The sequence below is a fragment of the Glycine soja genome, chromosome 19 (genome assembly GCF_004193775.1).
Source record: "Glycine soja cultivar W05 chromosome 19, ASM419377v2, whole genome shotgun sequence".
NCBI lineage: Eukaryota > Viridiplantae > Streptophyta > Magnoliopsida > Fabales > Fabaceae > Glycine > Glycine soja.
In genome coordinates this window covers 40,059,533-40,178,060 of record NC_041020.1, presented here as the reverse complement: position 1 = coordinate 40,178,060, position 118,528 = coordinate 40,059,533, and the positions used below count along the sequence as shown (strand labels likewise).

The 118,528-nt window shown below is 31.1% G+C and overlaps 10 protein-coding genes and 1 pseudogene across 21 annotated transcripts; 7 read left to right on the top strand and 4 right to left on the bottom strand.

Moving 5' to 3' along the window:
- The first annotated feature begins 14,061 nt into the window (after positions 1-14,061).
- LOC114400378 (remorin 4.1-like) lies at positions 14,062-16,993 on the top strand. Its single transcript, XM_028362812.1, has 2 exons — positions 14,062-14,944; positions 16,414-16,993. The coding sequence occupies exons 1-2, from the start codon at positions 14,321-14,323 to the stop codon at positions 16,603-16,605; spliced, it is 816 nt and encodes a 271-aa protein (XP_028218613.1). The 5' UTR covers positions 14,062-14,320; the 3' UTR covers positions 16,606-16,993.
- A 14,577-nt stretch (positions 16,994-31,570) lies between these two features.
- LOC114400150 (calcium-dependent protein kinase 32) lies at positions 31,571-36,320 on the top strand. The gene is made up of 8 exons (XM_028362451.1): positions 31,571-32,387; positions 33,004-33,127; positions 33,244-33,387; positions 33,655-33,807; positions 33,952-34,067; positions 34,201-34,368; positions 34,778-35,008; positions 35,851-36,320. The coding sequence occupies exons 1-8, from the start codon at positions 31,872-31,874 to the stop codon at positions 36,004-36,006; spliced, it is 1,608 nt and encodes a 535-aa protein (XP_028218252.1). The 5' UTR covers positions 31,571-31,871; the 3' UTR covers positions 36,007-36,320.
- A 13,942-nt stretch (positions 36,321-50,262) lies between these two features.
- Positions 50,263-52,265, top strand: LOC114399716 (probable galactinol--sucrose galactosyltransferase 2). The gene is made up of 6 exons (XM_028361932.1): positions 50,263-50,402; positions 50,526-50,593; positions 50,697-50,820; positions 50,915-51,132; positions 51,348-51,436; positions 51,537-52,265. The coding sequence occupies exons 1-6, from the start codon at positions 50,263-50,265 to the stop codon at positions 51,897-51,899; spliced, it is 1,002 nt and encodes a 333-aa protein (XP_028217733.1). The 3' UTR covers positions 51,900-52,265.
- A 3,563-nt stretch (positions 52,266-55,828) lies between these two features.
- LOC114398831 lies at positions 55,829-56,783 on the top strand (annotated as a pseudogene).
- Positions 56,784-61,680: 4,897 nt separating this feature from the next.
- Positions 61,681-65,782, top strand: LOC114399548 (polygalacturonase-like). Its single transcript, XM_028361752.1, has 9 exons — positions 61,681-62,037; positions 62,287-62,412; positions 62,554-62,721; positions 62,969-62,989; positions 63,093-63,300; positions 63,765-63,846; positions 63,963-64,071; positions 64,198-64,317; positions 64,422-65,782. The coding sequence occupies exons 1-9, from the start codon at positions 61,771-61,773 to the stop codon at positions 64,710-64,712; spliced, it is 1,392 nt and encodes a 463-aa protein (XP_028217553.1). The 5' UTR covers positions 61,681-61,770; the 3' UTR covers positions 64,713-65,782.
- Positions 65,783-66,801: 1,019 nt separating this feature from the next.
- Positions 66,802-67,619, bottom strand: LOC114399550. Its single transcript, XM_028361753.1, has one exon. It carries the CDS (start codon positions 67,336-67,338, stop codon positions 67,033-67,035), a length of 306 nt encoding a protein of 101 aa, XP_028217554.1. The 5' UTR covers positions 67,339-67,619; the 3' UTR covers positions 66,802-67,032.
- Positions 67,620-72,435: 4,816 nt separating this feature from the next.
- LOC114399321 (zinc finger AN1 and C2H2 domain-containing stress-associated protein 16-like) lies at positions 72,436-74,499 on the top strand. Its single transcript, XM_028361497.1, has 2 exons — positions 72,436-72,669; positions 73,379-74,499. Exons 1-2 carry the CDS (start codon positions 72,571-72,573, stop codon positions 74,156-74,158), a joined length of 879 nt encoding a protein of 292 aa, XP_028217298.1. The 5' UTR covers positions 72,436-72,570; the 3' UTR covers positions 74,159-74,499.
- Positions 74,500-76,305: 1,806 nt separating this feature from the next.
- Positions 76,306-82,156, top strand: LOC114399453. Of its 11 annotated transcripts, none has more exons than XR_003663736.1 (8): positions 76,306-76,617; positions 76,750-77,054; positions 77,566-79,623; positions 80,407-80,533; positions 80,840-81,043; positions 81,134-81,228; positions 81,338-81,428; positions 81,581-82,156. XR_003663736.1 is itself a non-coding variant. In XM_028361649.1 (8 exons), the coding sequence occupies exons 2-7, from the start codon at positions 76,899-76,901 to the stop codon at positions 80,859-80,861; spliced, it is 369 nt and encodes a 122-aa protein (XP_028217450.1). In that variant the 5' UTR covers positions 76,308-76,617; positions 76,750-76,898; the 3' UTR covers positions 80,862-81,043; positions 81,134-82,156. The 11 variants fall into 11 exon arrangements, 7 of the variants coding, with proteins under 7 accessions (XP_028217450.1, XP_028217445.1, XP_028217449.1 ...); XM_028361649.1 differs by having other exon boundaries at positions 76,308-76,617; positions 76,750-76,902; positions 76,987-77,054; ... (1 more) ...; positions 79,551-79,623; positions 81,134-82,156; XM_028361648.1 differs by lacking the exon at positions 81,338-81,428 and having other exon boundaries at positions 76,310-76,617; positions 77,566-77,640; positions 79,551-79,623.
- A 1,372-nt stretch (positions 82,157-83,528) lies between these two features.
- LOC114400631 (leucine-rich repeat receptor-like tyrosine-protein kinase PXC3) lies at positions 83,529-87,912 on the bottom strand. Its single transcript, XM_028363173.1, has 3 exons — positions 87,510-87,912; positions 84,612-87,254; positions 83,529-84,347 (listed from the first exon to the last, which is right to left on the bottom strand). The coding sequence occupies exons 2-3, from the start codon at positions 86,947-86,949 to the stop codon at positions 84,022-84,024; spliced, it is 2,664 nt and encodes an 887-aa protein (XP_028218974.1). The 5' UTR covers positions 86,950-87,254; positions 87,510-87,912; the 3' UTR covers positions 83,529-84,021.
- Positions 87,913-101,489: 13,577 nt separating this feature from the next.
- On the bottom strand, positions 101,490-106,702 carry LOC114399602 (probable copper-transporting ATPase HMA5). The gene is made up of 6 exons (XM_028361808.1): positions 106,354-106,702; positions 103,393-104,784; positions 103,006-103,260; positions 102,694-102,816; positions 102,128-102,604; positions 101,490-101,921 (listed from the first exon to the last, which is right to left on the bottom strand). The coding sequence occupies exons 1-6, from the start codon at positions 106,642-106,644 to the stop codon at positions 101,505-101,507; spliced, it is 2,955 nt and encodes a 984-aa protein (XP_028217609.1). The 5' UTR covers positions 106,645-106,702; the 3' UTR covers positions 101,490-101,504.
- A 5,684-nt stretch (positions 106,703-112,386) lies between these two features.
- On the bottom strand, positions 112,387-116,854 carry LOC114399940 (putative disease resistance protein RGA4). Of its 2 annotated transcripts, XM_028362170.1 has the most exons (4): positions 114,202-116,854; positions 113,998-114,035; positions 112,919-113,044; positions 112,388-112,662 (listed from the first exon to the last, which is right to left on the bottom strand). In XM_028362170.1, the coding sequence occupies exon 1, from the start codon at positions 116,758-116,760 to the stop codon at positions 114,217-114,219; it is 2,544 nt and encodes an 847-aa protein (XP_028217971.1). In that variant the 5' UTR covers positions 116,761-116,854; the 3' UTR covers positions 112,388-112,662; positions 112,919-113,044; positions 113,998-114,035; positions 114,202-114,216. The 2 variants fall into 2 exon arrangements, with proteins under 2 accessions (XP_028217970.1, XP_028217971.1); XM_028362169.1 differs by having other exon boundaries at positions 112,387-113,044.
- Positions 116,855-118,528: the final 1,674 nt, after the last annotated feature.

Sequence of the window (118,528 nt, the reverse complement as noted above, 5' to 3'; positions counted from 1 at the left end):
TATTGACCAATAAAAAATAAAAAATGATATAACTTTTAAGATGAAATTATTACAAAAGTCCTAAAACTCATCATACATAGATATAATTTGTAATTCAATAATAGAATAAAATTATGTTATACTGTTATATATTTTTTCTTAATTTAATTAATTTTATTCATTATATTATAACCACATCCTAATCCTATAATAGTATTTTATCATATCCGAGTTTTGTACTATATGCGTGTTCTCTAGTCGGTCACCACCTAACCTCCTCGTACAGTTGGCTGAATGAAAGCATTTGCTAGAAAACTGTCGTGTTTTGCGGTTGAAAATAAGATAGGGTGAGGGTAAACTGTAAAGGGCCCTTAATTAATTCCCCTTCCCTTAAGCAAAGTTTAATTAATTAAGCATCTTTTATTTGTGCAATTCTATTAATTTCTTCTTCAACTGCAGTAGGTACGTAATTAATTAAGTCGGCAGACTCATGGTGTGTTTGGTTTGATGGTAAAAAATCAGTACAAAATCATGTAAGTTCACCACAAAAGCAATTATTTGTTATTTTAAAAAATCAAGATGAGTTCAACCCATCACCATTCCAAACAGACAATCTGTCAGCTCAACAAATTCTCAGTAGTGTGAGAGTGTGACCAAATTCTTGGTCCTTTTAAATATGTTGACCCACAAAGAAAGCAACCCAAACTCATTGTTCTTTCAAATCTGTAGAAGGATTCTTCACTTTCCGCAAAAACCCAAAGGCAGTTATATTCCAGCATTATTCTCTTGCATCTTGTTAATGAAGAAAAAAAAATGTCCATATCATTTATATGTGTACGTCTAGATATTTTAGAGTTATTTAAGCTATGTTTTTACTTAGACAAGATAAATACGCAACAACGTTGAAGATCGAGTGAGACGACTGGGAAAATTCACCATAGAAATTTAAAATTAGTGGTTAAAAGAAAATACACAGATGCTATATTAATTATATAGAAGTGTAGGTGTAAGTGAAAACGACACTCTTTTACTATATTCTTTTTTAATTAACTCATGGACTAAAAATTGTTAAAAACTATAAAATCAGTTGACTCAGAAATACAGTAAAACTTATAATGTCTTATGATATTTAACAAAACTCAATTAATAATAAAGAATATATTCAAAAGGATTTATTGGAGATTAGGTTGTTAGTATCGTTCTATTATATAACTATCCAATTAATGTCTTATGTTAGTGATGTTAGGATATTGTACACTAACTCCAGAATTACAGTGCCTTGTATTATACGCAGGTTAGATTTTATCCTAACAGCCTAACTCGTGTTAACTTTGCAATACAGGGATGGAAATATAACTAAGAATATCATTTTGAATATGGGAATATTTTTAGCCCAAATTAAAGGCAAGTAGCAAAGAATACAAAACCATAAGCTAACCATATATTTTATTCCATAAATTGTAGCAGATTCAAAGTTGAATTTCTGTAAAGTTAATAGTACTCATTTACTATTAAACTAGAGCTTGGTGGTCGATCACTTTACAATATATCCGGTTTCAAAATTTAAGATGACGTACTCTTTAATTTATACGGCCAGCTTGTTTTGAATTTTGTTTTACATATAAACATATATAAGCTTGGCTTGGCTTGGCTTTTAACTGTTTTGCCCTCAAAGTTCTGAACATTATCTTCAACATCGTGCACTGGTTAAAGGAAAAAAATTATTCAAGATCACTTGGTAGCGTCTTTGGCATTACGTGGTATATGGTTTCTTTGACTACTTTATAATGAAATTATAACGCTCATTTTGATTTTATTTACTTGATTAAGGTTTTCTTCTAAAATAGGCACAGTTTGTTTGCTATTGATTCTCTTGTTTGGAAAAGGGACTCTTGATTTAGTCTTGAAATCATAGGAATTTGACTTCTCTAAATATGTGTAATTTACTTTAAGCTTATGGTTGGCAGAGGAAGAACAAAAAAAATAGATCAGTTTTATGTGTCTTATATTTTTTTTATAATTTTACATTATTTTAATTTAAATATTTTTTTTATTTTCTATCTTCATTTTCTCAATCAAACATACTATAAAATAATGTTTAGTCACATAAAAGAATAGAAAAAGAGAAGAGATTTTTTTAACTTCTCTAGTTTGTCTCAACTATTGGCCATGGTTTGATTGTGAGAAAAGAAATATTATTCTTGAGAAATTTTTTAAAAAATAATGAGTCTCACACCTCTTTCTTTTTACTTTAATTCAAATATTGTTTCTCAATTCTCTTTTCTTCTTTTTTCCTTCACACAACCAAACACACCCAAAGGAAGAGAGAAAAAAAAAAAACTCATTCTTTATTTAATTTTTGTCCTCTTTTAATATTGGGGGATCTCAAGGGAAGGGGAGGGAGTTTAAAAAATTTCAACTCATATATATATATATATATATATATATATATATATATATATATATATATATATATATATATATATATATATATATATATATATTCTTATTTATGTTTTGAAATCCAAAATTATATGGATATAAAAGTAAATTAATTTTAAAATTATTTTCCTCCCCTTGCAAACCAAACAAAGAAAATGATTATTTTCCTTCACCGCCTATCCTCTAAATCAAATAAGGTATTTAATCAAAATTTCTCCTCTCTTTTCCCTTTCCCTCCCATCTCCTCCATTCAAATTTAAAATCACTCTCCTCTTTTGAACCAAACAATCCTTAAAGGATAAAGTGGATGATCTCAATTATTGATGAGTAAATCAATCATAAATGTTACATGCATGCACATTAATTATATTAGAATAATTTGACCTATGTTTAAATTTTGTTGTCTTTTTTGAACGTAAATCTTTTGTGACAATAGGATTTATGTTTAAAGAAGGTTGAAATTTGAAAATTATTTTATTCAAACACACACTTAATTAGTTAATTTTTGTAGATGAGTTAAAAGTATTTTTTGTCTTTTTTTTTTCCTTTGTGAATGAGTGTTTTTTTATTTCTGTTAATAAATCTTTGGTATATATGTATAAACTTTATCTTTAAAAAACTTAGAAGGCTTAAGAAAAAAATTTAATACCCATGACCAATCAATCTCCAAAGTTACATATTGAATCTTATTCTTCTAAAATTAATGAGCAATTCATTTAAGAACACAAAGTAAATAGTTTCAACTAATCAATTATTGATATTATATTTTTTATTTGTAAAAATTGATCAAGATATGCATCAAAGAGTTTATAAAAACTCACACACTCTACTTAATCAACTTAGATAGACTCTTTTATAACAATTGATATTATATATGTCAACGTAACAAATTATAAATATATTAAAATATCACTTTAAAAGAATTAAATTTGCCAAAAAATACTATAAAGAAAAGTTGAACTCGATATGTATTTAAGGAATCTTTGCACTGGATTAGAATAATTAATCTTTTATAATAAAAAAATATTCGGTCTAAAGCCACCTTATTGCTTGATTGATACATATAAATTTACTTTAATAATGGCATTATTCTAATCAAACCTATGTATGTTCTCCTCTTTTAATTTGGAGTTTACAGCTCTTTTACTTGATTACTATTGAACATGACAAAAAAAACTCGTATTCGTGAGTATCAGTCTAAATTCGTTTAGATTTTAATGGATAATACCTAAATTGATTAGGTATGGGTTCGGGTTTTCTCCGATAACTAAAGGTCGAGTACGGGTATGGGATTACTACATCTATCTTGACCTCGAACCCCGTCACTTAAATTTTTTATAATTTTTGCATAATTTAATCAAAAGACCTAGAATTTTTATTACTAGTTAATTTTATTTTAAATTTTTTACATAATTTAATATTTCTTTCTTAACAATTTTTGTAAACACATACGCTATAATAAATTTATTGATATATAAGTAGTTAAAAATAAATGTTTAATAATCAATTTATTTTTTCTAAAATCAAATTTTTAATATTTTCTTTAAAAAAAAAAAATCATTTTTCTAATTTGAGTCGGGTACGGGACCGATCGGAGATATCTGATACCAAGGACAGGGGATGAGATAATAAATTTTAACCGTTGGATACGAATATGGAGACATGCTGGAAGAGTCGGAATCGAAGATTGGGGACAATACTCATCCCCACCCTACCCCATTGCCATGTCTAATTAATACTTTAATTTAGCGAAAATGTTTTAAGGTTGTTGATTATTTTTAAGAAAATTACTACTTTTGAAAAAGAATATTATGAACAAGTGGATCGAGTATATACCTTTTATTATAGGTTTTGCTGATAGTCAACAGGGCACTTAAATGCAATTACCCGAACAAGCGTGGCTGTAGCAGTGATAGGTGGAGCAAATGCAAAATATCTCAATTTTTAATTGTTTTTTTATTGTGATGATATCTGAACATATCTTTCAGAAAATTGCATAACTTTGGATCTTCAGCATTTTGGATGATCCAAAATATTTTATGAAAAAAGTTAATGAGAGATTAATAATTTGAACTCTTTAAGCATACAACAAAAATTTGATTTCTAGCTATACAAATAAAACAATACTAAGGAAAAGAAGAATTCTCTCTTGAGTGATACTTTACTTTTTCCGTTTATTAGTTTTATAAATTTCGACGGCAAAGATACATTGTTTCCAGAAAAAAGCTAACAAATAAAAAAAAATTATAAAAAAATATTAACACACACAATTCAATTATAGTTTATAGTCATTTTTATATGAATTTGTAAGTAATATCCTGAAGACACTTGCTAATGAAGTGTATATTTTTATTAGAGATTCTTTTCTTTCTTTTTGCGAAAGATTCTCTTTGATTTTGTTGCTTTCTCGAGGAAACTTTTTCCACATAAAGTTGCAACTTTCAAATCTATGGCTCCTCCTTTTCTTTGTTCTATCTATATATATTCAATCAACTTGGGGTTTTTAGTCAAAGTCCGCAGTCTCTACTGTTTACTTAAAATTTAAAAGACCCCATAAAGAGAGGTTAGGATTATTCTGCTGAGAAGCTGGTAAGTGGATGAATAATGGAAATTGAAAAAGGGTTTTGGCTAGAGCTAAGCTCATTTTCAAGGTAGCTATCATATCATCATTCACCTCTCCCAAAAGACAACGAAAACGTTCGATGGTAGTAATTGACAAAAGGTTCTAAAACACAAGCACCCCTTAGGAAGAAACAGCCAAACAAGATTGAATTAAATACGAGATACTTGTAGTTCTCTATCTAATTTGCAACTTCACAAATGACCTCATCTCCCCGGCAATGACAGCCTAGATAATAAATGCTTTTGTTATAGATTTTAAGGAAGACTTTAATTTGTATGCATTTTTAATATAAAAAATTATACACTGCTAACTGATAACAATATATACTAAAGGTTAATATGTGTGTCATATATAATAGTATGCATTTAGATATATGTTGTCTTTTTTTATTGTTGACCATTGATATGAAATAATTTTGATCCAAAAGTAATTATCTATGTTTGTAGAAGATCATAAACATATACAAGATGATAATTCTTCTCTCAGTAGAGACTATTACATTTAGATATATATTGTTAATGTATATATTATTTATTCTTTAATGAATGAAAAATTAAAGTGTTTAATTAACAAAAATCCTATTTTTAACATATTAATATTTTCTCTATTAATGGATTATTTGTGTTTTGTATATTTGATGATTTATAGGTTTTATTCACAAAGGATAGCATGACTATATAGTACAAACATATCAGCCAAAAAAGCAGCATGGAACTGAAGGTCTGAAACCACGTGGATGCATAGAGTCAAGTCATGCTCTACCGTGTTTCTTGCTTTGCACAACTGTGATAGACTTATTATAAATTTGTTTGTTTGGAGAGGAAGAAAATAAGAAAAGTACAGGATAATTTTTAAAGTTTTAAATTTTTTTGTTTGATATAAAAGAAAAATAATAAAGTAAAGGAAAAAAAAGTGACTCTAAACAAGAAAAATGATAAACTTTTTCTCTGTTTTTTTTTTTTCATTTCAAATTTAAATTTTTCTGTTTATTATTTTCTCTTCACTCATTCAAAGAAAAGGTTAAGCTCCGTTTGTTATGGTAGACTTTGGAAACAGAATTTTGAAATGATTTTGGAGAATTCTTTGCGTTTGAAATTAACTAAAAATGGGCAAGGAGGACCAAAAAAAATTAAAGCAAGTTGCACGTTACGTAAGAAGGAAGGACGGGAGAAATATATATATATATATATCCTGATCATATCATATCCCTTTTAGTTTTAGAAATATTTCATTTTTAAAGAAAATCTTATTTTCGTTCTTCCTATTTTCTTTCTAATTACATAAGTAGAATGATAATTTAATATTTCTCTCTTTTCATTCTCTTTTACTAAATAATAAAATTTACTAGTAAAATTTATACAGGTTGTGAATACTTATAAATTTTTGACAAAAATATACGAATATTTAATAAATAAATAAGTTTATCTCAATTTTTTATGTGTTACTTGTTGAAACATATCCAATTATAATTTTAAATTTTGCTTTCAATATTTTAATAAAATTTCTTCTTTACCTCTTCTTTATTTTGTTTATTATTTTAGAGAGAACATAATATATTGTAACTAAAAGATCCTAAATATTTGTTTTATTTATTATATTATTTTTACTTGTTTTTTTGACTAATTTTAACACTATATGATTTTTTTTAACTATCACACTACTTAAATATTCAATTTATTTTTTAATAAAATACAGATCTTTAAGTAAAAATGGTGAAATTTAAAAATTACTTAAAAAAGCTAACACTACAATTACTTATAATGTATATAATATGTTACTTATATATACATATAATTACTTACACACATAACAAAATAGTTTTATATAAAAACACCTAAATATATATTTTATACCATTTTATATTTTTTTATTAATTTACCCAACATTTTTAATTTAATAAATTAATTTAACAATTTTTAGTAAAAAAAATTTCAAATTTCAGTCAGATTATCTTTCTTTTTTTTTTGTTTTTATCGAAGTAGACCATCAGACATTTATTGTCCCATAAAAATCACGTGCTCTGTTCATTTCTTCCCCCAATTTGGTTCTTAACAACAACTTGACCAGAATGTCAAGAAAAAAAAAAAACCAATTGACCAGTGAATGCATTGATTGAAGAAAGTATGGGAAATAAAAAAAAAATGCAGTTTAATGAAATGGGCCTAACGCTAGAGGATAACAGGGACCTTCTCTTTTAGGTAGCCGAAGAAAAATTAGTAAATTGCTCTATAATTACTTCTGAAATATCGTAAAATTAGTAATTTCCTAATTTTTTAATCATTAGAATAACCTCTTTTATAGGAAGTGTTGGTATAATATATAAGGAAATGTAAGTGTAATGTTTTTAAACATTAAGAGAATATCAATGTAATATTTTTAACATAAAAATGGTTTGTATATGTATTGAGAAAAGGGTAGTGTTATGTAAAATTTGAAAAAAAAACTCAGGAGATGAAAATGCAATTTGTTCAAAGTAAAATTAAAAGAAGAGGCAATTAGACAAAATAAAATAAAATTGAGTAAACTACAACTATGATGGTGCATGAGAAGAGAAAAAGCTGATAATATTCGACAGAGAACAGGCAATGGTAGTGATATATGTTTTTGGGAAAGGAGGTCCAATAAGATATGTTTTTGCTTAATGAGAGGTCCAACAAGATAGAGAGTACTTAATTCAATGAGAGACTTTATTTTATTCATTGGGCCGAGAATTATGAACACATGTGGGGGTTGCTATTCTCACCACCCACTTGGGGTGGGTTTTTTTGTTATCCCCAATATATCCTTCCTACGGAAACATGATTCTACTACGCAAAATAAAATTTTTACAAAATAATTTTAAATACTTATATATATATATATTGATGAATATGATATATATATTTAGTAACTTTTAACGACCATTAAAATATTTCAAATTTTATTCTTGCATTATTGATTCATAATAAAGTTATAAGCTAAAGTGGTAGTGTATTGATATTTTATCCAACTCAATTCAAATTGTCGTCCCACTATTATCTATGACTTGGCAACTCGCCCTTTATCCTTTGGCAAGCCAACCCACCACTAAGCAGGGTTAGTTATGTTTCTCAACCGACCCTCCGTTGGCGGGTCAACCTGCCATGGCTAATTAAAGGTGGATTTGTAGAACAATGCGTTATGACGAGTAAAATGACTACAATAATAGTTTTGTTTTAATAATTTTCCTTCCCCCTTGTTCCAACTTTCTCAGTATATCATTTTTCTCGAGTTGTAATTGTTTACTTCTATTGACTTTGAGTGCCCCTTGGGTATATATTTGGATAAATTAGTTTAGTATTGCTTGTTTACGAGTGTACAGGCATAGGCATGAGTAATCCCCAACCCACTTACTTTTAAAAGCTCTTAAAAACTATTTTTTCAAATATCATGGCAAGTATTGGAATGCAAAGTCAAGTATGTGCATGCTCTAGAGAACTAAATTGTTGCTCCTTACTATAAGAATTCAAATACTTAGGAAAGTATTTGAATACCCAACCATGTATTCAAATACACAAAGACCTATATATTTTTCAACATTTTTGCTACAAGTATTCAAGTAGCTAAAAAAGAGTATTTCAATACTCTAAATGAAAGTATTTGAATATTTAAGCAAGTATTTGAATACTTTGTGTCAGTGCAGAAAAGTAAAAATTTCAAAATTGGTTGCAAAAATTAAATTTTTTTTTATCATTTTATAGTTTTTCTAAAAATAGGGAAAGTTCTGCCTTTGAGAAATTAGCTTTGCTCTCATTGGAATTCTTCATGATTGGTTGAAGATTAACACACATTGTTATATGGGTTGGTGATTCTTGCATCAGTTTTTGCAAGTGATTGAAGTCTTGGTAGTAGTAATATCTCCACTCCTACACATAAGATCTTTTTAACTAAGTTACATTCTTTAAAAACTTGATTAATTTAATTAATTATATTAAATTTGTCAATAATTTAACCATTAATTCTTTTAAAATAATTTTTTTATTTCTCTCTTCACTTAATTATTTTTCACCTAATTAACTTAAAAGAGATAATACTATAATTAATTAAGGATATTACATGAAAAATAATTAATACACGGAGACAATTAAAATTAGAAGAAGATCTCAATGGATAAAAGTGAAAAAAAACATTATATATAAGAAGGGAGGTAGTGTCAAGCAACAAGGGTGTTGAATCCCTAAATGATTTTTTTTTTTGTAGGAATGTTGGTAAGGTATCTGTATCCTACGAGTGAGGCATTTTGTGTACAAAGTGATTCTATAGTGAAAACTGTCAAATCTTTGATTAGGGTTTGGATGTAGCTCTTAATGATAGATAGTAAATTTTTAAAAATCCTCTGTGCACTCTTTCTAAACCCTGTGTCTTTTAATTCTCTTGGATTGAAATGCAATTGAGATAATAATTACTATGAGTAATTGAAATTGACCTAATTGTAATCGTTTCATTTGATATGGTATGATAGTATTGAATTTCGTTATCATTGTTAGGTCATTTGCATTGGACATCCTTCGCATAATTCATATTAGGTAACATTCGAAAATGGACCAAGTTATTAATCACCTCAATTGAAATTTCATTTTTCTTTTATCCTAATAAATGGATTACACCATTGCTTTGTTTAAAATAGCTTTTTACAAATATATATATTTTTAATTTGGTGCTCACTTTTCACATATGCAAAGATTTTTCAAAACTCATTTTTTTTTCCCAAGTATTCAATTTACCCTTTCTCAAGTACATCTAAACTCATTTCATTTCGACAGTAGTAAGCAGGATAAGGCACATTCACCTACTTTGTCAACTCTAATGTACGATTTTAATAAATTATGGTTGTACAAAATATCAATAATTTCTCACATCAATGATTAAAATTTCTTATTTTATCTTTCCTCGTTATTAGAAGAGGCAAATTAAATTCTCAAATATTTAACCTACTTATCATAAATGAGAGACAAATCCAATTCTCAAAATAGAGGCCATATTTAGTATGTTATCTTCTAAAATGGATAAATAAACAAAATAAAAAACGTTGCAACAGTACAGGAAAACTCAGTTTTAGCGTAGGAAGGGGTTAATCTAACAATCGGAAACACATGGGACTAACGAAGGTTTATGTAGCCCTTTTTATCTACCTGCGTTTTTTAATGAAACCGCGGGTAATTTGTGACGGTTAAAAAAAGCCTTGTTAATTTTTTTTTTATTATAATTATAACTTTGAAAATTTTAGTTGTTTAATTTGTTTATATTTAAATACGTCATCACTCATTATCAAAAGATGGCATTCGGCCCCATCGTTCCATCAAGAGGAGAGACCATTGTCAAAATAAAGTGGACAGACCAAAGGGTCCAATAAGATTTATAATGATCTATTTACTTTACTCTTTGTGTCCATGTATGAAAATCACAATTTTAGGTGTTACATGAAAAAAGAAGACGAAATTTTCAGGAATAATATATATATATATATATATATATATATATATATATATATATATATTGAGAAAGAACAATATAAATGTAAGGAGAAAAATTATGAGTAGTGGATGTATTACTATTCTTTTGTATTGCCCTCTTTAAAAGAAAACCTTGGCACACAAAGGTGCATGTTTGGTATTTGTAAAATAAATTATCGTAAACGGAGTAAAGGCGAAAAAGAATTAAAAAGTACAAAAATCACAAAAGTTTACGCGCACACAGCACATAAACTACCTAATTATTATCAAATTTGTGTCAAGGATGATAGAAAGTTTACGTTGAACATAGGTACACAATAAACATTCAATTAAATATAAAAAAAATCATTACCTTATTTTTTACAAGTACTAAAAAGTTAATAAAAAATTGTTTTTAATATATGTAAATTAAATAAAACATAATGTTAAGATTACAAAACATTTTTTCTTAAGTAAAATTATGCCTCACCAATATGATATGATTTGATTGGAAATTAATCTTGTTTCTAAAGTATTAACTTTTTGTTTCTTAAGTATTAACTTTATTGAAAAATATCCTGATTTAACAAAAAAAAAAATTATGGCTCGCGGATATCAGAAGCAATTTTCTCTAACCTTTTAATGACAGAACTAGATCTCACCTTATTTATGTTCCAATCCTCGCACATTTTGACTCTTCAAAATAATTGTTTTTCATATTTTTAAAGATAGAACCCAATTTGAAAATGTCCTTCATGCATGGTACGCGCAAACTATATATATATTGCTGTTATATAATAAACAAATAGAAGTGTAATTTTATTCATCACCAACTTCAACCAAACAAGTTCTATTGTCGCTATTAATATGCACCCGAGTTCCTTCCAAGTCACGTACCTAAATTTGTTTGTTATTGAGTAACGTGACCCACGTCACTGTTCTACCCTTGTATCCTTTTCACACTCCCATTACATCTAATGATAAATGCTACTTACTATTCTGATTTAAAAAATCAGTGTTAGCATTTTAGTGGTAGATTAATTAAAGCCCACCAATTAATCATTTTAATTCTTTAACTTTTATTTAATATTTTCATATAACAACAATTTTCTGTTTTCCACATAACAAAATAAATTATAATAAATTCTCTACGAAGGGATTCTTATATATTGAATAGGAAGTCTTATCTCTCTACATTATAAAAATTGAACTATTTTTTTTTATAATCATTCAATTTATTGCATGTATTATTGACTTTTATATTGTTATATGTATCTTGAATTATAAATGATGGTTATTATTACCTCTATGTACTTTTTAGACATATGAAACTGTACGTTTTAGTTTATACAGTTTTAATGTGATTTTGTTAGTCGGTGTTAAACTTTGTATACTATCATTTTATAATAATATTAATCGTTTAGGATATGACTAGATAGTAATTTTTTCATACATGAAGAAATAAAAAAGAGAAAGGACACATTGAACACGAATAAGTTAAACGCCTATAACATTAGCTTGGAGGGTTAATTAGCAGAATATTTGGGATGAGAAAAATCAACCAGATAACTCAGTCCTGAAAATCACTCTTCCATTGTTTATTTTGACTGACAAAATAGTAATATGTTCATAGATCATAAAAGAGTGAACTTTTGTAGATATATAAATACAATAATTATAATATTAATTAAACGATTTTGTCTTCTTGATAATATAATAACATATAGTTTAATGATGTTGACATTGCATTCAAATAAATTTTAATTCAATAGGCTAATAGCAACGTGAGGCGTGGGCATTTGGATTTGATAGGCCACAAGAGCAATGGGTAAGTGGAACCGCACACGTGTAATCAGAAATGAAAAAAAAAATAAAAACCTTTGATGTCATCAGTTGCATGGAGGAAATATACGTAGCTACAATGATACACTCAATACCTATTATTTGTTGCCACGTACGAAAGATCCACCTGTGTTCAAGTTTTGATCACAACACGTGTAAAATTTGAATTGTCTATTTTCGTATTATAATATATGGAAGGGCCACTCATAATTTCTGGCCGACATCACACTTAATTTAACAGGGAAGGAAAATAATTAAACGCTTCATTTTGCTGTTGTGCCCCTGACTTTGTATCTATATTCACTTTGCCATGGTTTCCATTTACTATTTGCTAAATCAAAAGTGCAAGCACTAGAGTTGGACTTATAGAGGGAACAAAGATTTAGTAACAATCAAAGATTCAACTTTATTCTTCACTAAAAGAAACTGTTTACTATTATTAGTGTTAGATTAAATATTTTACAATTTATGTTGTTCTTAACCGCGAAATGTATAGAATTACATCTTATAATCAATATTTATTTATAATTTCACACTTCACTTTCAAGATCAAGGGCTCTTGTGGGACCTTTATTGGTTGAGCTCTAGGTGGCCCATCCTAAATACAAGTATAAAACATAAGTATCCTTATGAAGTATATCTATATATATATACCTCATAAAAATTTTCTATAATAGCAAGGGCTTTAATTAGATAAATTTAGATAGAGAGATTCTTAACTTTGGCATTCACCTTATTATGAAAGATCATGCGTTTTTTTTTTATAGTTTTACTTTCATTTTTAGAGTTATTTTTTATATTTAAATTAGAAGTAACTTTTATTATCATTAGCCTTCTATTTTTATTATTTTCACCACTATTGTTATGATCAATATTTTTTTTGTCAATATTATCATCATTATCATTTTTATTATCACTAATTAATTATTGTTAACATCACTTAATTAACCTTTCACTCAATATTTTTATTATTATTGTCATTATTATTATCACTTAGTCCTTCACTTGAGATTTTAAAATAATTTCAATTCTAATAGAATTGGAAATAAGATTGTAATTCTACACACTACATGTACAATTCCAATTCTGAATTGCACTTCCAATTTCACGTGTCAAATGCACCCTCAAAGAAAAAATTAAATAGCCAAGCCTCATTTGCTTTTTTATTTAGTTTTATTTTTTACACTTTTACATTAAATTGGATCATTAGCAATACATTTTTACAAATGTTTTTTTTTATAAAAAAACTTGTTGGTTAGTCTGTTATTATAACTCATTTAATGTTGGGAGTCCCACTTTTAAATAGGCTCCCAATGTGTCCAGTCTCAATCCACAGTCCACACAAGTTGCAAGTTAATTAAATGAGTTGCTATACACTTTACCAAGGAACAAGGAGACATTAAGAAGAAAAAGAAAGTAAACATTCCTGTCCAAGAATAGAAATACACGAAAGGTCAAGGACTCAACAAACAAAGAAAAACTTTTATTCCCACAAAATAAAGCCATAAGAAAATTATATATTATTTCTCAGAAAATATTTTGCTTTCATGAGTAACTAAACCTACACTACCCTTTATTTTAGTGTATTATATATTCCTTCATTTGAAGGCTTAGATGCAGTGGATGAGTTTGGATACAAAGTTAAAAATATTTTTAAAAGTTTCTCTACGAAAAAAACTTTATATTTTATGTAAAAAAAACTCTTAAAAGCACTTTAAACTGGTATTCAAACAGATCTTAGAGTTTGCATTTCTCAGGACCCCATCTCTATCATGTGTGTGGTCTACACTCACCCCTCCATTCTCATTCATTAATAACAACCTCACAAAAACAAAAGCACACACACACACCTATGCTCGCTCGATCATCGAATGAAAAAACCAACCAAAAACCCTTTCTTTCACTTTGGTTGTCTCTTCTACACCACTTTCCCTTCACCTTCCGTTCTCCACTCACTACTACTAACATAAATTAAAAACACGCCATGAACAACAACCCAACAACAATCATCGGTTCCACTACCCACGGATCAGAAGAAGAAGATGAACACATCACTGAAATAAGGGAAATCCACGCGTTAACCCCGCCGCCGCCACGTGGCAGAGCCTGGGAGACAGTGCATACCCACAGGTCAAGCTCTCTCTCCGTAGCTTCTGAAGGCGGCGCCTCTTCCAGCGAGAACTTCAGCATGAGCAGAGAGTTCAGCGCTCTGGTTCTCGCAGGGTCCAGCATCGACCACGACAACAGCAACAACAACAACAGCAACAGTCCCATGAACGAAAACAACAATAGTAACAGCTTGTTGGGGAGGATCAGAGAAGAGGACTTGATGGAAGAGACGAACCCTTTGGCGATCGTGCCGGATAACCACCCTCTGGACCCGGTTCCGTCGTCGTCGTCTCAGGGAGTAAGGGGTGGCGGCGCTGCACGTGAGGAGCACGTGTCGGTTCAGCGGGTGAAGAAGGAGGAGGTTGATGCCAAGATATCGGCGTGGCAGAACGCTAAGGTTGCGAAGATTAACAACAGATTCAAGAGAGAAGACGCTGTGATCAATGGGTGGGAGAGCGAGCAGGTTCAGAAAGCTTCCTCCTGGATGAAGAAAGTTGAGGTAACTAACGTTTTTTTTTTCTCAAGGTGTTACTTACTTCAGGTACTTGCATGTTGATCTTCGTGGTTTTTTTTTTTTTTCTATGTTTGTGGTGATTAGTCTTGGTGGGTTGATTGGATTTCTTTGAGGTTATGATTACTCTAAAAAACAGAGCAGTTGTATTGATTGACAGTTGATCCAATCAATACATCAGTTTTTTTTTTTTTATTTATTGAAAAACATTCATTTATTAATTTTTTATAAAAATATATTAATAGAAGGATTCGAATATGTGATTTTTTTTTCTCATCATTTTTAAATCATTAGACTAATTTTATATATCCCTATATGACCATGTTAACTTCGAAATTAAAGAGAAATTGAATAAGATTGGCTGGTGAGTGATTGTAGCGATGATTATGTCATTATTATTGTATTACTATTATTCTTATGGATGGATTTTATATAAAGAAGAAAAGGTGGGGAATTATTTTCCCTTGGTTGTTGGGGAACCAAAGAAGGAGGGAAAGAAAACCAGTAATAAATGAACAAGAGATTCAATGCCAATCTTCATTCCTTTATTATTTTTCCTTATATTGACTATTTCCAAGAATGACCATAAAAATACATCGAATTTTCATCACAGATCTTGCTCGATTAAGGTGAGTATTCGTAATCACATGTGTACGTGCACATAATTGATTATTTTCTTGTCAACAACTAAAACAGGAGAATCTATCAAAAGAAAAATACTAGACTTCATCTTTTTGTTTTCTTGTCACATCATATATTAAATTTATTATTTTTGTATCTCAATCTTTGCTCCACCCAAAATAGGACAGGGGTTTAATTACAAAATAAAAAATAAAAATGATAGGAGAGGGCTTTACACTCCAAACTGTAAGGTTAGTGTTAGCTACAGCAGCTACTACTTTTGTGTATCTAACAGTATGTATGTATGTATGGGTTTTTCCACATTCCCAGCATCATATATAATACCACAGGCTTAATTATCACAGGCTAAAGAAAAGAATGATGTGAAGATATCACGGGAATTATGAGTCCTTTGAAAAGTTGAATTACAACTAATAGGTTCTTTCTTTGACAGACAACCTCTCAGTTTTTACCTTTTTCTTTTTCTTAGCCTTGCTCAATAGAGCCTAAAACACCATCCACCAACAATCAATTCCCACAATGGTACATTCTCTTGGTAGGATAATGATCTAGTGAAAAGCGGTTCCTATGGTCTGCATTTATTGCCTTATTATTGAAGGTAGCTAGCTACTCTTACATTGACAGCCAAAAAGGTGGAAATATTATGTTACCCACCAACAAGTAGCAAGTTGTCCAATTATTTTGATTTCATGAATTTTAACCAATACTACGTGGCCATATAGTAAAACAAAACGTTGACTGATTAAACAACATACGGTTCTCTACAAAAAGTTATTATTACGTTTCTGTTCAAAAAAATCTCATGTATTGTGCAGAGGAAGCTGGAGGAGAAAAGGGCAAGAGCAATGGAGAAAATGCAAAACGACATAGCAAAAGCTCATAGAAAAGCAGAGGAGAGAAGGGCATCGGCAGAGGCAAAAAGGGGAACCAAAGTGGCAAGGGTTTTGGAGATTGCTAGTCTCATGAGAGCAGTTGGAAGACCTCCTGCCAAAAAATCCTTCTTCTAATAAGCTGTTCAATATTTCATATTTTCAACTTTTGAAACACATTTTTAGACAAAAAGGAAAAAAAATAAAATAAAAGCAAAAACAGAATGAGAGAATATTATTTATGGGCATAAGATATGCCATAGTCTATATAACAGGCCCTTTTCTTTTTTTAAGTAGCTAAAGGGTGCAAGATGGATTGCAGTAAGCAGCACTATGATGAAAAAAAAAAAATTGAAGATGAGGCATATGTGTCATATTATGTGAGGGACCAATTGGAGTGTTTTTAAGTGATTGGAGTGTTTGAATGAATGTGATAAGTGGTGTCACGCTTATTTGACTGTGCTGGTTGATAAACACTATTTGTGTTTTTTTTTTTTGTACATTAATATATTGCTTCTTTGAATTAGTTGCCTCCCATCACTAGCAAATGCCCACACCTTACCAAACCGTGCCAGGTGCTCACCTACAATTGTACTACTGTTAATATATATTCTCTAAATTATGAGATTATTGTTTACCAAACTGCTCCCAACAAATCAATCTAATCAGTTGTTAATTCTCAAATCATATCTCAGAAGACAAATAATTAATTGTTTAGCTTATGAGTTGCAAAACCGTTCTAATTAACATCTAAGTAATTGCATGCTTAACGCTCTAAAATGCATGTCTGACTTTGACATGAATGAAGGTGAGATTTTTTCATCTGTAGTAGCCTATACAGATACCTTAAATGGTTCAGAGAGAAATATATTATTTTTTTCCAATCCTAACATCAAATTAAAATTCTGAAATAATCAGTTAACCAGGAAAAAGAGTAGCTAGATAACTATCAATATACAAGACGAGTAGACGACTTAGACGAGGGAATGAAGTACATTGGATAGCCATGTTTTTTCAAAGTGAAAAATGATATAGAATACAAAAAAATTATAATGTATTTACTTTTAATTTAATATGTTAAATTTATGTGTTATTTCAATTTGAATCAAACATAAATAATTGAGAATTTGGACAAGGTCAAGGTATGTTTATTTATTGTCGGATGACCACTCGAAGAGTGGGACACATTTTTTATTACTTTAAACCATTAAATAACATAAATTATGATTAATCTTTTTGCAACGTTAAGCATCACAATTTTATCAATAGAGTTTAATTCAGTTAATTGAATAATATTTGAATTATTGTAAAATTTTTAATACCTATTTTTAATTCCTATTTTTAATTCCTATAAATCAAACATCACAAATTTTCAACTTGTTTATAAATTATATAAGTTTACTTGCATATAAGGTAAACACGATATCGTCTTTATTTTCTCCAATTCGTACATGTTTTGTCTTCCATCTAGTATTTACCAATGGAAAAAAGTGTCTTGCGCTGTTCATTCATTAGAATTTGCTTGTTTTCTTAATCTAGCTTAGGGTGCTATTCAGCTTGAAAACTCGAATTCTCCTCGGCCACGTTACCAATAATAATTTCAAAACTACGTACCACTATCAATAATCACATCAAATAAGCTAGACTTGGTGATAGTGTACTTGGGTTGAAAAAGTTATTGCCTCATCTTCTTATTTTGGTATCAACACTATTATTCTTACCAAATGATTTTAGTTTTTAACCATCACCACTATATATAATCCCCATCTGGCCCACAAAAAATATCTCATCATATCACCATTCTCCCTCCATCATAGGGATTTGTTTCCTTCGTCCTTTCACATATAAGTACTATTACCTTATTTGTGCTTTTCAATTTAGATGATGCATAATTATTTTCATTTGTAGCGCTTAATTGTGATTATTATATAATCTACTTTTTGAAGGAAAGAAGGAAAGTTCTAAAATAAGTATCAATAAACAAAAATCATATATTTGTTGTTAATTTCTATAGATCAGTATTGTATCAATCATCGTATTTTCTCCAAAAGTGCTTATTATTTAATTTCCTTGTAATAACAGCTCCTTTATATAATGAGGTTGTAATTTGACATAATAAGAAATACAGAATCCTTATGGTTCTTTCTTCTATATGGTATCTAGAGCGGTTGTTCCTTATGTTTGATTTTTTTCTTGCCAAACTATGGCAAGAAGATCATTCTTCTCGTAGTGTGCCTTTTGCAGTAGCTACAGGTTCCCCTGGTGAGGCTACTGGGATAGAATTTGAGTCTACTGGAACTTCGAGCTTCCTTCTCACGAAAGCATCCAAGGTATTTCAACTGCTGTGAAATTTAGTACTATGAATGATTTTTGGATTGTTGATTCTGGTGTCACGGATTACATGACAAATAAATTAACCAATCTTTTAAGATTTCAAAAAAATTTCTACTCCATCTCTGGTGTCTGTTGCCAATGGATATGGTATTCTTGTTATTGGGAAAGGAAAACTTAAGCTATTCCCTAATGATGTGGCATTGTGTGTTCCTTTTTTTCCTATTCAGTTGCTCTCGGTTCAAAAACTCACCCAAACACTTAATTGTCGTGCTGTTTTTCTTCCGCACATGGTGTTTTTTTAGGACCTTGTCACCAAAAAGACGATTGGTGAAGGATTCTTCTTACAAGGACTCTACTACATCTCAGGAAATTTTCTAAACACCAAGAGTTCTGCAATTGCTACCTTCTATTCTTCCTTGATAGACTAAACTCTCTGGCATCAACATCTAGCACATCCATCAAAAAATGTCCTCACAAAATTATTTCCTCATTTTGAAAATGAATCTATCTCTTGTGATACTTGTCATTTTTCTTCTAAGTCTACTAGATTACCATTTATTTCATCTTAATCTAAGCCTAATAAAATGTTTGAGCTTGTACACTCTGATGTTTGGGGACCTACCATTGAATCCTTTGACGGTTCTAAATATTTTATTACGTTGATTGATAATTTCTCTCATGTTACTTGGGTGTATTTATTGAAATCTAAAAGTGAGTTTATGGATGTTTTTAAGGATTTTCACATGCTTGTCTTAAATCAATTTTTCATCAAAATCCAAATCCTTCATTATGATAATGACACCAAATACATGTCTAAAAGCATGACACAATATTTAAATTTTCATGGCGGCGTAGTGCATCAAATTAGTTGTGTTGGTACTTCTCAACAAAATGGAGTTGCCGAAAGCAAGAATAGAGACTTATTGGGAAAAAAAACTTGTTCCTTAATGATACAAATGCATGTTCCAAAACTTGTTTATATTATTAATCAATTGCCAAATCGAGTGTTACCCTTTAAATCTCCTCTTGAAGTTTTGCTGGGAAAATCTATTGATCCATCCCAATTAAAGGTATTTGGGTGCATTTGTTTTGTGCATAAGCAGATTCCTTTTCGAGATAAATTTGATTCACAAGCTGCTAAATGTGTCTTCTTAGGCTACTCATCAACAAAGAAAGGATATCAATGGTATCATTCTGACTTTGGAAAATTGTTTGTTACAAGAGATGTTGAATTTGAAGAAACAACATCTTACTATAACAAGTCTGAAGATGTTTTGCACGATGTTTTTCCTTTGCCTATTTCATACAATATTCCTATAGATTCTGAGTTAATTATCTCTCCAAACTCTCCTGACATTGCAATTGATACATGCAACAAACCCACTTGTCCTGCCTCTATTGATAAAGATACAGAATCTGCCAATACACCTTTAAACACAAAAGGAGCTTCATCTGATTGTTCCCAAGTTGATTCATTTGATTGCACTCAAGGTGAGTTAGTTCCAACTGAGCATGTGACTCTAGAGCTCCAAGATGTTCATCATCGTCAATATCCTGCTCGAAACCATGCACATCCACTAAATTTGCAAGATTTTGTTATTGTTAATCATGAAAATTGTATCTATTCCTTGAAAACAAAAGAATTTTCACAAAATGATTCTACTATTTACTGAATATTTTAATCTTTAAGATTTTAAAAGTTTTCTGTCAACTCCTAACTATGCAAAAGTAACATTCATTTCAGTCCTTTTTAAGTACAAATCGAACAAAAGTAAAAATTAATGTAGAAAAAGATTAAAATAAATAATTTTTTTAAAAATTAAGAGAGTAATAAAGAGTTTTTTTTAATAAAAATAATCTTAAGAGACTAAAATATCTAACCCATATACTTTCAAGAACTTGTTTACAAGTTCACTCACTCGATAAATTTCATCATCCGTCTTTTCTCTTGGCCAATGATCTCCCTATAATATTCACAGCTATGTCAGTAATCCAATTAATGCAGAAATTTTTTATATGAAGATTCATTAAAATAAGGATTATTAAAATTAGTGGACAATCGACATTACCTATTCACTTCTTGATCAACATGAATCAGCAGTGGTAGGCATTTTTCATCATTGCTACTGTAGAAAAGGATTGGTTGCCGGGCGACATAGGACACTTTGTTAAATGTGAACATGACATATGATAAGATGAAACGTCATGTTTTGGTAGATTGAGAGATCATTGAAATCATCCACCTACTGCTACAATTAATCTTATGGATTGACATATGTACGGTCAAGAGTCAAGATTTCATCATGGAGACGTCCTAATGTTCACATGTTTTGTAGCTGGGACTTTCTACACTCTCCTTTTTATGGGAGCAATGGCAAAATAAATTTCTGATAGGAACTGAATTGTAACATCAATTCTGTATTTTTTTTACACATCAAATTTGCATCCTCCTTGTATTTTCTTTATCTCTCTTTTTCATCTTATCTCTTGTTATCTATTTGTCACATTTCTCACTTTTTCTCTAACCTATCTCTGTCTTTCCTCTTTGTGCACAGAAAAATCTTTTTTTTTTAAATTTATTTATCAAAATATCATGTTCACAAGTCACAACAATATGAGACAATTACTAAACTAACGATATACCTCATTTCAAGACAAGTGCAATAATATTCAAGTATACTTCATATATCAGAAATCTAATATCATTTTCATGGTCAATTTTTCAATCCCATTTTCACTTTGGGATCAATTAGACAAACCCTTTATAATTTTAACTTTTATCAACACTGTTGTTGTGTTATGGCTAGTTGCCTTTGATCTACACATGCCCTCAATAATAGAAAAAAGTTAATCTATACATTCGGATGTATATATAATCCTAAATTTCATGTCCAAATTGAAAGGAGGAGGATTTCATATTTGCACATCCTTTTCTTTATTAGAAATCGAATTCAGGATTTCGTTAGTAAAACTATCAACTATGTAGTATATGTTGATTATTCCAAACTCTTAACTATTTTGGCTTCTTGCAGCAGCTCAAATAGTTCTCATCTCTTAACGGAACCAGACTTGGAAAAGATATTTGCTCGGTTTTCATACCTGAAATGCTGCTTCTTGTAATATATAGGAATTAATTATCTGAATTTTATATTCTTCTTGTTTTTTTTTTTTTTGTAGTTAGATTCTGTTATGGAGTCAATGCCACAAACAAGATTCCTTAATAAGGCTCTAGAGTCTAGAGTTTGGTCATGCAATTGTTTTTGTTGTCAGTAAGATAAATAGATTTTCTGTTGGTTCAGATTTTGTCATAAATTCTACTTTTTATCTCATTAAAATTGAACTTAACAGATTAACTGGTACTCACTTAACTTGTGATAACTTTTGTACTGTTCACAAACAGGGTTGGAAGTTTGTCATTGGTCAAATTTCAACATTGATTTTTTTTATTCAAGATGGTATGTGGGAGGAACAAATATTTTTTTTTTTCAGAATCGAAGTGTTGCTCGCTGGAAAATTAAAACGGATCATTTGTTTGAAGCTTGAAGGATTATAACTGTTTCAGTATAATGATGGAAAACATGCTTCAAGTATCATAGCTTACAACATTTTCTTTTTCTGGATGCAGCGTGAACTTTAAGCAATGTATACTCGTACCATAAAAAAAAAAGTTGGACTGTCTCCGGAAAATGAGGCACAAAACCTTGAGGCACTGTTTGAGTCCATAATCAGATTCAGATGCCTCCCTGGACCAATTATTGACGAAGATAAAGCACTACAAATGTCTGTTAATGTTGTTTGTTATATCACTTTTCTTGATATTGTTTATTTCAGTGTTCTGTTGGATGGTTTTTTTTACATTCCCAATTTTCTGTATAGTGCTATCATGCCAACTCATTAGCCATGTAACAATTAGTATCATGTACTAGTACTAAAGCTAGTTCTTATTACCATGGACATGCTCAAATGAAATCTATTATATAATTCCTCGGCTGACAACAATATTTAAACCTGTATTTTGGTTTATATTTTGCTCCAACATTTGTTAGTACTGTAAAGCCATGTTACCTTGTAGAGCAATTTCAAATTTCCCATACCTATGCTAATGCAGTGATTCCTGTTACACAACTGGATTATATTCTGGATGGCTGTGTTGAATAAATTCAAGAAGATGAAAATAGGGGTCACTCCTACAAGTATGCAAATGTCCAAAATTATAATAGGTGAAAAGAAAACAAGATCTTCACTGTCAACCAGTGACTAACAAATGTTTTGACAGGTATTCCTGCTGTAACTGCAGAACTCACTAATGTTTTTTTCTTTGATCGGCAAATGTTACTTTGTTAGTTTTATTATAAATCTCAGTAGGAGGGATTCCTGCTGTAACTGCAGGACTCACTAATGTTGTTTCTGCTAAAGAGTTGAAAGAGTCAAATCACACACCATTTGATCTCATGCCCATATATAGAGATGGATAGAGAGAGCAAATGTTCATAGTTGATTATGTAGAGGGATGAGGTACAAAGAAAATACTGAATATTGTTCACTTGCAACTTTGTATAGTGATTAATTGACTATATATTATCAGAAAATTGAGAAGAGAAGCATATTATACCAAGTTGACGTGGCCATACATCGTAGAGCTCATAGAATAGAAGAGGAGTTCTATAAAGGTAACTGTGGGATTGATTGAAAATGATATAAGATACAAATGAGGGGGAGTTTGAGCTCTACTTAGAGAGCTTATTAGAGAGATAATGAACCACTAACAAGCATTCCTCACAACGTAACTAAACTAATTTTTCAGCTAACTAATGCTCTGTAACATATATAGCATTGATAAACAACAAAAGATGAATTGTTCATGATAAGATGGATGGTGAATTGCAATACTAAACAAGTGCCTTGGGCTAAATTTCTGTGATGATTTCTAATGCTGTCTCTAGAGTTTTAATTACCTTATCCTTTAAGTTTGTGAAATGAGGGACACTTTGTCGCTTTTGAATGTGACTGAACAAGTTAATGTGAGGAGGCTACTGCTTTTGGCCTCTATATGCATGTGTTGGTTTATAAGAGCTTTCCTCATTTTGAACGTATTGATAAGTAAAACGCTAGTAAGATATTTTGTCAAGTTCTAATCGTTTTAGAATCAAATTTTGCATTTGCTAAGACCTAAGCTTGTAATCATATTAACCACTTCTTTTTTTGTTTCTTTCCCAACAAGTTCAGTCAACACTATAATCATCACAGAATCCTTTGACCCCGTGACCACACCCAAAAACTGTAAAGAAAATTAGAGGTTGTGTCACTCGCAAATTTTTTTAATCCAGCACAAGTTGAAAATTAAATCATTCCTTAAGATGAATTATTTGAGTCCTGGCAACTATAGGCAATTTTACTAGCTAACAAGAGTCAAGGAAAGTTCCCAAATGACGCATTTCAACCTGGTGTAAGTAGGACTCAATTTTATAATCTCAATTTGCGGTTAAGAAGCTTCCATGAAACACACTTTTGTCATAAGATATTAGTAAATGTTTGAGTTGGACGGGAAGAATAAGCCACCACAGTAGACCCACAGAAGAATTTTTTTCTAGAGGTATATATACGGCATCTTGTATGAATCTTATACATCATGGACTATGTCATTCTTCCTCGTTGGAATTACCTGTTGATTTAATTAAACAAAGTTGACTTTGTTGGTTTAGACGGCTTCTAGAATCCCATTAATCATCACAGGTTCACAACCGTGTTTCTTACAAGTCAATAATTTTACACATGCCATTGTTGACTTTGCTCAGTATAACTATTAACACAATAATCTTGTTGAACATATATGGGGGAGGAGATACATGTTATCGAATCTTACCTTATCCACTAATAATTAGAAAGATGGTATTTACAAATTAAATTAGCTTGTTGGTTTCTTGGTTCATTTATTTGGTTGAGGACCTACCTTATATTCAGAATAATTGTCAAGCATTTTCTTTTCTGGCCGCAAATTTTCATTTTTGTTTTTTGCTTGCATACCGTGTCACATATATATGGAAGGATCAACAGGGATTGCGTCCAGCTAAAAGGGAATAATCTCTGATAAAGTGGTGAATGTTCAAGTATTTACTAAGGGGAAAAAACATATATACGGAAGGAATGCCACTGGATTGTAAAGGTGGTTGGTATTATGAATATTTTTTCTCTTTTTCTTTTCTATTCTAATTGTTCTTAGTGACTAATTTTATAAATAAGAAAATTATAACTTAATAAATAAATTATTGATAAAATGTCAAGATGTGAACTTTTTGGGGAGGCTGTGAAAGCATCCAAAGAAAGGTGTTGTGCCGAAGAAATTAGGTGTTTTATGAGATGCTTACATTGAAGAGAGTAAAACGAGCAATGTATACAATTAGAATCCATTTAAGCACCCAAAAGAAGGTGTTTCATTAGAGATGCTTTAAAAAGACTTTATCTCTAATTTCTTTGAAGAACTCTTTTTGAACCATAATAACAGGTGTAGTTGATTTTGATCTTAAGTTACATATAAGATGAATGTAAATATTATATTTCTCAATAACGAGATTAATGAAACAATATATATGGTGCAATAAGAATACTTTAGAGGATAAATGATAAATATATAAAATATTTAAGAGTTAAATATAAACAAAAATATAATTAAAAAATAAAAATCAATATAATTTTAACATTTAAGCAAATAGATAAATAAATGCATTTTTTTCTTTTAAAAGTGAACGGATAAAAAAAAATAGAAATACTGTACGAATTAATGACAATAACCCCAATCATAATCCAACCAAGCTTCTCAAGCTATGTTTGGATATTGCATCAAGAATTGATCCCAAGTTGATCCTAGTATAATAAAGTAAAATGCAATAAAAGGAAACTTATGATTTTCTTATTGAATAGTATTTTTTTAAAATTTATACTATGTAAAGTTTTTGTTGTATTATTTGAGAAGTGAAGCACCATGTTATTGAGTATATACTGAGGACATGTTTAGTCATTTTGAGTGTCTCTTTGTTCTACCAAAAAAATAATTTAATTATTCGAATGTTATTTTTATTTAAACATAGAGGGAAGGATTTAGGCTATGATTATTTTTAGCAAAACTAGTTAAAAGGTGAAAAATTAACTAAAAATTGATAATTGAAAGCTGAAAAAATTATCTTATTAAATTATAAATGTTCGATAAAGTTAACTTTAACTTAACTTAAAAGTATAAAGTGATAAAAACAAATCATGATTTATTTAAAAAAGATAACTAAGAAATTAGTTAAATATATTGAGTATAAAAATGAAAGAAAATATAAAAGCTACAAGTTAGCGTTTTAAAAAATATTACTTTAAATAATATTTCAAAAAACGTTAAAAGCTACTAAAAAAATTTATTTACCAAATAGTCAAATAAATTTTTCAACTTCTAAAATATATTAGAAGTTAGGTGAAATGTTTTGTCAAACATAGAATTGACAAAATTAGTTGAAAAACTAATTGAAAACTAAAAAACTAACTTATTAGATTATAAATACTTGATAAAATCACGATTTATTTGAAAAGAATAACTAAAAAATTGGACAAATATATTGAGAATAAAAATGAAAGAAAATATAAAAAGGTAAAAGATAGTATTTTAAAAAATATTACTTGAAATAACATTTCAAAAAAATTAAAAATTACTAAGAGGCTAAAAAATATTATTTACCAAATAGACAAATAAATTTTTCGATTAACAAAAAAAATTAAAATTAACTGAAATATCTCATCACAAATTACATGAGATTTAAGTATATAAAATGATTTAATAATTAAATAAAAAAGACTAAACAATTCTACCTCATTTTATTAAATTGGAAAGATAGGAAAATGAGAATATGAGATGAAATAAATTTTAACATATTTCATTCCATTTTATTATAATTTTAAACAATAAAACAGATTAAAGTTTCATTTAATTTTAAACAATAAAACAGATTAAAGTTTCATTCTTAGATGATGTCCAATATGGGGCATTTTCAGGATTCCCTTTAGTAAAATATTTGGTACCAACAGATCAATCTTTTTATGAAGCTAACAACTTTTATTAATACGTTGCCTCCTTTAAATGAACCCACATGTACAGTACAGCAAGGGAAGGTGACCTACATTTGTCTTTGCAGTTAACACTCCACCAACCGTCAAGGGATTTTCATCTTCTAAAGAAACAAGACCAATATTCACTATCAAAAGAGAGCGTCCATATTGATATAATTTTTTTCGAAAATTAAATTGTTAATATAAATATTCACTATTTATATAATTTATTAGTGACTGACATGCATTGAACACGTGACAAACACTAATAACCTTTTTTTAATTATTATTATTATTATTATATTCAACACTAGTATTAAAGTAAAAGTTTTCATCGGTCAATTGAATGGCAGACTAATGTTATCTATTTCATTATTATCTAGCCCACACTAGGTTGACTACTCAGTCGGCTAACCTAACCTTTTAAGCTTACTTTTTTAAAAAAGTGTTTTTTAATAAAGTAAATAGTTTTTTTTATGTATTTTCCTACATTATTTGTTTAAAAAATAGTTTTTGACTTTTTCAACAATCAAATTCTATTCATTTCTTAAAAAATCACTTTTTTTCAAAATCACTTCTTTTAAATGTAAACAAATTGGACTAATAAATGTTGTTTTTTTTACAAAAGACTAATAAATGTTATACCCTAATATATTAAAAGAAATATAAACTATTATGCTGAAACTGTTATAAATTGAATCAAAAAAATTTAAAAAGTATATAAAAAATAATAAAATAATGTCAATAAATTTGCATGAGTATAAATAATTGTTATAATGTGAAGACAAAATTGTGTAGACTATCCGTGGACTTTATTTCGCTTTTTCATGGCTTATGATTGTTTATTAATATCTGTAATACATTTTGGATTTTATAAATTTTGAGCATGCGCTAAAAAATAATTACTATTATAATATTCAATTTTTAAAAACTAAAAATATTTAATATTTTAAAACAAACAATTAATGTTATTTTTTAAAATCATCAAGAAGTAGTATTTTTTTTACGAAACAAGTTTACAACATATATTATTTTTAATTCATTTTCATCATCATTTTGAATTTTGAAGCATTTCTTTAGTTCATGTCTTAACTACTCAGTAATTTTGTTTTAATTTCAAATACAAAATTATAATTTTATTCATTCAAGTGTAATTTAAAGTGCAAAGTTTTATAATACCAATCCTCTGATGAGTGGCTGCTCAACCTTAATATATATAGTTCTAAACAGACAAATCTCATTTGAAACTTTCAAGTGAGCCCACCAGTAAGGACATTGAATAATGAAGGGTAGATGTTATTTTTTATGTTTTAGTGTTTTTTTAGTTTTAATATGCTAAATTTTAAAAGTTTTATTTTAATTTTTTATATTTTTTAAGAGTTTTATTTTTGTCATTTTGGGTTAAAACATTAAATATATTAACAGGAAAATGTGATCTGTCTATTAATACTAATTAAGGTGATGATATAACATGTTAATTTAAATGACATTTTTAAATAATTTCATTTTAATATTTTAAGTTTTTAAATAGTTTCATTTTGATATTTAAGTTTTTAAAATATTTTATTTTAATCATTAAATTTGTGAAATGATACATTTTAATATTAATATATATATGATGTAAGGATCAAGTGAATGTAATTAAGGATATTCTACAAAAACTGTCATATAGATCTTACCTTAGACATCTATACAATAACTTAAGGAAGTACTTCCCTAAGTAAATGTTGTGGAAGTTCATGTCACAAAGGTTTTAGTCCTAGTAGTTGAATATGATATCAGTGTCTGTAATTGAGGACATTCTATCAAAATTGATACAAAATTTTGTCTTACTTTTACAATAACTTCAAGAAGCACTTCCCTAAACAAATGTCATTTCCAAAGTCACATATCCTGCTTGAAAAGGTAGTCACTTACTCAAGACTAACGAAAATATAGCGTTATCATGTCTTTGTGTCTATATTTCTATTGCACTATATTATTTTTATATTTATAATATTTTTATTATTATATATTAAAGTGTATATTAATTTTAGTTCAGTATATTTTCTAAATACATGTTGATTTATATGAATTGTCTTACTTTTAAATTTTAGTAGTATAAAAGAATACCTAAGTTTAATAATTAGTGAAACAAAAAGTTACTTTACTTTTATTGTTAAGAGATTGAAGATTAAATTTGTTACAATATAATACTGATATACTAGGTTTGTTTTTGAGTCGAATGTTGTAATGTATTTACTATTTACATTTTTTTAGCATCATTAATTGACTTATTTATTTGCAGGTACACACATAATTAATGTATCTAATTCCAAAATAATTTTCATATGCAAGTGTGCATATAAATCAATTAATAATATTAACAAAAACTATAAACAATAAATACATTATAACATTCAACACATCTAATTAAAAATAATTTTGATAGAATATCTTCAATTAGATACACTAAACTCTGACATCATATATACTTTTTAAAACCAAAATATATCATTTTACAAACTTAATAAACCAAAAAGAAACTATTTAAAAAACTTATCAAAATAGAACCATTTAAAAACATAAATAATTAAAATAAAAACATTTAAAATAATGTTTTTTCAATTAATTAACATGTTACATCATGTTCCAATCAATATTACTAATATGTTAGATTTTTCTGTTGACATATTTCATATTTCATATTTCATATGAAAAAATTAACACGAAATTCTTTAAAAACATAAAGATGAAAATGAGATGTTTATTGTAATTTCTTAAATTAACCATATATTTTTTTTTTAATAAGCTTAAATTAATAAAGGAGGGGGACGGAGGGAATGAGAATTTACTCACAAGTTTGACTTTATGTGAACTCGAATAAAAATACCGAAACCATTAAAAAAAATGGTTAAAAACTTGACATAGTGGATGTCCCGGCGGCATTGAAAACGATCATACGTTTCCTCCGTCACAATTGAATGACCGCCACCGTAAGCACCCACCGGCCAACTTGGCAGGAGTTCTTTAATAGCATTTGTTTAGTATTTTTTTTCCACAAAAGAAATAAATTTCAACTTTTTAGGTGCGTGACTTTGAACTTTGTTATTTACACCACCACCCTTCCGTGTTGTTCACCAAATGTCACTTCCGTAATTTCACCCAACCCAAAAGGGCAGTCAATGGAACTCACTCATCATTATCACTCAGTCCACACTCATCACTCATCCAATAACAAAAAAATAAAATAGATTAAAAATTAAAAATAAAACAATCTTTTAGTTTAGTTTCCTTTCCCACATAGAGAAATAAAATAAAAAAAATAATAATAATTTATACCAACAAATAAAGAGGATATATCTTTTAGTAATCACCTTTTAATCTCTATTTTACAAGAATTATTTTGCCCTTCAAAACTTACATATTTTTTTTCATATAACCGCTCATGTTATATACAAATGATTCATGGAACCACACATTTTATGTAAACTGTTCACTTTTTCCAAAATACAATAACTATTTATATTTTCATTCTTTTCGTAAACAAAGTCACAACAAATGCTTTTATATTGTGATTTGAAGTAAATTATGATGCAATGTGGCGAAATGACGACAATAGAGAAAGACTGCGGTGGTGCTAGAATAAGAACATGTTGTATTATAAATGTGAAAATAATTGATGCAAAAATTTTAGAGTCAAGTAAAGGAAAAAGAAGATAGAGGATAAATAAGATAAAAAGATTGGTTATTGATTTGAATTATTTATCTTATTTAAAAAATTGTAATACATATTTCTTGTGTGTAAAATTCACTTATTCAAGTTTATACCGATTATCATATTGATATTGTAGTTAAATTTAAATTATTATAGAAATATATACTATCTTATTACATTTGAATTGTTATGTTATCTTGTTAAATTGGGATAATATATCTAAACAAAATAATCATGTATCTGAACTAGAAACAAAACATATTACTGTTAAATAATTAACAAATATTTTATAACATATCCAACAAACTGATAAAAAATGATTGTTAAAATATGAATTGAATAGAGAAAATTATAGAACACTTCACGATTCAATATTATTCTTTAAAACATTAATTATGTTCAAATTCATTAAAGAATTTCATGTATTTTAAACTAATTTAGTAATTTATGCTATTTGATTAAAAGTATATAAAAATAAGGTTTTTAAATATAAAAAAGTAGCAAGAATTAAATAATGAAATAAATAAAAAATTAACAATAGAGATTTTTTTTTAAAAGTGATACGAGATATTTGTGATAAAATTTATTAAATTAGAAAAAATATATACATACAATTATATTATTTATTTACAATTTTTATTATAAATGATGATAAATAATAGAATCATAAAAATATACTCCTTTTGTTAGTATTTAAACATTCAAGTTCATATTGTAATTTAGTTATTAATTTTTAATAATTTATTTTATTCAGCAGTTATAATATATAATAAGAAAAATTGTCACAATAGATTAAATTTAACACAACAAAAATGTAATAGCATAATAAAAATGTATTAAATTAGAAAAAAATAATTTACCTCAGAACATGAAATATATTGATTTTAACACAATAAAAAATATACAAAATATTAAATTTAGCGTAATAAAAATAAAAGTACGAATATACAAATATTATACGTTAATAATAATAATGAAGGAAGACGAAGTCTGAGCGAAACAAGTTTGACCCTCTCTGAGTTACCTTACGTTCCGTTCCCTTTCCTCCATGATGCTTCCAAACACGCGCTAAAATTCATCATCAATTCCATCCCCAAAACCCTTCTCATACACACCTAAATGATAAATCCACCCTTTCATCTCAATTCCATTTCACTCCCATACCACGCGTTTTAATTTCTCATTTCCTTTTTCTTCTTATTAATTTAATTTCCTCCTTTTTTTTTGGGGGTAAAAGAAAGAAAACATTTCCATTTTTTCTCAGATCTGCGAAACCTCGTAGCCCCCGAACATGGGAAACTGCTGCGCCACGCCGTCCACGGACGAAACGGCGAACAAGAAGGGCAAAAAGGGAAAAAAGGAAAACCCCTTCGCGATCGATTACGGTTTTAACGCCGCCGCCGCCGCCAACGGGTCGAAGCTCACCGTTCTGAAGTCCCCGACGGGCCGCGAGATCGAGGCCCGCTACGAGCTGGGCCGCGAGCTGGGTCGCGGTGAGTTCGGGATAACCTACCTCTGTACGGACAAGGAGACGGGGGAGGAGCTGGCCTGCAAGTCGATCTCGAAGAAGAAGCTTCGGACGGCGATAGACATCGACGACGTGAGGAGGGAGGTGGAGATCATGCGCCACTTGCCGCAGCATCCGAACATCGTGACCTTGAAGGATACCTACGAGGACGACAATGCCGTGCATCTCGTCATGGAGCTCTGCGAGGGTGGGGAGCTCTTCGACCGCATCGTGGCCCGAGGCCACTACACCGAACGCGCCGCCGCCGCCGTCACCAAGACCATCGTCGAAGTCGTTCAGGTTCGATCTGCTGCCTTGATCTGTGGTTTTTTCAGTTTGTTGGATTTGAATTTGTGTGAAAAAACTGAAAATTGAAATCAGGTTATGATAAGAAGAAAGGAAAAAAATGAAGTTGAAGTGTCTTCCAGATTAACTAGTGGTTTCGAGTTTGAGTCCTGAGTAGGTAGGCTGCGATAATTATTTGGAAGGAGAGCTTTACTGCTCGTAATGGTTTGACTTGAACAGGATTGTCTCTCGTGGAGGATACCTGTGATAAAAAAAAAAAAGTTAGAATTTCTTTTGGGGTTGGGGAGTTTTTATTTAATGAGCTGATTGCTTGGGTACGCTGTGTTTATTGTGTAGTAGTTTTTCAGTGAGGATTGATGGGGCATAGGTTATTAATTGGTGTTTACTTTGTTGTGTTGGGGTTTATGAGCTATTTTATGAGGTTCTGTCCTTTTTTGTTAAAAAAAAAGTGATTTTGTTTTATTTTTGAAGTTAGTAAGTTTGGTTGTGTGTGAGTGTTTTTTCTTTTTCAGTTTGGGTGCTATGGGGAATCTTTGCTCTTTTTTTGCCCCAGTGAGTACCTTGGTGAAATAGGTATTGAATTGTGGTTTTGTTTGTTGTTGTGTTGCAGATGTGCCACAAACAAGGTGTGATGCATAGGGATCTCAAGCCGGAGAACTTTTTGTTTGCAAATAAAAAGGAAACCGCAGCTCTGAAGGCTATAGATTTTGGGTTGTCGGTGTTCTTTAAACCAGGTAGTGCTTTTGGTTGGTGGTTGAATTGATGAATGTTGTTGCTTGATTTTCATTGCATTTCTGCAATGGTGCTTATACTGATTTATAGTTAACTCAAAGTTTGCCATTTTTGCCAGGGGAAAGATTTAATGAGATAGTTGGAAGTCCATATTACATGGCTCCTGAGGTATTGAAGAGAAATTATGGGCCAGAAGTGGACATCTGGAGTGCTGGAGTAATTCTATACATCTTACTTTGTGGTGTTCCGCCATTTTGGGCAGGTTAGTTTTGTTTTATGAATGATGATGTTTCTAAGATTTTCAAAGACTGAGGTTTTAAATGGCTCACTTTTAAGTCATTCTGGAGTTCATGCAACCAATGCACTGTAATATTTTCAAAGTTAGAATGCACTGGGGGATTTAATAAATTTAATTGTTCACTCTTCCCCTTCACTTTAGTGCTACTTCTTTTTCATTATTGTTACTTTTTGTATCTGATTAGTTTGATTTTCTAATTTTCTGTCTCTCTTCCTCTTTGGTAAAATGAAGAAACTGAGCAAGGAGTTGCACAAGCAATCATACGATCTGTTGTTGATTTCAAAAGGGATCCATGGCCAAAAGTTTCTGATAATGCAAAAGACCTTGTGAAGAAGATGCTAGATCCTGACCCGAGGCGGCGGCTTACTGCACAAGAAGTGTTAGGTAACATGCTGTGCGTATAGAATCTTGAGAGATGAATAGAAGTGTAGATTTTGCTTGACATTTCTGCTTAGCATCTTGTTCTTTTTTCCCTTTAAATTTTGCAATGTTGAAATAATCGTAACATTAATTGTTCACTAAATGCAGATCATCCATGGTTACAAAATGCAAAGAAAGCTCCTAATGTTTCCTTAGGAGAAACTGTTAGAGCAAGGCTCAAGCAATTTTCTGTAATGAACAAGCTTAAGAAAAGAGCTTTAAGGGTAATGTTCTGAACAATATTTGAATACCACTTGGCACTTGGGCAATCATCCGTGAAATGTTAATCCGTGTAATAACCATTCTAATTCATGAGTTAGTAATTTTTTCTTGATGGTTGATATTTCATGTGAACAGGTGATTGCTGAGCATTTGACAGTAGAAGAAGCTGCTGGGCTAAAAGAGGGATTCCAGCTTATGGATACAAACAACAGAGGCAAGATTAACATTGATGAATTACGAGTAGGGTTGCATAAACTTGGTCATCAAGTTCCCGAATCAGATGTCCAAGCTCTTATGGAAGCTGTGAGTATTGCTATCACCTTTTATCTCAAATCTTTATTCCAAAGCTGATACTTAAAAAATAAGTACCTTTATATAAGATTGAGGTCTTTTATTTTTTTTCAGCGTATTTTCTTTTTGATATGTGAAAATAAATGTAAACTTGGATCTTACTTAGTATAACTGTATTAGTTAATTTGCAAACACCAATAGGTTACTGGTTCTTTAACTAGGTATGCTTAACTAAAAAACGCCACAAGCAGGCATTCTTAATTCATTTCTTTCCCCAGTGCCATTTCTGTTCTTCCTTAAAAGAAGCTTCACAATTTAAAGTGCTACATGGTTGTATAATTTCTGTTAAATCATTGTATAACACACATGCCCTTAGAAGGTTGTCTTGTTCACTCCTAACCTTTGGGAGCTGCTTTCACAGGGTGATGTAGATGGGGATGGGCACCTAGATTATGGAGAGTTTGTAGCCATTTCTGTTCATCTAAGAAAGATGGGAAATGATGAGCATCTTCGCAAAGCCTTCCAATTTTTTGATCAGAACAAAAGTGAGTATATTGAGATTGAGGAGCTGCGTAGCGCCTTATCTGATGATCTTGACACAAACAGTGAAGAAGTTATCAGTGCAATTATGCATGATGTGGACACAGACAAGGTCAGTCCATTTTACCTTGTAGATCAATTTCTTTTTAGTTTATTTTTTTTCTGTGGTTATACATAAATAGTAGATATTTGTCACCATGTTTTGTTACTCGATATGCAGAGAAATTGGATAGCTTTGCTGCTTTCTTAATTTTCTTTTGGTTTCTTTTGTGTTATGCTGTTTTGCACTGAGAAGGATAGCTTAAAAAAATCTGTGATTATAGTCATTTCTGCATTCTTTAACCCTTCTTGGTTCTCTTTCCACCATTTGGTGTTCTGCGCCTATATGGAGCTGCATAGTGAACTTAGGTCCGTTTGATTCATTAAAAATCAGGTCACTGGACAGAACAAATATTTTTGTTCCACGTTTGATTTGAAAAATATTAGGGGACAACACAAATCAAACAAATGAAGACTTTTTGTTACTCAGAAAATTAGGGGACTACTTTTTGTCCGAAGTACAAAATATTAAAAAGATACATATATATCCCTGTTTATATCTCTTTAATAATTGAAAAAATTGTAAATAACCAACATAATCATTTTAAAAAGAAAACACCAGATTTTTTTATTCTAATCTCTCTTTTTATTTCAGTAAACTCGTTAAATTTGATATCAATTGTATTAAGATAATTAATATTAAGTATTTTAGTAAATTTTATATTATTTTACTTGTGTTGTTCATTATAAAATTGTCCTATAACTTTGTTTTTGTCCCGTTTTGTTCTTGTCGTGTCCAATACCTTAATTTTAACTAATCAAATGGACCTTAAGCGTGTTTTAAATAAAAAAATTGTTATAATTATACTCTTATTTGGAACTTTCCTTAAATCTTTTGTCCTCATGAAATTGCAGGATGGAAGGATAAGTTACGACGAATTTGCTACAATGATGAAGGCTGGCACAGATTGGAGAAAAGCATCAAGGCAGTATTCGCGAGAGAGGTTTGCCAGTCTGAGCCTAACGTTGATGAGGGACGGGTCATTGCATTTAAACAATGAAAAACAATAACGGTAGATGACTACTTTAGAAATGCCAATTTTTACTTTGGAAAGGAAAATTCGATAAAGAAGTCTATTTTTTAATTTTAACTCTCTTCATTGTAATTCTTTTCTCTAATACCCCATTTTTGGGTGAAAAAAGATAGGATATTGGCCCCAGCAGTGTTGTCTGTGATTTGAAGTATGTCTTTTTTTGGTTTGTTGAGGTTGTGGTAGGAGATAGGAGAGAGGGTTGGAGGGACTGGACATTGAACAAGTTTTCATTTGTGGCTGTAAATATGTTAAATTATCAAGCTTTATGTGTAATATGCCATTTTGCACAAACCTTGCCCTATGAATAATGTCTAAAATCTTGGACACGATAAAAAGAATAATTAACATGAAAATCAATTTTAACAATTTGTAGGGATATTTTGGTAGAAGAAAAAATATTTAATTGGAAAAATTATCAAGTGACCTTGAATACAAAGGTTATTATACGATATTCTTAAATGAATGAATAATTAGAAATAAATCGGTGGTTCGTTCTTGGATTTGGTCCTTTTAATTAAAGTCTCAAGTTCGAGTCTTAGGAATAGAAAAATATATTTGGAAGAGAAGAATCCTATTAAAGATGATAAGTTATATTTTTTGATAGAGGTTAATTAATGATATAATCAATAGATATTTTGTATCAATAATATGATTAAATAAAAAAATTAATTATTTGTCCACTTATTATCATATAGGATTTCATGGTCTATTATTTAAAATTTTATCTTTAGGATAAATCAGTGACCCATTTTGAATTTGAACAGTTAATTAAACATAATTCGTGAGTTATAAACATGATGATGTGTGAGTTATAAATTTTTTAGTTCATGTGTTTGGTTTTTAAAATTAAAAAATCGTCTAATATTTGATAACCTACTCCTATTTTGCATACTATAATTATGCCACAATGTCAAGTAGTGACTATGAAAATTCAAAATGCTAGAACACTTGGCAAATAAAATAAATCGATACTTGAAAAGATGTCTATTTAGGTCCGAGCTTGCCAACCAATGAAGTAATTCTTTTTTATCCTTAAGAATAAAAAACACTACCGGAGGATTTACGATAAATTATACATCATGTTTAACTAACAGAGTTAAGCTAGATTTCCTCAATATAATTGAGCAATTTTATGCTATACAAAAAGAAATTTATATCTTATAATAATCATGTACTATTAGAGAAAACAAAATACATATCAAATCAATAAACCCTACACAGGTAATGGTGAATTTTACTATAATTAGTTAAAGATGCGAGAGTTATATTCTTTATTCTTGAGTTAGGTTTTAAGTTTAATGAATTTTAAATTTAAATACACTATCAAAATCTTTTGGAATTGTAATGTTAATTCATCGGTGGATATCATAGAAGAGTATTGAAATCTTAGACTAAGCATATGAACAAAATATCTCTTTTGACTCGATCAATCTCAATTTTAGTTCTTAATGTTGTCATTGATGATCACTCTAACCTTCCTTTGTATAAAAAAAATAAATAATATTTTACTCAATTTTATAAAATCACATTCATCTTAATCTTTTTTCTCTTTATTTTTAATAATTTTTTTAATAGAAAAAGAGACTAAAGTGAACGGTTTTTACAAAATCAAGGATTAAAATAACAAACACTTATTATTTAAAAGGTTAGAACCAGAGTTTATTCGATCTCTTTTCTCCATTCTTGGATCTAATAAAAGATATGATGTCTATTTTCTTAACAGGAATAAACATTTCCAATATGGTTTAAACTGCATGTACCGTCCTGTTTTAGTCTAAGCGATTACAATGTGCCTTATTTAGATCAACATCCTGCACTCTAATTTGTACTTTTCTTAAAGCTTAGTTTACTTAATTGATTTCATCTAGTGGATCAATTAAATAAAATAAAATGAACTTTGTTGTAATAAAATAATAGGAGAACAAATAGGTTGAAGTTATCAATTCAAACTTGCAGGCGGCTAAGTGACTAACCATTAAATTTACAATTTAATTTAATTCTTATTATTAACCTTAATATATTGAATTTAAATTTCACTTTATGGTGAAGAATTTTTTAAATCCATTCCCCCTCAATGCATCTTGTAATTTTTCCTACATTAATGGGCTATTCTTTTTTTATTTTCTCTAATAGTATTCCTTAAATTTAGTAAATTTCAAATTACCTAAATGTTAATACCATAATGTTTCATACATAGAAGAAATTAAAATTGACACCCCATATCAATTTAATATTTAATTCTCAATTTTTTATAATCTATTTCTATATATAAAAATATGAATTTTTATTTCTTAAATTTTTTAACATAATAAACCACGATACAAATTCATTAACAGTGAAGAATTCTCTATGCCAAATATTATTTTATTAATTATACCCTTAACTTTAACTAATTTTTAATTGCTTTACATATTTATCATGAAAATAAAGAGGAAAAGCGAAAAATAATAAATAACAGAAAATTAATCAATTAAATAAACAAAGAGTATGATAAAAGATCAAATAATTTTTTTTAAAAAAATAGAAAATTAATTATATTTCTTAACTTATGCATTACCTTTTAAAAAAAAAACACTTAGAAAAAACCCGGAAGTAGTATTACGAACATTAGGGTAATTCTTTTGGGTTTCGGTAAAATTCAATTCTATTTTAATGCCAGGTCAAAATTTCAAGTTGAAAATAGTCAAAATGCTCCATTATATTTGGGCTTTCATTTGGGTCCAAAAGAAGCTTTGTTTTCCACACTAGAGAAGTTGTTACTTTCTGCACTCCAAGTTGCTTTTTTACCCTTATCGAAATATTTTTTTTACCTTCTGAAATTTGTCATTCCAGAAGCCAAAATCTGTAATCAATCCGAAAAGTAAACAGAATCTAATTTTATATTCTAGAATAGTCAGTCTGGAAGCCAAAAAAAGGGTGCAGAAAACAACAAACAAAATGAGATTATGGGCCTAATAGACATTCAATTCGAGCTTTCCTTGTCTAAAGTTGTGGCATGCGGCATGAATGAATCTATAAATTTCACACATGGATATGCATATTGTTGATAAGTTGGTCCACATAACTAACAAATTAAGCTGATAGTTAAAATAGTTGTAACAAATTAAGTTTGTAGTTAAAAAACTTGTAACAAACTACTAATATTAGTGAACTATCCATTTGTAAAAAACCAATATAAATAGTTCAACTACTGTTTAGTTTGTGTGTGATTCTTTTTCAATTCTCTCTAGAAAAACTCCTTGTAATTTGAAACTCATCTTGATAAATAAATTCTGAGATTTTTGTGTATCATTTATGTGATACTTTGCATAACAAACTGGTGTGGTGAACGTGAACTAATCATCCATGGCATTTGCAAAGTATGAAGTCGAGAAATTCACAAGACAAAATGATTTCGGTCTTTGGCGATTAAAGATGAGGGCTCTTCTTATGCATCAAGGTCTTGAAGATGCTCTGAATGGTGAAACCAATCTTGATGTGAAGGTGGAAGGTAAAGACAAGAAGATCTTGCTTGACAAAGCACATAGTGCCATCATCTTGAGTCTGGGAGACAAAGTGCTTCGACAAGTCTCCAAAGAAAAGACTGCAGTTAGAATTTGGTCAAAGCTTGAAGACTTGTACATGACCAAATCTCTGGTAAATTGATTCTTGATCTTGAAAACATTGTTGTTATTATTGAGGATGAAGATCAAGCCTTACTGTTATTGTGTGATCTACTTAAGACCTTTGCTCATTTCAAAGAAACACTTCTCTATGGAAGAGATTCTCTCACTCTTGTTGAAGTCCAATCAGCCTTGAACTCTAAGGGATTAAATGAAAGAAATGAACAAAGACCTTCTGTACACGGGGAGAGACTCAGTTCGTGGAAGACAATATAAGAAGGATGATAAGGCAGAAGGGAAAAGATCCAAGTCACAAGCTCGATCTGGATCTAATGTACCAAACATTAGATGTTACCACTATAAAAGAGAAGGCCATACTCGGAGATTTTGTCCTGATAGACAGAAAGGAAACATGCAAGATCAATCTAAAGAACCTAAAGCTGGTTATGAGTTAGCTGAGGCTTTAATGGTGTCTCATGAAAACACTGAGACATAATGGATCTTGGACTCTGGGTGTTCATTCCATATGACCCCAAACAAGTCTTGGTTTGAGGAGCTTGATGAACAAGTTGGTGTTTCAGTCCTACTGGGAAACAACAAGTCATGTGAGATCACTGGAATTGGGTCTGTGAGGTTCAAGCTTCATGATGGTGCTGAGAGAGTCATCAAGAATGTAAGGCTTGTCCCAGATTTGAAGACAAATTTGATTTCTCTGAGTGAGTTTGACAAATAAGACTATGTGTTCAAAGGGGAAAATGGAGTTCTAAAGGTTCTAAAGGGCTCCATGATATTCATGAATGAGATGCAAAAGAATGGTCTGTATTCTCTGATTGGAGAAGTGGTAATGGGATCAGCTGTTGCAGTTTTTGTCAAAAGGTTGTCAAAGACTGAACTATGGCATAGAAGGTTGGGACATATAAGTGAGAGGGGGTTGATTGAACTAGGAAAATAGAACCTGCTTTGTGGAGATAAGGTGGAGAAACTTGACTTTTGTGAACATTGTGTTTATGGCAAAACATGTAGGGTCAAGTTTGGTACTGGACAACAGAGAACTAAAGGTACTTTGGACTACATCCAGGCTGATTTATGGGATCCATCTCGAACTTCATCTCAATCAGGTGCTAGGTATTTTCTATCAGTGATAGATCACTATTCCAGGAAGTTTTGGATTTTCATTTTGAAAAATAAAGATGAGGTGCATGATTGTTTTAAAAACTGGAAAACATTGATAGAAAACCAAACAGGAAAAAAGGTTAAAAGATTTAGGACAAATAATGGACTTGAATTTTGTTCAGATCTTTTCACTAACTACTGTAGGAAGGCTGGAACAACAAGACACAAGACAGTAGTAAAAACACCTCAACAGAATGGTTTGGCTGAGAGATTTAACAGAACCATTCTTGAGAGAGTGAGGTGTATGTTGTTGAGTGCTAATTTGTCAAAATCTTTTTGGGTTGAAGCAACCATGACTACTTGTTACTTAATCAATAGGTGCCCCTCAACAGCTATAAACATGAAAACACCATAAGAGGTATAGTCAGGGCATCCTCCAAGTTATGATAGACTTAAGGTGTTTGGATGTGTTGCTTATGCTCACATAAGGCAAGACAAATTGGAACCTAGAGCTATCAAGTGTATGTTTCTAAGATATCCACAAGGTGTTAAGGGGTACAAATTGTGGTGGCTAGAGCCAGGAGATAAGGTGGTCCATGCAAGCTTAGAAAAGGATAGTATTGAGGTGAAGCTTAATGAAGAAAACCAAATAGATCAATATGAAATTTGGCATAGAGAAGAATCCGATATTCAACCTCAAACTGATGATGATGATGGGGAAGAAGGTGAGGAGGGTTATTTGTTGGCTCGAGATAGAACTAGAAGGCAAGTTAAACCCCTAAGAAGTATGGTTATGCAGATTTGATGACATTCTCTCTTGTTGCAGCCAGTGAGGTTATGAATGATGAACCAAACTATTACAAAGCTGTCATTGATTGCAAAGAGAAGGGTAAATGACTTATGGCCATGGATGAAAAGATAAAGTCTCTCCATGATAACCATAATTGGGACTTGGTAAAGAGACCTGCAGGGTCAAAGTTAGTCAGCTGTAAGTGGATTTTCAAGAGGAAACAATGCATTCCTAGAGTTGAACAAGGAAGATTCAAAGCTAGGCTAGTAGCTCGAGGCTTCACTCAGAGGGAGGGAATTGACTACAATGATGCATTCTCTCCAGTGGTGAAGCACATGTCCATAAGAATTCTACTATCAATGGTTGCCAAGTTTGATCTAGAATTGGAGCAAATGGATGTTAAAACTGCCTTCCTGTATGGAGAACTGGAAGAAACTATTTACACAAGACAACCTGAGGGATTTATAATAAAAGGAAAGGAAGACTTTGTGTGTAAACATAACAAGTCCCTATATGGTCTAAAGCAGTCTCCAAGAAAGTGGAATAAAAGATTTGATGAGTTCATGACTCGCATCAAGTTCAAGAGGAGCAAGTTTGATAATTGTGTCTATTTCAAGTTTGCCTCATATTATAATTTTGTCATTCTATTGCTCTATGTAGATGACATCCTAATAGCAAGCAATAACAAGGATGAAACAGGAAAAGTTAAGGCAGACTTGAAAAGAGAATTTGAAATGAAAGATTTGGATAGAGCTAAAAGAATATGGGGTATAAAGATCAAGAGGGATAGAGACAAAAAGCTACTATTTCTATCTCAAGAAATGTACCTAAAGAAAGTTCTAAACCGGTTTGGTATGTTAGATGCTAAACCTGTCTCAACACCTTTATCTCAATAGTTCAAACTTAGTATGGATCAAGTTCCTGAAAGCAAAGAAGATAAGGAGTTCTTGTCTGAAGTTCCTTTTGCAAATGCAGTAGGTTCACTCATGTATGACATGGTATGCGCTCGACCTGACCTTTCATTCTCAATTAGACTTGTAAGCAGATTTATGGAAAATCCTGGAAAGGCACACTAGCAAGCTCTAAAATGGATCCTAAGGTACATAAAAGGGTCAATTGGAAAGAGTCTAATATATGGAGAAGTTGAGGGTTACCAAGAAAACACTATTGTAATAGAGGGGTTTGTAGATTCTGATTTTGCTGGTTGTTTGGACACTAGAAAGTCTCTCACAGGCTATGTATTTATTGCATTTGGAACTGCAATTAGTTGGAAAGCTAGTCTTCAAAAGGTGGTTGCATTGTCCACTACTGAAGCAAAATATATTGTTTTGACAGAAGCAATAAAAGAAGCATTATGGTTAAGGGGAATAGCTCGAGAGCTGAAGCTGCAAGATCATGTTATCACTGTCCATTGTGATAACCAAAGTGTTATTCACCTTTCAAAGAACCAGGTTTATCACGAAAGGACAAAGCAAGTAGATGTGAAGCTACACTTTGTGAGAGAGATTATTGCTGAAGGAACTGTGTTCGTGAAGAAAGTCTCCACTGAGCATAATCCCTCTGATATGATCACTAAAGTTCTACCAAGTAGCAAGTTTTTCTATTGTCTGGACCTTATAAATTTAAAATAATGTCAGCTAGTCTGATGTCAAAAAGGGAGTAACCACTTTGATCCTTGTTTAGTTATGTAACCAAGGTGGAGATTTGTTGATAAATTAGTCCACATAACTAACAAATTAAGTTGGTAGTTAAAACAGGTGTAACCAACTAAGTTTGTAGTTAAAATAGTTGTAACAAATTATTAATATTAGTGAGCTGCCCATTTGTGAAAAATCAATATAAATAGTTCAACTACTGTTTAGTTTGGGTGTGATTCTTTTTCAATTCTCTCTAAAAAAAACTCCTTATAATCTGAAACTCATATTCATAAATAAATTCCGAAATTTCTATGTATCATTTCTGTGATACTTTGGATAATGCATATTCTATAAACTTAGCAATGTATATGTTGAAAGCATGGAGCCACTACACAGGCAAACTGATTAAACTAATTATAACGATAGGGATCCTTGAGGAGCAGAAATGGCTCCATGACATCTATAATAATTCCGATGACATTTTGTTTTTTGGTTCAACCACCCCGTTGAAATTTATATTGCCTTTGTTGAGAGCGAATTTACAGAATATATGTATATATTGGAAAGAAAATAAAATTGAAAGGGAGGTAGGTGTGGCTTTTGGTCAGTTACTTCCTTCTTTGATCTTCTTTCACAATTGAAGGACACCACCCGATATTTGAGCACATTCTCAAGCATCTATTCCACCGATCATTTTAATGTTATATAAATCTTATCTGATTCTTCCACGAATTTCGTAGTTTGCTATTCATTTTACGTACAGGTAAAATGTTACAATAGTAATATGTTGCAATTTTTTGGGTGGTATACACTAATACTTTGAATATTGATGTTTTATAATTATTATTCTCATCATTCTTTAACTACTTCATATGAGTCAAGGTAGAACAAATATATATTTTGATATGTTGAAAAATGTAAATAGCAGCCTCTCAATTTTCATGTATTATTTTAAATTACGACTTTGTAAACCTTGAAAAATACATGAATAATAATATTCCGACCATCAAGTGTATGACGTGAGATTGTTTCAATTTAACCAAAAGTCTTGAGTTTGAGTTCTAGATATACAATTACATTAAATACTTAGAGAAAGAACTTTATTATTCATATAACCCAATCTTACTTAAACAAAATTACGTATAATAAAAGATACATGTGATTAAAAAAAGAACAACAGTGTACCGATACAAACACTTAAATACAAAAGGGTAGCACAGGAAATTTCATATCATGTGTTAAGGTCTGTTAAGCTTAAGGAAGATACGTAATTTAGAGAAATATCGAATTTCTAACATAGCTACTTAAAGAGGGTTTTGTAACTTGGTGGTTATCAATTGAGCTGGAAGCTTGCTTCGTGGCCAAATCTCGTATTTGTTTAATCCTATTTGTCTTCATCCCAGATTTAGCAAATGCAATCACTATATATATATATATATATGAGATTTGCTAATGCACTTACATTTAATTTAAAATTTAGTATAAATGCATTAACAACTAACATCATAAATTTTTGATAAAAAAACCAATAATCTCTTCACTTATAATAAGAATATATCGGTAATTTAATATCAATTTTTTTAAAACAATTAAAAGAGTCATAATAGTGCTCATAAGTCACTTCTTTCTTCTTTTTCCTTTCTCCTCACATGGTAATAATCATGGTTCATAATTCACACTCTAAAAATTTAAGTCTTCTCCAGGCTAACCCACTTCATCCATATGAAAAAATCTTAAACTCAAAGTGAATAGCAACTGCAGATTGTCTTCAAGGTTCAGGGAACCTTGGCTTCGAACCAAGCATATACCCTTGATCCTTCGTTTCTGCTTATTGTGTTGGTACATTATTATCACCATGTATAGTGAACAAGGTTTGTTAAAGACATAGTTAAACTTGCCTAAAAAAAAAAAGGACATAGTTGAACTTAAAAAGGTACAAATTAACAAGTGCTCTTTTAGAAAAACTAGACATTGCAACGTATGTAGGAGAATCATTCTATGACATTCCATCATGAATTCTGCGCGCAGGTTTATCTTTTGGAATACCAAGCTTGGTTATTATTGTTGCCTTGGTTGTTATTTTTTTGTTGTTCAAATGACGAAACAAATAAATATTCAGGCCTCCAAAACCAACCAATTAAGAAACACTTATCCATCATCATCTTCCCCGAATGCCATTAGAACTTGTAAGTAGTGTACAGGGCACCACCATCAACAAAACCACAGTGCCCTCTATGAAACACGAGGATTGTCATCTTCCAAGAACACCATTAGAACCAATAGCAGTTCCACCACAGCACCATCTTCATGTTAACTTTTTCCTCAACTTTTCCCCCTCTCCCTCTTTGAGCTCTGACTGGTTCATTTTAACCCAATGTTGTTAATGATATTATGTTGGCCTGGTGGGTTAAAGAAGATAAAGGTAAGAAGAGAATCTAAAAATATTCTCTTTGGAATGTGAACTACTTTGATTTTTTTATTATTGTTTTAAACTATTGATGTTAAATTATTAATATATCCTTACAATATATTAATTAAAAGTGAAGAGATGGAGAGTTTTTTATTCAAAATTTATGATGTTGGTTGTTAATGTATTGATACTAACATTTAAGTGTGAGTGCATTAACAGATCTCTAAATATATCTAGGAAATGTATAAATTAACTAAGAGACGAGAGTATGAGATAAGCGAATTTCAATCGTATAATTAAATTAGATGGATAATTAATTTGGAATGTTTGTGTTTATTACATGATTAGGATTTATTCTTCTCATATTTTACACTTTCAGTGCATTTAGTGTACATACACATTTTGTCTTCATATATATATAACTGAGTAAAACTGTAAGTTAATTATTTAGGTCTTCTAAAATAAAAAAAGTTAATTATTTTGGTATGATATTGTTTGATTGCTAAAACAATAATATCTCTTGGACGGTTTTATATGCATTAATCGTCAAAGTTTAAGATCCTAGTTGGTTTGCCACTTGTTATTTTGTCCTTCGACCTCTTCCTACTTCTTGTCTTATGCGATGTATCGTAACTGATTTTTCTTCTAGATAAATGAATATATATATTTATATTATCTACCAGGGTTTGCAACTTCACATGCATGATTAGGGGACTCTAATAATTGAATTTTTTAAACGAAAATTAATGTCACTTAAACAATTAATTGTAGTGACTTATCTCAAACTGATTGATTTTTTTATTTATAAAATTTTAGCCTATGCAAAAATACTATTTCTAATCACTTTCTCCTACATTTCTTTTTCTCAGATTCTCTTTTTAGTTATGGCTAAGGCTAAGTTGACGCTGAATTCTTACGGTTACGGGTCCAAAATTTTTCAATGAATTTCACTATATAATGATTTTATTTTATAAATTTGCTACTGATTTAGTCATTGTCGATTGTACAACTGTCAGCAACGTCTGGGTTAACAAAAATTAAAAGGACAGTCAGCACACAACACTCTTACAAACATATGTTCCCCTATTTTTATCTTTTAATGAGCTCTATGATCAAATTGAAGAAGAAAAAGTTACACGTTTACTATGAGTTATGGTATTAATTAAATTGCAAGCTTTATCATCACTTGCTGCACAAGCACAAGTCAAAGTAGGCAAGGGAAGGGAAAGTAAGAATTTAGTGCCACGTACCAATTAACAATCATATGTGCTGGGGAAAATTGAGGAATTAATCGACAATATAGACTGTGATTTTTTTTGTCAATACTTGGAATAACCATCAATAATTGCAACTGGTGGTTACATCAATCAATTATGGTTACAGTTGCCGCTTAATGATATGTATGTTGGTATAGGTTAGCGTCTCGCAAATTAATTAGTACTATTTTAAATTTTTTTATTCATTTGTGGACAAGGAAAGCTTGTGAAACATTCTTGTGTTTTAGACGATATGAAAGATTTTTTGAGATAGGAAAAGAAAAAATGTTGGGGAATTTTTGTGTCTAGAAATTTTAGAAGAGAGGAATGGAAAATTAGGGTCAAATAATCCCTTGTAGTTATGATGTTGTCATTAGTCTATATAGCAAATAGTAATCTTTTCAAAATAAATAATCGATTTTCATTTCTCTCTCTAAGTCTTTTGAGTTAGTATGCTCTTGTGCTTAAGTCACAACACAAACAAAAAGATATTAGAAACAGAATATATTCATGTTTCTACGCCTTTCGCCGTGGCTATTTCCAGCGTGGCTTTTCTTTCACGTTTCCTGTCTCACTCTGTCTCTCAAAGAAGCACATAATGAATTATGGATTCAGAACAAGCCAACGATGATTCTTGACATAAATCTCTCAACCACAGTTCAGACTCGTTTAGGCCATAACAATATTAACCTGTAAATGAATCAAATTTCAAAACACTTCAATTCTCATTTCCGCTTTGTAAACTTCACAACCTCGTTTTTGCTTCAATAATACACATTTTCTCTTCTTCATACATCCACATGACCCCTTTCCCAACCGACCACAATCTAATAGGAAACAGTATACTCAGAAAAAAAAAGTTGAATATATATATATATATATATATATATATATTAATTCATATACTTGTTGGTTAAGCACTTCAAATTGAATGCATATATGTTGAAAGATTACTACCTTAAAATTCAAATTTCCTACTAAATGACCACCGAATACAACCTGCGTAAGCCCCAAAAAATTTGGTCATAGTTTAGAAAGAACTAAGGAGAGATACAGTGATATTCATTAGTACATCTCTTCACGGTGGGAGTAGATATACGAAAGAATAACAGGAAAAATGAAAGAGGAAGTGAGATTGCCTATAAAAGAAAATTATTTTTTTAATGAATTTTGCATTTTTTATTATCAATATATTATTGTGCAATTTCTTAAAATTATTATATTTTATTTATTTTTAAATAAAAACTTATTTTTAATTTATTATAACTTTTTTTTTCCGGTAAAAACTTGCTATTATCAGTAATTTTACTCCCTTCTTCTTTTACTCCTAAGCAAGCCTCCATGATCACCTCTCCCCCAAACCTCCATGACCACCGTACCTCACCTTCACCCAACCATTGTTCCACCCAAACACCACCTCTATATATAGTCACCCAATGCCACCTTCACATCACACTGAACCCACCATCGCCACGTGCATCACTATGATCTATGAATCTTCAAGCCGCATTGTACCAAAAATGATGGTTGGGTGACTAGCGGACATTGGAGGGAACTACAACGAGCTGCATCAGTGTCTTCACCTCCACCAACGAACGAGGCTACTACAATGACGAGGTTGGACTTGCAACAAAGGGCATTGCTTCAATGACGACAACGAATGTGACAAAAAGGTGCAAGGGTTGGGGGTTCATGACACAAGAGAAAAGAAAAGGGTGTTAGGGTTTGGCTAAGAAAGGAAGGGCAAAACTGTCTATTTAGGGTGTCAATTATTTCTTAGCAGGTGTACCAAACAAAAAATGGAATGCATTAATTAAGTAATTGCCACCAATTGCTCAATTCACCAACTATATATTTTTTTCACCGACCTTGTTTCTTTTTGGTACACTTTTAGCTGTTTTACAACAGAGTAAATATATTATACATAATATAAAATAGTTTTATATTATTATTTGATTATAAATTATTATTATGTATAATATGTTAGTTGATATTTATAATAATTATTTTAAAATTTATATCAATATTATCTTTTTATTGATTAGAAATGTAAATTTATTTATATTATTAATACATAATCATTAAATTCTTTATAAAATCTGATTTTTTTAAAAATACAATTGACGTGGTTCATAGAACTAGACCAAGAACATTTTAAACGTGGAATAATGCAACACTCGCCAGAGCCGCTAAAATGGGATTCAAATGCTGGATTTTTGTTTCAAAGTGTTTTTTCAATGAGTTTATAATGACATCGTGATTTTGAAATAATTATCATAATTTTAAAAGATATTTAAACATATCATAACTCTGTTATAATATTCGTAACCATTAATAACTGATATTTGCTTAATTTTTAAATTAAAAGACTTTGAAGTTTTTTATTTTGACCTTTCCTAGTAAAAATACCTTCATCCCCAGACTCGAACTTCTCGATTTCACGTGAAATTTGGTTTTAGCTTTTAATATGTTCTAACTTTTCCCTGGTCTTTAAGAATGTTTTGTATCTTTTGTGGATTTTCATTAAATTACAAAATTTCAGTTTATGAACCAGTAGGAGACCGGACCTGAAAAGATGTATCACAAAGCAAAATACGACTAAATGACAAAGAATAAAAAAAAGACCTAATAGGTTCATTTTAGTGTTTGATTGTTATTTTTCTTTCAATTTATTCGTTCCATTTGGGGTATATGGGTAAAAAAGATGATGGTAAGGACAAAATTGATACTGCCCCCAACGTGGATTCCTCCTTCGCGTGAACCACATCGCAATCTATCTAACGTGTGCTTAACCTTTTACCATCACCATCATCATAAGTCCCTAGGTTTACATTACAAAACCTCCTTAACAAATTTTAGTTAATATTCTGTGACTATGCGATGCACTAATAATATGTACCTATAGAAAAATTTGGGATTTTGTCATGTGTTTTATAGTTATGTTATCAAACTTTCCGATTAACTCGTTAACTCTTACGAGTTTATAAATCATTTGTCCTCTGCGAGTTAACTCTTGAGTAAATTCTTCTTTTAGTAGATTCTTAATAAACTCTATAAACTCTAAGTAAAATCGACAGATTTTCGAGTTTATCATCGAATCAATGACTTAGTAAGTTAAAAAAATTAGACTAAAATATAAATCATGTTTTATGTCTGTTAAAATTTGACATACTTTCATTTAACGTGTTATTCTCAAATACACAATTCTCACCTTTAATAATAATATTTATTCTCTATTGCTCGTAACTTTGCCGACAATGGATGCATTGCATGTATGTGTCAAGCACCATCGTCATCCTGCTTCCCACACCATCCATAAAAAAATTAGACCAAAATATAAATCATGTTTTATGTCTGTTAAAATTTGACATACTTTCATTTAACGTGTTATTCTCAAATACACAATTCTCACCTTTAAGACACCGATGGACTTTATAGTGCCAAGCAGACTTCTGATGATTTTTACCCTCGCCATCCTGCTTCCCACACCATCCATATTTCATCTGATGCATACAACTCACTTTTCCTTGGAGAATTCATGTAACCTGACTGGGACATGTTTCATGTAAGTGGAAGTGTGAATTGCTCTCCTGCACTTGTAATTTATTAATTGCCTGATTTTTTACTTTGGAAATTCTCAAGATTTATTAATTTGCTTCATGTTAACCAAAGATCTTTGTAATTTCAGAGTTTACACCCAGCAGCAGATTATCATGCTGCAGCTCGTGCAATTGGTGGATGTCCAATTTATGTTAGGTAGATGTTTATTGCACATCTTTTCTTAGACATGTACAAGAAATTGGCACAATAGTAATGTGTTATTTTGTATTTGTGATGTCTTATAATAATGACAAGCCAGGCAACCACAATTTTGATCTTCTTAAGAAGCTGGTTCTCCCTGATGGTTCGGTTCTCCGTGCTCAGTTACCTGGTAGGCCCACTCGTGATTCTCTATTTGTTGATCCAGCCAGAGATGGGACTAGGTTCGTTTACTCAACTCTAGTATCTATCTTCTTTTTAAAGCTATGTTCCATAGACACAAATTGGTGACTCATTTAATTAAACTACAACTTTCAGCTTGCTCAAAATATGGAACATGAACAAATGCTCTGGAGTTGCTGGTGTATTTAACTGCCAAGGTGCTGGGTGGTGCAAGATAGAGAAGAAAACCCGCATCCATGATATATCTCCTGGTACACTCACTGCCTCTGTCTGTGCTTCTGATGTTGACCTCATCACACAAGTAGCAGGTGCTGAATGGCTTGGAGAGACAATTGTTTATGCTTACAGATCAGGTACTATTAATTTTGTTTATGTCAGCCAACCACTTACCATTAGTTTTAGTATATAAAGGAGGATGTGTAATAGAAGATGCGTTCACTTCTGACTTGAATTCTGACTTTCAAGTAGTTAAAATCGTATATCTGTAGCAGTTTAGGTTATACTATAATTTTGTTGAAGTTTACCTCAGTATATGAAAATTGGTTAAATAACCACATCCTTATTTCAGGTGAGGTGATTCGGCTACCAAAAGGGGTTTCTGTTCCAGTGACTCTAAAAGTTCTGGAGTTTGAGCTTTTCCACTTCTGTCCAATCCAAGTGAGGATCCACTATCAGCTAATATGATATTTCATTGGTTTTGTTTTTTATTTTCCGCCTTCAATGTAGTATGCTTAACCACTGATGTTTTATTGAACAGGAAATAGCACCAAGTATTTCATTTGCAGCAATAGGGCTACTGGATATGTTCAACACTGGAGGATCAGTGGAGCATGTTGAAATTCATCGAGCTTCTAACAACAAACCAGAACTGTTTGATGGTGAGGTGTTATCGGAAATGACCTCTTGGCTCAGTTCTAACCGAGCAGCAACGACAACTATTGCTCTTAGAGTCAGGGGAAGGGGCAGATTTGGAGTTTACTCCTCCCAGAGACCACTGAAGTGTGTGGTAGGTGGCACTGAAACCGACTTCAACTACGACTCAGATACTGGGTTGACAACCTTCTCCATCCCAGTTCCTCCAGAGGAGATGTACAGATGGTCAATAGAGTTCCAAGTTTGAGTCCTTTTAAGGCTTGGTGTTTGATGCATTGTTGTGTTAGGAGAAGGGTTTTGTTGTAATTAGCATTGGGAATTGTTGGAGTCAGGCAGAGGGGGGGTTTTGTAGCAAGACACCCAATAATAATATAATGGGGTAGAGAAAATGGGTTGTTGATGCTATTAGTTAGACAAGGCATGCTGTAGTTGACATGGGGTGGGGAAGTGCTTTTGTTGTAACTTGTAATTTGGTTGAGAGCAGCATGTCATCAATTGGGGGAGATGGATAAGAGAGAATATTGCTATCTTACCCGAAGATGTAACAATGCTTGTTTCTCTGAATAAAAAAGTTCAAATCTGTTTAGAATAAAACTAGTGAATTTGGCAACAATGTTTGTTATCTTGTTTCTTGAATTTGGATAGGTGTTACTAATGTTGGCTGAAAACATTATTCAGCAAGTTAATGTCTGCTGAGGAGAGCAAGTAGTGTGTATACAGTTTTACATTATAATTCAACTTATAGTCCAGTTAATGGTCTTTTATCGAGGCCGTGTCAATTGAGCCTTGTGGAAATGCAAATTCAAAATGTGATAGAAGATTAAGTAAAAAACATGTAAAATACTAGAGCTTTATGAAAGTAGAATTTTCCATTTAATGTCTTTGAGTACACAATAATAATATATAAAGTAATTTAGAATTCATTGTACAAAAAGAATACGCTACTAATACAATTATGAACAAGTACGCTAATTGAAAAGATCAAACTTTGTGAAGGTACGATCGACTTCAACTTTCTTACCTTGTTATGTTGCCAATAAAATGATAAGGTGGTTGTCTACCAAATGATCAATCACATCTTATCTTGTGCTCGCTTCCATGCCTTGAGCCTCTAAAAAAAAAAAGCTTCCATGCCTTCAGGTTTTCTAACAAAAAACAAAAATCATGATTACCAACTCATACATCTCTCTATAATCACAACCATGGGCACCAACAAAAGCTTAGAAAAGTTTAGACACAAAAAGTTAATGCCAAGTTTCAAAATGAAATGTCTTCTACTCCAAATAAAACCATCGCAACAACATCTTCTCAACAAACAATGAATCAAATAATATTAACTATAAGTATTCGTATGCAATGCCATTGGTGTAAATGTCTTTGCACTTTGTGTAAAAAATGCTAATAACACACGGTGGTGGACCTTTAATTTTTTTTTAATGGGAACAAAGAAATAATAGATGGCATCCTTTCTGCTATTTGTTTAGTTCATATTTATAAGATCTAATTATTTTTTTTCTAAAACTACTCGTTATTAATACTCTTCTCTCTTTTCTTTAGAAATAGACTTTACTCTCTTTTTTAATTAATTGTTTATCGATACAATTAATTAGAGATATTTGAGTCTAAAAATAATTAATATAAGGAATAATATGAATTGAATCTTATCAAAAGAAACAAATACCATTTTTATTTTGGATCTTATAAATATGAATAGAGGATTACTTTGTTCTTATTTATAAGACTCAATGAACTAATTTATTAAGATTAAAAAAATTAATGTATTTTTTATTTAATAATAATAATTTTGTCCTAAATTTATATATTTTTTTGAAGCTACCATTGTCATTAATGTTGTTCTCTCTCTTTAAATGTTTGTCAATATAATTTCTTTGTTCTTTTAATTAACGGTAACTTAGTCTAATTAATGTAATAAACATTATAAATTGAATCTTATATAAATGAACCAACAACACTTTTAACAACTAGGTCTTATAAATAGGAATAAATGTAGCATAAGAAATAAAATGATACTGTAGTATTTTTTTTTTGTCTTTGTTATAGAAAAAATGATCACTTTTAATGTACTAACGACTAATTTCCTTTTATACCCATATATATTGTGAAATCTATTAATGAGATGCCACTCATTTTTCATAAAAGTAAATGCATTTAACGAGTTATTAATAGTAATATACTCCCTATGTTCCTACTTAAAAGAAGAAAGAGAATATATTGACAAACAATTAAAAGAGAGAGATGATTATTAATTAATGGCAAGGATAATTGATAATTGCTATTCATACGTAATTTGTATATTTAAATCACATAACAGTAATCTACTTTCCTCTCTTTTAATGTTTCTTTTGAGCTAAAAAGTTAGGAATTTAACTTCTTATGGGTTTTTATCCGGTAGATGTTAAAGTTAGTTAATTTACAGTGTTTTGATTATATTTTTTTTGTAGAAAGGGACACAGCAGGAGGCCTAGAAGATGGTTGAAGAACCAAAGCAGCACGACAACACCCTCTCAGCACGAGAAATTAACTCAAAAGCCAGTTGTCACGTGCATGCACCCTAAGCGCACATCTGACAGCTTAACACATGGTCACTTAAGCCAATTAGACTTTGCATGTGCATGCTGTCAACTTAGCACACAATCAATGTTGAAAAATATGACTATGCAACATTTTGAAGATAAAAAAGGGGGAGAACTGTGCCAAAAAAAGATAGATTCAGATGGAACAGAGCTAGGGCACATAATAGAAAGAAAACCCATTCACTTCGAGATCCTTTCCTCCATTTTCTTCCATTCCTCTTGTTTCCTTTTTGTATTTGTAAGCTTCTCATGACAATGAGAGGCTCAACCACCCATTGTTAGGAGCTTAACAATCAGACACTCTTGATATAATGATTCTCATTATCCATTTAATGTTATTTCAATATTATTACTTCTTTTATGAGTTTATTGTCTTATTTATGGTTTGATCACCTATGCACATGTATGTTATAGGATTTACTCATTGGGAAATGTTTGCACCTAATAAATTGAGAAAAAAATATCTAGGTAATTCATGTCTAGGGATAGAATGATATCATTTAGCCTTAATTATGCATCCTTATTCTTAAAGCAAATTATTTGATGTACCTCTTAAGGGATTATGAGTGAAATTAGATAATTTAGACTCATTCACGTGAGGGATCATGGTTAGGGTATGTTAGCGAATGAAGGTAATACTTGGAATAACGTTAAATGTGAAAAATCCCAAACATTGCATCAAGAGTAGTTTTGGTAAGTTGAGCACCCAACACGTCGCAAAATTATGCATCAATCGACAATTCACCTTTTCGAGTGTTTGTGTTCCATGTCTTTAATGTGTTCTGCTTCATTATGTTTATTTATGTTGAATTTTATATTCCGCATTAATATTAGACAAATATCGAATTTAATTCATTATTCGCTTAAAATTCTATATATAAACTTCGAGTACCGTCAAAGTTTATGTAGACTCGACACTGGAACTTATTATTTTAATTACTACTTGGACGAATTGGTGTACTTGTCAAGGAGTTAATAATAATTTTGAAAAAGTTATAAATTTAAGATAAATTTATTACTATTAACTAAATTAATAATTTTCTTTAATCTTTTGAGTGCATTTTTGGAATAAATTTAAAATTGTTGTATTAATTAAAAATAACTATTTTAACAACTTTTTCTTGTCTTGATGATTTACTCCTATGTTTCTTTTGAGGTAGTAGTTTAAAATATTTTCACAAAAGAAAAAATTTTAAAGTTTTACAAAACATACAGAGTCTCATAAAACAAACTGAAGCTCCTACAAATTATATGTTATAACATGTTACATTCACTTATAAAAATTATTGAGAACTAACACTTATTTATTTTGTGGGGGAAATTTTTTTATTAGATGTATTGAAGTAAAAAAAAAATTGTGGGGACAATTGCCTCCATTGCTCTCTATGTGCATATACCGTGCCGTGAACACACTATTTAACATGCTTTTTTAAACATATATTTTGTTATTAGTTAAAATTTATTGAAAATCATAATTTTGCTAATAACCCTTATTAATTTAGTGAGTTTCATTTTATTATTTTTAACAAACTTTAATTAATAGTAAAAAAATGTATTGAAAGAAATGTCTTAAAAGAGTGTAATGCTAACGTTAGTCTTACATTTTTTAATGGTATAAGTTGAAACATGTACATAAATATATTAAGACTTAATTAATGTTTTAATTCTTGAATTTGTAGTATTTTACATATTTAGAGACGAAAATGATTATTTATAAAAAAAAAAAATTGTATGTAAAAATTTGGGTTATTTTCAGTATTGGAAGCTTAGGTGCCAGAAAATTCGAGGAAATTGTTTCAGGAATACTAATGGATAGAGCCAAGATTTTTGGAACTAAAAATGGAGTTAGAATCAAGACATGGCAGGTAACTAATTTGAATATTTTTGAACTTTAGTTATGATTTAATATAATTAGACTTGCCTACGGCCTCTCTCTCTATATATATATGCGCGCGCGCTAAAAAAAGAATTGCAGAATCCATGAGTTAGTAATGTTTTGGGTCTACATTATATGTAGGGAGGTTCGGGAAGTGCTAGCAACATCCAGTTTCAGAACATTGAAATGGACAATGGCACCAACCCCATCATAACAAATCAGAATTACTGTGACAAAAAAAAAGATGCCATGCAAAACACAGGTAAATATATATAATTAAACAACTTTTGCTATTATTGGAATATCACTACTGATTTTGGTATGTATAGCTACTGATTATACATATAGCTCATGGAGAAATCGGCTATCCAAATCAAGAATGTGATGTACCAGAACATAACAGGTACAAGTACTTCTGATATAGCTGTTAAGTTGGCTTGCAGTGAAAACTTTCCATGCCAGGAGATAGTACGTGTTGCAGAACATAGACCTCCAATGTGAAGGAGGAGATGCTGCCGATGCTTTATGTAACAATGTTGAATTGTCTTACTTGGGAGACGTTAACCCTCGTTGCAAATCACAAAGAGAGATCACAAAGGCATCTACTACTACCTCCATATGGAAAAAAGGACACATTCATGTGTATGGGGCCAACATGTAAACTTTTTTATGATATTACAAAGAAAAAATGATTATGAATTAATAGTATAAAATAATTTATAAAATCTTTCAATCATGATCTGTTATGTATAATTTCGTTAACTTTTATAATAACTATATTATGATAATTTAAATGATAATTTATGATTGAATGATATTGTAAAACTATTTTTTCATTTTTGGGGCATAGTCATTAAATTTTATTATAAATACTCTTATAATTTGAAATATATAAGGATGGATCAAATTAATTTGGTACAACTTTAATCATTATTATATTATTTTATAACTTTCAATTGAATAATATTTTTTTAAAACTCACCGTTAGATTAAAATTTTCTTTCACATAGATCGTATATGTAAAATTTCATATTAATTCAAAATCATTTGTTACATTATTTATATAAATTAAAATTGATGTAATATAAACATTTCAAAATACATTGAAATATGAATAATTTGATTATCTTTTTGTTGTTGTTTAACTTTGATAAAATTTGATACAAACAATCTAGGTGATATATAAATATAATTCAACGGTTAGATTAATAAAAATATATATTTTATATCAAGTTATGAAAATAATATAATAGTTATCAAAATTACATTGATTTAATTTGATTCCTTATATATATATATATATATATATTCGTTTTACATTTGCATGCAATTTGCAATAGTTAGAAAATTCGTGCCCAGGTATATATATCTCCGCAAGAGCTTCCCGTGCGTTCATATCTATCCGCACGATCAAATTATTGTTAGAAAAGGAGAAAAAAAAATACTTTTGTTGGACTTACTTCTATTAAAAATTAAAAAATATTTTGGTTTGACGTCAATTCTATTAAAAATAGGAATAAAAATAGTCCTATATGTTTCTAGGGTTTCCACAAGGTTTGGTATCATTCTACGACTAGTATATTATTCATAGGATATATGTGACCTATATATATCTTCAAGTTTGTTTGTCCAATTTTGGATATGTATGATTCCTTGTACAATTAGGCATACTATTTAATGTCTTTGTGTACACAATAATAATATACAGTATAAAGTAATTTAGAATTCATTGTACGAAAAGAATACGCAAAATATGATCAAGTACGCTAATTGAATATCTAACCAAACTTTGTGAACGATCAACTACGACTTTCTTACCTTAGTTATGTTGCCAAAATAATTAGTAAGGTGGTTGTGTATCAAATGATGATCGCATCTATCAGGTGCTCGATACCTTGAGGTTAATTATCTAACGAAAAACAAAAATCATAATTACCATTTCATGCATGATGCATCTCTCAAGAACCACAACCATGGGATTGGAGACTAGTACTATATATGACGCCAAAGGCCACCAACAAAATTCCTCCACGTACATGAGGCTCTATTGTCCAGATAAATTCATAGATCTGGGTGAAACGGGAGGTAACGCCGCCAGAGTCCTTATTTTAGGCTTTTAAAAGAGTGATATAATTATTTTTATTGGAAAACATGAGTTGTCTACAAGAGAAAAAAGAAGAGATGCTAGATAAGTGATTGAATTGATTTAATTGATAATGTAGTGTGATAAGAAAAGAGATAAAGATAGAAGAGAGTTGTTGAATATTATGTGTTTAAATTTTTTTGTTGTGAAAATATAATCACTCTTAAAAAAAAGTATTAGTAATTAATATTTTCAAAGTAATTTTTTTATATTAAAACCGGGTCTGATCTGATCTTAGTATGATTCTCATTTCATATCAGTTTTTTTCCCTTATTCATTTCAGAAAAATTATACATCAATTAATGCACCAATTATATAAAAAAAAAAGTTGGCTCTTTTTTAAATGCATGTCATTTCAATTAAAAAAAACTTGTCTCTTTTCAAAATCATACCTAAAATTAATATTAAATTAGTTGATTTTATTATTGTTTAAGAAAACAAATATTAAACAAAATCGTATGGTGCTTTAATAAATAATTTTACATATCAAAGTTCAAAAGATAATAAATTCAAAATAAAATTAAACTATAATAATTTTAACAAGAATTTAGTTAGATTCTGTAAAGATTTTTCACATTTTCGTATCTAATAATGAATTATCATGAAATTAAAAATATCAATTTTTATATATATTTTCTAGATCACACATATATTTTATTAGAAATAATCTTATTCAAGTTAAATATGATTATCATAAACGATAAAACTCTTTATTTAAATATTTAACATACTTATCTATCTATAATTCAAATCATATTTTTATTTTGGTTATTTAATTAGATGATAGTATAATTTATTTATTTATATATATGGTGAATTTGAACTTTCATAATATATTATATAAAAATTTACCATCCATGATCCCCCATGCATCAGTCAGTCACTTCCTATAGATTGATTGCTTGTCCAATAACTCTTACTAATTAAACCCTATCATATATGTGTATTTGCTAAAACGGTTTTGCCATAATGAAAATGAACCATTTTGCTCATAATTTTGTCCGTTGGATACACGAGAGATGGAATTTCAAGATCTGCTTTGAGGTCTAAAATTTCATCATGACATGAATATAATGACAAGCGTAGGAAACTTTCAGCCACAAAAAGTTAATGCTAAGTTTCAAAGTGGCAAAATGAAATGAATATCTTCTACTCCAAAACCACCCAACACCCATCTTCTCAAGCATTTTACGACAGCAAAAACTATTTTGTGATAATACTAACAAATATACGACGGCAAGAAGGAAACCCTAAATCACACGTTTAAGATGCATGCGTGGCTAAGAAAGAGTGAAACCATAATCCTCATAATGACAAGTGTTTGTCTTGGATAGCATGGTTCACAATCATCAGCATATGCTACTTGAATATCGACTGCATACGATAAAACCGTTTGATAACAAAGAAATAAAAAGTTCACTCATAGTATATATTAATTGATTGTTCCAAATTTTCATAATTCTAACCGGTGATCATCTAATAAAAGAGTGCAGAATTTCCCAACAATGAAACAAATACTAACTCTAATGTCACGATCGATTACACGTATCCGATGCCAATGTTGTAAATGTCTTTTTTATTTCAGAATTAAAAAAAATAATGCAGGGAAGATTCAAACACACGCAACCCTGCTAACCGTTTAAAACCCAAAATGATTACTAGGAGAAAAAAAGGGTGGAATATTTAAATATTTCAATACAGTACTCATTATGTACGTTTTCTTTTCTTAATACGCAATATTGTGTGGGGTGTGGGATATGCATGCATTTTTCAATATGGGAAAAACTCTCGTGTATGATGAATTACTAGGTTTTTCATCATGCATCCTTAGGAATTATCCAAATATGGAGACCTAGCCACTCGTTAAAAGTTTAAATGAATGAAGTAGCAATGAAAGCGAAGAACTATTCTTATTGAATAAATAAAAATTGTGATAGAAATAAGAAAACTAATATTTCAGGAGAAAATTATATTTTTTAAAAATATATAAAAAAAATTCCCTATAACTTTCAATTCTTTACCGTAGAAAATATTAAATAAAAAAACGTGATAATGAGAACTTTGATACTATATATATTTAGATAGATATAAATAAATTACAGTTAAAAATATTAATTAAAAAACTATAATCTATACCATTACAAATGCGACTAACAAGGTTTGATAAAGAGAAGTGCTCCTCAACATGACAAATCAATGTTTAAATCTTTATTTGGATAAATGTTTACATTTAGTATCCAATCTTATCCCAAACAAAATTGTATCAAAAGAATTATTCTCTTGAGAAAAAATAAAATAAAAATAGTACTCATTCCGTTTCATATTAATGTTTGTGATCTTAGTTTTTTTTTTTTTTTACATAAACAAAGGAAAACTAATAATTGTATGAGAGAGAATAACAATTTTATAAAATTAGTTTTATTATCATTAGTTTATTTATTAATTTTATTGTTCCTAATTCATATTATAAGGGATATATATAAGTGAAAAAAATCATATTATATTGAAATTAAAGTTCAAATGACAATTATTCTAAACTTTTTTTTCTTTTTATGCAATAATTATTATGAAACAGATACAAACATTAACTATTGCAAGTGTATAAATATATTTACGCATATTTATATTTTTTTTAGAGCATAGAAGCACGTACGTAAATATATGGAAAAAAATTTGGTTTTCTTCTTTATACTTTCATGAAATCTTATTTTTAGTCCCCATAATTTTATATCATCTAATTTAGTTCTTGCACTTTAAAAAAAATATTTTTAATCACTCCTCACATATGATATTAACGTTATTTCTTACCATGACAAATAAAATACACTATTCATTTATCATGTAAATTCATGGAAGCAGTGCTCAAGAAATATAAAAAATTAGAAGAAAACGTAAGAATAAATTTGCGACAATTGTTGAAGATGATAGAAACAAAGACAAAAATGGAGTCCTTAAAAGTTTTAGTTCAATTTATTTGGAAAGACATATTAATAACATTTTTTTTAAATAAAACAATTTTTCATATATTTTAATAAAAAAAATTATAAAAAAACACACTCTATGTGTGATGTCAAACAAAAATTAATTTTGTTTGTGAAAATTCTGAAAAAAAAAATTAAAAATAAGTTCTTTTATAGCATACAAAGACTAAATTTGATAATATAAAATTTCGAAAATTAAAAAAAGATTTCATAAAAATATAAAATTTGCCTACAATACATTGATGTCAAATTGGTGAGTATATGGAACAAAAGTCAAAGGGCCGGGACTGATCATTTCGTCGCAATCTGGTACTTTATAATCCTTCCATACAGTAATACCCATATGTAACATTTTTTTTTTTTAATTATTTTTATATCTATGACTATAAATACACAAGTTCCCCCTACTTGTATTTCCACACCAAGCTACCTAGCTAAATCCATTCCCATCAAACAACAATCCCAAAACCTTTCAAATTAAGAGCATCTATATTCTGGGATAATATATAAAGGGAAAAGCTAGAATGGCCCTCCTCAAACACCTCCTCCTCTCATTCACCATGATCATCATTTCTTTTGTTGCTTGTTATAGCACTTTGCAAGAGGACCCACCTAGTAGTATATATGTTGATCATTCACCTTCTATTGACGATGGTGGGACAGTCAAGAACTTGATCGAGCAAAGCACAAATGTTTTGAGCTTAAACAGGTTTGACAAGCGTAATTCGCTTAAAAAGGTTAGTGTCAATGATTATGGAGCTAAGGGGAATGGTGATACTGATGACACAGAGGTACATACTCATTCCAAAATAAAGTGTTTTTTCCCTTTGTTTTTTTAGCTACAAATGTGTCTATTTTTTATTTATTGATAAATGTTAGTTGTTAGTATCTTAAGTTGGTGAGAGAAGTGGTAGAATTTGAAACCTCCTTACAACTCCAACTTTTATGCTGCCAATGTGTTTATTAACTTGCTTATTTCGTAATTGGAAAAATGACATTAATTTTTTTTTTTCTATAATTGGCTATGCTGGCTATTTCAGGCTTTCAAGAAGGCTTGGGATGTAGTATGTTCTTCTGGGGAAGCAATTCTTGTGGTGCCTCAGGCGAATTATTTGCTCAAACCAATCAGATTCTCTGGCCCTTGCGAACCTAACGTTGAAGTCCAGGTTACTTAACACTGAAAATTACGCTATAGTGATTAGTTCCCCTTTTTTATGCTTCATCTTTAATGAAAAATTAAGATTACTTAATATCTCAAACAAATACTTATATGCTAACAACCATCAATTTGTGACATAAATTGTCAGATTTCTGGAACCCTTGATGCATCAGATGATCCATCAGATTACGAAGATGACAGCAAACACTGGCTTGTATTTGACAATATTAAGAAACTATTTGTTTATGGTGGTGGAACCATTGATGGAAACGGCAACATATGGTGGAAAAACTCATGCAAAAGGAACAAAAAGCGTGTAAGATATTCAGAACCCCAATTTTTTATCAGTTCTGTGAGACCATCATAATCTTAACTAATCTTCACGTAACACGTACATAATGTGTCATTTTATCAATTATTTTTCATAAATTATAAAAACTTAAATACATGTCAGATAGGAATTGATTAAGAGTATAATCACAATGATGATCCAAAATTATCTAATAATTTCTCCAAATGATGACCAATCTGGCTAATTCATACTTCTCTGTTATCTTTTGCAGCCCTGCAAGGATGCCCCAACGGTATGTATATGTCAAAGATCAAGAATTTTTGGTTGAAATATGAATAATATAACATTCAAATATATACTTGCTAACCATGGTTTTTTGTTATTTGTTTTTGTAGGCTCTGACTTTCTATAATTGCGAGGACTTAACAGTTGAGAATTTGAGAATAGAAAATGCTCAACAAATCCACGTTTCATTTCAGGACTCCGTGAATGTTCAGGTTTCTGGCCTTAACGTGACCGCACCAGAGGATAGCCCCAACACTGATGGGATTCATGTCACCAATACGCAAAATATTCAAATCTCAAGCTCTGTGATAGGAACTGGTACTTATAATTAGGAGTATTTGATTTGGGAAAATGTTTTTTTTTTTTACTTTCATTTAAAAGAGTTATCTTATTTTTATTTTTTTGGTTTTCAAAACTTTATATAAGAAAGGAGAAAATGAAAAACAATAAAAAAAATGTTTTTAAGATTTTTTATACAATTTTTTAAAAATAGAAAATGAAATGAAAATAAGATAACTTTTTTGTAATTAAATGTAAAAATAAAAATAAAAATATTTTCTCAAAATAAAGAACAAATATTTACTATCATTTCCAAAACAAAAAATTGTAAAACATTAAAATCTCACAAATGTCTCTAAGCAGAATAGATTATTTCACACTAAGGCCTCCACCTACATATTACTCGTGAAGAAAGATATAGATACAAAATTTCACATAAATTCATGTAAAAATTCAATTTGAGAGGATCTATTTTTAAGTATTGATCAATACATCTTTGTTAGGTGATGATTGTATATCTATTGTACATGGATCTAAAGATGTAGAAGCCACAGATATTACCTGTGGACCGGGCCATGGTATCAGGTAATTTAGCTTCAATGACAAGTATCTCTAAGATCTATACTGCATGCATGTTAAAAAGTTTTCATATGTCATTGTGTATTATAATTGTACGTGAATTTTATTTGGATTGATGGTAGTATTGGAAGCTTAGGGGCCGGAAAATCCAAGGAATTTGTTTCAGGAATACGAGTGAATAGAGCCAAGATTTTTGGAACTAAAAATGGAGTTAGAATTAAGACATGGCAGGTAATTTAAATTCTGAACTAACATAATTAGTCTTGCCTACCCATGACTTGTATATGTGCTGGAAAAAAAGATTAATTCGTGACATTAACTCTATAAATCTTTTGGATCAACCGTATATATATGTAGGGAGGTTCAGGAAGTGCTAGCGACATCCAGTTTCAGAACATTGAAATGGACAATGTGACCAACCCCATAATAATAAATCAGAATTACTGCGACAAGAAAAAGAAGCCATGCAAAAAACTGGTAAATATAAACAACTTTTGCTAATTTTAGAACCAACATATATACGTATATATTTCACAACGTGATTTTCGTATGTATATATATCTACTATTTTTTTGGCTTAGCTCTCGAAGAAATCCGCGATCCAAATCAAGAATGTGTTGTACCAGAACATAACGGGCACAAGTGCTTCTGATATAGCTGTGAGGTTTGATTGCAGCGATAAATTTCCATGCCAGGAGATAGTGTTGCAGAACATAGACCTCCAATGTGAAGGAGGAGATGATGCCGATGCTATGTGTAACAATGTTGAATTGTCTTACTTAGGACACGTTAGGCCTCGTTGCAACTCAAAAAAGAGAAAGGCATTTACTACTATTACCTCCATATTGAAATACTTCTCATGGTACATATGAAGCATACTATGCAAAAATAAGTCATGTACGTACATTGCTAGATGTGTATTTATATACATATATATAGCCGACAAGTAGGACATCAATTGATTGATTTGTAGCGAATAATGTGATTGTTTGAGCAATGGTTGTGATAAAAATTGCTATTGTTTGTCACATGTTAAAACAATAAAATTCAATTATTAATTTAATCATGCAACTTCCAAAATTATGTACTAGCGTGTGTATGTATGATATCTCCATTTTGCCAAATTGACATGCCTCATGCTCTTGGATCATTTTTAAATTTACAAACCTTGTAATCAAACACTTATGATAGTTGTAGCATATTGTATTCTGGATTACTCAATATTGAACTATACCAACATCATTTCGAAATACAATCCAAAAGTGTATATTGTAGTATATAGTTCTGGATTGAGTAATCCAGAACACAATATGTATTTCTTGATCACTCAATCCAAAACTTGATAGTTGGAAGCAGGGTTGGTTAGGTGGCGAGGAATTAGAAGGGAAGAGGAGATGCTAGGGTCGAGGGGTGGCAGATGAGTTTAAGAGAGGGTGGGGGCATTTTGTTCGTTTGGTTCTATCTACTTTTTTATGGAGTGTAGGAATAAAAATTTGGGGCTGCTGAGGCAATAGCCCATTAAATGTTGCAATGAAGAAACATTTTGGCCCAAGCTCAAATGAATGCTTTCGCTTGATCTGTAATTTATTGCTTGTATTACTATTTTACACATTGTTTTGTTTATTTGTGCAGTGTTTATGTAAGGTATGCAGGGTGGAATAAGTTGCGTGCATTAGAAAGAATTTCCAATCAAGGTTTCTGGTTTGGTATTGAATTTGCAGCAATCTTTTTATCTTTTCATTGCCATGCTAAGCAAATAGAAAAGTTTAGTTCTCACAATAAACATCTCAAAACTCCCTTTGAAATAGTGCATCAAAATTGATTGAATATTTACATTAGTAATTATAGAGGTTTAGTTGGAACGAATCCAAAGGGGGAAAGCAAGGGTCTTGACCTCCCCCTCTCCCTTAGGACCCATTATATATATATATATATATATATATATATATATATATATATATATATATATATATATATATATATAAGAAAAAAAATTAAAATTAAAAGAATACTAATAAAGAAAAATGTATGAGAAAAATAGATTTTAAGTTGATAATTATTTAATTTTCTTCTAGTAGTGAATTATATATATAATTTTAGACATAAAATTAACAATAAATATTTTTGTTAAACTATTAAATAATTATTTATTAGAAGTTAGATATTTTTTTTAAAAAAATTATCCCCTCATTGATATTCTCCTGGATCCATCCTGCTCTTGTTACCTGTTTTTTATTCTTATTTCTTACTGATAAAAAAAAAGGTGTATGCATTTAATTAGTAGTAGGAACGGTAAGATTCCAATAGTGAAATGACTGAAAGAAAGCTTGGAAACTTTGTTTGGCTTTTCAATAGCATCAGGTAACGGCATGGAGAGCTTTTTGCTTTGTACTATTGAATAGCAACTTTGTGCCATGATGCTGGTGGCATCTTTAAACATACATTTCAGATTCTATTCCAAAAGTAAACCCTAGGGGGCTAAAGTAATCGCCTGAAGATTTTTCGGTCACATATTAAACCTTGTCATGATAAGTGGCTCCACTAATATACTGACAAACAATTGGATCCTATTTGAAAAATGAATCCCATGTAACGCTGGAACATTGAAAAATGTTAGTTATTTTGTAAGACTAGTATTTCTTCTTCTTTTATTTGCTTTTTTTATTAAAAAAAAAAAACATCGCTTCAACGATTTTTCATCTAAGATAAGCTACAAAAAATGACTTGAATGAAATGAACAACTAAATTCTATAAAGGCAAATTTCCACATTAAATGTCGTTGATTAAAAACTGAAAATATATGCTACTTTGTTTTCCCCCTTTTCATTTCTGTGAATGTCCAATCTAGCATAAGCATCATACATCACTGCAAATGTTGGAACATGTTTTGTTTGAAAAAACTGAAATATGTTCTCTCACTGGGATAATGAAGTTTAAAGAAGCAATGAATGACCAACAAAATAAAACTGAAAACTGAAAGTCCAATAGCAGCAACAAGGTGAATCTAACATGAATAGTTTTAGGTTTTAGAACTAACACAATGCTACTCTATACATCAGTTAAAGCTATGTAACCTTTCCCCAACATTTGTATCACTTGGCTAGCCAAAACAGAGCATTTTATCAAGTTCTATACTGACTTACAATGTTTGTGTTAGAATAGAATGCATCATCTGATCCGAGCCATTTTGATTCATTTACTTGCATCCCCTTCCGGTGCTGGTGCTGGCTTTGGTTCTTCAGGTGGAGGAGGTGGAGGTGGGAGTCCTCCATCAATGCAACTTCTACACTTCTTTTCAACCCAACCTTCTATGTCATTCTCCCCATTGCCCCCAAAGTGCCTTCCACCACACAATCTAGCAATCATTCCTGCAATGACACCAACTATTGTGATCACTGCTATGACCACCACCAGTGTCTCAATTGACCTATGTGAATAACGGTTTGGTTCCACCACTTTTGGTGGTGTCTCTACAAAGGGTTGCATTTCACTCCCCATCTTGAACAAAATGATTCTGCTCAACACAACCCTGAAGAATGAAGATGAATATGAACTCTTGATTGGCCTAGTTGAAAAGGGTGAGCTATTATGGCATATGATAATATGATTTATTGCAAATTGAGAAATAAGAGAAAAAAATGGGGGAAGTGAGACTGCACAAAGTTGGATTCTGATTTCCGAATATAGAGGATAGAGTACACAGTAATAGTGTCAAAGTGAGTGGGGTATCATTAACTACTACTGATAACTTAGAAAAAAATGGTGTAGCTATAAAATAGGATTCCAATTGTTATGAATACATGTCATTTTTGTCTTTGTTGCTTTGGTCCTTTTATGTTATAATGTTGCATTTCTTTTTTGTTGGTCTGCTTTATTTGACTGATATCCTCATAAAATAAAAGCAGGTGTGACTTTTGAGGTGCAAAACATAGATGAAGGCCAAAAGCTTCTGACTCCACATTAACTCAATTAATAATATATAGTTTGAAATGGGACTTGTAGCTTGTCAGAGGTGGGGGTCTTGGATTGCATTGCAATTTGCAACCTCACCCTCAAATTATTTGATTTCTCCTCCCAAGTTTGTTTGTCCTTTGTGATGTCACATGTTAATGTTCAATCTGTGAGTCTGTGATCCCCCAAAGAACCTGGTGATTTTGTTTGTCTTTCATCTTGAAATTTTCCCTAGGCTTTTATTTTTTTCCTGACTACTATCGTGTCTCTTATATGCCTTTGCAATTTGAGAGTTATGAGCTCTGCATTCCCTTCTGTGCTTCAAATTGGGTGGTTTGTCAAGTTGTGGAAACTTTAATATGTACGTTCACCTGAGCAATGAAGACTAGTTATTAAGACTAGGGACATCCTTCAATGTGACTCATCAGACACCACATCTTTATCATCTGCCAACTCTACAGCTTGGACCATGGACCATCCTAATTTGCTAAAATGAGAAATATTTGTGGTAGTATGAAGATAAAGATGCACAGTGTTTTTACTTTTTAATATAAAAAAAAGAAGTATATTTTGTTCTCTGTAATGCCCATTTTCATTTTTGTTTTTTGGGTAAATGTAATAGCCTTTTTATAAGGGGGTATGGTAGATGACACTTGTATTATTGTACCTGTCACTGTTTCAGGCATTAGTATGTGCATGTTGATTGCTTACAACTTTATATGGCTTAGACTAGAGGCAGTTTTGAGAATGGAGAACTTTGCGGTTTTTAAATTATGATATGACACATGTTGCTTCCATACTTGGATATGATTATAGAAGTGAAGAGGCTGTTGTACATTTAGTTTAGTCTGTAACTTTATTCCTCCACTGTTTAAGCATCCCTTCGACAGAGTATAATAAAATAAAATGAGAGTGAATTAAGATAAAAAATTTAAATTAAAGTAGAAGGTAAAAATGTAAATTTGACCGTATTTTATTATTTATTTCATCTTTTTCAATTCTATTTCACAAATGAAGGGTTCCTAATTTTATTTTTTTTTGAAAGGCACGGATCCTAAGTTTTGCTGCTACTTTATTGAAACAAAATAAATAAACAAATACGCATTTCATTCCTAAAAAAATATAAGCATTATCAGATTAATCTGATAGTAGTATTTATAAATACTACATCAATTTATGATATTGAATTGGCCTTTGAAGTGAGACAAAATTAGTCTTTTATGACATTGTTGTAATATTGAAAAACATAGTAATGTCTTTAAGAACATAAAAGCAATTTATACACTAATAAATAACATTTCCTTACTATACACAAACATAAAAAACAAAAAACAAACTGCACAAACTGTCCAGTGGGATTAGATGAATCACTTCCTGTTAAAAAGAATATGAGTTGACAACAATGCCAAATTAAGCATTCAACAATAATGAATATTAAAGAATCAAATTGATATCACATATTGTTTTGAATAACTAATCCGTTGTGTTTATGAACTAAGATTCGAATTTAAAATGGTTAAATTTACTATATTGATCAATTTTTGTAATAAGTTGAAAACAAATTTTGAGTAGATGTTCATACCTGGACATATGCATAGAACTATATTAAATAAATCAAATAAATGGAGGATTACTTTGAGTAGTTATGGACTGTTTTAAGCAAAGTTAAGCCCATGCAACATAACGCAAACTGTTATCAGGATTGGTTGGAGGACATTACTTCCGGCACCGTCTCTTTCTATTCATTGCATCATGCTTTAAATATTTTCATAACTTTTATTTTAAAAATATCATTAGGCATAATTAAATGTTTAAATTTAAAAACACATTGAAAACACTTTCCTAAAAGTTAACTTTAAAATATATTGAAAATTATTTTAAATATTTAATTTCAAGAAGAATATCGACCTATCCATTTATTTAAATAACAATATTTCAAAATAATAATTAAAAATAAAAATGTGATTAAAAAAAATAGTGCAAAAACAACACCTAAATCAAACACCCTCGCGCGCTAGCCGTTTGTTCAGAGTTCAGACAGTCTAGCTGATGTTGATCAAAATTAGGCTGACCCATAAACGGGTAAACATTAAAAAAAAAAAAAAAAAAAAAAAAACACTGAGCCTTTTATTCTAGTTTGGCGGCAAATATTTCTTCAATAATCAGATTATTTAACATTAAATAATTAATTCCATATTTAATGCTGTGTATAATTTTCTATCTTTATTTATTATCTTCTTTTATATACACTTATTTTACAAATATATCTTTTAAAATCACTGGAGATAATAAAAATTATCTCATAAAAATTATAAAAACAAAAACATTTTTGTTATTTTAATATTAAGAATCAATATCTTCTCACACAGAAGAGTTTAGATTTTAAAAATAGATAATGTTGATGCTTCTTTAAATTATTCTCTTGACCCTTTTATCTTATTATTAAAATATTATTTTGGTTTATCTTTCAAATTTGGGCTGAATTGATCTTTTTTAAAACAATGGCCGTTTTTAATTTTGAAACATGATTTTGAAACTTTTTTCTCTCATTCAAGATGTTAAAATTATACTACCTAATTGATATTTAAAAGGGACAACAAACATGATAAAATTGTATAAAACATAAGTCATACAAACAATCATAAAATAATCTGATATTAAAATTTGGACTCAAATATGTTTTAGGTCTTTCATAAATGATTGATATTTGTTTTAGGTCCCTAATAATTTTTTTGTTACATTGGATCCTCGATGTATCAAAATTTTTATTTTGAGTTCTTGTTGTTAATTAAGTGATGATGTGACACCATCTGAACCATTTATTATATTGGAAAGATCTATTCACAAAATATCACGTCATTAAAACAAAAGTTTTGATATACGAAGGATCCTGTTAACTCGTTGGTAAATGTATCAATTTTTCCAGTTCTTTAAAAATTATCATTTCCCAATCTATAATTCCTAAAAATTAATGCATGGATGGCCAAACTACACAATAAAGATGAATAGCAGAAAAGAGACAATAGAAATAGAAATTACATTTAATAGATAAGAAGTAGTTATTTTACAAGGGCATTCACTGCTAAGCTCCTAACAGAAGGGGTTTAGTCTCTCATAGTCATTAGAGACTTTACACTCCAGAGGTTAATGGAAGAAGGGACTGGATGACTAATAGCAAGAAAAAGGGAGATGATTAAGAAAAAAAATTTCCCCTAAGGGAGAGACTCGAACTTTGGATTTCTTCCCTAACGAGCTTTGAGACTCGGTGTGTCTTTTCCTTCTGCTTCCTCCTCCTTATATAGGCTCCAGATAACCTAATTTTCACGCTGACTTCGCGCTTAGTGCGAGCTTTCGTGCTAAGCGCGCCTTTCGGATTTGTTGTGAGCTTTTTGCGCGCTAAGTGAGCTGTCCACTTCTTCCATTTTTTCTTCAAGATTTTTTCTTCTAATTTTTGCATCAATTTCCCTTCAAAGTACTTGAATTCTTCTTCTCTTGATTTCTGCTCATAAAAAATAGCAAATATGTTAATTTCTTCATTAAAAACAATAATAAAGTGAAAAAATTGCACTCATTATTAACCAAAATTAACTATCAAATTAACTCATATTTCATAGTTATCAAATCCAATACAATGAAAAAATTTATTAAGGACCTCAAACAAAAATCATTCATTTATTAGGAACCTAAAACATATTTTACCAAAAAAATTAAAACTTTTAATTACTTGTTAGACTCACTTTTCATATAATTATAATCATTTTTATGACCATCTTTTGTTTGAATATCAAGGGATCCTATGGTTTACATGTAGTTGAGTTTAAAATCATGTCCCAAAATTAAAATCAACTACTATTTCAAAAAGATGTAATGGTTGGGAAGGCTTAACAAGTCAATTGGTCAGTCTTGACAAGTTGAGGACTAGGTCAATAGTGTTAGTCATCGTCATTTGCATTTTTTTATTATCTGAAAACATGATCAGATTGGTTGCTGGTGTGGTTCTTGACTAAACTGTTAGTCTCGTCTAAGCTTTAAAACATTAGTTAATACATAAAAACCACATGGAGTGACATGAATTTTAGGGGATACTCCATCACCCAAAATTTTCTTGTGACATGAAATTTTACTAGCCAATCAAGTTAACGAAATTAAGGAGTTTTTGGATGGTAGACATATAATAAGATATGAGAAGGATTAAAAAAATAGATTATATTTTTTACAATACTATTAGTAAGAAGTTGTTTCTTACCAAAAGTAATAATAAATTTTTCTTAAAAATCATGAGTGTAAATAATTCCAACACATCATATTGATGTGATGGGATAATAGATAAAATAATATTATTATATTTTATTAGTGTAATAAATGATTATTAATTTTAAAAGGATAAGATAATTATCTAAAATAAATATTTTATAATTTGAGAGATTAAAATAAGACGAATATTTTTTGAAAGACAAAAGGGAAAATTTATTATGCATCCGGTGGAGCATTGATAGGTTCCAACTTGAGAGTTAGACTTCTACGTTCTTACTCTTGAGGAGTTGAAGTTGACGGCGACGGAGTGGAAACGGCAAACCAAAACTAATTATATTATTCGAATTAATAAAGTTGCTTAAATTGTTAATCAATATTGCTAATTATATTATTGGATGACTTTTGGAGTAGACGATTCCCTCCCTCCTTCCCTTTCCTGGAATTCTGGTTAGTTGGGCCATCTCTTTCTTTTCCTCGGGAGGGAATTCCTTTTCTCTCCCCTGTCTCGTGTAAAGCTTCATTCCCATGGGGACTCCGGAATTTCCTCATCTCGGCAAGCATTGCTCTGTTTCTTATTGCAAGCAGCTTGATTTCTTGCCCTTCACATGCGATCGCTGCAATCAGGTTTTTTTTCTCTCTCTTCAATTCTCTCTCTTTCCTTTTGAATAATTTTATATGGTTATAGTGCAGCTATTGTTTGTGCTGTTGCATTCTATTCCTTGTGCGTTGCTCTTGTGTTTTCCGTTATCTTCCTTATGTTTTCTGCCTTTTTGGCAACACAAACGTTATTGTATTGAAATCCCAAGTAAAATTAGGCAGCGTCTTTCTCTCTCTCTTGTTTTTTTTTTTCTTTTTCCTCAGGGATGGTGATTGTTCTGCAGAAGAAAAAACAGAAGGTGATTTTTCTACAAAAGAAAACAGGTGAAGGTGTTGGAGACTTTACATTGACCGGCTAATAAAATAGTATATATAATCTCAAACTTATACTCCAACAAATAAAACTATGTTTAGTAGGTGGAAAATAGAAAGGAGGGGGAGAGAAATAGAAGAAAAATCCTATGGATTTCATGTGTGTCTCACACCTCTTAACTTTTACTTCAATTCAAATATTGTTTTTTATTTTCATCCTCTTTGCCAAACAGAGTATAAAGATAAACTAATGTACTATTTTGATAAGCATTTTGACTTAACGTGTGTACGACATTTCAAATACTGTGCACTGATTATGCATGACATCTTGAGTTGGAATTGTGGATTACTGTTCTCCTTGTTTTCAATTTATGAACTCTTTGATTGATCTAATATAACTGTATCTGCTCAATTTTTCTTGCAGGTATATTGTTTGTTGCATCGAGGTTATATTAAACATAAGTGCACAAAGGCCAACAAACAAGATGTCACAGTTGCCATATGTCCTCTCTGTGCCAAAGGAGTTCGCCTCATTCCAGATCAAGACCCTAACATAACATGGGACAACCATGTTAACGTTGATTGCGACCCATCAAATTACGAGAAAGTCACAGAGAAGAGAAAATGCCCTGCCCCCGGATGCAAAGAGGTCTTGGTATTCTCCAACACAATCAAGTGCAGGGACTGCCTGAAAGACCATTGCTTGAAGCACCGGTTCGGCCCCGATCACAAATGTTCTGGTCCCCAAAAGTTGGAGACAAGTTTTTCATTCATGGGTCTTTTGAATAGGAGTAGAAAAGAGGGGCCAAAGCCCAATTTAGCTTCAACAACATCATCTAAGTGGAGTTCAAGCTTTCTCAACGTGGCCTCTAATATTCGCGCCTCAGCTGAAACGGGCATGTCGAAATTGAGCGATGAAATTAACCAAGTTTGGCAGGCAGCTACTACTAGAGATGGGATGGGGCAGAGCAGTGGCAGTGGAAATAGAAATGATCACCAAGTGGAGCAATGCCCTCAGTGTAGATCAAAGTTTTCCTCTGTGACTGCTTTGGTGGATCATGTGCAACAGGTTCATGAAAGAAATGGGAACCGATTAGGGGTTAAGAAGATTGATGCATGTCCTAAGTGTAGTAAGGGATTTCTAGACCCTGTGTCCCTTGTGGAGCATGTTGAGAGGGATCATGGAGGTGGTTCTGGAGCGTAGGAAATTGCATTCTTTTTAAATGGATTTTCTTTTTATACATATGATATAAGCATCAGTTTATCCTGTTTTATAGCAAAAGAATGTGAATACTAATTTCAAGATGATGTTAGATGTATTCACAATGTCCGTGTAATTGTGGCATTATTTATGGCTTGATCATTATGCCGTATCTTTAAAACATTCTTCATGCTTAGAATCAACCCAACTGTTTGATCTGTCACTTATCGGCTTAGGACTAGGCTGTTTCCTGATCACGTATCCTGCTAGAATTTTCCAACTTGTCATTAATTTGCGAGCTGAATTCAAACAATGGTGGATATATATGTTATTCTTTGTTGCCAGACCTTTGCTCCAATTATTTCATAATGTTAATCCCTTTGACTTTTGATTCAAATTCAGTTGCACAAGCGGCAAAGAAGATTAAATTAATATGGTGGTTTTTTAATTACTAATGACTTATGTATACCATAGCCACCCGTTCTTTTTCTGGAATGACCTTATTTTGATCTGCAACCCTAATTTTCTTTTATATATTATTTTATCTTTTGTTACCAAATAATTAAAAATATTTGTTTATTACAACTCTTAAGTCTTAACTCTTAACAACAACATTAAAGACCTTATTCCATAGTTGAGATTAACTACATAGATCACACATCAATAACTATTGGATTCGGTTATTTTTAGGTATTATTCACTTTGATATTTCTCTTAACGATTTCTTTCAATGAAAAGAATTCAATGTTTGATATTTCAACAAATTTTACATGGGTATAACACAACCCTCCTCTTTTACACAGAATTGAGATCTACTATCGTTTATTACAGCATACAGCTCATAACAAAAAGAGGGAAAATAAACTCTTAATGATGTACGAAAATATTGGATAAGACTGTAAAAATCTTTTCGCTGAAAATATATGAATTATATATAAGCTCCACGATAGATGGTGTGAGAAATGAACCTTTGCTTTACACCTTTTGCTTCAATGTGCATGCACGATTTGGATCCACTTAGCAGTTGCATGATGCAGCAGGAAAGACGCATTGTTTATATGGAACGTACTTTTGTGCCTCTCTCTCTCTCTCATAAGTCATAATTGATGTATCTCACAATGCATGTGTCTTAATTTATTTTTTCTCTCTTGCTGATGGAGAGTCTTAAGGGGCACACATGACATATATACTGAACATACAATGCTCAAATTGTGGAATTCAGTGGTCGATCCATTTCTTTTAACTAACTTCAATATTTTAGTTAATTTTTTTATCTTTTTATTAGTTTGAAAAATTTATTTGACTATTTGTTAAATAATTTTTTTTAATAGCTTTAACGTTTGCAACTTATTTGAATTAGTATTTTTTAAAATTCTAATTTTTAATTTTTTATATTTTCTTCTATTTTTTATTCTCGATATATTTATTTATTTTTTCTAATTATTTTTTAAAATATATTATGATTTTATTTTATTTTTATCATTTTACATTTTTCAGTTACTTTAACCATTAGTTTCATCGAATACTTATTATTTAATAACTTAATTTTTTAACTATCAATTAATTTTTTAGTTTTCAATTAATTTGTCAAAAATAACCTAACCTTGATCTAATCATGATGAGCCATGAAGACATTAAATTGTTTTGTTTCAAAAGTTGACAGCATGCAATGCACCATCTCTGTGTGGAACTCCATTTGTTTTTTGCTTGCTCTCTACGTTGGCATATTCAGTGAAACTGGAGTTTCATGAAAATTATTTGAGTTACTAGTATATTTGGCTTCGCGCATGCATGTAATTATTTTATACTCTTGAATTTCTCCTCTTAAATTGTTTTTCAATCCATTAAAGAGGATAAGATCATTACGTTGCAAGAAGCCAAAATAATATATTTGAAATTATAAAAGTATAAGTAGTTAATTTAAAATAATTAAAATTAAAATTAAAAAAAGATTAAAATAACATGTACGTAATAATATAACAAAAAATTGTTACTCGTCTTGAAAAATATAATAAAAAATTGAAAATTTTATCGAGTATTACTGAATTTAATTATTTATTTAAATGGAGTAGATGGCTAGTCCACTATTTCTAAAGGGAGGGGCTGTGCTTGATGCACATTAGAACATAATAACTTCTAAATCGTGATAATTAATCGATCAATATATAAATGGGATAAATAAACCACCATATAGGAAGAGGAGGGAAGTGGGTTCCTCAGAAACCGTTAAATCCTTTCCTTCCTCCATGGTTCCCCCTTTTTTCCATTACAAACATTTTTCTCTCCGACAGCCCCACACAAACATAAATTCTTAACATCACATTCATCAGATCGTATCTTTTTTTGATTTTTTTTTTCATTTTCTTTTGTTGGGTACCATCATTTCATTTCTTTTATTCCACAACTAACATAAACATTCTTCCGTGTTTCAAGGGATTCCCCACCATCCTCTTTCATCATTGGTAACTTCCCCTCCTTAAAATATGAGTTTCTCTTCCTCCAATGTTTTGTGACAATTTTTGTCATCAAATTGTGATGCTGCATTTTCCCATTTCAGACCTAGATTGATCACCTTCAAATTTCGCTATATGCAGGCTGGTGGTTGAATTTGAGGGATGCCCTTTTGATATTTTGGCCTTTCTTTCCCTTGTTCACGTTCAAAATTGGATTTTTATGTGGAAGGGAAAGAGGACACAATTCCAAGCCTTAATTGGTTTATTTTTTTGGTTTTGGAATTGTAAAAATGAGTAAGGTTTCTGGTGTTATTTCCCGTCAAGTTTTGCCTGCTTGTGGGCTTGTGGCTCTCTTTGTTTATTCTGCCCTTTCCTCAGGGCAAGGTCAAGACAACCTGTCAAGAGGTATAAGAAGCTCATTGCTGACATTTTTCCCTCGTAACCAGGTCTGTTGTTTCTGTTTCCGGCTACTTAATTCACTTTTTTTTTTCTTTTTTGTTCCATGTCTCCCTAATCATGTTATATTTTCTAGTGCATGTTTGCTTCTATGTTTAACAAAATTGGATATGCGTCCTGGCTGAAGCAACAAATAGTTAGTTGCTTATGCATTTACCCTAGTTAGACGCACACATTGAATGTGCAAACAAACACGTGCTTAACTTAACGTTCAATTATGATAGTTAAGTAGGTCAGTGAAGCTGAATGCAAGCAAACATTCCGATTTATGTAATGCAAATGCTTGTTTTTCCTCCCTGTATGTAAGCATTGCAGACGATATGCACTAATTGGAAGATCCATGGCTACATGATAGTGGCCATCAGCTTGATGCAACTCATAAAATTGAACGCAGGACACTTACGTCTCTTCATTTGACTTGTTCATTCCTTTTGTACTAGTATTTGTCTCACAAAACGCCTAAGTATTGATTTTTTTTTTGTTTTACTTATGAGTTGACAGGTGGAAGTGCCAAATGATAGAAGCATTGGAAAATTATGTGATTATACTGCCAGAAATCCTTTATGCATCCCAAAGGTATGGAATCTTTAAACAAAAAGCTCAAATAAGTTTTGATGTATTGTATTCTGTTAATTATATTGTGTACTGATTCTTGTAAATGTTCACTTTTATGAAGTTCTACAAAATGAAATGTATAATATCTTGTATCATATGATAATTTACAAGAAAGAAATAAAAGCCAATTATAGAACAGGATGGGTAAGGATCTTTGGAGTTTGGACAACAAAAGAAGAAAAGGAGAAGGGGAGGTTAAACATTCAGCTCAATATAGCTCTTCATTCCCTTTGCATATCTGACACTGAAAACTACATAAAAGACTTGTGTGCTTAAATGCACACAGAACTATCCTATCTCAAAGAAGATTCACCAGCTTCAGCTGCTGACTGAAAATTCTAGGATCTTCTTCCTATCTAAATGCATCAAATGCTTGCAAAAGGAGCAGAAGTATGCAACACATTGAATTTTTTTTTTCTATCAGCCAATGTTAGTTGTTAGTGGGGGGATTCAAGCACAGCCTCCGCCCCCCCTCCCTTCTCCCTTCACCACCAAAGCAACTTTATAACCCCTTTCTCCTTTCTCCTCTCTAAGGCTTTGTAACTGGGAGGAGAAAAAGGTTTAAGTGCACTATATACCAAACAACTTATCCACATTTCCAAATTCATGTAACACATAATGACAAAGACATTTGGAGAAAAGGTCATATTTTGTCTACGCAACTGCATAAGATCATTAGTACAAATCCTACTAGTTTTGCTTCCCAAACAAAAATCTCAATTATGGAGGTGGCTTTAAACTTCCAAAAAGTTGTAGTGAGGGATTGCAGATGCTATGAAGGAAAACAAATTTATGATTGAAAAATATCACAGATTCTAAGTTCCATGTTTGCACATCAAGTGTACCATGGAGATTAAATCAGAAGTTTCTTGGTCATTAAGATTTTCACATTGAAGATTTAAATATTCAACCATTTGAGAGAGATCACTGTAGAGCCCGATTAGAGAAGTTTAAACATTTATATGATGGGAAATTCTCTAACCTTTATTGTTCTAAATATGCTTCTTACTGTGGACAGAGTACAGACTTATGTTAATCATAATGCCCTTCTCTCATTCCCACTAAAAATTTTATCCTTGTCATCAACTGTACAATTCTCTTAGGTTTGACATAGTATTCATGTACCTCAACCTGCATCAATGTTCCTTCTTACTGTGGGTTTGACTTTTTAAATTTTAATAATAATCTCTAATATATTTAGTCATCAAATATTTGCCTCTTCTGTCTGAACCATCAAATTAAAAAAAAAAAGACCTTCAGGGTAAATAGGGAAATTTTTTTTTGTATCCTTTCTTTTTCATCTATACCCTTCTTTGATTTCTTTAAATAATGATTTTCATATCATTTTGAGTAACTAGAATATAAATTATAGTGATTATTTTAAGAAAAGTTTCAATTCTAAATGCTTAAAGGGTGTTGCTATGCTCACTAAAGTTATATAATTGATCAGATTGTGCAAGCCCTTGAGCAAAGGTAATCACTTCAACCAAAATAGTCATGTGCATTTACAAGAAATTTCTGTTTTCTTGTAAAGAACAAATGTGAGTTCATATTTATCTTATCTTTAAGCTTGTATACATATATGGGTTTATACATGTCTGTTGGAATATCTTAGATATTTATATTTCTCTGACAATTGTAATGCGATGATGATTTTTCACATTATACTTGTGAATGTATTATGGAATGTTTACGTCCATGGTCTGACCTAAAGTTTTAAATTGTTCTTGCTAAGATATAGTATTTCAGTCTGCGTTGTTCTGGGATCAAACTGCTAAAATTGATAAATGTTTAAGGTACCATCTTCCTTTTTAATCAGTGGAGTTTCTTTTCCTTTTAAATAATTTTCCAAAATTAATTTTCCTTTGCAGAATTCTTTTCATGAGGTACTAGTTCGGAGTTTTCAGCTTGCTTTTTCTTTATGGAATATTTCTCTTAAAGAAGGTGAGCTATCAGCCACAGTTAAATTATTTGTCTCTAGCAGAGAATCCAGTCTGATACAAGATGAGACATGATTGGATTTTTCATGGGTCCTTTAACAGTAGGCATGATTTCTCCAACATATGCTATGTTGATATTGAAAAATTCAACCATTCTACTTTCCTCTTGCTCAAATTATTTGGACTATAGCATACAATCACACTTATAATTGATCATTTGCAGTTCAGAAGACCTAATAAGGCTTTCTTCCTGCATATTGTATTAAGTGTTACTGTGCTTCTGAGGGACATTAGCCAATTGTTTGTACACTGCGCATTGCTCAAAGACTTGGAATATGTAGTTTGTGGTGTAGGTTATTTGGTATTTTTCAGGAAGCTTGAATTCAGTATGTCCTTCACAGTTGGAGGATTTCTTGATAAATTTCTCAAGAATGATGAACAATGAGATGTGTTGTTTCTTTTTCCTTTTTTTCCCTATAAAAAATTTGAAGTCAAAAGGATGCGAATTGGATGGGCATTTAGTTGAATGAGAAATACTAGTTGGGATTGATAATAAAATTAGTAATTTTGATGAATCAGAAGAGTTGTTTCCCAAACTAGTATTGTCGGAGGAGTCTTGCAAGATAAAATAGCATATGAAAAACATTCTTGATAGCCCTTTTATTAGAAAACAAACACATTTCCATTGGGAGTGGGTGCAAGCAAAAATGAGGCCAGGAAAGAACAAACTTACTTTGTCCTTGGAATGTCAGTCCTTTTAGTTCTTAATTCCTACTTTCTATTGTAGGGCCATTGCCACCATCTCGTCGGAGATCACTCTTTACTCTGGCAATGTCAATGATTGTGTTTTCTTCAAAAGAATACAACATTGATCATCTTGTCCAGAGTGCCAAGGCAGTGCTTAGGAGAGAAAGGTGAGGCCCATGTGGAGGTTTCCTACATCTTATGCCTCATTATTTGGGAGGCATCATGAATGTCTCAAAACAATATCCAGTTGGGACAATATATTAAGAACTTGATGAAATTGGATAATATTTTTTTCTGGTTTCATCCATGTATATTTGATGTCTTAGTTCTCAAGCAACAAATATTACAGATAATGAGAAATAATTTAACTATAAAGATGTGATCCTGTACTTCTATCTCTCTCTCCTTTTTTTTGGGATTTCTTGAAAGTAAAGCACCATAAACCCCCTAATGTTTTCATACTCTGGACTCAGGTTGATCCCTACCTTCAGTTAATTGAAGATTACAAGTTGCAAGCTGTCAGCTTTGCACCTGATGAGATCTAAGCATCAACTATGGATCCAAAGAAGACGATGATAGAGCCTTAGACACGCTTTCAGATTTATTGAGTTATATACAAGAAACAACGGGTTCTCTTTGCTTCTGAAATCATTAAGAGCTTGGAAATGTTTGCAAAAGTAAAGCTTTTACTTCTGTGTTTTGGACTGTCAGCTGATAAAAAATAATCACATTTCTAGACATTATGAAACTGTCTTTTATGCTGGCAGAATTATCATCAATAAGGGAACAACTGCTAGAAGAATTCGCACTAGATGCTATGTGTGAACTTGGATCTCAATTAACCGTGAATATGGCTGCAAAGGTGTGTTAAATGGATTTCTAAAGGACAGATTTCGTTTGGAACTAATAACTGTCTGTATGTTCCTTGTTTATATTGCAAATTATGACTGGTATAGTTTCACAATTTACAGGATGCCCTCTATAGTTTCAAATATTCATGATGACTTCATTTTTGAACCATTTGAAAGTCAAATTAAACATAGTCGGAGTCTCTCCACAGAGGTCCCAAGTCTTCTTAGTGCTAATCAACTTTTAGAATTAGCATGTGATCCCTTTCTTGATCAGTTTCCTCATACATTTTTGTTCTCTTTGAATTATGTTTTAAGTTCTTATATCAATTACACAAAATTTGGCACAACACTTTTTGAGTGTAGGTTTTGGACAAATCTCATCCAGCTGGCAGGATTTCTGTATCAAATGCATTTAATATGCCATACAAGGATATGGCTGATATGTGTGAGGTACTTTTGATGGAAAAGAAAAAGATGTCCAGATTGATGAGTACCCAACAGAAGCAAGAATGTGTAGTGGACTCCCTTTCACCAAATCATGGCAATGAATTGAAAAATGTGGATTCCTCTTCGAATGTTGATTTTCAGAAGGCAACTCCTTGCTTTGAAATTCCATGCTTACATAAAACTAGTATTTTAGCCCTGAGAGAGATAGAAGATTGAAGAGGCAATAATGCTGAACATAAAGTGGCAGAGATCACTCTGCTTTAGTTGTGCGCGGTTCCTAGACTATCATGATCTCTATTAATTTCCGTATGACATATATATGAATATTATTAATTCTTTTTTAAATTAAAAAACTTTGAATTTGTGTCACTTAGAAATTGGTTGGACGATGGACACGTGTGACAGAGCTGAATCATCTCTCATAAAAAATGCTCTATAAACTCATGATTAAGTGAGGCCAATGCCAATGCTGCTTTCCATTTCTCTTAAGAATTTCAGTCCTGCTACTATCTACTTCAACTTCAAGTATTTGTAAGAAAAATTATGACAATAATATATATTTTATGAGTTTAGAACACCAATAAAATACTTACTTATTGAAGACATGATCGAAAGATAAAAATGATTTGTGTAGTGCGATCTCTAAAAATAAAAAAGATTAGTCTTTCTTTTGTCTTATCACACTCTTTTTATATTAGAGTTTTCAATGGAATAAATTTTATAAAACAATTAATAAGGTGATGGTAAAAGAAATCTAGTCTTACTATTTATTAACTCGAGGCACCTTCCATTATGAGTAATCAGAATTAGGTGTCCAAAATCCTAAACAATTAATTAATCATATTATTAGTAGACTTAAGTATCATCAAATGAATTATAATATTAATCCATTTTTTACAAAACAAAATATTACAATTAGTTGTAGCCCACAAGAATATGAAAAAATTCTAGTAATATTATGCAACCAAGTTATAATAGTATTAAATTAATGATTATTCATTTTGGCATTGAGCCGAGTCTCACAATTTTATTTTTAAAAGGTATTTTTATGAATTATGGGAGAAGTATCTTATAAACTATCCTAAAAGTCAATTCCTAAGGAACGTGAAACTTTTTTCCATATCGAAATGTTATCTAATGAGAAAAGGAAAACATAATTTATCTTCCCTAATTACACTTGAGTTGTGCCATCAAGGCATGAACTGTGAGGTAAAATTATATATTTTTTTAACTAAACACAAATTAGCCTAACCCAAATTAGTATTTAATCATCTTCATTAAGTATATACTACATTTATCCATAAACATAATTCATACTTATTAAGAAAGTGATTAATTTAATTAGTAATATTAAATTTGTTAATAATTTGTATTATTTTTTTAAAATCATCCTTAAAATTATTGAGACATATCATGTTCACTATTTTTACTTAATTACTTTCTATCTAATTGTTTAATGTATTTTAGTTATCTTCTCCAATGAGAAAATAAATTTATCTTATTAATTTATATTATAAACTAATTAAAGGTAATAATTAAAACAACATATAACTTGAAAAAAGTCTTGTAAAAAAACAAACAGATTTTAAAAAATGAGTCTTACATTTAGAGACACATAATATAGCTATAGTTTCTTTTCCTTTTCCTTCAAAAATGGTGGTAATATCATCTCTTGCTTCTAGACTTCTATCACCCTAGTTTTAGTAGTTTCTACATATCTACTTCCAAAAGGCAGAAATTATTTTGGAAGATCGTTAAACAAGAACAGTGTATGTCAAAACAAGTTACTTTTGTCAGGATATATTGTTTATAATCATATTTTGGGCATGAAAGTTTTTGTGATGTATGTTAAAACAGTAAAACATCCAGTAGAAGGTACGGTATACATGTGCACAATCCAGATATACAGTCTGCTATCTCAACAAAAATAAATAGAACTTTTAGTTTCAATGGGAAGAGACTGATTGATAGGTGCATACATCTCCCAAATGAGTAAATACAATATGAAAACTGTGGACTAGCTTATATGCAACAGGAACTGATATATCCCATTTCAAGGTTTCTTCTTGCATTTATCCTCCCCAAACCTAACATAGTATCCAACTCAAATAGATAAGCTGCCATTTCACAACTAACCCTTTGGACAAACTAGAAAGGTGAAGTTCTATCAATGCCTGATTTTACTATGACACACCAGCTTCACCACATGAAATAATTCCTGATACAAGTCTACTATTTAAAGTTGTTGTAAGTTGTAATTCATCATTTCCTCTGTATCCATGAGAGATTTGCATACATCAAATCTTCAACGGTGTAGATTACAGCACAGAATAGAATCTTTGAGTGGCTTGTTGTTCTCAATTTTGTGTTATCTCTCGAAGCATTTCCACTACATTCTTCATTTTTGGTCGTTTGGCTGGTGTGTTGTCAGTGCACAGCATCGCGACCTTCAAAGCAGCAAGCATTTCTTTCCTCCAACCAAAGGAAACTGTGCTAAGCTTAGCATCCAATATCTGCTCGGGAGTATCCCCTCTTACTGGAGCACTATGAACCCATTTCACCAAATCTACACCTTCACCAAAATCCTCATCAACTGGTAGTCTAGTTGTAAGGATTTCCAGCAGAACAACACCATAGCTATAAACATTTCCTGGTGCTGTGACTTGCATAGTATATGCATATTCTGCATTACAGAAGAAATGTAACATGAAGCATGCTAAACATAATAAAAGTTAAGAGTTTAATTTTTATGCAATGTCAGTATAATTTTTTTTACACTCTCAATCAATTAAAAATCATCATTATGGTTTTTAACGTAATATTGTAAAATCAACAAACTAACCATACATGACGATTTGTGATTATTAGATGATAGTGTAAAGACTATTTACTATAAAAGTTAATAGGAAGAATAGATGGAGGAATTGCATGCCAGAAAGTAGTATACCTGGTGGTATGTAACCAAAGGAACCAGCAACTGCACTAATACTTGCAGTGCCTTTGGTTGGATCAAGAAGTTTTGAAATCTCAATCTCCGCAACCAACGGCTTGGAATTTGCATCCAAGAGAACATTGCCAGAAGAGATATCAAGATGAATGATTGCCACATGATGAAGGAAAGCCAAACCTTCTGCCACACCAATGGCAATGGATAACCTAGATGGCCAGTCAGGCTGATATTCAGGTTTCCTGGTAGATTCATGAAGAAGCTGAGCTAATGTTCCATTTGGAAAATAATGATGCAAGAGAAGAGCAACATCTTCATAAATGACATAGCCAATGGGACGCACTAGATTATCATGGCAAACTTTGCTCAGTCTTTCAAGTTCTCTAATCATCTTGTTCTGGTGGTGGATTATTGTCTTGTCTACAGACTTCAGTCTCCTAACAGATAAGACCACCCCAGAAGGCATGACTGCCTTGTAAACAGTGCTGAAAGTTCCACTGCTGAGCTTGTTGCTGTCTTTCAGCGTTGCTTTAATGACGGTATCAAGGTCTACTGCTTGTTTTAGATTATCAACAAAAACAGTCCCTGCAATTATAGTTGGGTTGTCATTGGAACCATCTTCAACAATCCCAGCATCTTTGGCTACTTTTTCTTGCCTCTCCCTGATCATAAACAGCAAGACCACTATGGTTACTGACATAAAAACAGCCAAACCAGAACCAATTACAGCCAGTATGATTCTGTAAGAAACCCTGTGATGGTAAGCCTTGTGATCATCATAAAGGTCTCCACATGAAGAGTTCAAAGGCTCTCCACAAAGCCCTTTATTGCCCAAATAACTTGAACTAGGACTCTTCTGAAATGGTACAAATGTTGGCACAGGACCTCCGAACAGATTATTTGAGAAGTTCACCTCTATCAAGCTCAACATTCCCTTAAGCTCAGGTGGGATATTACCCGATAGCCGATTGTTTGAAACATCCAGAGAAACAAGTTTGTCCAGCTTTCCTAATTCAGGGGGCAGTGATCCATGAAGATGATTGAAGCTCAAATTTAAAGCTATCTGCAAGTTCCTAATGCGACCAATCTCAGGAGGAATAGTTCCAGTCAAAATATTACTGCCCAATTGTAATTCAAGAAGTTTTGCACAATTTCCAATTTCATGAGGGATCTCTCCTGTAATGAAATTCTGATCCAACAGCAAGTACTGCAATCGGGAGATATTGCAGATTTCATTTGGAATTGTCCCATTGAATCGGTTGTTGCTAATATCAAGCTTGTTAAGACTTTTGCAACTCAGAATCGATGTTGGAATATCACCAAATAGGCTATTTCCAGAAAGAATTAATTCCTGAAGGTTCATAAGCTGTCCAAAGTCTTGTGGAATTGTTCCAGTAAACCCATTTGAAGCCAAATTCAGGAGAGTCAGATTAGAACACTGAGCAAATTCAGACACAACCTCACCGGAAAGATTATTATTATCGGCTTCAAAGTAAGTTAGACTACTAAGATTTCCAATGGTCTTTGGAATGGTACCTACTAGATGGTTGTTTCCAATTCGAATGCTGGAAAGGGCTTTGCAATTCCCAATTTCCTTAGGAAGCTCACCACTAAAATTATTCTGGGTGAGAACCAGAACTTCCAACTTCCCTGGCACAAAAATGCTTGCTGGTATTGGACCTTCAAGCTGGTTAGAGTGCAGGTTAAGTATTTGAAGATCGGAAATCAAGCCTAGATCATCTGGAATCCTGCCATCTAAACGGTTCTCATAAGCAGTGAAAAGCCTCAGATTGGTTAAATTTCCCACCCAAGAAGGTACAAGACCACTCAAATGATTACTAGAAATTTGAAAATCCTGCAATTTCTCTAAGCCCTGAAGTTCAATTGGAATCTCTCCCACAAGCACATTATTGGAAAGGTTCAATGATTTGAGGTTTGTGAGACCACCCAACTGAGGTGGAATTGAACCCTGGAACTTATTTGAAGACAAATCTAGAACTTCAAGATCAGATAAATTTCCAAAAGCAGGAGGAATTGATCCATCAAAGTTATTATTCGAAAGATCAAGCCGCTTCAAAGCTTTGAGCTCAGACATTAGAGTTACATTACCTCGAAGATTCCGGTGAGACAGATCCAAGCCTTCCACCATTGAGTGGTTACCACAGCTGACACCTTGCCAAGTGCAGTAATTTGAGTTGTTGGCATCCCCCCATCCAGGGACTCTAAGCTCTTGGTTGATGGCATTTAATATATCTTGGTCCTGAAGCTCAGCACCAACAAGTTCAGAACTTGAAAGACACCAAGCTAGCAGAATATACAACAAGCATACAAATTCCATCACTGTACAGTGCACACTGTTCTCTTCTCTTCTCTGCTGAAGTGAAGTGTTAGTGCTTCCACTCCACTTAACAGTGTTCTTCTCCAAGAACCAAAAATTGTTATCAAAACTCTACCAAACACTGTACCACAACATTAAAAACTTTTGCATGTTCTTTTCACCAAAAAAATGTGCAACTTTCCTTCACAGTGAACTTTCCCTTTTCTTAAATTTGAGGATTTTGAACTCTTGTGTCTCTTGTTCAGCGAGCTGCTGCTGCTGCTTGAATCACTTCAAGGGAAAACCTTTAGAAGCTTTCACCAGTCCTGAAATGCAGAAACCCCAGAAACATAATCAACCTTTAGAAGATACCCCATTTGAGATTTGTGCAAAATACTAAAACACATGAGCCTCTAATTACTGCCATCACTCAGTTCTAGAAACAAAGAAAACAAATTGTGAGGGAAAAGAAAAAAACAAAACAAAAGCTCTCACTTTCAGGGGAAGGAAAACAAGAAGGATAAAAGGGACAAAAGGAGGAAGCATTATGAACCGTGAGTTGCATATGAAAAATGCCATACTTGGTAGCAGAAGAAAACATAAACTGCAAAAGCAACAGAGAAAGTGACTGCAGCGATGCAGAGGAAAAACGTCTTCACTCTTGAGTGAACACTGAGTGATAAAATGAGAGAAAGAGTTGAACCCTTTATCGCAGGGTTCACGGACCAGGTGTTTTCTTATGTCTCAGAGAGAGAGAGAGAGAGAGATTGTTGGGAATGAAATTCTTTCCATGGAGGCAATGCATCACGAGAAATGGGCGGTCATCACTGAATGAAAGCTGCATAAAACTCCTGTCTCTCATTGCATGTGGGGCACGGTTTAACACAGCGTTTTCTGTTTGGGAGCACAATGCATTGCATTGCATTGGGCGCCATCAATTCTCATCGTCAAAAATCAAATCTTTATTTTCAAAAGTTCTAATCTTGCATACCAATGGTGAAAAATGAAAAGGAAAAACAGAAAGTAACCACAAATGAAATCTAATAGAAAATTTGAATCTTTTTAAAAAAATAATTTGGAGGAAAAATTGATAATTGAGCTTAAATATTAAGTAATACCAAAAGTTGTTGATATAAATAATTTGACACTTAATTATTCAACCAAAGATTTTATCTTTATTTTAGACACGAAGTTGCTGTAATGGATCAAAATAGACTAACCCGTTAGAAAAGAGATTAGTTGAGTAATAAATAAGAAATTCTAAATACATTTTGGTTAAAAAAAATATTATTAAATAGCCAACAAAAATTGCTTAGTTGTTAAAGACAACACCATCTTTTGAAAATGTATGTTTCAATTTTTTTGTCACAATTTTTTTTAGTAAGTAATTTGAAAGTTCCTTTAAAAACATACTTTGAGATTTATGGTGATAAATAAATGAAATTCAACTTACCTAAAATTTTATGAGTAAAAAATATTGATATTAAGGAGATAAAGAAGAATGATAAAGGAAAGGGTTCTATGTTTTCAGTTTTGTGAAACACTCAATCTGTAGCATTTAATTTGCTGTCACACATTTAAAGTAAATCAGCAAATGCAAAGAAGGGATGGTAGATGGATGTCAGAACCTAGCAAATGTTTTGTTGGTCATACAAAAGGAGGGGAAAAGGGCCCTGATGGGAAATCAATTTGCTATGCCCTATTGCCTCTTCCAAAAATAATCATGTATTTGAGACGGCAATAAAAGTTGTGCTGCAAAGATCACAATATCTAATCCTAGGATTCCCTCCATATAGGCTTATTTTATATAGGGAATGAGACTTGCCTTTTTGAGAATATATATCAATTTATTTTGTTAAATATATATACCTAAACAAATTTCCAGAGATTCTGGATTTCTGGGAGCTGTCTCTAATTTTTACCCGGCCCCCCCTTATCTGTTGTCCCATTCATGGATCTTAGCTACATTTCTAGCATTCATGAATCCAGCCTCTCCAATAGTCCAATCATGAAAGGGAAATATTCATTAACAAATATGCATGGTAAAAGGGATTTGGTGTATGTTAAATCAGAAAGATAATTAGTAATATTCGGTTAATATCTCAGTTATAGTACACCATGTAGCTTGAATGGAGCCATGTTGATTCCATCACCATTCACCAAGTTACAATGTCAATTTTAAGGTACTTTGATGTATTTTGAACTTACCTCAATTCTAAGTGAAACTCCTGATTTTATTAATCCAATTATCCAAAACATTCAAACTTCGAAGTTTACATATAATATAGAATGTCAATTATAAGGTAATTAGATGTATTTGCTACCTACACTTCACCTAAACTTTATTTGTTGATAGGGTATATGCATGATTGAGCAATCAAAATGTCCAGTTAGTCTTTCCTATGGTGCTTGATTTCCACCATCCGATTGAGCAAAGGCTTATCTTTACTCTTGAAGACAACACTGAGCATAACTCTAATAGCTTATTGAACTCTATGCAATGTTGCCATTGGGAAAGCCAAATCTCTTGAATGGAGTGAATAAAAGGCTCTGCAATGTAGTATAATAATAACGAAGAACAATATCGCAGTGACATGGCTGTGCAAAGCACTGTGAGACAAACCCATCTGCATTCCAACAAGTGGCATAATTCTATGTTATACCTTAATTCTCTGTGTGTGATTTTTAAATTGCAGATACATCACATTAACTAGGTACAACATCAATTACTATTCATGTTTAAAAAATCACTACTGTCAAAAGGCATACTTTAGAAAGCATATTTTGTCCTTTAATTGTTCCCTCCATGCTATCATTACCACCATTAATTACTACATACGCAAGTTTACCGCTGTATACTTTATGAAGGCCGGGTTATTTTATTTCAACAATTATATTATAGTATTTTTATCTTTCTGACCCTTTTTTTATCCGATCCAAATTTCTTACGGTCAGAAAGAACACACATTCACACAGGCGGATGATAAAAATTGTATAATAGAGATCTAACGGTTCATAAATTATTTTAATAAACTTCACTTAAAAATACTTCTAAAATACCGATTATCTGACCCAACTGTATGACAACAAGAAATCCAAATCATCTTTTTATCATACCATATTATATACAATATTTTTGCACTTTTTTTTTATCTTTATCTTCTTTTCATTCCTACGTCCAAAAGTAGAATGCATATTTATCATTTTTCATTACATTATTATAAAACAGTGATCTAGTAGACAAAAGTTTTCAACAAAGTCAAAATCAATGAACATGGTTGTGGACCATATGTCTGCAAAGAAAGCGGAGAAAGAGGAAAGTGTTACTGTTTTCTCTTGCAAAGCATGATAACGACGAACGATCGCATTCACCAGAGATGTTAAAGGCCGATATTTGAATTTCAACAAAGGCATGGGGAAAATGAGGAGAAAAAGTAAACGATGTGCAATTATATTAAAAATTCTTGCACTAACATGGATAATGTTATTTTCTTAGAACATAACTAACAATCACATTTTATTGATTTTATATGCTTATTTATCCTTAAGAAACAGTACCATTTTTATGAAAAGGTACTTTAGATCTATTAATATGCTAATTCCTGTATCATATCATATCATATCATTCAACTCGTAAAAGCAAAACACAAAATCAAAAAGTATGCCAAAAATCGAATTATTTCATATGGTGAGTGGGGCCCAAGCGATGGGCAAGGATTAGAGGCATCTTTCAGACAGGTAGGTCCAAATAATGTCTGTGTGACAGAAGGGTGGCCACCACCATACATTATCATCGTTATGATACAGAAAGAAACTTTAAAACAATGTTGCAAAATTCACATTCTTTCTTGACAAAGTTTCCCCCTACATTAACTTTCGTTAAGAAAAGGCAAGGACAACATCATGGATGTCGTAGCACATTTTTTATTTTTTTTATTTCATAACTTCGTTTTTTTTTCTTTGGCCGTAAAGTAATTTTTTCTATTAGATAACCGAAATCCCTCCAAGATTTCTCCCATTTTTTAAAAGTGAACTTAATATTGCAGTTGTTATTATAATTTTTTATGTAGTTACTAATTGCATTTTTTATTCTTTAGAATTTTTTATGACATTATTAATAGTATTTACTAAATATTTTCTTTAATTAGTGGCTCGTAATATTTGTTAGACTTAAAAGTAACATTTTTTAAAACTACTAATTTTTAACTTTTAGTTTTTTATCCTTATCTTCCTTTTGTTCTTGAAGTATTGATTAATTTTCATTCTTACTCTTTTTTTATAAGGTAAGATTTTATTATATATATTTTTTTCATCTTCTTATACTCATATAAGGTAGAATTTTCTTATTTTTACCCTTTTATTCTATAAATTTTTTTAATAATGATAGATAATAAGATTATTTTTATTATTATTATTATTTAAATATTTTTATATTACACGATTTTTCATTAACCATTATACTATTTAATTATTCTGGTGTTATACTTCAAGATATTAATAAGGTAGCTTTATTTTATTTTTCATTATTGTTTGAATATTTTTATATTAGATTGTTTAACATTATGAAAGTATATGTCTACATACATATATGCTACTTTTAATTTATTTTGAATTAGATTAGAAATATTTTAAGATATATTAATTCATAACATGAAAAAACTAAGATAATTAAATGTAAAAAATGTAATTAATTGATCTATTAAACAAAATATTACAAGAGTTTAAAATTAATTAACAACTAAAATTAGAAATATCCATAATATATTTTTTAAAAAAAAATTATTATATTATATTAAAAAATAAAAACATGTTTAATTTTGTCATTTTACATTTATTAGTTATTTCAACATATAAATTTATTAAACACTTTTAATTTATTAAGTTAGTTTAACAATTTTCAGATGCAAGCTTTTAATTGCTAATAAATTTTTTAACTTCAATTAATTTTTCAGCGATAATTTTTTAGTTAGTTTTATTAAACATAACAAAAAAATATCTTTATTATAAAAAAAATTATAATAAAGATAATTTTCAGCTAATTTTTCAATTATTTTATTAAACATAACAAAAATTATCTTTCCTATAAAAAAATTACATTTTTTTAAGAAAACTCTTATATCACACAACTCCATTGGATTTACAACCCACAATCCTTTAACCAATTGATTTCTCAACAATCTCTTAATTATAATTCTTGTAAAGGGATTCAAGATCTTTTTTTCTTAACACCAATCCATCATCACTATTATTTGCCTCATGGAAAGAATTAGGTTTCCATTCTAGCTAATTTATGAATCAAATGAGTTAAATTATATAGAGCTCAGTTTAATTTATTTATTTAAAGAGTTCAATTTTTAACTTATTTGACTCATGAATCAAATTCAACGAATCAATTATTGAATCAAGTCTTGAACTAATTTTGAGTTGGTTTGATTCATTGTCAAGACTTGGATAGGTAAAAATATTAAATGAAATGTTGAACTATAAAGAAAAGGTAAAAGGAGGCTATCAATATGTGTTACATTTTTTTATTTGGGAGTAACTCAACTATAAAAGTTAGTTAAATATGATTTAAAGGTTGTCCTCCCATACTTAATATATTATTTTTTACTATATCATTAGTCAATGAAGAATCTTCAACATACACTCCTAATGTCATGGATTGGACATTTCAAATATAAAGTTTGTAAGACTAAATATTTGATAATGACATGATAATAGGTAATCCAATAGGCTCAACAATAATATTTAGGATGGATTTTGATTATATATATATATATATATATATATATATATATATAATTTTGGATCTAGATCTAACTCTTCTTCAAAAGTTAGTTATATTTTTAGTTTAACCAATAAATTTGGTCTTTTTGGTTTTTTAAATCCACGATTTTTATCTTTTTGATTTTTAATTATAATATTGGGTCCCTCTAATTTTATAAATTAGTGATTAATAGAGTTATTAAGTTAACTATTAATTAAGTTTTTTTAAAAAAAGTAATGGTTTTTAATTCATTTATAATTAGCTTTGTCAAAAAAAAGTTTATAATTATCAAATTTATTAGTTAATAATCTAATAGATAAACCAAAATCATTAATTTAAAAAATTAGGAATTAAATATTATAATTAAAAATGATTGAGACTAAAATTATAAATTTAAAAAATTAGGAGAAAATTACAATTTAGTCAATTTTTCTACTTTTCATTAATTCCCCCACTCCACACTTCAACAAGTATATGCACAGACCTTGGTTTTGCATTACAACCTAATGAAGGTGCTTCTTGTTCAAATGCTAAGAGTGGCATCGGTCGCTGCTACATTACCCACATCATCACCGAACAGCTCATTTCATTTTTGGGTCATTGTTAAAGATAAAGGGTGGTGACATTCTGTCGAACAGCTCACACGCCTCCGAAATGAAGTCCGTGTTGTAGTACTTATGTTAAAAGGAGGGAACATGATGCGAAAACTTTGTTAGAGCATGCCATTTTGACAGCGAGGGGCATGGCTTTGCAGGCTAGCGCAAGCAACAGAGTGGTTGGAGGCATGGCAGTGAGCTGAGGATGGAGGAGGGAAAGGGGAAAGTAAAGAGGAAAATTCAATAATGTTCCACCATAAATCACCTGTCCTACTAATTGGTTAAATCTGTAAGATTCATCATAAGAATTCAAAGTTAATTGTAGATAAATCTGAAAGTTAGAAAGAAAAACAAAAAAAAAAAATGTTTCCAAATGACTCATTTACATTAAATAGATTAAATGTTAAATTAATATGCATGTCCCTCGAAAGATTAGGAATAAATGGTTTAAATACTTAGATGTAACTCGCAGGATACACTTTAAATATTCCCACATATATAGGGAGGAAAATAATTGTGCACATAAGTTAGCTAATTTTGATTTTACATTGCTACAATTTTATTTGGTGGGATTTTTTTATTCCTAACTTCATTAGAATAGATTTCTTCGGGAATAGATACCTTTTGCCTTTTAATAAGCTTCGCTTGTAATGTTTTTGGGTTTGGTTCATGTTTCCCCAAATTTTTTGTTCTCATCTTTTTTTTTTTCTTTGGGTTTAATAAAGTTCTTGGGTGTGCAGTAGAGGATCATTAGGGTGGCGAGGTGTCAATATAGTTAAAATGTCATTCCTTTTGTGATTTTTGCATATCAATGTTTATGGGAAAAAATCTGAATATTTTTAAATTACTTGATAATTATTAATTAGGTCTTTGAATTTTAATTTTCAATTGAATCTTTAAACTTATATTTATTTTTTAATTAGATTCTTGTCATTAATGATAAAGACATAATTAAAACAAATATAAATTAAAAAATCCATTAGAAAAAAAAGTTCATAGACTTATTAAAAATTGTCTAGATATGCAGGTAAGTATTTTTACCTCTGCAGGCTAGTATACTAAGTTTAGAACCTGTAGAAGTGATAATACTGACATGTAAATGTAAGAATAATGGCTTGTAAAAGTTGACAATTTTGATTAGGTCTATTTTTCATTTTTAATTAGATTTTTAAACTTATATTTTTCTTCAATTGGTCCCTAAATTTGTATCTGACCTAATTAAAAATGTACTGATACTGAATTAAAAAACCTATTTAAGCATTGATTTTTTTTTTTGCATTTTTATTATCATAAATATAATTTTAAAAAAATATTTTTAAAGATATAAAAACCATGTTTTTCATTAAAGATATAAACACAATAATTTAATTAAGATTCACTTTATAGTGTTACATACATACCGTTATCGTTATGTAGGATAAAAAGTCATCCCAAATATAATTTTTGATTGGTTAACATTATAAAATTTTTTATACTAACATATCACAATTGAACTCTTAAAATAATTTTGGTTTATAAAAAAATTTTATTTATGAATCACCAAAAATAAAGGAGATATAAGATTAATTTGATGATAAAAAAATAAAAAATTGTGGGTTTAAATTTTTTTGCTAAAAAAAACCTATCAAATTAAGAAACTATTAATTAATATTTATTAATAAAAAAATTAGGTATTGCAAGAAATGAAATAAAAAATGTCAGCCCAGTCTAATACCCTGTACTTTATGCTATAGTATATATAGTATGTAATATAATAATACCCCTCATTCCACACATGCCTCTTCCAGAAACAATCAGCATTTTAGTTTTGGAACAGTTGGTAGTTTATTGCATTTTGCATCTGCTAAACAATCATGCACTTCCATATAAAACTTAAGATATGGTTTCAATTTAGATTGAAATATTGTATTTATAAGCGAAATGATTTTTTTGAATAAAATATAGTACTATCATTGAGGTCGTACTACTTACTTCTTTGTCTTATTTTATTGAATTTCATGAATAATTAACACTTCAGTGTGTACGTAGAGTTGAGTAGTCGCAAGTTATTTAGTCGATAAAAAGGATTAGCTTTAGGAAGAAAAGTCATAAAACAAAATTATAATTAATATGTGGAAAGCAAATTAATGTTATGATTATGAGTAAAACGGGTGTGATGTTGCAATAATGAGAGTCTTAATATAAATTCTAAACAATGAGGGACTTATTCAATGGAATGGATGTACCTCAATTGTGAAATTTTGTGCTCAATTCTCACAAAATACATCATAGGAGAGTTGTAGTGTAACTAGAATTAATGATTTCATAGTTGATTCAAAGAATTAAAACTTGTAAAAATATTTTGAAATCATAGTGGAGAATCAAATGCAGTAATTAGGATGGTTTGAAAAAATAAAATAATGAGGGACCCTGCGTGTTAGCCACCGCCATTGAAATGGTATGATGCATGATCTAAGTACAAGTAAAGAATGGATGTAATCCAATTCCAACCTCACCCACAAAAACCCAATCCCTTTTCACTTTTCAAAGACATGACTCCACTCTCCCCCACCTTCTACCCATTGCATGTGCATGGATGATGGGTGTGAGAGAAAGTGATTTGGGAGATTATCATGCATATGACCCCCAACAATCCGAAAGCAATGAAAAAGCATATGGGATTTCACTGTAGAATCTCTAGTGATTGAGACCAGGTTCTCCCTTTAGTAGACATGCATCATGAATCTTGTATCATTTCTTGTCTCACCTCCCTACCTCATCAAGATCACTTTTTCTGTCTCCCTCATCTAAGTCTTCCCATTTGGATCGTTCTTAGCTTCCCCCACCAAATTATCTATTTATTACCTTTGGTTATAAGATCTATTGACTATTGCCCCCACCACAATGATATATAACCATCAATAATTTTTTTTTAAAAATGTCCTACAAACATAAGTTTGAAAACAATGGCAACCAATGTGCGAAGTTATTATCCTTGAAGGTGTTCAAAATTGAATTTTAAAGTACTGCTAGAGAAATATAAAAGAATTGAAAACTGATTGAACCGAAAAATTGAAAAACAGAAAAACCACACGGTTTGATTTCAATCATAAAAATAGAAATAAACCGAATTAAACTACACATTATATATACTTTCATTGATTTTTTTTTTACATATAAAACATTATTATCTTAACCTGAGGCTTATTAGACGAGTCATGTTTGAGATAAAGGATATCAATCTCAACCTAAGTGAGTCAAAGATGCCTCTTATAATTTTGAAGCTCTCTAATGAGATGACCTAGCTGCCACATTAGAATTGATGCATGTTGAGCTAATGGTTTGACACTCAAGAATCTTGTTCATAAGATTGAGTCTTCTAAATAAGTGTCTAATTCAAAACACATCTCAACATGAGCTAACTTACTATGTGAAGGACTAAGTTTCAGGAATAAATTATCATTTTTAATTATTATAATTACTTATTTTTCTTTTAAAGCTTATCTCAATATACTTTTGAAATAAGTTTTTATTTATTTTGATTAATATTAATGTTTAAATACAAATTAATTAAATAAATCATTTAAAAGTAACATTTTTGGAATCTAATATTATGAATACGTTAAGAAAATCAAGTTAAGATGTTAGCTTAAACAATCGAAATCCTACTCATCCTATTATTACATAGGATAAGGTTAGATCAATAATTTACAACTCAAACCAGACTTGTTAGTGTTTGTTTTGGATTTGTCCCATCACTCCCAGGCCTTTGAGAGAAAGAAGCAAGAATATTTCTATTGGCACTTCTGCTTTTGCTATTGGCACTACCCATATGGGTACCTTTTAGCAATATTCCCAAATTACCCCTTGAACAAAAGCACAATGAAAACCTATTTCATGACATAAATGGGGTGGAAAAATCAAAATGCAACGCACACACAATTTAGTCGCACAGTTGCACAATGAAAAAAAAAATTTCGTTGTGTTTTGAATTTTTCACTTCCATTGATACAACATAAAACATGTTTTCATTGCACACTTTAAATTTATGAAACAAAATTGTGTTTTCAATTTTTTTCTTTTTTTACAAAACAGAAATTTGATTCCATTTTGCAAAAATTCCTACACCCTTTCAAAATGGAAATGCAATTTTGTTTTGGCCAAAAATCCCCCCACCCTTCACCTTCTCCCTCCCTTTCCTCTATCATTTCCCCTACAGACGACATAAACACTCACAACAACACAAACAATCACAAGCACTTAGATATGTTTTGGATTAGGGCTGGGTAGGGGTCGCAAGGAGATGGGTGGCATAGGGTAGGGTGGTGGTGTTGGGGCATGTGAATTGGGTGGTGGCGGAAGGGTTGGAGTGGGGGAGACATTTTTGGATCTAAAAGAGAAAGGAAAAGGGTGTGAGAATTTGGTGAGTGGGAAAAAGAGGAATTTCCCTAGGTTGATAGTGCCAGTAGCAAGGATTGATAGTGAGAATAGTAGTTCACAAGCAAATATCTTTTGATAAAGTGCATTGTGGGTTGTCATAATTTGGATAATTACTTAATGCATCCTATTTTTTTCTTGGTGCTCCCCTAAAATTCCTAATATCCCATTTTATCCTTCTTCTTCCAAGCAAACTCTAACCACCTCTCCCCCAAACCTCCATGACCACCGAAACCTACCTCCACCTAACATCATCGCCGCTCCCTCCAGACCACCACAACCAACTTATCTTAATGCATACAAATGTATTGCAGATTGTCCAATTCATAACTATATAGGTGTAGTGCAACGCGATATGTGGAGGTTTGTGGATCACATGGTGGTGGTGGTTGCTTGGGTGATGGTACGATGATGGGTTTAGTGGGGTGTAAAGGTGGAGTTGGGTGGTTGCAATGGTGGTGTTTGGGTGCGGCAATGGTGTTTGGTGATTGGGTGGAGGTTAGGTGTGGTGGTCATGGAGTTTTAGGGGAGAGGAAGCTTGGGAGAAGAAAGGTAAGAAGGGAATATTAGGTATTTTGGAGGTGGACCGAGCAAAGTGGGGTGCATTATGTAATTATCCATAATTTGACAATGCAATGTTAGTTTGAATCTTATCCATATGGGTCCTTTTTGGTTGATACAAGCTACTGGACTTGACCTCAATCGCAAAGGTTGGCCCCGATCCTAATTGATGCCCATGTTGTATCTCAAGCATTCTTTATATATACTTAAAAATTAGAATGTGTATGTTAGCACTCAACATCCTTTGTTTTGGACCAAAAAACTCATTCTTTTTGTTTTAGACTAGTGTAATTAAAGGACATTTATGTTATTTTATTTTATTTTTAAATGAAAACAATTTAAAACCCTAATTTCTCTCTCCCACAAAATCCACTCTATAAAGGTACTGGATTTGAAAATTTAGGTTTGTTTTTCTAAAAGTTTCAACACATACAAGCACACGCACAAACACACGTGCACGCGTCAAAATATATTGATTTCTTTTCCAAATTAAATTGTAAATCAGTTATCATACTTCAACATTATCCTTGATTGATCCTTAGAAGCAATGTTTGAACCAAAGGTTGTAAGACCTTGGTAGTGAAGCCAACAATAACATTGTATGCTCCCATTAGATACCTTTTTTTAGTTGCAATAAAGAATTGACATATTAGTTGATTAAAATAATTGATGTGATCATGGAGATTTCTTTTCATCTCCATTTTGGGTTGATACAACTCTATCTTCAAACATAAATATTTTGTGTAATGACTTGAATGCATAAATACTCTCTAGCTTCTTCCACAAGACTTTCCGTATTGTCCCCTTTAACATGTTGCACTTGGTCTCAGCTAACAGATTTATTGACTCTTTATATAGAATTAAATTGTAATACAAAATTCAAATACTATCATCTTCCTAATCTTACAAAAGGAAACAAATTCTTAAAATAAATTTAAACAAATTGATAAAATCTTTAAATCTAGATAATATCTTAAAAATTTGTAACCTAACAGATTCCTAAAAAAATCCTCTTGATTTTCCATTAACTCAGATTTACTTTATTGAATTGTTCTCCAACGAGATTTTTATACCTATTGATATTGCTGATACCGCATGCTCTTCTGTGTGGCATCCACATTGCATTGTTATTATATATGTCTTGATTTCTTTTAAGGTAAATAATCACTTTTGTCCCTGAAAATATAATTTATTGACAAAGGTGTTCCTGAAAGGTGTAAATACAAAATTTAGTACCCGAAAATGTTAAACGCTCGACAAATATATCATGCCGTTAACTTTTGTATGTTACCATTAAAAAAGTTGCTTACATGGCACAAATGGACGAATTTGTCACAAAATTGATTGTCACACAACCATCCCAACTAGATTGGACGAAAATATCAGTAAGATATCATTTTTGGATGTAAATGTTAGTAATTTTTTGTTGGACGAAAATGTCAATATTTTTTTCTTAGAAGAAATTGTCATTAATGTTTTTTTGGACTTAAATGTTAGTACGTTTTGTTGGATCAAAAAGTTACCAATTTTAGACGAAAATGTGAGTAATTTTGTTTCATTATAGGGTAAAATATAATTTTATGGTAGATTTTTGTTATTTTTTTATCTTTACAAGCATAACGTTACAATAATCACTTAAAAAAATATTTTAGCAAACATAATTTAAAACAAACATAATAATATCAATAATTGTGATTATGAACCATAATTTGTCTCTCACAATATAAATTATCCAAAATAAATATTGTACCAAAATAAATATTGTAACAATATACCAATCATTACAAATTTGTCCAAATTGTCATAATTAGTTACAATCTAATATAAACAAAAACAAATCTATCTCATATTTCACTTCTTTGAATCTTGGCGGCTGGGCAGTCCTAGTGTGGATATGAAGTTCATGTAATTTGGTTGGTTCTTGTTATGAGATACTGCATTTGAGATTATAATTTCTTATATTTTAATTTCCTCGTTTGTTTAAATTAATTCAATTTAGCCTTGATTAGATTGTTAGAAAAAGCACCGCAACCCAAACCTTCATTTCCTCACTGGAAAAAGAAGCGCAAGCGGAGAGCCACCGCCATCGTCGGTTCCACTTCCGTTTCCTCCGAAACCAGTCACACTGATGGCCCCAACCAGCTCTACACTCACATTCATGACGCTGCTGTTGGGTGCGAGCAGATTAAAGCCATTGTTGACGATTTTCATTTTGGTGAGCTAAGGCAAAGCAAGAGTGGGTGGGCGAAGAACGTGTGGCTTGAGAGGAGCGAGCACTGTCTGTCTCGTCTCTTGAGAGGAAAGACCGAGAGAGAGGAATGAGTGCGAGGAGGAATTGAGATTCTTTAGTTTTTAAGAGAATTTTAAATTATTCATTTTTTGATAATTAAAATTTCCTGTTAAAATGATAAATATTCAATTTCTCTTAAAATTATTATTCAAACACTAAATTTAAAATAACAGATATTCAATGTCTCATTTAAAATAAATTACTCTGTTAAGAATATCCATTCAAACAGGATTAGTGTTTGCACCGTGATGTGCATTTAAGCAAAAACACTTCACTGTTGGCTCCAACTTCTGAGGTAGGAAATAGAATGGTTCTCACACTTACAAATTTGTGGATGGAAAAATTTTCAACTTCAACGTTTTCAGGAAAAGATAGATGCTGGACATACATTGCTTCGGGTCTAAACACAAAGGGGTATCTTACCATTATGGAATCTCTATCCAAATACCGTGCAATATCATGCACCAAATCATGTATTTTAAAACCAAAGCCAATGCCGTAATCAACAAAATCCTGTAGAAAAGATCTTGACAATAGTTCACACAAATTTTGACTGTGTAACTACAGTGATTTTGGTCAAACTTGATTTGATTGTATAACAATATCTTTAGATACCATTTTATAATTTCACGTTCGACCCTCAAAATCACAATCACGGTGACTTTGAAACACATAGGAGGAACTTTCAATTCAACCTGAATTGGTTTGTGGGTATATATAACTATATATCTAGAAATTCTCTTTAAAAATCAATTTTCTAATATATATTACCCAAACAAAAATCAAAAGTTACTTCAAAATCAATTATATAAAATCATATTAATCTAAAATCATTTTGATTTAAAATCAATTTTATCAAGCTCCTCCAAACACGCACTAACACTAACAGTAACATACAATAGCAAACACAAGCCCCACCCTGAATTCTTCTGCACCCTATTTCACATCACTCAATGCTTATGCCTCGTATCTCAAGGTTGTCCAGCTTCTTGGGTCTCCTATAATACTTCAACATTAGAGAGCAGCACACAACACTGACAGAAGATGCAGCCATGGCAGCCCCAGCAATCCATGGTGGCAACCGAAATTGTGTAGAAGGAAAAAGAGCTCCAGCAGCAATTGGAATGCCAAGTAGATTATAGCCCAAAGCCCATATGTAGTTGAGGCGGATACGAGAAAACGTTTTTCTGGAAAGATCAATGGCAGTTATGACATCCTCCAAGTTGCTCTTCATTAGGACAATATCAGCAGCCTCAATAGCAATGTCTGTACCAGCACCAATTGCCATTCCTACATCTGCTGCCACAAGTGCTGGTGAGTCATTGATACCATCCCCCACCATAGCCACCCTGCACCCAGAAGCCTAACAAAAAAAGGGTACTCAATATGTTAACCACAGGTAATATATGTTAGAGATGTAGGATTAAGTATGAGTTTAATTTATATACACTTTCAGTGTAAAATATTAGACATCTAATCAGAATTTCGCTTACTATTGGATGAAGATTGAACAACACGTTGCTTAAAGTATTATCTACAATTTTAGAAGCACAATTTTAAATAATGTACCTGCAAGTCCTTGACTTTCTCTGCTTTCTGATCTGGTTTGGCCTCAGCAATAACTGTTTCAATTCCAACTTCCCTTGCTATAGAATTGGCAGTTCCCCAATTGTCCCCAGTCACCATGATGCTCCTAATTTTCATAGACTTGAGAATGGAAATGACTTCTTGTGCAGCTGGTTTCAATGGATCAGATACTGCTAAAACCCCAACTACTTCCCTATTAATAGACACTATAATTCCAGTTTGAGCCATTGCTTCTGCTTCTGCAAGCATCTCTTCAGCATCGATGGGAAGTGCAACATTGTGGTCTTCCATCAAGCTCTTGTTACCCACAAGTATTTCCTTGTTTCTAACCATGGCCTTAACTCCATGTCCAGCAATGGACACAAAATCCCGTGCCTCTGGCCAAATGGGGTTCTCATCATCTCTCAGTTTTTTGGCATACTCAACTATGGCCTTAGCCAGTGGATGCTCACTATTCACCTGACATAGCCAATTATACAACGAAATTTATTCACAATTATTCATGAATAACTTTATAAGCATGCGAAACTCAATAATAGAATGCCTACCTCAGCTGCAGCCACAAGTTCATAGAATTCCCGGAGTACCATATTTGTCAACAACTTTGTATTTACTACCACAGGCTTCCCGATTGTGAGAGTACCTGTTTTGTCAAATACAACACAGTTCACCTACAAGACAAACCACCACAAACAGATTCAAATGTTGTGTGTGTATATACATACAACTTTTCTTTCATAAGCACAAAAGGTAAGTTGTGTGCCTATGACAAGCTAAGCTAGTCCATGTTAGTTTCACCAACATTTACAAAGCAAATCCTGAATTTAAGGAGCTATATATGTTAGTTGTCAAATGCTGACCTTATGTGTATTTTCTAATGCTTGACCTCCTTTGATAAGTATTCCCTGAGATGCACCTACTCCAGTGCCAACCATAACAGCAGTTGGCGTTGCTAAACCTAAAGCACATGGACAAGCTATGACCATGACAGAAATCCCAAACTGCAAAGCAAGCTGAAAGCTATCCATGGAAGATGGTATCCAAGACTTGGGGTAAGCATGAAATCTTCCAGCTAAAAACCATGCAAGCCAAGTTGAAAATGAGATTAAAATAACCTGCACAAAGAAAACCCTTCAAAAGTAAGTACTATATATATAAACATAAGGATTCAATTAAAAAAAATGTCTTGAAGACATGAATCAAATAAAAAAATAATTTTAAAAAGCGTATGTTATATAATTAACTACCAGAGGCACAAAGTATTTAGAAATGCGGTCAGCAAACTTCTGCACAGGAGCCTTGGCCATCTGTGCTGACTCAACAAGTCTAACAATCTGAGAAAGAGCACTCTCTGATCCAACCCAGGTAGCCTTAACATGCAACACTCCATTCTCATTCACAGTTCCTCCAATAACAGTTTCACCTTTCCTCTTAGCCACAGGACGTGCCTCACCTGTAATCATGCTCTCATTCACGTGGCTCTGACCCCAAATAACAAATCCATCCGCAGCCACCTTTGCACCAGGAATAACTTTAATCACATCATTCTTCTGAATCAGCCTGCTATCAATTTCCTCTTCACCAACAACATTTCCTTCACTGTCCAGGGTCAACAGTATAGCAGTGTCAGGTGTCAAGTTCATGAGCTTGGCAATTGCATTGGACGTCTTGCCCTTGGCCAAAACCTCAAGGTACTTCCCTAGCAAAATAAACGAAATAAGCATAGCACTAGTCTCAAAGAAATCAGTACCCTTGAAACCCTGAGATGTAGCAGCTCTCAGCACAGAATACACTGAGTAAAAGTATGCTGCATTTGTCCCCAAGGCAATCAAAACATCCATGTTGGGAGAGCCAAGGCGTAATGCTTTGTAAGCACCAGAGTAAAACCTCTTCCCTATAATGAACTGCACTGGTGTAGCAAGCACCCATCTTATAATCTCGCCCACTGTAAGCATGTTCACAACTTTAGCATCTACTCCATGCTTAATTCCAGGGATATACATAAGCACCATAGAGGTTAGAAACACAGGAATAGTAAGCACCAAACTCCACAAGAAAGATCTATAGTATTGCCTTATTTCCTCCCTCCTATGACTATTCCTTCTTCCTCCTTCTTCAGGGAAAATCTTAGCCTTGAAACGCCTAGATCCCGTTTCTTCGATCACATTGATGAAATTTCTCGGTCCTGTCAAGTCTGGTTTATAAGAAAGAGATACTTTGTTGAACTCAGGGTGTGTTTCTACACCTTGGACCCCAGGGAGGGCCTGAAGAGAATTTTCAATGAGTCTCATGGAACGACCAGTTCTTATGCCTTCAACTTGAATGTCTATTCTGCTCATGTCTTCGCCTGTGCTTATAAGCGTGGCCTGAAAGCCCGTGTCTTCAACAGCTTCCAAGATTTGGTTGTAGGTAACAACGTTTGGAGTGTAGTGAACTTCAGCTTCCTCAGTTGCAAGAGCCACTTGGGCTTTCACCACTCCTTGGATTGATTGTAGAGCGGATTCGACGGTGGAGGAACACGACGTGCATGTCATGCCTTGGATACGTATGCGGCATATCTGAACAGATGTCTCGTTATCATCTCTGATGAATGTGGCTTGGAATCCAGCATCTTCAATGACCTCACGAATGGTCTCTTCCTAAGAAAGAATTAATGTAATCGACACATCAAGAACAAATGTGAAAAAAAAGCTAACAGTACAAGTGTACAACTACAAATCACTGAATTATTCTTATAAGTTCTACCAAATTAACATGCATGAGTTCGCAACGGTTGTTCAAGATACATATTACCAATATGGGTGATTCTAGTCACGTTGGCAATGAGAGGTGCCATTCAATGCTTTGTCACCTGGGAGGTGTCACTTTGATGTTTGTCACCTTTTCAGGTGGTTTGTCAAAATTGGTGGCGTTACTTTGGACTGCATCATTCTGCGTGATTTTTTTTTTCGTTTTTGAGGCTTGTTTTACTTTGATTTTTAGTGTGATTTGAGGCGCAAGAATGCTACCATTAGTAAACCGACTTGAAAATTAATGAAATAAATATGATTTCATGCAAAAATAACGCATCTAAACAGACAAAATTGAGCTTCAAAACACACTGCTGATAGGAAAAAAAATTATTTTCTACAATACATTTTTTTCAGTTTTTGAGGCTTGTTTTACTTGATTTTTAGTATGATTTGAGGCACGTGAATACTACCATTAGATAGAACAACATGAAAACTAATGGAATCAACATCATTTCATGTAAAAATAACGCATCTAAGCGGATAAAATTGAGTTTCAAAACATCCTGTTGATAGGAAAATCAGAGTAAAATCATGCAGTCCAAAATGGCACCTCCCATTGCCGACATGACGAGAATTACCCATATTGATAATATGTTTCTTGACCAATCTAGATAGAAAAATAATTTTTTAAACTATTTTGGTAAGAAAGCTCAGGATTCATGCGACAAATGTCACTAATCTACGAATGATATGTGAACAACCTATTTTTACAAACACTTAACACATGTTATTTCTCTCTTTTTATTACTACTTATATCTACACTTTTTCCCCTTTCTTTCTCTTTGGTGATGTCAAATGGCATGTCCATACATTATCATTCGAAATATAGGGTTCCGTTCCAAAAAATCAGATAGCATGAATGAGAAAAAAAATTAAGGATTATATTTAAATCTAAAAATACCAGATTCATTTTTAAGAGTGCGACTCTATAAAAAAATCACTAAGTAAATCTATAAAATTATCTTACATCTTTATTGTTGGATTATATTTGGTCAACATCGTCTCATGGTGCCTACAATGAGTGTAGCCCATTAAGTTAAACGTGGATATATGATAATTCTTAGTTAAAGGAATAAAGTTATTCTCTTAGGTACTTAATACAACCGACGGTGTAAGAGGGTCATGAGTTGAAATCCCTCTAGTGATATTCTGGGAGACTGAAGACTTTCTTTGATAAGCAAGATCGATTCCAAGGAGTTGATAGACTTATTATCAATCCTTAAATCAATATAACTTTTGTTCTAATGGCAAACGTTTGATCTAATATAACATTTGACTTGACAAACCAACATTAAAGAAGGGGGCGTAGTATGCAAGGGTGCCCGGAAAAAGGAAAAAAAAGAAGAACAAAACATTGATAAGATAACAACTAGTTAGTACCATATGATTACGCTTGCTAATAGTATATAACTTACGTTAACAAAGGATGGATAGAAGAGGACTTGGGCACGGTTGTTGAGAACATCAACGACGGCTTGGCGAATTCCGGGAAGACGCTTGACGGCTTTCTCGACGGAGGCAGCACAGGCGGAGCAAGTCATTCCGACGACGGAGAAAAGTGCCTTGGACGATACGTTACTGCTTCCTTCTTCTTCTGTCACTCCCTTTGGATATTTCGGCATCGACGGGTAGTGAGGTCGTGGCGATAGGTACCCCGACCCCTCATTGTTACGTAAACAAGCTAAAGCTAAAAACTTGGTCGCCATCTCCAACAACAACAAACCCTAATTAAGATCTTATAATTCCAACTTATTGTATTGTAGTATGCTTTAACCATAAGCACTCCCTCCTCAGTCCTCCCTTTTATGCTAGCTTCATACTAAATTATATTTTTATTTTAATGACGTAAGATTTCATTTGATGTAGACTGAAGTTAAATTAAAATATGATGTGGAATCTGTATTAGTATCTTCTTGCTCATGTCTATTCATATATATATAATTCTTTTACATTAACGTGAAAAATAATTAATTAACCAAGTCTTAAAAATAAGACTAATAATGATATTCTTTCACTTCATTTATTCATTTTTGTTAAAAGAAGAAAGATAAAACTAACGTAATGAGGAATATTTGACTTTGGTTTAACCTTTTACTTAAGGATATTCAAAATCGAACCAACCCAAACGAAAAATCGCAAGCCGCAAAAAAAAAAATTTGAAATCTAAATCAAATCGCGAGATTTTAGATTAGTTTGATTTTTTTTATAGAAACCCGAGCGGTTTGGTTGGGTTTCAATTTCTAACTGAAAATCCAAATCAAACTGAACCAAACCACATGTTTACATATTATATATTTTTTAAAATTTTTATTTTAGTACGTGTGACATGATCCATTAGGTGTGAATTGCGTTTTAGTTTTACTATTTAGGTTTCATTTATTTCTGTGTTGCATTTCACTTATACACTACTCACTACACAATTCATGATTCACTTATCATTACCCTAAATCCTAATATTCTTCTTCTTCTTTCTACGAGTATCAGGCAGCAACAAACCTCAAAACCCTAACCTTCTTTTTCTTCTTCCTACCTAACAGTGTGCCTCCACATAGTCCACTACACCAGCGGGCCTCCGTTCTGCATCAGCGGCGCATCCTCTAAAAAAAATTATTGTAGGAGAGATTTGCAAAAAATTATGTTTGATTAGTATGTGAAGGTATTTGTATGACATGATGATTTGTTGTTCTAGTTAGAGTTATTTTAAGAAGCATGAATAGATTTGGATTTGGATTTGGATTTGGATGACACATCTTCTTTACATTTTCAATTTAAAGATAATAGTGTTGAGTATTGATTGAGTATTAAAGGAAATATTAATTCTTTGACTGTTTTATTTATTGTTGTAGCAGATTTCTATGAATTACTTGAATTATTTGACTTTTTTATGTTTTTATACTTTATTTTCTTAAGAAATATTTAAATTTACAACATATTAATTTTTATTATGATTATAAACAAGATTTTATAATTTAAAAAAAAATAAAAAAAAACACCCAAATCACACCGTATAGATTGGTTTGGTTTGGATTTTATTTTTTAAAAAATCCAAACCAAATCAAATAGCATGTTAATTTATTGTTTGATTCGAATATAATTTTAACAAAAAAAAAACCACTGTACCGCGAACACCTCTACAGTTTTGCCATACAGAATACGGAGGTGCATACGCCACAAGAAAATGAAACTAAAAGTTATTAATTTAACCGGGTGGACACTGGTTTGCGTAAGACTTCAACTCGCAAATATCATTTTTTATTTATGCAATGCAAACTTCCAAGGATATTAATTATAGGTGTGTCATATGTTACGAATGATTCTTAATAAAATAAAAAGACTTACGAATGATTGGTTTGAAAATTTATCTTTTATTTTTATTTTTATCTATAGAAATATCACCTTATTCTTATTTTTATTTTCAGTAATTTATAAATGAAATAGTGGAAATAATAAAAAAAATGTTTTCATTATTTCTTGTATGATTTTAATAATAAAAAATCAAATAAAGTGACCATTTTACGATTAAATCAAATTCTATGACTTTTTGTTAGTTGATGAACTACGAATATTCATTAAATCGATTTAATAATTAAATACAAAAAATAATAAAAAATCTCACAGTATAAGTTGAAAAGAAAACTTAATATCTTAAAAAAAAGTCATTTGTTAAGATGTGCTAGTTTAGATGTAATTAATTTTATTTTGTTTCTTTTGATTAAATCAAAATATTTTTTTTCATTTTTTTTATTCTTAATTATCTTATAAACATTAAAATTACATACAATGATACAAAGATTATCATGGCGAAGATATTTTAGTTAACTTTTAATTTTTTTATAAATTGAAAATTTTATTTAGTTATTTAATAAATAATTTTTTTTAGTAAATTTTTTTGTAACTTCTAATGTTTTTTAAATACTACTTAAAGTAGTATTTTTTAAAACACTAATTTTTAATTTTATTAAATATTTATAATTTAATAAATTAGTTTTTCTGCTTTAAATTTCTGACTTCTAATTAATTTTTTAGTTTTCAATTAACTGCTAGTTTTGTTAAACTCCAAACACCAATGTATTATTAGAGGAACTAATAATAATTGTTACCCCTATGTTTGGATACAAGGCAAGAATGCAAGGAGAGAAAAAGTTTTTTAGAATTTAATCAATTGCTCTTATTTAATCGAAGATAAAATAATAGAAATAATGGACTTTATAAATAATTTTTTCTTATTCTAAAATATAAATTTCATAAAAAAAATAGACACTTAATTTTATTGAAAATGATATTTGTTTGGGTTAATCCTCCAATGAAAAAAAAATCCTTACTAATCCACAGTTCAATCGTAAAATAAATAAAGTCTGATAAAAAAAATATTTTTGCAAATGATCGAATTTAGGTTTTATCAAAAAAATATATCATATTTTTGTCAAATTTGTTGAGGTTTAAATATAATTTTTATCCTTTTAATTTAATATTTTTTTGTTTTTTTTCTTAAAATAACTGTTTTAATTCCTACAAATTATGTTTATTTTAATCTTCATCTTTCAAATGCTTAAGATAACACTTTGTTACGGTTTAAAACACTAAACACTAGTCTATTGGCACACATAATATGAACTTTCCCATGAAAGCTGGTTGTACAAAGTTTGTTCATACGGGCAGTGTGATTGGGGGAGATTTTGTTTGGTGGACAGAGCCAGCCAGTTTTTCATTAAACATGCATGATTTCAACCGCAGACAATTAGTGCGGAGAATTAGCCAATTGTGCCTGTCATCAAATCCTGCTGAGGATAAAAAAATAAAACAAAACACATTTAGTAAAGATTAAAAGGGAAAAGAATTTATAAGGACAAAAATAAAAAAGAAACATTAAATTACAAGAAAAAAAAGTATTTTAGCTTTTCTTATGATATTCTTCATCATCGTCTAAACATTTTTTCGATTATCGTTCATCACTTGTAAAACAAAAAAACATAAAGTATCTTAAAAACAAATTTCTTTTGAAACTGAGAATAATTAAAATTAAATTAATAATTATAAAACCTTATTATTAATAAATAATTTCTTAAAATATGATTCATATATTATAAAATAATGTAATAAATATCAAAATTATATCAGTATAGTTTAATCTCTCCAACGGTGAAGTCATTTATATTTTTTTTGGAATTTTAAGATATTAGAGGTCCCATGAATTATCAAATTAATAGGAGACTTAAGCTCAATGCCCATCACTTTTTATATTTAGATATTGGAATTTTGTGGATGTCTTAAACTTAAATTTGAGTGTAATAAAAAAAAGAAAAAAAAATTGATATATTAATAATTGATATATAAACATTAAACTCATAATAAAAAACCTTCAATTTGAGGGGATCCCTCTAACTGTGTTCACCAACAATAAATTACGTTATCTTATTCATAAAAAATTGTCAACCTCTGTATCGCTAAAAGCCTAAAACATGAATACTATATTTTTTTATCGAATAAAAAAATACAAACTCAAATAAAAGCTTTTTGTGATAATTTTATATAAAAAAGTTTGTATCAAATTTTAAAGATTCCTCTAAAATTATTTAAATTAATTTATAGATATTAGTATATAAGCACTTATTTAAGCAATACATATTGTAAAACTAAAATTTGTCTAAATTGACTTTGAGTTGGATAATGGTAGTAAGACAGATCACGAACATTCTTTTTATTTTTTTACGTATGAATTGGGATTTTTTTTTTTTGAAAGAAAGGAATTGGGATTTTATTCAGCAAAAAATAGAGCAAGGAGCATCCTCAATTATAATGAGATCCAATTGATAAGGGACCTCTTCAACCCAGTATTTTTCAGTAACATAAAACTAAACTAGCAAGGGCAGGAATATTCTTATTAGATATATGGAAATGAATCTTTGTAATTTGTATGCATATGATAAGTCAATTGTAAGTATTGTGTTTATCTCTACTAATTTTTTATTTTACATATTTGGTATTTTGACTTTGAATAGGGTAATTTTGGTTCTTCTAACAATTTTTTAAGTAAACCAAGTCTATTTATTTTAAAATTAAACCAATTTAATTTTTGTGTGAATTTTATTTTATTGAAAAATTTATTTGATAGGAGAGAAATAAAATAATACAAAAAGGAAATAGAAAATAAGATTATTTTTAAGTTGTTCAATAAAAAAGAAAATGAAAGAAAAATGCTATTTTTTCATTTTACTTAACCGTGTAAAAAATTAAATAATATATATAAGGATAATTTAATAATTTAATTAAAAAATAAATTTGCTCTCTCTTTCTATCCAGAATGGATGAAATAAAAACATTGAGCACATAAATATTTATAATAAAAAAACAAGAAAAATAAGAGTTATTTAATAATTAATTACACAAAACTCAAAAGCAACATTTTCTCTGTTTCTGTCCAGAATGGACAAAATAGTAAAATTTAATGTATTTTTAATCAATTTTAAGAGGAGAAATAATTAAAATAATTTAATTGACTCAATTTGCGAATATTTTGTTTGAAAAATAAAGAGCTATAATATTTTAAATAGAAAAAAAATTACTAACAATATTTAATTAATTAAAGGATATGTTTAGGCAAGTAATTATTTTTATCTCTGAAAATATATAATATTGATAAATTAGTTCCTAAAAAATGAAAAAATAAAATTTAATCGATAAAAAGGTGAGATAAATATGTCTCATGGTGAAAAACTTGTCTATATGATAAGAAAGACAAAAATGTCACCATTTTGATACTTATGCGGACATAGGGCTTAGGAAAGTGAATGAACCATGTTGTGCAATCAATTTTCCACTGGAGTAATGAGTTTATCCTTCTTTTTAATGCTTATATTACGTATTTGATTTTAAATCACATCTTTTTCATTGTTGCCTGTACTTTCTTAGTCTCTGTAATTCCTGTATGCTTTTTTAGTTTCAGTAAATCCTGTAATGTGTAAATTTTGAATTTCTTGTTAGGAATATTTTTACTGATTGATTTTATCATATATTCTTAGTAAATCTCGTTTCCTTTTGCCAGCCATGCAATCCTTGTCCATCTTGCTTCTGCTTTTCCTGGAATTGCTGACCATTGGCTAGTAGAACCTCTTCTTCTTTTGCTTCTGAAATTCTGAACTGTTTGGTTATTTTAAAGAAATACTTCGGAGTCTCCTAAATATCAGAGCTGAACTGTTTTACTGCACAGTACTGATGATCAGATATATTTGTTATAGTTTTAACACTTTTGAATATTAAATTTTGTATTTACATTTTTCAAGGACACCTTTATTAACGAATTATACTTTTAAGAACAAAAGTGATTATTTACCTTTTGTTTTATAAATTTTCCTCTCATCTTTGGAGACAACATTTTTAGGACCAAGGCCTATTGAGTATGATCCTGATCCGAACTAGGATAACATATAGGTGGGTCTCAGCTCATTATCATTGTATAAGATATTTTTTAAATCTCAAACCAATGGCATTATATTCTTGAGTCATGACAGATACATAAGTTCATGGAGGGAATGGCTGCTTAAGTTGATACTGACTCTACAAATACAAATAATATACACTAAAGCCAGAAGAATGTTCAAAATTTAATCTTTTCAAGTGATGCTAGCTCATCTTGGGAATGCCTTGAGTTTTAACTTCCGAGACGTGTTCACTGATATTTACTTTTCTGTAGTTGGTGGAATGGAGTTATGCATTAATCTGTAACACTAGACGAATTCATACAAGGATCAAAATGAATAAGATTAATTGATTAAATTTAAAAATCTATTATAAGAGAATATTTTATCACATAGACATATGTGATTTTTTGATGAAGTTTATTAGGAAAGTCACTAGATACTTGGTTATCAGAGTATAAGATTTTTTTTTTTATGTCAATCCAATGGAATTATTAATCACAGATAATCAAAGCTTAAGGGTTTGATCCTGAAAGCAAAGGGACTGGCACTTCCCAGAACTCACCTCCAACACTCAGATAATCTAAGCAAGTTTGACAAATCTCTTTCCTTGTCAGATCGAGTGATGATGATGTATAGAAAACCTTGTAAAGGGCGCTCCTACCAACGTGTTTATGGTGGATTCTGCAGGCTGCAAATTGAAACTTGAAAGGTTAAGATAGATATTAACAATGTGCTTCTTTTTTATTTATTTTTTACTTCAAAAGAAAAAATTAGGATACAATCATGCAACAAGGTTGATAAAAATATTACGAAAAGTACATGATAATTCATGAACCTTTAATTACTCTTCCAATAATCCTTCAGAATTTAACATTCTGCGGATACCCAGTTTATATCAACTTAACAATGAATTGTTTGGAATCAAAATTGAGATGTTAAGGTGACAAAGGACACGCCACAATTGTTACCAAATTGCAGCCTATTTGGTGTGAAGTTGATGCGGATTCTGAGCACGAGTTACGATAAAATATTTGAAAATTAAAATATGAGCATGGCAGGATATATTATAGAAAAATATAAACAATAAAGTAATTATATCATAAGATAATTAAATATAATTTTCATAATGTTCATGTTAAATCATAAGATAAATTTAATTTTCAAACTGAGTGTATGCACTTGTGTGTTGTGATTGGAAATCCGTTTCATTTAGCGCTTGAATTCATCTGCCAGCACACTAAGGCAAATTAGCAAACGTACTCCTAGTGTGATGGTATAAACCATGAATAAGAAATTCTCTTTAAAATAATCGAAGCACTTAAAAGAAATTATTAGAAGGTATGAACAAATTTTCTGTGAAGCAAAGAAAGTATAAAACTTTTCTTTGGTGAAACAATATTCTCTACTTAATTTTAAACAACGTTTTCCTCCTCACTCAGATATTATCCCTCCCCTAATTGATTAAAATGTCATTTGTAACATTTTCACAAAAAGTGATTTACTAGAAATATTGTTGTTGAGTACTTAATATCAGAACCCAGGCAACTAACCAGATAACAAATCAAACACATTCAATCAAAAGAATTTATTTAAACACTCAGGAAAGTACACACTACACAGTAAAAGAAATTGAATGTTCACCTAGTTGGAGGTGTCCTATCTGAATTCCCTGCTCCATTCTGTGTTCAATTCAAACAAATTATCCAAGTTCAGTTTCTAGTAAAGTGGCATACTAATAAAAAGCATTGTTAGATGATTAATTAAAGAATTCCTCAGGAACAACAACACACATTATGTCACCCAAAACAGAGAAAAACCAACATTTATCTGTGTTTTAATACTTACCTCTGCCTTTTGCCCTTACTCCAATTCTTCTACCTCTTCCTTGACTTCTTCCGGTTCATCAATGGTTAAGTGTTGGAGCGATTCAGGATATCCATCAATTTCCAATCGTTCAAGGGTGGTTAGGCGATGGATGCCATCCGGGAGAGACAACATGTTAGGACAACTTGTGACACACAGTGTTTTCAGACAAGTCATAGCTGATAGCCATTCAGGAAGCCCCACAAGATTGTTGCAGCTTGAAATTAACAAGTATTGCAATGTGTCCTTCGATCCTTGAAGCCAATGAGGCAAGGTCACCAACTGTGGCAATGAAATGAAATTTACAATCTTCAGCCTCAAGTTGGAATTTTGGTTGTTATGCTCCTTGGAAAATTCCAACACATCACAGTTGTCAACTAACAAAGTCTCTAATTCAGGAAAATGTTCAATATCAAGTGGCAACGACTTTAGACTCTGGCAATTGGCAATACACAATACTTTAAGAGTAGGGAGTTTAATCCCTTCAAACAAAGATTCCACATTGTTGCAAAATTCGATTCTGAGAATCCGAAGAGAACTCAAGTTTGCAATCTCATCCTCTGGCAAAACACGTAGCTTTGTGGTTATCTCCAAATGTTGAAGACTGATCAACTTTCTTAAACCATTTGGCAGTGTTAAAAGTTCTGAACATCCACTAAGTATCAAAACTTCTAACTTTAGGAGGTTGCAAAGAGAATCAGGAAGCCTCTTTAAGTTGTTATTATTCTCAAGACTGAGATATCTTAAATGTTTCAACTTGCCAATGTAAGGAGGCAAAGCCTCGTACATAGAATCACTTAAATCTAAAAACCGTAAGCGTTTGCACCGTGATGTGCATTTAAGCAAAAACACTTCACTGTTGGCTCCAACTCCTGAGGTAGGAAATAGTATGGTTCTCACGCTTACAAATTTGTGGATGGGAAAATTTTCAACTTCAACGTTTTCAGGAAAAGATAGATGCTGGACATACCTTTCTTCGGGTCTAAACACAAAGGGGTATCTTACCATTATGGAATCTCTACCCAAATACCGTGCAATATCATGCACCAAATCATGTATTTTAAAACCAAAGCCAATGCCGTAATCAACAAAATCCTGTAGAAAAGATCTTGAGAATAGTTCACAAAGATATTGATTTGCACCGTGTTTCAATATTTGATTTCTATTTGGTGATGGAAGAAAACCAAGTGCTCCCCAAAGGGATGTAACATCAAAACTATCAAATGCATGCCCACATGGGTAAAGGTTGAACAAAGCAAAGCATCGCCTCAAATTGGATGGCATTTGATCAAAACTTAATTTAAGTGCAGCGAACATACCACTTTCAGATTTCATTGAATTCCAAATTTCATTATCTCTCACAAATTCCCATTCCTCTCTGTTATCTTTTGAAAACAGTAAACTTCCTAATGTTCTCACTGCCAAAGGAACCCCATTGCATTTTTTCACAATTTCTTTCCCAATATTTACCAAATAGGAATTCCTTTTCTCTTCTTCTTTAAATGCCCATTTGACAAACAGAGACAACGAATCCTCCAAGGAAAGCCCTTCTAAAATGTAAGAGGGAACAGTACCCATCATGGAAGCAGTCACGTGACTGCGTGTAGTCACTAAAATTTTACTTCCTGTAGCATCTACTTGTATTAAATCCCTCAGCTCAACCCATTTTACAAGATCTTCATTCCATACGTCATCCAAGACAAGTAAGAATTTTTTACTGGCAAGTTTGTTTCTTAATTGACTTTGCAGTTGCTCCATGTCTACCATGTCTAAATTTTGTTGGTGAGCAGAATCCTTATTAGAATTAAGGATTTTAATAACCACTTGCTTAATGTTAAAGTCATTAGACACACAAACCCACATCTTCAACTGGAATAACTCATGTATCCTCCTATCATTGAACACAATCTTTGCTAGTGTGGTCTTTCCCAAGCCTGGAATCCCCACAATAGAAATTACAGAGAGACTTTTGTCATTATTATTAGGATTCTGCTGCACCAAAAGTCGTATAATATTTTCCTTATCATGATTCCTTCCTATCACATCCGAATCAACAACGTAGGAGTATGTCATATCCCTCCTATGCACAACACGTCGATCAATGTCAGTTGTTTCAAGACCAAACTTATGTCTGTCTGCTGCAACCTTGTCTAATCTCTTCTTGATTTTTTTTATGTGTTGAGCCAATCTATAACGAAAAACAAGTGGATTAGAAGTTGAGAAAAAATGAGCTACCTTGGTTGTGGCGCTGCCATGAGCTTGAACCACTTCCTTTCGTAGTGTTTCACACTCAAATTCATCCAACACATTTTCAGCATCAGAGAAAACATGTTTGACCTGCCTCAGCCATTCCTGCAACTCATAGTTCTGCTGCTGCTTTTCCTCAGCATCTAACAGCACAGCCTTGACTAATGAGAGAGTCTGTGTAAACTCTTGCAGATGGTGGTATAAACCCAGCACCTGAGAAGTTTCTTCATATGCTTGAGAAGCAAGCTTTGCTATGAGTGACTCCGCGATGCTGAAGAGGACTAATTCAGTCATGGTTATCAGGAAATTGCAACAGTGGAAGATATTTTCTGATCAATCCGTGTTTGAAATTTCTTGAAGAAATTAAGTTGATGGCAAGAGTTTTTGACTTTTGAGGGATTACATTACTGTTGTTACTTTGACTAGAGTCAAGAAAAGATATTATGCAGGTTGTTGTCTTACACCAAACAATAATAAATGTAGTCTTGAATAAAATAAACTCAATAAATTATTTATAAACAGATAAAGTTTGGGCTTGAGCCTACTATAGCCATGTTGGGCTAAAAACTTGCCTCTAGATTAACAATTATAATTTTAAATAACAACGAATTTTAAAAATGAAGAAAGCAAAATATGAATCTTAAGAAAGGGATTTAACTGAGTGTTATGACTTTGCAGCGTTTAGCAGCAAAAGTATCATGTTAGTTGTGAAAGGGATTTAATCTGTGTACATTTTACCCACTATTGGTCTCAATTCAGAAGGCAGTGGTCTATTTTATATACAAACGGTATTCTTGTGATTAGTGCTGATTTCATTTCCTGTCACCCTTCAGATTTTTGCTACGCATTGATGTAGCTGATACTTTACTGCTTGGTGTAACGGTGTTATCTACGTTACCTTGTGATTATATCGTAATTTCATGTATAATTTTTTCTCTCAACATCTAGGTCCAAGGTAAATGCGTATGATCATAAATATAATTAGCACCAGGATAAAGGTGTTTCGTGACATTAATAATTAATCACAAATATTCTTGGATGTGGAAATGTTAGAGGTTTTTCAGGCTAAATTCATAGAAGTGATGACTTCATACATCTCGTTACTAACTCTACATGTGCAAAGAATGCACTCTAAAGCCAAAATGTTTGCAGTGTATAAAAAATCAAGTACTTTCTGAAGAATGGGAAACCATGTTAGCTCATCTTACGAATACTCTAAGGCCTACTAACTGATATTCGTTTTCATGCTGCAAGTATGCATTAAGTCAGAACAGTTGCAACAAATACCCTCCAAAACTTATAATCAAAGCAAGCGTGGCGTATTTCTTTCCTTGCCAAATCAGGTTATGCGTAGAAAACCTGGTAAAGAGCTTCTACGTACTGACTTACTTTGGGTCCTTATGGAGGATACCAAAAGCTGCATACTGAAAGATTTTGTTAGCCTAGGCAGCAAGCAAAACTATGTAGGTTCATGAATGTTTATTTGGTCATTCTGTTTTTTTAGTTCAAAATAAAAAAAAAATTAGGGTGCAACACTTTAGCAACTCAACACGAGTCATGAACCTAAAGATTACATCAAAGTTTATCAGTGAGTAATCACACTTCTAATAATCCTTAATTTACCATTCAAGGAATGAATACTCAGCACATAACACTAAAACGTTTCAGATCAAAAAATGAGATGTTTAGTTATTTAGTGGCAAGGACATTCCAAAATTATTGACAAATTGGAGCATATTTAGAAATCCTCCGTAAATTTCACCAATGCGTGAAACAGAGGGTTTGCTGTCAAGTTGTGTGAATACGGCTACTGAGTACAGATACCATTACCCTTAAAAGTTATGATAAAATTTATAAAAATATATGAGCACGACAGGATGGAGTGGAGTGGAGTTATGCATTAATCTGTAAAACTAGATAAAATCATACAAAGATTTAAATGAATATAAAAGAAAGAAAAGACTAGAAGATACATTTAAGTGGGGGAAACTAGTTACATACATATACAACAAAATATGTCTTCCTGTGTGGGGGAAAAATAGGAGAAATAAAAGTCTGAATG

Coding starts and splice junctions, on each gene's coding strand:
- LOC114400150 (XM_028362451.1), top strand. CDS start 31,872: ATGGGAAACTGCTGCGCCACGCCGTCCACGGACGAAACGGCGAACAAG. Junction 32,388..33,003: donor CCATCGTCGAAGTCGTTCAG/GTTCGATCTGCT, acceptor GTTGTGTTGCAG/ATGTGCCACAAACAAGGTGT. Junction 34,068..34,200: donor TTAAGAAAAGAGCTTTAAGG/GTAATGTTCTGA, acceptor TCATGTGAACAG/GTGATTGCTGAGCATTTGAC.
- LOC114399602 (XM_028361808.1), bottom strand. CDS start 106,644: ATGGCGACCAAGTTTTTAGCTTTAGCTTGTTTACGTAACAATGAGGGG. Junction 103,261..103,392: donor CTAAATACTTTGTGCCTCTG/GTAGTTAATTAT, acceptor TTCTTTGTGCAG/GTTATTTTAATCTCATTTTC. Junction 101,922..102,127: donor AGAAAGTCAAGGACTTGCAG/GTACATTATTTA, acceptor TTTTTTTGTTAG/GCTTCTGGGTGCAGGGTGGC.
- LOC114399550 (XM_028361753.1), bottom strand. CDS start 67,338: ATGGGGAGTGAAATGCAACCCTTTGTAGAGACACCACCAAAAGTGGTG.
- LOC114400631 (XM_028363173.1), bottom strand. CDS start 86,949: ATGGAATTTGTATGCTTGTTGTATATTCTGCTAGCTTGGTGTCTTTCA. Junction 84,348..84,611: donor CTTTGGTTACATACCACCAG/GTATACTACTTT, acceptor TCTGTAATGCAG/AATATGCATATACTATGCAA.
- LOC114399716 (XM_028361932.1), top strand. CDS start 50,263: ATGGACTTTATAGTGCCAAGCAGACTTCTGATGATTTTTACCCTCGCC. Junction 50,594..50,696: donor GGATGTCCAATTTATGTTAG/GTAGATGTTTAT, acceptor ATGACAAGCCAG/GCAACCACAATTTTGATCTT. Junction 50,821..50,914: donor CCAGCCAGAGATGGGACTAG/GTTCGTTTACTC, acceptor TACAACTTTCAG/CTTGCTCAAAATATGGAACA.
- LOC114400378 (XM_028362812.1), top strand. CDS start 14,321: ATGAACAACAACCCAACAACAATCATCGGTTCCACTACCCACGGATCA. Junction 14,945..16,413: donor CCTGGATGAAGAAAGTTGAG/GTAACTAACGTT, acceptor TGTATTGTGCAG/AGGAAGCTGGAGGAGAAAAG.
- LOC114399453 (XM_028361644.1), top strand. CDS start 76,899: ATGAGTAAGGTTTCTGGTGTTATTTCCCGTCAAGTTTTGCCTGCTTGT. Junction 79,624..80,406: donor GAATATTTCTCTTAAAGAAG/GTGAGCTATCAG, acceptor TTTCTATTGTAG/GGCCATTGCCACCATCTCGT. Junction 80,534..80,839: donor GCAGTGCTTAGGAGAGAAAG/GTGAGGCCCATG, acceptor CTCTGGACTCAG/GTTGATCCCTACCTTCAGTT.
- LOC114399321 (XM_028361497.1), top strand. CDS start 72,571: ATGGGGACTCCGGAATTTCCTCATCTCGGCAAGCATTGCTCTGTTTCT. Junction 72,670..73,378: donor CATGCGATCGCTGCAATCAG/GTTTTTTTTCTC, acceptor TTTTTCTTGCAG/GTATATTGTTTGTTGCATCG.
- LOC114399940 (XM_028362169.1), bottom strand. CDS start 116,760: ATGACTGAATTAGTCCTCTTCAGCATCGCGGAGTCACTCATAGCAAAG.
- LOC114399548 (XM_028361752.1), top strand. CDS start 61,771: ATGGCCCTCCTCAAACACCTCCTCCTCTCATTCACCATGATCATCATT. Junction 63,847..63,962: donor GGACCGGGCCATGGTATCAG/GTAATTTAGCTT, acceptor GATTGATGGTAG/TATTGGAAGCTTAGGGGCCG. Junction 64,072..64,197: donor TTAGAATTAAGACATGGCAG/GTAATTTAAATT, acceptor ATATATATGTAG/GGAGGTTCAGGAAGTGCTAG.